Here is a 144,179-nt window from a genome sequence, read left to right as displayed (position 1 = left end):
GTATATAATAGTATGAAAGGGAATCAGTAATCAGAAACAGTTTAGAAATGTCACTATTGGCAATAAAAGCCCAGGGCAATATATGACTCTGACGTTCTTTTCACGGGGTAACGGATAGATGATAACGTTTTGCTCTATGAGGAGAAACTTTAAAACTGTGTGGAACCATGAACAGGAGGCTACCTAAAACAAGAATCTGGACCAGGCTCAGGTCAGTACTTTTGTCTAAAATGAGCCCAGAGTATCCAGTGATTTATGTCTTGGAATGATATTGAACTATTGAGGGAAATAATATTAATGGAAAAAAATAGTTTACGTATGAAGTTTTCACGTTGTTGATTTGATAACAATTTACCTATTTTCTTCATTAATTAGATTTACATCTTAGAAATGTTGCTTTTAGAAAACAAAATTTACAAAAATTTTTAAAAATTAACAAAAATCTCTCTCACATACCATAATTAGCATTTATAAGGAAGTTATGATGAGTTATGTATAGTTGATTTCTGTCAATGGAATAGCACAGGTGGTATTCTCTGCTATTAAGACACTGATAGGGGCGGGCCCCAGAGCAAGGTGGTTAAGTTTGCACACTCTGCTTTAGCGGCCTGGTGTTTGCCAGTTTGGATCCTGGGCGTGGACCTACACACCACTCATCAGGCCATGCTGTGGCAGCATTCCATACAGAAGAACTAGAATGACTTACAAATAGGATATACAACTATGTACTGGGGCTTTGAGGAGGAAAAAAAAAATGGAGGAAGGTTGGCAACAGATGTTAGCTGAGAGCCAATCTTCCTCTCCAAAAAGCAAGAAAACTACAGCTTTGCCATTGCATTTTTGAATATGCAATTCAACAATTACTTTCGAGACTTCCATCTTCTCAACTCCCTTCCTTATTTCTTGACCTACTTGTAACCAGACAAGATGTTCCCATTTCCTTTAGGAATCCTTTCCTAACTCATCTTGTTTGGGTAAGCGCTCCCTCTAATACAGCTTCCACAGCTTTGCCACATGATGCCATATTCGCCTATTTATCCATCTGGCCTCCTTAGTAATCACCGTGCTCCACCTGTCCTCTCTATTAGAGTCACCATTTTGTCTCTGACACGTAGCTCAGGTACCTGGCCTATTGCTGAAATTCAATGATTTGTTGAACAAATGAATGAAGTCCCTAGTTAAAGTAGCAATATCCTATCCCAAAGAGTCTCAAGTGAGTAATAGTTGCTGTTTCCAGATTTACAAAACGGTATAAAGGCTAAATACAAAGAGCAGTGTCTAGCCAGGAAGCAATAGAAGCCTTTGAAATCACCTCATAGAGACACCATGGTCAAACCTGGAGAACTTCCAGCTGCGCCTCACATCAGCCCTGATCTCAGCAGACACTTCACATTAAAACTCTCTAATTTGCACACTTATGCATTAATATCTTGTTTTCAATTTCTGCTTGGTTGTAAAATTATTGATTTTGCTTTGTAACTTCACAAAAAAATTGAGAAAAGATTAAACGCAAATTGCATCTGGTGTAATTGTATTCCAAAGACTGGTACAAAGCAAATTTCAGAGCACTAGCCCAAGATAGCCATCAGACAATAGAATTTGATGGTTATAGTCACTATCAATCAAAAGTAATAAAAGTGATTTCTGACTGAATAGTAAAATTTATGTTTTCATTATCTTTATGGTACACCTAAAATGACCATGAAATAAACTAATTCATTCTACTTTATGGAATAAACTGAATTTATTTCACACACCATCACTAGCAATTCCACTTTAATAGATTTATAAATTGCCAAATAACATTCCTGAAGGTGTATTCAGAATTAAATTTACCACCTAAGGTTTTATTTCTTCCCTTGTCTTGCCATGCCTACTATTGCTTAAATGTTTTATTTGGTCCTTTATTTTGTAAAATTCTTTCATAATATCTTAATTTATATTAATTAGAAATATATTTCCCATTATCATAAATAATTCATTCAAAGGCAAATGATGCTGATATGTTTAATTTTCACTTTGGTTAAATCTGCATTTGATACTTTTATTAAAAGGACCTACATGGTAATTTAAAGTAATCAATCTTTGAACTTGTGATTATCCACCGAAGTTGTTTCAAATATTTTCTATTCAGTGTTAAAACATTGACATTATATTGTTGTCTTGCCAACTTTGATTATATTAATAACTGTTGTGTGTTTTTGTAATTAGTTTTTGGGAATCAAGGTCACTTTCTAGATCTGAGCTATGTAATACAAGAATGGTCACATGTGGCTACTGAGTATAGCTCAAATTGAGATATACTATAAGTGTAAAAAACATACAGAATTTTGAAGATAAGAAAGAAAGAATCATGTGAAATATTCGTTAATAATGGAATGAAAACATCTTTGATATATTGGATTAAATAAAAAATTTACCAGTTAATTTTACATATTTCTTTTTACTTCTCTCAATGTGGCTACTAGAAAGTTTAAAATTACATATATGGCTTGCATTTGTGATTAATGTAAAAGAAATATTATATTTCTATTGGACAATTATGTTCTAGTTTTTGCTTAATGGTGCTTCTGCACATTTTTCTTGATTTCAACTATTTTCTCTTTTTTTCACCTGAAAAAGACTTAAAAAAATGCCATTTTCACTTCATTGGCACCAACTGAATACTTGGACTCTCAGAATCTGCCTTACACTTGCACTGTTTGACACGAGGCTGGGGGTTGCTGATGTGTGTGTGCACGTGCGTGGGCATGTTTGAAGGTTTAACATGTCTCCATCTCCTTCCGCTGCTATTACATGAGATGTCTCATTTTAATTAAACCAGGTCCATTATTGTTCCTATTTTTCAGACAGAGGAAGAAACTTGAGGAAGATTGACAACTTGTTTAAGGTGGCATTTTCTAAGAACAACTGGTTTCTTTTAATTGAGAAAATCTTTGCATTCCAATTTTATAATAAAATAGTTATTTTCTGAAAAAAATTCTTAGTAATATTCGTACCTTGGGAATTATACATTTCAATATTGTGAATATTTTCTTTTAATCTCTCTCTAGTTTTATCAGATATTTCTCATGTTAACATAAATCACTAGAGGCTACTGCTATTTTGATCCTATCCATCCTTATTCTATTTTTATATGGATTCTGTGTAACTTAAGGTGTGTAAATCTTTATTTTAAAATTGTATCTAATATTACATACACTTCCGTAGGAATTAGTAGGATGATTTGGATAATGAAATTAAAAACAAATAGCACATTTTGCTGCTACAAAAATATGTGGTAACAATAAATGCCATACATCTGGCTTCAGTATACCAGGACCCCCTTTGGAATCAGTCCAAAAAGAGTTCAGTCACTAAAAATGTACAGATAGACCAGTTGTCATTATGATAAATGGTGTTCCCAAGTAAGTTATAACAAGAATAAACATAACTTCAGATTTAGCACAAAGAAGAATGGGATGGAAAGACATCCCCTTTCTATTTGACCACCAGATGCAGTGCCTGGTCATTCATCTTAAAAATGCATCAGGCTGGCCTGTGATTGGAGAAGACATCGAAGACAATTCTGGAGAGGTCAGATCTAGGTTAGTCTACCACTGTGTTTTGTGCCACAGCTCTACAAAAGTCACAATTTCACTACATTCTACTTTCCTCATTTATAATAAGAGAGAATTTGATGAAAGACAAGGTTATAAAGGATCTTTTAATTTTAGAAATATCATAGTTCTTCAAAATCTGTTAAGGAACATCAAAAGTGGACATTAACTGAAGTCTAGAGGACATGAAATAGAATAAAGCGAGGATGGAGTAATAAACAAAAACCTAGGCGTGAAAACAGTCTTTCCCTCTGCAGTCACTTCCGATAGGTTTCCCACTGACCCACTGGCTCATTTCATCTACGTGCATGGAAATGATGGCCACATCTTCACTCCGAGACTAGGCTGTAAGGCATTTTGTGCACAGATATAGTTTTACATCTTCACACCTTAATATCTCATCCCCCAAAAGCGGAAGAACTCAATCTCATTTTACTATTGACCAAATTAGAGTGTTTTTAATATGTTCTATACAATCAAATAAAGTATACATTTTGAGCAACTTTCTGATTAATTACTATTTAAACACCACATTTAATTACTTCATGAAATACATGTCTACATACTTTGATAGACAATTAAAATATCTTTATACTTTTTTCCAATAATGGTTTCCAATTTTTGAATTTATGGTACCAGAAATTACTTTACCTTTAATTTTTTGATGCACATTTTAGTTTGCACCTTTTGAGCCACACTGGTTTGGATTATGCAATCCTTTGAATCCTTTAAATTTTAAAAATCCTTTCTAGCTTCACTAAAATATTTCAAACACTTTGATAACATTTTATCAAATGACATCAAAGAATGGATTTCTATTTCAGGTTTTATCAAATTATTTATAATGATGATATCCTACATTATGTCCACAGTTACCAAAAATGTTGACAGATCAACTATAACTTACATTCAGTGTCATTGATTCTAAAACATTATTAATCACTACCATAACAATTTTGATTATGGCACAAAATTCATAATGTGTATACATTGCAGAAACTAAAAAAGATGTTTAACTCTTTTTTGTGTCCGTGGTTTTGTAATTTCCACTTTAGAAGTGTGCATGTGTGTTTAAGCAAAACATTTTACTCATTGTATAGAGGATACTGTTCAACATGCACTGGAAATTATAATTCTTTATCTCTTCCATATTGCTGAGTCTCAAGAATCTGAAAACTTACAACATTAACGACAAAGCATATAAAGTGAACTGATATATATAAACTTGGGTCCCATATCCAGTTCTTTCTGATTTGGGGCATGATTTCTTGTCATTGTAGTTTTCAAAGATTCCAAGTGATTCTAATGTATAGGTGGATCTGAGAAGCACTGGTCTAGCCATACTATTCATGCCTGAAGATTCTTCTTAAAAATTCTATTGGCCTTTATGCTTTTTTTAAATTACTGTTTCTTATTTTGATGGCTGCTACCTTAAATAATTCATAAATATTCTCGGATTAGAAGTATCTTTGCTGTTGGATTCCCTTTGAGTCTCATAGACAATGTTAATCAAAAATGTTTGAGAAAGGCTTACAGAATCGATGTTATTTCCTGCTAATGTCTCTTGTCACCTTTTGCCTCCATCAGCATGGATTTTTCTAGAGGCAAGCTGGGGTCAACAGGCAGCTTAGTTTGCCATCCATAGGCAAAGATCACCTACAACTGTCCTCCAGACATTTTTGAATAAATTGTACTATTAGCATGCACAGTGTATAGTCAAAGTTTGCATAGGAAATCTACTCCCATTCACCAGTAAACTTTGAATGCTCCCAATTAACTGAACAGGTTTTTTGATTCACCATTTCATTCTCTCTCACAGTTCCCTCTATCAGTGTATTCCTAAAGTACCTCTCGTGCTTTCCCCATTTCCTATTTCTCATGTCACTGAGTTTAGGTCCTCCTTGTCTCTTATCTACTTCTTGATCCAGATGTTACTTCCCAGCTGTATCAAGTTCACGCATCCTGTTTTGCTTTTCTAAATGGATGATGGTACGTATTAAATGGTTACATTTTTGATATATTCAAAAAGCCATGTAACAGTTTTAAAGCGTCAATATTTAAAAAATTTTGTACCTTTCAAATATCGAAAGTAATAAGAAACTTTAGATGACATCTTAAAACCACATGGGACTATAAATAGTTTTTCAAAATGCCTTTGGAGGTTAGAAATGAAAAACAGCTAAAGATCTCTACCTTAATTCTATTTTAAATCTACTAAAATACATGTTTTTATAATCTTGAAAGTGCTGAGTCATACTGTAAATGTTCCTCACTTAATTAGCATTAGTAAACAGAATTTTATATATTATGTTTGATATCTTTTTCATCAGCAAGTAATTTCAAAAATGATTTGTTGGGGCTGGCCCCGTGGCCAAGTGGTTGAGTTCCCACGCTCCGCTGCAGGCGGCCCAGTGTTTTGTTGGTTCGAATCCTGGGCGCGGACATGGCACTGCTCATTGGGCCACGCTGAGGCAGCGTCCCACATGCCACAACTAGAAGGACCCACAACGAAGAAGATACAACTATGTACCAGGGGGCTTTGGGGAGAAAAAGGAAAAAATAAAATCTTTAAAAAAAAATGATTTGTTAAAACAACCATGCAAAATGTAATATTTTAATATAAATACTTCACATCATCCTAGTTTTCTCACCTAATTTTCTCATTGTAATTTTTTCTTTCTATAATTGCTCACACACTAAATCCTTTCAGAAAATACACAAAGACTAACTATATATATCTATAGTATGCTTGTTTAGTGGAGACAAAAGAACTATTAGTCCTATATGACCACTGTATTTCCCCTGGAAGAAGCTATGTTTGTTCAAGGGATTATTTCTCTGACATTTTGTCTTTGCAAAAAGTTTTCAAAGAACATCAGAAATGAATAGGAGATGTGAAAGTGAGCTGGCAAGAGAAGAGAAAATGTCAAATCAGAATAAGGCAGCCTGACAATAAATCCTATAGCAGAGTGAAAATGACCTATTGGGGGTCATAGCGAGAGACATTGAAAAGGAAGGGTTAATATGTTTTAATTGTCACCTGTAACTTATTTTAGTATATTCCATACTGCTGTCTAAAATTCTTAGTAAATGTAAAGGAAGAATGGAAAGGATGAAGTAACTGAAAATACCAAAAATTTAATAGACATAGGAATCTTGAACTAAGTATCCTATAGTCCCTCACATTTCCATAGCAAGATGGTCTGGAGATATTTGGTTAGGGCGCATAATTTCTTAATATAAATGGATTGAAGTTTAAGCCTATTTTATTTTAAATTTCAAGGGACAGAGTGCCCTCAGCAGATACCACTTATGGGCAATTCGCCTGACTGAAATGAGATGGAATAAATACTATGTTCATTAAGTTACTCATTTCTATAGTCGGTTGTAAAAGTTTCCTTTGGTAACTGTTAAAATTAAAATGTGTTGTGATTTTAACAGTGCTCTCCATGAAGTACAGTTTCAATACTTAATTTTGTAAAAATGTGATATTAATTGGCTAAGATTGCCATGGCAATTATAATATCTGTGGGTGGTTTGAAGCTGATGCTGATCATTGATGCTTCATCAAGTTTAATAAAATGATACTGCTTTTTTTGCCTGAGTAAGTTCTAAGCAAATGAACCATGTAGTACCACTATTTCAGTAACATGTATGGAATTAATACAATGTTAGTTCTAGAATGACATAAGTACCCTTAAATCTACCTCCTTCATTTTACTGATAAAGAAATTGTGGTCTGGAGAATTTGAATAACTTTTCCAATTTTTTCTATAAGAAGCTCCAGCTGGTGAACAGGACTTGAATTTACATCTCCAGCTTCCTGGTTTCATCCAAACTCCTTCCATTCACCATATACTGCCTAAAATTCAGTACAAAAGATATTAGTAATTTATTACCAATTTTATTATGAGCCACAATTGAATCAGAATAATATTATAGTAGTCTTATTTGGAAGATATTTTATATCTCAGAAACTCAATAGAATATCCAATAAGTACTTATTAGTTCATTCACTAAATACACAGCTAAATTACAGAGCATTTATAGTGTAGGGGAGCAGAATTTGCCACGCCAAAATGTGTCTCTTTGGCTTGAAGATTATTCTGGGCTGATTATGTTTAAGAAACAAAAAAATCAGGAAGAGAGGCAGCCCTGATGGCCTAGTGGTTTACGTTCAGCACACTGTGCTTTGGCAATCTGGGTTCAGTTCCTGGGTGTGGAACCACGCCACTCCTCTGTCAGTAGCCATGCTGTGGCGGGGGCTCACATAGAAGAACCAGAAGAATTTACAACTATACACAACTATGTTCTGGGGCTTTGGGGGGGAAAAGGAAAAAAAAGGAGGAAAATTGGCAACAGACACTAGTTTAGGGTGAATCTCTCCTCCTCAAAATAAATAAAAATAAATTAAATAATTTACAAAAATCAGGAAGAAATTTTGACCTTCCCCCTAACTGTCTAAAAAAACTTAAGATAGAAAGTGTATTCCAAGAAGGAGCTATCACCATAGATAACTATAGTTTAATATGAACTAGTTGGTAGACAGGGTGGAACCTAGCAAGACCAATTTGATCAAAGTCCTCTACATGTCCCATTGTCTCTGCAAGGCATGGCAAACATTTGCTTTTCCATATCCATATGAGTTGCTTTCCTCCCTTCTGAAGTCCCAAACCCCCTCCCTCAACATCCTCCTTTGTCTTTAGCTGAAGATGGTAGTGAAGGGCATGGCTTTGGCCATTTTGGCAAGTTATTCAGTTTTCCTGGGTCTCTCCTATGTATACACGTTATTAAACTATGTTTGATTTTATTTTATTAATCTGTCTCATGTCAATTTAATTCTTAGACCAGCCAGAAGAACTTAGAAGGGTAGGGGGAAATTTCTTCCTCCCCTACAATAGAGAAAAAATTATTTGAAAATTATGAATTATAGTTCAGTTTTTCATTAAATTTAATGACTAAAATATTCATCTAAATGTTCATGTATGACTCAAAGTGTATTTCTTATAGAAAAATCACAATTTCAGCAATACTTCATTAAGTACAGTATATCTTTTGAAATATGTAACAAAATTAAGACTCTTTGAAAAAGTTATGAAGTTATTTCCTCTAAAGAACCTATTTTGAAATTGATGTCCATGATAACAGTGTACATGGGGAATATGGAAGTTTAGTTAAGTGACAGGATGACTGCATTTTTCTTTGACAATGGTAAATTAGTTGACCACAGAAATGTGGATTAAATAATGACTTGCCATACATTTCCTAAAATGGTACCAAATGAAATAAAGTTAATATGGATCTATACAGTAATAAAATAGAAGTATAAATAATTGTAATTCTAAATAGATGTTTCTTAAATATATATAAATGGATTGGCCAACATCTCACGTGGATTCTATACTTAGTATTGAAAAAGATAGGTAATAACTATTAATAAAAATTATTCAGCATTTTAAACAAGGTGAGAGGAGAGCTGCATGTCTTGCAATATCCCACTGAAGCACTGGTTATCAAACCCAAAAGGATCATTTACTTAAATTTTTAGGAGACATATTATTGTTTGATTTTGATATTCTCTATTTATTGAAGCCCCAGGCTCAGTGAAGTTGAATGCTAACTTCTATATTTGGAACCAATAAAAACGAACGCTGTTCAGTAAAAAAGATAATCCCAAGGTGGGTTAAAGGGTCTTCAGGGCTTGAACCAGTTTCTTATCTAACCTAGCCATCTTATTCTAATACTCTTTTTGAATATTATCCACAAATTCATGGTTCCTCAAATGATCTTGGAACTACCTAACTGGTTTCCTCATTAATTAATGAGTTGAATAAACTCTTTGACACATGTTAATGCTTTAAGTTTAAAGTTTTCAAGTTATGTTTTGAAGAAAAAAAATAGAAGACAAAACCACTGAAAGAGTTGAGCATGATCTTTCATTAAGAAAATTAGGCAGGCTAATTTCTATGTGATCTTATCTCTCAAGATGCTTTTGCTTTACAAACGACTTATTTATTTTTGTTTTCTCAGAAGAAGAGGTTAAGGAATAGTGGTGTGCATCTCAGACCATCTTTTGTAACTTGATCATATTTTTTAAGCTTGACAAATGTTACTTGTGACTCATCTCATGAATATTGAATTGAAGAATAAGAGACAAATGTGTGAATGCAAAACACTGGAAATGGGCGTGGGAGGATAAAGGAGTTGGGAGAGGCAAGAAGAGTCAGGAGTGGAAGAAAGATTCAAATATTCTAAGCATCAAATATTCCAACTTCAACCATGGCATGCTTTAGAGTATCAAAAAAAGTTAGTTGTTTTTCTCCAGGGAACAAATAAAAGGGATTCAAGAGGATGAATTCTCTCCTCCAACTCTGCAAATACAGTTGAGATTATCGAACAGCTTCCCTACCAACTAAATGAAGTGTGCAAAGAATGAGCAGACTCTAGACCTTTCTTAACAGTGGCAGTGAGTTGGCATGATACTTTGTAAATGGCCTATGCGGAAAACATGCTAAATTATGCTTAGCAAATAGTTCTTCCGTACTCTCGGTGATTTACTAGGGCCTTTTTTGGTAACTCATCAGCAAGTCATTTTGAAGTTATCATGCTGTGATTAACTGCTGTGCCACTTCTCCCCGCAAAATTCATGAAAAATGCAGACTTACTACCTATTTCACCCATTGTATGAGTTTCACAACTGATTTTCTCATGATCTCTCACGCTGGTTTACAGATTGCTTGAGCTGGTGGTGAGAACTCCTGCTGATACTCTCGCAGAGCAATCTAGTCAGTTTCTTCTAAGCGAATCTGTTAAAACTGTCAACAAGTAATGGCCATTAACTTTGAAGATAAACAGAGATGGACGCTTTCCTTTAATGTCCAGAAATGGAAGCTGAAAAATAAGGTCTCAAGTAAGAGAGGGAAGAGTTCTGTTTGTTTTGTTTCCTCTACTTTCGTGTTTTTGTTCAGATTGCCACTGGAAACTTAAGCCTCGGAAATAAAAAGAAGTGACTACCCTCTAAGATGAATGTTTTTAATAGACTGCTAGAAGATAATTGAAGATTTTTTTTGGATGTACTTTTCACTTATTTTTTTGTTTATATTCTAAAAGAAGTTTACTTTGGAGGCAAGAAATTTTAAATACTCAATTATACAGACACAGTTGATTCTTGCTATTCATAGCAATCATGTTCTATAAAATTACCACAAAGCCTGAACTAGTACACCCGGAACATTGCTTTGGGGGGGATATAGATAAAATTATACATATAAATATAGATTATAAATCCTAAAAGCATCTCATCCTATTCGATTCTAGTATCTTTATTTTACTAAAGAGAAAACGAGTTTCAGCAGTGTTAAATGATCTACTGGAGGCTGTCCCACTAATAGAAGCCAAGGTTGGGACTCAAACCGACACAGCTGGGCCCAGAACCAGAGCTTCTCGTACCACACGGGGCTGCCGCCTGCAGTGCCCCGCCTCCTCCCATCTCTCTGACAGCTGAAACAAGAAGGCAGAGCATCACCTTGTTCAGCTTCATCTGGGAACATGCATGGAGGGAGACTCAAATTTTTCGTTGCTCTGCACGTCTGCAAATGACCATGAAAACCGTGCAAGTATTGATTTTGGGGTTACAAATAAGTTTTAGCAAGTAAGTGAATTTGCAAATAAGGAATCTGCAAATAATGAGAATTGACTATAGTTTGTCTAGATGGTCCCCCCAAAATTGTACACACACACACACACACTTAGAGAGAATAGGAGCAACTCTGAAATGGTATTGTTTTCCTTCCTGGAATATGAATTACCTAAGGTAGGGAAAACGCCATCTAAATCTTTGGACACAGTGCCTATCACCATGATGGCAGATTGTGCGTAATGTGATTTAAAATTCTACAGCATAGCCAACGATGTGTGTGGTGCGCATGTGTGTTTGAGAGAAAGAGACTGTGTGTTTTACTCTCTATCACATGGCAGTGCTGTGATTGAGGATACAAAATCCACAGTTGCTTGGACAGCATTTTAAAAACTCAAATCAAAAGCTCATAATCCAAAGGTGGTTATCACAAGTGCTGTGGCTATATTTAGTTCTGTTAAATAGCAGTTTGCTAACTAGCATGATAAACAGACGAAATAATTTTGCATTTGTGAGACAAGTGGAGTTCAAGCCATGTTAACACTGTAGAGATACTCCATCTGCAAAACTGGCCTTTCATTAACATGTCTTTATATTGGTCCCTAGATTAAGGCTTCTGACTGGGTTTATGAATAGCTGTGAATCAGATCATTTTGTTGCCTGGCTCTGGGTGGAACTTTAGGGAACTCCTGCCTTTAGAATAGTGTTACTAACTCCAGTGTACACTTTAGGCAAATTGATATCAAGATGCATAAAAGGAGAGATAATGGGAAGTTTTTAGCTTCACATTTAGGTCAACTCCAATAATTTCTGCAAATATATTCTCTCAGCCTTTGGCTAGCTTTTAGCAACAGTATCTTTTGAAAAGAAAACATTTTGTTTTTACTTTTTATGGAGTCAGACTTTCTTTAATTTCATAATTTTGGTGTCATTTAAAAAATATTTGTGAAAATTATCAAAATGTAAAAATTATTAACAGGAAAATTGTAACAAGCGAGGTCATAGTGGAGGAAAAGCTGGATGAGGAACTAAAAGCAAACTAAAGATTTTATCACATGCGGGAAGAGGTTCCAGACACTGACTGACTGTGGATGTCATTAGAAGAAAATACAGCACTGAAGACGACTATAGACACGCGGGGGTGTGAGTGTGTGTGTGTCCGACCCCATGTCGAGAGTGTAGCTAACCTCCTCCGTGCTGTGGCTCCCTCGGCACCCATTTGTGTGGCCAAGAGACCTGCAGGGGCCTTGAACCAACACCAGCCCCTCCTGTGAGCATATGTCCTAGAATAACAGCCCACAGAGTCACAGACAAATGTAAGTCTCTGATAAGACCCCCACAAGGTCCCTGGTGACGAGCAATTTCCCCGGCCTCCAGGGACCTTCTTCTTGTACATCCCTTAGATAAGACCCCCTCGAAGCTTATCAGAATCTCACTCTTTTTGGTTTGATTGGACCAATCTGGGCTCAGCCTGGGAACCCCAAAGCACTCCACCCCCAGATCCTAATAAAGGACTGTGCCCCAGATCCTGCACACTCTATCTGCAGCACGCCTTGACCTCCTCTGGACCTGTGAGTAATAAATCTCTCCATTTCAATTCCCTTGTGGTCTTTCGTTGAGCCAAGTCTCACCATCTGATACCCCGGGACGCTACTTAAGAAAGTCACAACACCTCCTTTAACAGTCTTGGCCCCTTTGCCAAAATTGACCATTATAATAATCTTGAAACCAGATAGTATAAGACTTAGCACTTTGCTCTTACTTTTCAAAGTTTTTAGGGTTGTTCCAAGTCTTTTCTTTCTCATATAAATTTAGAATTAGTTTATCAATGTCTAAAAAATCAGCATCTCAGCATTTAGATTGGGATTCCATTGAACCTACAGATCAACGAGGCGAGAATTGACATCTAGAGAAGTGTTCCAATCCATACGCGTGGTATACATCCACATTAGTTTACGTCTTCCCTAATTTTTGTAACTGTGTCATATAGTTTTCAGTGAAGAGGACTTGGCCTTTTCGTTAAGTTTATTCTTACATATTTTATTTCTCAATGCTGATGTAAGTAGATTATTTTTTGTGTGTGCTACTCAAATCTTATTTAACTACATAGATAAAATAAAAACAAATAAAATTTATGGTTTGGATAAGCAAAATCAACGAACCTATCATCAAACACTTTAATGATTCTAAAGTGTCAAATTCACATTTAATGTTACTGTAAATAAATTTTTAAATTTCATTTTCTAACTATTCATTGCTAGTATATAGAAATAATATAGATTTTTGCATATTAGTTTTGTATCCTATGACCTTGTTAGTTTTACTTACTATATCTAAGTTGTTTTCTGGACTCCCCATGAGTTTTTAAGTACACAATCATTTCAGGTTCAAACAAAGGCAATTTTACTTCATTATTTCCCAGTGCTACGCCTTTTATTTGTTTCAATATCTTTTCCTTATTGCACTAGATAGGCCATCTAGTACAATGTTGAATAAAAGTGGTGCAAACTTCCTCTCTTAGGTGTAAAACATCCACTAATTCAGCATTGAATGTAATATTAAAGTTTGGTTAGACTAGACCAACCGCGAATCTAGTCCCACGTAAATAATCTCAAAAGCAATGTCTGGAAAGCTCAAACTATTTCCACTAACTTAATGCGCCTCAGAACAAATCTCAATAATATGTATAGGAATACAAAAATAGCCATTATCCACCAAAGTAAAACTCACATTGCCTGGTATTCTATCAAAAATTGCCAACCATGAAAAGAAACAGCAAAATAAAACTCATAGTAAGGACAAAAATCATCATGAAAACAAGATCGTGTTGAAAACAACCAAGAACAGACACAAATGGTAGAATTAACACTTAAGGACATTAAAAGCATTTATAACTGTGTTCCACACGTTCAAAAGGCTAAAGGACAGACTTAGTCAGAAGATGGCAGTGAGGAAAGTGAAGGGGCTTGGATGGGAAATGTAAGGAGGCCCTTGCTCTCAGGCTCATGCAGGAGCGGGACTGGCACTTCAGTGTGAGTTCCCCTTTCACCTTGGCACCCTCAGGGCCCTGCTCTTTAGGCACTAACTCTGGGGTTCATGGAAGTGCAGTTCCCCATATTCACGTGCTGGAGAGTGATTGCCTCCTCACATGCTGTGCCTTTGTCACTGATTGTGTCACTCACAAGCAAGAACACTGTGTGGTGGGGTTTCAACTTAGGTGGAAATAAGAGTTATGACAGCAGTTGCACAAAGGATGGGGTGAAGCTTCCTGTGGTGATTTTTCGAAAATCAATCGCATACCCAAATTATCTGTCTTCCTACCTGTTTTACTCAAAAGTTTTTGAGTATCTGTAAAGAAGCAAGAGTGACAGAAAATGTTCTGGGTGAACATCTTAGTCACTACGTTTTCTGACTTCCTCTGGTGTTGCCAGGAAGGGCATTGGATAGAGGTAATATGACCAGCAGACAGTACAAAGAGCCTTACTATTGAGTTCTTGATTCTCAAGAGGTGTAGAAGTTAGATCTTGTCTATTTCTCCAGGCCCCCCAGTCGTGGTTGTAGATGCCAGGCAAGAGTAGACTACTTCTGCCTCAGTCACCTAAATAGGTATCTTTAGGACCTTGAATATACCAAAATATAGTTTCAGCTTCACTATTTTATGCAGATCAACTCAAGACATTTATTCAGAATTAATAGCATGGTAATCATAATCAAATGCTATATGTGAATCCTTTGTTATTACTTGTTTCAAGGCAGAAGCAAATATATAGTACATATATGTTTATATATTATATATAATTTATATATGTATATAAAATTTTAACAATTTTTTTCAATTTCATTGGGAAATCACAGTGACAATTATTTCTTCCAAATTAGTTACAACATTTGACACTTGCAACAATTGTTCTGCTTTTGCACTTTTTCTTAAATGAGCCAAATCTCCTCACTATGGAACAATCATTATTTCTAATGTGAAACTTTAATAAAGAACTAATCCAATGATGATAATATTCTTAATCAAAATCTCTAATGGGTCATAAGTATTTTAAATTATTGTATCTTGTCATGAAAAAAGGCTTAAGTTATCAGGGATGGAGCTAATCAGGGAATTGACAGGTAAGATAGCACTTCTCTTAAAATATATTATGAAAACCTATAATGTCTGAGAGCTTTTATATAAAATATCCTTAATTTGAATATAATCTTTAAATACTACTTTATTCAGATAATGATATTTGCATCTTCACTTTGGTCTTTGAATGTAATGTTTTGAATCATACTGTGAATTTTTTAAATATAGAAAGGATAACAGGTGCCTAGATAATGCATATGCTATGAATATCCAATGAGTACACAGTAATATCTTCTCACAAGAAAGTTGGAATCCTCATCCCCAAGAAAATATGTGAATTAGATATATATGACTTTATGGAGAAAATAAGTTTGGAAAACTAAGATTATTTATAACGTTTTTAATTTTAAAATAATCTATACTTACTAAAATAAAAATGTATACTAAGGAAAATATAAATATTTTACAGGTGTTACTTATTCATGATTGGCACTATTTATATTAAATTTTAGATACGGACAATACTTTGCATTTTGATGATCCGTATTCTCTAATACTGGTAGTGATAACAGCTTTAACACCGAAAGAAAGTATTTTCTGCACAAAGAATTGTATGGACCCTCACCTTTAGTAAACTGAGATCTCCACACTCTCAGATTAATCAATATTTGATTCTAGAAATATGGACTTCAGTAGACTAATTTGCTATTGCTTAAAGAGCATGCCAGATGATCCACAGGAAATTGAAAGTTCTTTCTTCGTAATGATTGATCACCTCCTGAAGATGTCATTGCACCCATTTATAGAGTTCTGATAAATCATTCAATTGTTATCTGACAGCATGTTCTTAATGTGTAATTATGGACTAAGTTTAACTACCGTTATCTTGATTGAGTGTTTGTAGAACAATGCAGAATGCTTGGCTTAATTACTACATCCTGAGGATTGACTTTTGTAGAAGAATGTGTTTCCTTGAAAGAAATTGTGAAAAATTTGCACTGCTGATCTTGCCCGTCAGTGAGTTTGCTATATGATGCATCAATTCTCTCTGTGTCTTTTGCTGGCATTTTCCACAGTTTTTATCCTGCAGTAGGATGACATCTTACATTTCCTTTGGCAAGAAAAGGCAATTCTCACTTGGATTTGGAGCTTAAAATTCCAAATATCCAATGCTTGGTGCCATGAATTTCCATTTTGTTCATCTCTTTTACATACTCTTAAAAAATACATTTCTTGGGGCCCGCCCAGTGGCACAGTAGTTAAGTTCACACATTCTGCTTTGGCGGCCCAGGATTCACTGGCCCGGATCCCGGGTGTGGGCCTATGAACAGCTTGTTAAACCATGCTGTTGCAGTCATGCCACACATAAAGTAGAGGAAGCACAGATGGGCACAGATATTAGCTCAGGACCAGTCTTCCTCAGCAAAAAGAGGAGGATTGGCAGCAGATGTTAGCTCAGGGCTAATCTTCCTCAAAGAAAACCCAATATATGTATATATATTTATATTTCTTATTTTCCCCAAATCCCCAGCAGATGGACTCCTGTTCTAGCTCACAGAGAAAATGGCAACCATCAGATGATAATGCTATCAATTTCCTGCCCCCAGAGATCAATATTCACCTGCCACCTCATGCATCTTCATTACAGCTAAAGAAGTAAACTCTGAATCCCAAATTCTCAGTAACTTAATTTTACTCTCCCAATAATTCCCGTAATCTTCCTTTCTCCTCTCACCCTCAACATTTAAACATGCTCATGTCTCTCATATTCTGGCAGATCCTGTCAAGACCTCATATACCACTACAGCTATCTTCTTTACTTCACAGTTAAACATCTTGAAAGAGTTGTCTGATTCACCATCTGCTTCTCTTCACACCACTGCAATCTAGCCTCTTCTCACACCACCAATTTGTCACTTTTCATGCCAATACCATTTTTATCTTTCTGCTCTAAATTCAATGCTTATTTCTCAATCCTTAACTGATCTTTCTGCAACGTTTTCTCTAATGTTCATGCCCTTCTTTGTGAATGCTCTCTTATCTACTAAGACACGTTCTCCTGAATTTCCTCGCACTAATTTCCCTGCTACTTCTCACTCATCGTTTCTGGCTTCACTTTGTCCACCTCTCCTTAAACACTAAGGTTTCCTAGATTTCAGTCCTGGCCCCTTTTCTGTTCTCATTTGAGAATTTACTTTGGGTGATCTTGGTTACTTCCACGGCTTCAATTATTATCCATATACTTTCAAGACTCTCGAATCTAATACTTCGACACAAATCTCCTTTCTAAATTCCCGATCACTATAGCCTATTGCCTCCTGAAAAACTCTACTTGTTTGAATTGCAGGTATTTAAAATTCACTATCTCAAAGTATCACATATATATTAAACATATAAAACAAAATGCAGTCACCCTACAGAAAACTGAAAAACCAAAATGCTAACGGAAAAATTTAAAACAAATATCTAAGTGATTGGTAGATGGAGTAGACAAAAAACATCAGTAAAGCCAAAAATTTTTGACGAGCAAAATTGTCAAAATTCAACTTATAGTCAGATTTAGAATGCCACATACAGTTCTTAGTTCACATACAATCTTTTGAATCACACATGGAACACATATAGAAATTGTCTATGAAGTAAGCCATAATACGTCATTTCAAATAATTGCTATTCATGGATGACTAATTTCTAATCATGAAATAATTCATTTAAAATTTTAAAAATTACGCTTTTGGAAAAAACTTAAAACATTATAAAAACCCATATGCCAAAGTCATTATAATGGAAATTAGAAAATGCGTAGGCATAAATAGGGTGAAAATTATTATGCAGCAAACTTGAGGGTTGCAACTAAAGTGGTACTCAGAAGAAATGCCTGATTTTTGACGTTTATAATAGGAAATAAAAAAGATATGACATTTAGTGAGCAAATATTTGCTCTACAAACTTAGAAAAACCTAAAACAAATCCAAAGCATACACAAGGAAAGATATAAGGATAAGAAAACAAATTACCAAAATGGAACACCAATGATGTTGAAAGTTGGTTCTTTGAAACATAGATAGAATTAAAACCATTTGTCAAGCTTGATTACAAAAACGCATAAAAATGATATTAAAAATTTGAAAGGAACTAATATATTCAGAGAAGATAAAAGAAAATAATCTATCAAATATAAAAGTTTATATTTTATGTAAAAACTACCAAAATTGTTCAATAAGAAATTTTTTTTTAAAAGATTGGCAACTGAGCTAACAACTGTTGCCAATCTTTCAAAATAAAGTGGACCAATAGTTTCATATATTATGTCCCATAAAATAACACATAGTCTTAATTTTCAATTTTACATAAATTTTCCAATCATCAGCAAAGAGGGGACAGGCCCTAACTCATTTTATAAACCTTGTGTAAACTTGATTCTAAAAGCACATAAGGACAGTATAAGAAGAATAACAATGCAATTACTTATAAATACCGACGTAAAATTCTAAACAAAATATAATCAAACAGAATAAAGTAAAATATAGTACTATGAAATAGGTGTATGTCAATAATACCAACTTGGTTTAACACTGGGAAAAAATGTTTTTGTTTTTGCTTTCATAATATCTTTTATTTGCAAACTTCCAAATAATTAAAAGTTCATGTTCCAAAACATCAATCCTATATATCCAACTCCAGGAAGTTGCTCTTACTAATGGGACCTTTGGAGCCAGCCTGTGTTCTCCCGTCACTTTATTTTATTTATTTTTGTGTGTGTGTGGCTTTATTGAGGTATAATTGAAAAAACTTCATTTCAAAGTTTTATTTTGTGACCGATCCAGTTATGAAAAGAATGGGAGAAGAAATTTTTGAGAACTATTGTGAAAGTAAGGAGATAATAGGTTTCTCTATATAAAATATCAAGAAAGCACATATATAGTATTATAATTATGGGAGTTGAGCTAGCATTCTTGGTAACAATTCCATATGCTAAAACCAATTGCTTTTCTAAACATCAAGAATAGCTGAATCGTGGAAATTTTCAAATACTCTTGAGAAGACTGTATAAATACAAATATGTACAAGACTTTTGTAGAAAAACAAAAACAAACTATGGGAAACAGTAAAGATCTAAATCAATGGAAATATGTGTGTACTAACACATGGGAAGACTCAATATATTAAAAATGTCAATTATCCCTAAATTGATATATAGATTATAAGAAATTCCAATGAAATTTTTAAGAAGTATTTTGTAGAATTTGAAACACATGTAACAAAATACATATGGACAAACAAAAGTGCAAGATTAGAAAAATAAATGATTTTTTTAAAGAACATAACTAAGGCGAACAAGGGAAATTTGCCCTAGCAAATATCAAAACATAAAAAAACTGTGGTTGTAAGATACTGTAATATTACTCCAGGGATTTCTTTTAATCTCATGGAACAGAATATAGAAAACTATTATTGAACATATATGGCAGTGTAGAATATTAGGAAAATTATAGTCTATTCAACAAATCATGCTTGAACAACTGTTTATCCACACAGAGATAAAAAAATGATACAGAAGTTTTTCACATTCAAAAATCAATTCCTGGTAAATTAAATATATACATGTCAAATATAACATTAAAAATGTATTAAACTGCTAAAAATTTATTAAAAATATTAAAAATCTTTTAAAGTATAAATATCTTGGTTCTAGACAGAGTAATATTTCTTAAAAAAACAAATAATCAAAAAGAATAAAAACAATGTTGTTAAATTTCAATATATAAATATCATGGCACTAAAAAAAATTAAATGACAAATCTAAAATTGGTAGAAGATATTTTATACTTACATATGACCAATGTGGGAGGGGAGGATAAGTTCTATTTATTTTTATTTATTTAGACAGATGTGTGGGAAATAAAGAAATTAAAAAAATATATTTATTTACTTATTTATCCCGTTACTTTTAAGCTTTATATACAAAACTCTATAGAAAAATTGGCAAAGTACATGAACAGGCATTTTAAAAATGGTATCCATGTATTGTCTGTAAAAATAAAAATTTGGATTATTCTCCAGGGAGCTCATTCCTGCTGTTCTGGTAGATTCTAAAAACGCAATGGACAATTTCCTTCAATGATGAGGAGGGAAGTTTGTGTGAGCCCTCTGATACATGTGCTCCTGGTACATGTATAATTTAGTCCTTATAGTTGATTTAACACAGGCATTGGGCGTCAATAAATTGGACTCAACTCCTAGACATTTAATTTGGTCTTCCTAACAACATAACCTCATTACAAATTTAAGAGCATAAATATTTAATTTTCTATACAATCTTCTTGCATCGTGCCTATGCTTGTCATTAAAGAAGCATAAAGATTGCAGCATACCCTATTTTCCTTTAGCCATACAGCATTTAACTGGCTGATTAAAACCTATTCATTTCTGTGTCTCTTGTTCAAATAATTTTCCAAAGTCGTGTAAGAATAAGTCTGGTACAAAAAACTTATATCTTCAGTTTCCCTTGCTCAAACCAGAAGACATTTTCATCAAAGAGGGCAGTCATCTAGCCAGGACAAAATCAAACTTGACTAATCACAATTCTTTGGCCATTATTCTTCTGATTACTTATATCTTTTCTTGTGGTTCCTTCCTTCATCTACTTAAACATAGGGAGTATTATGTACTAAATGTTTGTATTCCTCCAAAATCCATGTGTTGAATCTCTTTCCCCCAATATGACTGTGTTTGGAGATAGGGCCTGTGAGAAGGTGATAAGGGTGAAATGAGGTCATAAGAGTGAGGAAGATATAAGAGGAAGCAACACCAGAACTCTGTCTCCACCATGTGAGGACACAGAAGGAAGGCAGCCATTTGCGAGCCTGGAGAGGGTCCTCAGTAGGAACGAAATTGGCAGGCACCTTGATTTTGGACTTCCCAGCCTCCAGAACTGTGAAAAGTAACTTTTTATTGTTCAAGATACCCCATCTATGATATTTTGTTATGAGAGCCCAAAAAGACTCATGAAGCAAGTACTTAAAAAAAAGAATAGGTCACTTAGAAGTATCTAGCAAAAGATACAATTTATAATCACCCTAGTAACTTGAAATCAGAATAAGGCAGCTTTATATGTATTGAAATGAAAAGCTTACCAAAGTTCAATTTTAGCAGGAAAAATAGAGAATGAAAAATAATATGTTGATATTCGCACAGAAAACTAATACCTATATTCATAATGTGTCTCTGGAAGAATATGCCAGAAACTGCAATAATTCTTGTCTATAGGAAGACGATCTGCATATTCAGGAGACAAGGAAGGGAGAATTTGTCACTCTCTACTTCTATTTTTTTGTAACTTCTACTTTTTTCCATGTGAATGCAAAATTTACTCAAAAAAGTAAATCTACATAAAGTTGAAGGATTTCTTTTTGTATACACACAACCATGTAAATATTAAGGATAGCCATCATTATGATATTTTACTAAACAATGTGCCAGAATAAAATTAATTCAATAACTTCATTCCACAGACATAAGGCATGACCATCCAACTCTGTTAGGACTGGAGAACTAGTCACACAAGAAAAGTCTGCATCCTAGGAAGGAATAGCCCAGAAGAAGGTTACTCCGAAGTCGACAAGTAAATCTCAATATTAATTCAATGAATGTGGAATTTATGTAGTAAGACTTCAAATATTCTATTTGGGAAAAAGATTTTTATAAAATAAAAATTAACTAGAACCAAAGGAAAACAACTATAAATACTAAGTATATGATTAATATGGCTGTTTAAAATATGGTTGTGGCTGCACTTATTAAAGATTTAGTATCCAAACAAAACTCACTGGGTCTAATAACAACTGTACCAGTCTGACGTCAATGGAATTTACAGAAAAAAAATTATAAAAGTCATTAAGAGACTTATAAGATTTAGGATAATGAATGTAAGAAATTCTTTTTCATTGAAAGCCCACTTCTAAAAAATTTTTAAAAAATGAAACCATATGGTGGTAGAAAAAAAATAAAACAGCATTTCTAAATAATCTTCACATTGTATTCTTTGAGAAAATCATTAACGATCCAATAATATCTTACCCACTTCTCTTGTTTCAATGTTATAGATTTGTATAAAAATAAAGCTAAATGGAACATGGTCCAACTAAAGAAGTATAATGCATAATTGGATGGAAATTTAACCTTGATTCCATTACACTATATAAGGGTACTATTTTAAATTATACAGCTAATGCGAAAACCAGAAATTTATAGTGTTAAATATTTCAACCTAAGGTTTTAACCGTCAAGTCTCTCCCTGATAAAGATATTAGAGACCATTTTTATCCTGAGGTAAGCCTGAACTACAGATAATATATTAATATCCCAATATTTCAACCTGTAAGCATTAAAATGTCATCTAATGAATTTTGTGGTTAAATATAATTTGATATATTTTAATCTATTCAATTTCAATGAGTAATTTTGGCTCTTTGTTTCAAATTTTTAAAAAGTGAATTTTTTATAGATCACTTAAGGAATTATCTATCAACATAATTAGAAATTAATATATGTTATTAATAGCTTGAACAAAAGGATTGTAAATTGATATGGATTTCTTTGCAACTTCACTGTGGGTCTAATCAACAACATTTCATTTACCCACTGCATCGTCTCACCCCATCCCTCATTAAATATAGGGGAAAAAGTAGCCCAGTGGACGAGGACTGGATCAGGAACAGTTTTGTGGCTATGTGATTGATAAAGTGATATAGGCGGAAGGACACAAAAGGAGAACATCTGAGTTATTTTACAGCGATGGTTTTACTACAAGCCACTTGAAACTCACCTATTCAAGAAAAAATCAAGGCCATTTGAGTTTTGTTTCTATACAATCAAAAGGATTATTAAGATTGATCTTTTGGAGCTAGCCTGGTGGTGCAGTGGTTAAGTTTGCGTGCTCTGCTTTGGCGGCCTGGGGTTTGCGGGTTCTGATCCCAGGCATGGAGCTACACACTGCTCATCAAGCTATGTTGTGGCGGTATCCCACATACACAATAGAGGAAGACTGGCACAGATGTTAACTCAGGGACAATCTTCCTGAAGCAAAAAGAGGACGATTGGCCATAGATGTTAGTTCGCGGAAAATCTTCCCCCCCCCCCCCCCCCCCCCCCCCGCCAAAAAAAGGATTGCTCTTTCACCTATATTGGCCAGAATTAGAATTAATAGACATCAGAAATATCAGAGCAAAATTTCTGCCAAGGAACGATAATAATTATCACTTGCAATGCAAGGAGTGCTAGTCAATGAGGAAAACATAGATGTTGTTTCTAAGCAATCTCTTAGAATCTTAATGTTATTGTTAATTACTTTGTGTAAATCCTATGAGCTTGGTTCTTTAGGGATGTTTCTATTAAACAAAATATTTATTATTTATTTATTCAAATAAATAACAATTATATTCACCTTGACTTTATATACACCTTGCTCTTGTTAGTGAAGTAAACATTAAAATCATTTATTAAAAATAGGATAACAATATGTTAAAATAAAACTATATTTTTAGTAGCAAAACAAATCCATCATATCTCTCTTCTTATATATGTCAAGGTCTTGAATGCACTATGCTTCCTGTTGATTTTTTCAAAAGGATTTCAAAATCTAAAAGCTTTCTGAGAATACTTGATCTTCTAATATTTTGATGGAAAAGTTTGCTATGAAGCTATTTTATTTGTAGCAAATATCTTCTGTTATCACAGGGACTTGTGGAATTGCATATTAAGACATCACCATAGTCACTAATCATGCCTACCAGGGAACTTAATAAATAGCAGCTTAGTTTTCAGATTGTCCAATAAATTTATGAATTCCCCTTCGGTTCTGTTTATAGAGGCTTAGGCAGCTTAGCTTTCAGAGAACACTGGCCAAATCTCTTGTGAGCTGTATGCACTCGTTTTTGCATACCAATTTGTGCCACAGAAATGTGTGAAACTCGTCTCCACTTGTAATTGAGAGAGTTAAATGATAGTTTCCTATTAATAATAGGAAACAATAATAAAAATGATCTTTGTCCACTCTCAGCAAAGACAAACACACTCTCCCAGCACCAGCAATACACTACCAAGACTCTGTAGAAAGAAAGAAAGCCTTTTAGGCTGTTCCAGCAGAGTCATTACACATAATTGGAATATCACAGCCAAGTAGTTTCGAAGACTCCTGTGTAAACAAAGGAGATCATCTGGAGTAAATGAAATACAAAGACATCTAAGAAGTGGTCTACTTTTCATTTTATGGACAATGTATTTTGCTTTTTGAAATATGCAATGATATACATATAAATGTTTACTCATTATTTAACTTGGAAATGCCAACTATGATGTAATGATAATAACAGCTAACACAACACTAATAGATTATCTCATTTAAACATAACAGTGGCTAGAGGACTCCATTATTGATGCTGTAATGCTACAGTTTAAAGAATTCAGGAATAATCAGTTTCAAAGCTTTTAGGTGACAAAAAAGAAATCTGAATGGAAGGTCTCTAACTCAAAGGTGATTGTTTTAATTATGATGCTATTCTGCCTTATAATCCTTTCCATTCCCTCTGCCTTCCCTCTCTAGAAGGAAATCTAGGTCAGACTACTCCAGATGTAAAGTGGAGGCTCACATCCATTTATTTTAATGTTGTTTTCTCTTACTTGAACTAATTTGCCATAAGAGCAATTCGAAAAAGGAGTATGAAATACAAAAGTTCAGGGGGTAATTTACCTTCATGATATATTTATGCTCCATTTTCAGTAAGGCAACCACTATGCTTCTCCTTCAATTAGGATTATTTTCTACTAAATGGTCAACGTTTGGCTGTTGTCTCTTAGTAACTTAGCAAACACAAAAAATCAAAAGAAAAAGGCAAGTATGAGCCAGCATTCAGCTATGAAGCCTCTTTAATTCTGTGCGTGTCATTTCACTTGAATAACTTTGGAGTCCCATTTACATTAATCTCTCCACATTTTAAAATGAATAGCTACACAAAAAAGTGGAAAGCTTCAACTGCTAACAAATCAACCACTAATATATTCATTACGTGAACCCAGTGCGATAATGGCCTTAAGTGGTCACTGTGTTCAATAAAGCAATGATGTAATTGGACCTCACCATTCTCCTCCTCAATAATTGAGTTATTTACTTTAAAAAAGATAGATTTCTATTCACAGTCAACCATGTAAGTGGACAATATTATATTTGGCTTTATGTTTTACACTAAAGGGGATTCTGATGGATTGTTAATATTTTATTAGCATATTACTTAGAAGAAAAGTATAATTTCAGACTGCAGAAAGTAAAATTTGAGACAAAAACTTTCTTGATCTTGGACACACACTAAAAGTGAGTAGGAGATGTACTTCAACCAGCTGTGCCAAATAGAGAAAAGGACAGCAGACGAGGATCCCCAGCCATCGCTGCTGACTACTCTGCCTCTAATTAGCCATGTGAATTTGAACAACTCGCGGCCTATCTTTGCCTTACAGTCCTACAGCCTGGAAAACAGGGAGGCTGTTTTAGATTAATGGTTCTTTACAAGGACGATTTTGCCCCCATGGAACATTCGCAAGGTCTGGAGGCAGTTTTGGTTTCCCAGCGGGGCTTGGGGTGGGGGCGGGGTCTGCGATGCTCACGTTTAGTGGGTAGAGGCAGGGATGCTGCTAATGGTCCTGGCCAGCACAGGACAGCCCCACACAGCAGAGAATTATCCCGGCCAAAGGGTCCGCAGTGTTGAGATTGAGACACTCTCGATTAGACGGTATTTATTGTCTCTAGATTTACGATTTTCAGCTGGATTCCTTAGAGTTAATTAGGTAGCATAAGGTACAGCAAAGGCCTGGCATGTCCCCTTACCAATTAGGTTTTCTGCAAACAAAAGTTTGAAGATCAACACTTTTCTGCCAGAATCTGCCTATAAAATAGCTTCAAGTTAATTGTTTCTCTTTGAATGTACTATGTTAAGGCTAATCTTTCACTTTCCAGTTGCGGAGGTTTTTTCCAACGTTTATAGTATTTATCTATCCAGTCTTTCAATAAAAAAATGTATACCATAGAATTTTATTACATATGAATATTATAGATAATATATATTATTATGTATTTTTATAATCTACTTCAAATTATTTCTAAAGCATGAATAATATATACCTTTTACACACATATACATACACACAAATAATACTTACTTGTAAACATATATTAAGAATTCAGCAGTGTAGGAAGATACATGTGTTATGTATATGGAAATATGTTTGTTAAGAATATATAAACCTGGCACTATCCCTCTGTAGGAATAATATATATAACATTTGATTTCACTCTCTTATCTCTCTCTGTTCTCAAAATGTGCAGATTTATAATCTTCAATAAAAGTACAATTTTATTCAAATTATATTTGTATCTCATGCTTTTTCACAGCTCCTACAGAATATTTTACAAGATGGAAATGTGATCTGTTGCTATTTCCTTTATTGAAATACTAAATTTTAAGTAATCTTAAGGCCATCAAGAAAAAAATTGTCTCTAATTTCTTAGCAAATATTTAGAATAAAGCATTACTTTCATATTTCAAGAGTGCCAAAATGTAAGTATATGAAATGGCTCACAGTGGGAAATAAATGTATAAACACTCACATGAACCATTACATTTGATCATTTTCAGCATTTACCAGGGTTATAGCCCTTTTGAGTGATTATTACTAATTTACTTGTCTCTGACAAAGCACAATTATTTATTTAAATTAATGAACACAGGAAATAAACAGACTGGCTCATTTTCACAGGTGACTGACTGAAGGAATGTAGGACTTACTTCAATAATCCTCAATTCATAAACGTATATTGCATAAAAACAAGTTGATAATGTTAAAAATAAGAAAATAATGAACAACGTATATTAAAATATTTACAAAATAAGCAGAATTATTCTTCATGTAAAGAATTTGAAATGATATAAAAATGTTAAATGTAGAAGTACAAAGATACAATGAAATTTAGTATTATTTCAGTGACAGTTTTTAATATACTGTTCAAAGCAGAAATATTACAGAATCCTTTCTCATAATGAGAGAACCATTTTAAACATCTTTTCAGATTATTAAGATCATCTTGCATACAAGACTATATTCACATGACTCTACACTATGTTTCAATGATGAATGAGTGCTACCTAAAAAAAGTACTTTATTAAAGGGAGATTTTAATAAAACTAAACTATATGAGAGCTTTACTGTAATTATTGTTCCAAGAGCTAAATAAAAGCTTATTTTTATTTAGTATTTCACTTATAGGAGGAAAATGCTAAAAGGTTTAATAACTACTCAATATGAATCTTCCTCTTACTCTAATATTCTTCTAGGAGGTAAATCAATATTTAACTAAAAATTCAGCATAATGCTGCCAATCCGTTATTTGGTGATGTTCAATCTTTATTTTGGGGAGATCCAGTGTTCCTTGGTGACTCCTCAGAAATGTCTTCATTAGGAGGGGTGGGAAGACGGGTATTTAGTTGGGTATAAATTCCACATTCTACTTTAATCAAAAGAGCTTATTTTAAAATTGAATACATTCTGAATTTCTGAAGGAGATTTTGACTAAACAAAGAAATTTATAGAACAACAATAACAACAACAACAAAATGTGGAGAATTTAGAATTAATGTAACTGTATGGCCTGCTGTTACACTGATCTCTTGGTAATTTAAAACAAGAATTAAAAATTAAAGTTTGAGTTATTATATTTTATAAATATTATAACCATAAGGGGCAACTTTTGAAATAGGGAAGTAAAGGGTGCTTTATCTTTTTTTTTTTTTCTATGGATGATTCACCTTGAGCTAACATCTGTTGCCCATCTTCCCCTTTTCGCTTGAGGAAGATTTGCCCTGACCTAACATCCATGTCAATCTTCCTCTGTTTTGTACGTGGGTCGCCACCACAGCATGGCCACTGACAAGTGGTATAGGTCCACACCCGAGAACCAAACCCTGGCTGCCAAAGCAGAGTGCACCAAACTTAACCACTCAGCCACAGGGCCAGCCATAAGGGTGCTCTATCTTAAGCAGCACAGCCAAAGTGGAATTAAGAGAGTACTTTTCAGTGTAGAATACAATGCATTTCCTTCACTTTTAAGGACCCCACGAGAGGGAAAACTGATTTAATGGAACTGTGGTACATCTGAAAAGCAATGTACAGTTTATGATGAAAGTTAGGTTCAAACAACAGAAGAAAAATGTGTAGAGAAGTGTGTTTATTCCCTTTGCTAGACAAGAATTGCATTTAAAAAATTAAGGGGATATAATTTGATAGGAACATACTTTTTACTGGGGGAATGTACAATTCTGTCGCAGGCAAACTTAAATCCAGAGGCATTATAATTTATAACATAGGTAGGTTTTTCTTCAATTAAAATATAGTTTTCTTTTCTACTAAAATGCTTTGACAATTTCAACACAATTTTTTTCCTTATATGTTAAACATCTTTTAAAGTTCAAGTTATGTATTACTTAACTGTAAATACATGGTTTCCTTTTATTTTCAAAGCTTACAAGGCAATGATTATTAGAATCTGAGTGTTCAAATACAACACCTTGAAGTTTGTGGATGGAATGTTCCACAGGATAGAATACTACTAAGAGGATGAATCTGGTAAGACATTGCCGCTTGCTCACAGTAAGGGCCATTCATATTGCCAAGAGTCATGCTACTATGATCACCTGGCTTAGAAATAATCCTTGGGTTGAGTTCATTATTTATTGGAAAGTCTCAAAGGGTTCTAAGAACATTTTAATGTGATGGTTTTAAACTGCCAAAATAAAACTCTTTCTATTGGGACAACACAACTAGCTCTCTGGAGCTAAGAATTAAAGGATGACACACGAAGGCCAAGCGAACCTTCACTCAAAGGTAAAACTGAGCAGAATCTTTTCACTTGCACACACAACTATATTTTGTAAAGTGCACTGTAAGTTTGAGTCAGATAAAACCAACCCATTATACTTGAAGCTTTGTACATTAATAGATGTGGATCAAGTTCCAAGGACTTGGACCTACCCAGCTCTGACTATCAAGTTAAGGACAGCAGAGTGATGACTTAATGATTCCAGGCGTGGAGTATAAATCACTCCGGGAGGCTGTCCACCTGGTTGTTTATTTATCTCCCTGAGAAAAGACTGAGAGAATGGTGTTAAAATTTACTTTTGAAAGGACGTTTAGAGGAACAATTTTGCGACAATGATTAAATTCTGAAAAATCTGATCCAGAAGGGAATTAAAGGTATGAAATTAGATAATGAAATTTCCTACCATGTCTTACCTCATTTTCTCTAGACTATATAAATTGTCTTGTCACCTTTTTGTTTCATGTTTGTTTTCTTTTCATCTATGTCATAAAACTCTACCCAATTCATTTAACATCTTCACTTACTTTTCTCTCCCACAAATGCTTATTCTTATTACCTCCAACTTGACTGAGGAGGTGCAGAAGTGCATGGTGGAAGATCAGCATGTGTAAGGAGAAAGGACAGATGCATAGAGGTAAGTGCTAATCAGTGTGCATAGGGACATTGTGATCCCATGGCCAGATAACCTGGAATGCCCTGCTACACACGTAAAATCGAAGAGGCTGACATAAGGGAAGAGACGTCACTTTGTCCTTAGAACTCCAGATTTGGGCCCATTATGCGGCTGAGAGCGTATCTGCTGAGGCTCCCACAGATGTGGAGAAGGTAGACGCGGTATTATGCCTCTAAGGTCCCAGCAAATTGGCATCAATCATGCTTGCTTGTCTGTTTCCTGCACTGATTTCTTTGAAGCTATTTCAAAACCTTCCTCCTGCCCATATTGTGCCTCACCATTCAAAATATATATTACCAGACACTCAAGAATCTACTTAAAAAAAATACCTGCTAACAGGAAAATAATGAGACTCCATTTTTTAAAGAAAGATCATTCCTATATTTCTGGGAAAATGAAGAGCTCTTCCAAGAAGACTTTCTGAAAACTACATTGACACATTTCTATAAAAATACATGAAACAGAATTCATTATAATTATGTGTCACTTGCAAGATTCTATAACCCTTACACCCCACAATCTGCAGATGGCATGCTAATGAATTGAAGACAGATCTTATATAACTTTGATACTGTTGATATATTAATAGAGTATATACATTAGGCTTTCTTTCTAAAATAAACATATGATCTGTGGTAAGTAAAAAATTTCGTAACTTTAAAAATTCCAAAATTAACTTTTTTCAAACGTGTGAGCTCCTTAGATGACAGTTTTCTTTCTGTGAAAGTTCCTAGCTATTGTTGCTTTCCTCCTGATGAGGTTTACTTTCTCCTGTATCACACACTTGAATTTCCAGTAACTTTCTAATTGCCAAATGGAATGGCCTCTTCCGTTCCTCATGCCCTTTGACTTCTCAGCAGGATTTGCACACGCTGACCACCTCTGCATGGAAACTGTTTTCCTCTGATTCCAAGACGGAAGTTAGCGTGGGATCGCAGGCACTTCTCAATTGACTTCCAAGACTTCCAGCCACCCCTTCAGGGCACCAAGCCCTCTCCCATGCTGTGAGCTGACCAGGGCACACTGCTTTGAATTCCTCCCATGGGACTCCTCATTGTCTTTTCTCAGTGGCCTCCCTCAGACTGTTTCCTCATCTGCAACTGTTCCTTCCCTCTTTACCTCCAGGTAGGATCTCACTTCTATTCAAAGATGCACACCTGTACACACACACACACATGCATGCATACTCTACACCTTTGGACAGAAATACTTGATTTTTCTTGAATTCTCCTTGTATTTTCACATAGAAATTCATGCATTTATAAAGTATGTATGTATTTGTGTATTTATGCATGCCATGTGTGCATGTCATGTGCATGCTACATATATGCCACATGTATACAATAACACACATATTACATGCCCTTATAAAAAGTATATATCAACTGCTCAAAATCTGTTTTTTTCAATGATTTCTTACATCAGCCAAAGTGTGTAGCATGTAGAATAGCTTGGTAGAAATAAGCTATTTAAGTTAGTGACATGTAAGGGATGCTACTTACTTACTTTATCAATAAGAATCACTAAATTTTCTGTCTCAATAAGGAATGGCGAGTGAAACCTCTAGCCAGGGATGTCTAACTGGATTTATTTTGTCATTGTATCTGGATGTGTGTGTGTCTGTGTGTCTCTTCCTCTGTATCTGTCTTTCCCTCTCCCTCTTTCTGTCTTTTCCTTCTTAGATTGTTTGAGTTCAGTTCTATTGGTCATTTTCTGATCAATCAGAACACTCCAACCATTTCTATCACGGGATAAATATCTTTCTGAGTCATGAGCCTTATTAATTATAAAGCCGTAAAATTTTCCTGAAATTCCTCAAAGGTCCAATTAAATAGAGAATATTTTGGAATTGTGTTGGTTACGGGGCTTTGTTTCCCTCTAATTTTCCGTGACAATTTCCGCCATCAGGGTTTGCTTATTACTAGGGACTCGTTTTTCTACTTATGCGGACTGTATAGTTCTATCTCTCTGTATTCTCTAGCCAGCTGCCTGAGTGTTTGTCTCAAACACTGATGTGCTTTTTAAAAATGCTATTTGAGCTGTACACATGGGAAAAGAAAGTTCTAGTTCCTGACTGGGGAATGAAAATGCATTCACCCAATAAGCAAAACCATACACCATGACACATTCTGAGTAACATTATGAATTATCCCACGTCTGCAGGCACTGAGGGGTTTTCTCGTGTGATAATTTCCTGCTCTGTCTTGGTTACTCAGGCAGCACTTATGTATCATGTAGAATTTAAACATGAGTTCCAGTCCCATGACTACCTCTTGTTATTGCTGCCTCTGATTTTTTCCTCCGCCCCACCTCTCATCTATTGTTTGAGTTATGGGAGCTAACATACTTTCCTGCGCCTGACTGCAATATGTCAAAGATATGGAAAAACTCTTTAAACTCTGTCAGCAAGCAAATCAATGAAGTCTATGATCTGTGATCTCACTCTAGTGCCATGTGACTATATGTTTAACTATCATTAATGTTTTTTAATCATTTGCAATATTTTAAATGAAGCTTTGTAATACTTATGAGAACATATGCAGTATTATATGCTACCTCAGTGTCCTTCACTATAGTTATAGATGATACGAAAAGTGAAATATTAACCTCAGAAGAGTCATTCTGCCCTTAAAGTTTGCTGTTTTTTTTTCAGTCTAGACATGTGATTATTTTTGTTCTATTGTTCATTATTCTTAATATAGACTTACAAATCAAGAATTTGCTTGGTTTCTGGAAAAAAATTATTCAAGATTTTTTCTAAAGCCCAATATATAAACTACATATGGATTTACCACTGTATCGGAAGCCTACATTGTTATTTTAGGAATTTACTGCTGTTTTAGAATGCCTAGGAAACTAAACTAGGCTGTATACTTTTTACAATTTTTAATTGAAATCTTTAATAGTATATACTATTAATATTTCTAACGTTTCAAAATAAGAAAAACACTTTCTGTTAAAATAGTATTTTACTATTTCTACAACATCTCAATTTTCTAATGTATCAGAAATTTGGCTTGAGATTTATTAATTTATGTCGCTTTTGGAGTCAATTATTTTAAATATATCTTATCAGAAAATTTTAAAAGTATATAGCTGAAAATGAAACATATGACAAAGTGAAATAAAAGCGTGTTGAGAATTTTTAAAGCATAGGACAAAGAAAGGATCATTGCCCGTAGTAGAGACCACGGTGCTTCCTGAAAGACCTCTCTTCTCCATGTTTCCACTGGCTGCTAAGCGGGTTCTTGAAAATGCTTCTGGCCAAAGGGCTATATAGATGAGCAAGATGCATATCAAATCCAGGCAAAAGCAAGGGAAACGCAGCGTGAAACCTTCCCGTTGTCTTTTCTGCTCCCACAGCCACCGAGGAAGGGCTGTGGTGCAGAAGGTAGAGACTCAGCAACCAGCAGCAGAATGTCCGACTGCCCACAACAGACATAAACGTGCCAGCAAAGGATCCTTTGTAGTGTTTTTACCCAGGCAAACAGAATATCTTGATTTACACAATTACAAATCACAGAGCATTCTTTTTTCTCCTCTCAGTCTTGTCAGGTGTACCTTCTAAACCTATCTTGCATCTGTCACCTTCTCTTAATCAACTCTACCCTCTGGGTGCCTGACCCTCTGAGGCCCTAGCTTGCACTGAACCCTTACACAATGCAACAAAGAATGAGCATCCAAGTTTTCTGGAAATGAGAATCCTTATTCATCATCTTTTTTTTCAAGGATCAACACTAGAAACAGCATGGCTTGGCTATTTATTACTTTCGTTGATTTGTACAGCATAAATGTGAGAGCAAGTAACAAGATCACCTTTTTATGCATAAGAGAGAATCCTCCCTTTCTGGTGTCACTCTTTGCCATGGCACAGCCTTTCCATTCATTCCTTCCAGATTTTCCCACAAGGTGGAACAAACTGGATCTAAGTGCTCCTGCTCCTAATTACTATTTACTACACCTGTGTGTGTGTTTTTGTGCACACGCATGCGTGTGTGTGTGTGTGTTTTCCTCATTACAATGCCTTTTCTTAAGGTGGGGGATCATATTGGGAGAGTCCCTAGAATTAGAGTGAGTACAATACAGCTTTGACCAAGGTCATTACCTAGACATCAGATTTATTGTGCCTTCTTGGCTACTCTCACTCTTGTAGCTGAAAGAATGCAAAGCATTCCATTGTTCCAGTTTTCCTCTTCTCTCTTTGTCTCTCCCACTCTTATTTTCCTGCCTCTTTATTTTAAAACTCTAACTTTTCTGAAGAGCCGAATAAAGCAAAAATTTCTCCTGAATTTACTAATTTAACCTCTTTGATTACACACTCCCAAAGATTAGATTCCTTCTCCCTGGGGCCGGCCCCGTGGCCAAGTGGTTAAGTTCACACACTCTGCTTTGGAGGCCCAGTTCGAATCCTGGGCGCAGACAGGGCACCGCTCATCAGGCCATGCTGAGGCGGTGTCCGGCATAGCACAACCAGAGGCACTCACAGCTAGAGTACACAACTGCGTACTGGGTGGCTTTGGGGAGAAAAAGAAGAAAAGAAAAAAAACAAAAAAGAAGATGGGCAACGGTTGTTAGCTCAGATGCCAAGCTTAAAAAAAAAAATTCTTTCTCCCTGAAACAATTTTTCCCCTTATTTTTATGCCACAGATCTCACCTGAAATATCCCTTTATAGCAGAAAAATTCCCTGTATACCGTCTAGGTTAGGTCCGGACTTATATGCTGTCTCATATTTTTCATTCTTAACACTCAACACAATTAAAAATATAATTATTTGTATACTTTTATAAGAAATTACTGTATCCACCATTGTCATAAGTTACATAGAAACAAACACCATGTTTCATGATCACTAACATATCTCCAGTCACTAGCAAGCACAGTGCTATGAAGAGCACACAGTAGGTACATGATAAGTTATTATAGTACTCTAAACTCAAAATCTTGAAATTATATATTCATTATAATAATACCCAGCACACGATGCCAATTTGTATAATCATCCTATTATTAGCTAATTTTGCTCACCATTTTCAAAACACATTTCTAGTCTATAGCTTTCATTTTTTAAGATTAATTGAAAAAGTTTTCTAAAACAAGAATCTTGTCATAACTTAAAAAAGAAAATTATCTCTATCTGCAGATGACATGATCATGATGTAGAAAAACCTAAAGATTCAACAAGAACAAAAACTGTTAGAACTAATAAACGAATTTAGTAAAGTTGCAGGATACAAAAATTAGTGGTGTATCTATACATAAACACTAACTATGCAAAAAGTAAGAAAACAATCCCATATACAATAGAAACAAAAGAATAAACTACCTAGGAATAAGCTTAATCAAAGAGGTGAAAGAATTGTACACTGAAAATTATAAATTTCATACTGATGAAGAAAATATAAAGAAAACACAGATAAATGAAAAGACATCCCATGTTCATGAATAGGAGGAATAAATAACATCAAAATGTCCATACTACCCTAGCAATCTACAGATTCAATGCAATTCCTATTAAAATCCCAATGGTTCTTTACCAAAATGGAAAAAAAAAAATCCTAAAATTCATGTTAACCGAAAAGACCCTGAATAGTCAAAGCAATCTTGACACAAAAGAACAAAGATAGAGGCATCACACTTTCTGATTTCAAACTATATTGCAAAGCTGTAGTAAACAAAACATTATGTTATTGGCATAAAAGCAGACATATAGACAAATGAAACAAAACAGAGAGCCAGAGATAGATCCATGCATCCATAGTCCACTGATCTTTGACAAGGGTGCCAAGAACACACAATGGGAAAAGGATAGGTTCTTCAACAAATGGTGTTGAGAAAATTGGATATCCATGTTCAGAAGACTGAAACCAGACCTTTATCTCATACTTTATCAAAAATCAATTCAAAAGGACTTAAAGACTTAAGATCTAAAACTGTAAAACTACTGGAATAAAAAATAGGAAAAAAATTTCTTGCCATTGGTCTCAAGAATGATTTTTTGGATATGATGCCAAAAGCACAGGCAACAAAAGTGAAAACAGACAAGGGGGACTACATCAAACTGAAAATCTTCGGAACACAGAGAAAACAATCAAGAGAGAAAGGCAACTTATGGAGTGTGAGAAAATATTTGTAAACCATATATCTGATAAGGGGTTAATATCTAAAATATATAAGGATCTCATACATCTAAATAGCACAAAACAAACAACCTGATTGAAAAACGGACAAAGCAGGGCCCGGCCCCACGGTCAAGTGGTTGGGTTCGCACGCTCCACTTCAGGGGCCCAGGGTTTTGCCAGTTCAGATCCTGGGCGAGGACATGGCACCTCTCATCAGGCCATGCTGAGGTGGCATTCCACATAGCAGAATCAGAAGGACCTACAACTAGAATATACAACTACATACTTGGGGGCTTTGGGGAGAAGAAGAAGAAAAAAAATTGGAAACAGTTGTTAACTCAGGTGTCAATCCTTGAAAAAAAATAGACAAAGGAATGAATAGACATTTCTCCAAAGGAAACATACAAATGGCCAACAGGTATAAGAAATGGTGCAAAACATCAGGGAGATTCAAATCAAAACTACAAGGAGATATCACCTCATACCTCTTAGAATGACTATTACCAAAAAGATAACAAGTGTTGGTGAGGATGTGGAAAAAAGGAAAAATGTACACTGTTGGCTGTTTCATACAGCCATTATGGAAAACATTATGGAGGTTCCTCAGAAAATTGAAAACAGCATTACGTTATGATCCAGCAATCCCACTTGTAGATATATATCTAAAGGAAATATAATCAGTATCTCGAAGAGTTGTCTACATGCCCATGTTCATTGCAGCTTTATTTACGATAGCCAAGATGTGAAACAACCCATATGTGCAATGATGAATGAAAGGATAAACAAAATGAGGTGTGTGTGTATATATATATATAATGAGATATTACTCATTATGAGCAGAAATGCTCCCACATGCAACAACCTGGATGAACCTGGAGGACATTATGCTAAGCAAAATAAGCCAGACACAGAAAGACAAACACTTCATGATCTCACTTATACGTGGAATCTAAAATAATCAAACTCATAAAAGCAGAGAAAAGAATGGTGGTTGCCAGGGCCAATTATGCGCGATAAATAAGTTCTGGAGAGCTAATGTGCAGCAATGTGACTATAGTTACAATACTGTATTGTATACTTGAAATTCACTGAGAAATTACATCTTAACTGTTTTCACCACACACACACACAAGAAAGAAAATGGTAACTGATTGCTTGACTGTGACAATTATTTCACAGAGTATACATATATCTCATATCAAAATACAAAGTTGTATACTTTAAATATATACAATATTTGTCAATAATATCCCAATAAAGATGAGGAAAAAAGGCATTATCAACTATTTTAATAGCACTCAAGGGCAATGGAATTTAATTGATTTATATTGGTTTTATTCAAGCTGATGCCCGCCAAATCATAACATAGTAAATAGTTGAATTTTATATATTTCTAGTTCTTTATAAATTATCCATTGAAAGAATATGAGAAGTGCAAAAATTTTCTAAAACTTAAGAGTACAAGTTAATATTTTAGATGGGATAATTTTTAGGAAACTAGACATTTTAGTACCATGTGTTAAATTTTCCTGTTTTAATGCATATTATTTACCTAAAATGCAGGCATCTTCAGGTAAAGATAGCAACAGTAAACAACACAGCTAGCACTTGTCGTTGGCAGGCGTGGGCAGGGCATTCACCTTCATTATCTCTTTAACCCCCACATCTACCCAATTGAGTACATGCTGCTATCCTCTTTTAGACATGAGGAAACCATAGTTGTAATTGGGTATTGAGTACACAATACGAGACCTAACTCAAATGCCCAGAGTCTTCCCATAACATGCCATTACTTTACTGAATTAAACACAACTTGAAATTAAAGGACATGTATCTTTGAAATTTATCCATGGAGGCAAGAGAAATAAAACCAGCATTATTTGACTTTATTAAAACTCCTTTCCTAGTGTTATTGACTACAACATGCTAATAGGTAAAATTAGTGAAAACTCACATTGGCTTTAGCAGCATACTCTACCACATAGCACAACATTACATACAATAGCATGAGAGCTGAGTCTTAATTCTGCCCCAGATTTGCACTACCTCCAGAGATGGGAGTCAGTGTTGGAGATAACAGGTAAATGAATCGCAAACTAATGCAAATTAAATTAATCCCTAAGTGTGCTAGGAAAGAGCATGAGTTATATTAACACACAGTCCAGTAAATCCTTCGTTTCTGTTTTTGATCTCTGATGCACAACCATTAAACTTGCATCTTATTAAGAAGTCCATATGTAAAATTTCTAGAGATGAATGTCATCTACATTTTCACAAACTATTTTAAAAAACGAATTCCTATTAATTATTTTCACATATTTGAGCAATGATACCTATTTGTTAGACACAAATGGGAAGAAAGAGTCATATTCTTCCATTGGTTTGAAACCTCTGGAGTTCCCCAGGTGAAGGCTCCATGAATGGAGGATAAGAAGAGATGGAAGAAACAGGCAGACCACCCCAGAAGGTATAAGCTTTAATTGGATGGGACCAGGGCATTTTTAGTTTGAAAATTTCTCCAGGCACTTCTAATGTGTGTACTTTGATGAAAAGTACTCTGAAGCAGTGAGTAATCACAAACTTCTTGAATTTCCCCCAAATGTACATATTCTAAGTCAGTCATTTAAAATGTTAGCGTACATTAGAATCATCTGGAAGGCTTGTTAAAACATAAATTGCTGGGCCCTACCCTGAGTTCCCTATCAGTAGGTCAGTGGAGGGGCCTGAGAATCTGCATTTCTCTAAATCCCAGGTAATGGTGAAGGTGTTGGCCCCCAGAACACACTTTGAGAACTCCTGTTCTATAAGATGTAATACTCTGTTTGGATAGACTGAATCCAAATCAGGGAGAGATGCATGAATCAATCCCACCTTTTCAATATGGTCTGAAAGTGAACTTTTCCTTAGAAGGAAATATAAGTGTGGTTTTAAAGGAAAGGGGCAATGGCTAGCAGACAAGCCAGACCAATATCCACTAAACTTCAAACTGGCAAATGTGATTCTGTTTCTTCTAATCAAGCACAAGTTCGCAGTGTTATGTTTCAGAGCTTTATGCTTCTGTTATGAGCATGCCAGAGTTTCCTATGTTGAAGATCTTAATTTTTGTGACCCTTTCTGACTAAGATACACTTTCTATTCCTGCATAGTAAAATCCCATTTGTCTACATACTCCACTATAGGAAATTCCATGTGTTTCCCAAGGTATCATTTCTCCATTCATTTTTTTTTCAGAGGAAGATTCACCCTGAGCTAACATCTGTTGCCAATCTTCCTCTGTTTTGTACGTGAGCCACCACCGCAGCATGGTCACTGACAGACAAGTGGTGTAGGTCTGCGCCCAGGAACAGAACCTAATATAGACTTACAAATCAAGAATTTGCTTGGTTTCTGAAAAGAATTATTCAAGATTTTTTCCAAAGCCCAATATATAAACTACATATGGATTTACTGCTGTATTGAAGGCCTACATTGTTATTTTAGGAATTTACTGCTGTTTTAGAATGCCTAGGAAACTAAACTAGGCTGTATACTTTTTACAATTTTTAAATGAAATCTTTAACAGTATATACTATTAATATTTCTAACATTTCAAAATAAGAAAAACACCATGTGATTACTAGTGTGCTAAGAACTTTACATAGCTGTGCGGTTGTATATGATTTACTTCATTTTATCCTCACAACATTATATTTTCACAACAGCCCTGTAAGATGGTGACACATTACCCTAAGCAGCTTGTTCCAGTCACCCAACCAGTAAGCAGATGAGCCAAAGTCAAACCCATATTTAGGATCAAATGCTGTTTCTTACTCATTTTGTATCCTGTGCAGGAATTAATATACTATTTCTCAAACGATGGTCACTTTTTATTGAATTGAATTGAATTCAATTGGTTTAATTGTTTCAGATTTAATTATGTCACTTTACTGAACTTAGATGGACATCCATTTTCCTTTTTTCCCTCTTGAATTTGTTTCTTACTGAACATCTTAACTTGGAGTTCTGGAAAAAAATCTCAGATAGTAATATAACAGTTCATATTTCAGGAAAAACATAAGAGAGAAAACTTGTTCTCTCTTATTTACAATTTAGAATTGGAACTTAACTGTCCTTTCACCAAATGTGGAAAGATTGCATGTGTGTCAGGCAGCTTCTAAGATGGCCTCCCATACTGGTCTCTGCCTCCTGATGTTGAGCAGTTCCCTTTGCTTGAGTCTGGGCTGGATTTAGAGACCTGCTATTAATTAATGGAATATAGCAGATATAATGGGATTTTACTTCTGAGAATAAGTTATCAAAAGACTGTGGCTTCAGTCTTGGCAGCTCAGTCTTGCTAACTCTCTCTGGTACCCCTCTCTCAGCAGAAGAAAATGGCCATGTTGAGATTAGCTCTATGAGGAGGTCCATGTGGGGAGCAAATAAGTCTCGCCAACAGCCAGTGAAGACCTGAGGCCTGCCTACAGCCAAAGAGTGAATTTGGAAGAGGATCTTCTGAGGCTTATTGTCAGTCCCATTGGTGAGCTTGGGAGTGATTTCTCCCAGGTAAGCTGTGAGATGACTGTGGCCAAGAGATTCACTCCAATCTCCCAAGAGACTTTGAGCCAGAGGAACCCAACTGAGCCACAACCACAAACTGGAAGATAATGAAAGTTTTTCTGTTAAGGCACTTAGTTTGGGGGTAGTTTGTTATGCACCAATAGATAACCAGTCACTTATATCTTGTCTACGTAATATATGGAAAATTCATTTTTAGAACCCTAGCATAAACTTGATATAGACAGGGACTTTTACAGCTAGAACCAAAGAATAGCAAAGGACTATTTTACTGAATATTGAGAAAACCTTGATTTTTGTATAAATATTGCAGATAACAAAAAAAAGTGGCGACCAATATGAACCCAAAAATGAAACACAAATGCACAGGTTTTGAAGTGCAATGATGTTTCTCTCACAAATTCTCCAAGGCACATTTCAGGTAGAAGAGTAGGAAGACTATTTTTATAAAGATACTTAACAATCTTTTTGAAAAATGCCAAATATGTTACTTGTTTTCAATAAGGAATATAGAAGAGTACATCATTTTCTTCCTTTTTATTCATAAAACTAGAAATTTTCATTGAAATTATCTCACATTTAAAAACTGATATGGATGAAAGAATATTAAGATCTTATTCTAACTATTTAGTGGAATGATAAGATTTTTGTTTCAGTAGTTCTAATAGGACACAGTCATTAATTAGGGAAATAATAGTCCTTCAAGAACATCATTAGAATGATGAGCTTCTGCTTTCAGCGAAAAGAGAAGTTGGAGAACAGAAGCAATTTAAGTTTGATACAGATTCACAAAGATCCTGAAGTTCAAAATGAAACAACACATATGAACATTATATAAGAGATTGCTGTATTCTAAACTGGTATTAAACCTAAGAAGATATAAGTAGGTATAACATTTTTTTTAAAAATGGTTCGTGCTCAAAAATTCTGGTTAGACAGACTTGTTAATAGTTGGGCTCCCTAGTGCTTTAAATCACTAATACATATCATTAATCTCCAAGAGGGAGCCAAGAAACAGCATTTTTCACCTTCATTCGAGCATTGAGAATTTCTGTGAAGGCTAAACAATTAGCCTTGCTCAGAGTAATGTTCCACAGAATGATAAATTAGGAATGCTCTCATGTATTTTAATTCAAAGAGTTCACAGTAAGTTACAAAAGGGTAGGAATCACCTTTGTCCACTCCCATTGTATCCAAGGACTAAGCATAGTACCTAACAGAGAAAACTTTACTAACAAATTGCTAAGTGAACAGATGGATGGGTAGATACCCCAACAAAATAAATTGGAAAGTATGTTACATGTTTGCATATATTACTTTCAATTATACTCTTGCTTCAAAGAATGACTTGTTGACCAACAGCAATTTTAATTTTGAATATAATTACTTAATAATGAGGAGTGAATTTGTATGAATCTATTAAAGATTACCCATATACATCATAGCTAATTCTGTCATTTCAAAAATTTTCCGTAAGAATAGACTAATAGTTCCAAATGTCAAGAAAATAAGTAAAATATTCGTTGCTCTATGTACATACCAAATACAGGGGCTCTCTGAGACCTAGAGAAAATCTGAGTGACTCTCTTGAAACACCAAAATGCGGTAGCAAATTTTAAGGAGCAAAGTCGTCAAAAATCGTGTATGTTTTATTAATATTTGAATTGTATTAAGTTTGGTCTTCTTTATATATTACATAATTATTTTAATGTCAAAGATCATGTGAAAGGACTTCCAGCTTATGATTAGGATGTAGCAAAATGGAAAGATCAGCACTCCCACTTAAACTATATTAAATAAAAGCTGAATAATCTACAAAATCAAAACTTTAATTGAACATACTGGAGAGCTGAGGTCACAGTTCTTGCAGCATGGCCAAAATCAAATAAAAGGTACCTCGAAAGAGAGATGAGGCACAGGCTCTGATTTCACCTTGTAGGCAGATTCCAAGAAAGAAACAGGGCCAATGTACAAGCTGGCAGGAAGACCCAGCTCAAATTTTTAATGAATTGCTAAAGGCTGAATGTGGGCTAGCAGGAGAGTATAAAACATCTGGGAACCACAGACACAAGGAGGGTCTGCACTCACTTGTAGATTCATTGCCAGGAACCTTCATAGCATGCTCATGGGGCCAGAAGCACATTGTTAATGGATTTGGAGCTTCCTTCCCTAAGCCTCAAAATTCGAGGACTCCTAATGGCCCTGGATCCTGATTTAATCCTAACTCCTAGCCTTATCCTACCACTTCTTTTTTGTATGCCTTATGGTGAGGAAAATGGCCCTGAGCCAACATCTGTTGTCAATCTTCCTCTTTTTTTTCTCCCCAAACCCCAGTGCATAGTTGTATATCCTAGTTGTCAGTCTTTCTAGTTCTTCTGTGTGGGATGCTGCTACAACATGGCTTGATGAGCGGTTTGGATCCGTGCCCAGGATCTGAACCAGCGAACCCAGGCCACCAAAGCAGAGTGTACAAAACTAACCACTTGGCCACAGGCCAGCCCTCTACCACTTCTTGATAAGTTCCATCTTAATGACAACTGGAGTCTTTCTCTATCTGTCTCCCAACATCTAAATATAACATCTTATCTGAAGTGCCCTTATCAAGGTCACTTCAGAAGTCTGGAAGCTTGTGTAATAGCACATGGGATCAAGGGAAGAGTATTTAAGAATGATCTGTCATGACTGCTGCTAATATCAACATCATCTAAGACCTTCTTTAGGTTCCTTGAAAGCTGGTGTCTGTGCAGCTTCCATTCAGGAGCAAAGTACTGAAATCTTTATAAAGACTGGCAAATGCAATCTCTAAGGCCCAGCAGCCAAGTGTGAAACGTTTTTATTACATCTACCAGTTTTGTCATAGGGAGGTGGTCACAGATTTCTAATATTCAGGAGACCACAAAAAAAATGTTCTCTCATGTTGAAGAATTCCTTCTTATTATCACTTCTTCCAGGAAAACTGGTATAATATTTTCAAGGAGTTTAGGATTTTTCAAAAGACAAGGAGTGAAAATAACTTTAAGCTACTTCTAAAGGATATGATTCAATGACTGCAAACCAATCTTTATGCTGTCCAGCATCCCCGGGGTGAGAGCCACTAAGAGGACATGAATCAGGGCGTCACATAATATCTGCATTGATGTGCTGGTAGACTGAGCTACATAACTCAACAAAACATAATGCATAGATGTCTTGTTTACTCCTTTTGCCAGCACACCTTATTCCAGAGAAATTTTAATTATATCTTAGCTATTTCACAGAGCTCCTATGTACAAATTGCATCCTAGTTTCTGCTCAGCACTGTTCAAGTAAACCACAGGCTTCCCAGAGAATTCTCAACTGGACCAAGATCTGGAGCAAGAGAAAGAGGAGGATGGTAATTAGGCCATGGTATCTGTAATGGAACTACTTAGGCTCAAATTTCAGCTCTGCCCCTTACTGATTCTGTGGCCTTGAATGAATTATTTAATCTTTGTAGGTGTTCACTGTCTCCTGAGTAAAAATGTTTAGTCTCTCAGTCTCCCTTCTATTCCTTCTGTTTGTCTCTCTAAGATAGTACCTACCCATGGGGAGAGGGGGAACTTGTCTTATGAGATCTCCCAGTGGTGGAGAAATGAAAAATATGAGGTCTTTGAGTGCTTGCTCTGTCCCTGGCTTCCTATAGTTTCCAAACTGATAACCCAAGACTGTTTACATCTCGCTGACACCTTCCGGCGATGCCTGCTGATTCTGTATTTGGTGCCAATCTCTCAGCTTAGAAAGAGTGTAGAAGTGATCATGGACTCACTTGGCTTCACCTCAGTTTCTGTGATTGCCCCTGTCACTTATGAGGTTGGTCTACGTACTGATTTTCCTCCACCTGGGATGGGTGAGTGGTTATCTCAAAATCTTTTGTGCAAGGAGCCTCTGACCTCCCATAATGCCCCCGTAAGCCTCTCGGTGAATTCTGTGTCCTGTCTAACTCACTCTGGAACCAAGGGTAGTTCAGAAAAACTTTAACTTAAAGCCTTTTCTGCCCAACCCTGTTGCACTGCCAAGTAAACATTGCTGATCCCCCAGTGGTTCAGATAAACCTTCAAGGGGTCCTCATCTCAGACTCCTGGACTCTGGGCAAGAGTTTCCTGCTCAGCACTAGTCTTCAATGTATCTAATAAACCTCATGGATATAAATGGCTCTTATCGTCTTATTTAGTGCTAAATTAAATGTCAACCATTAAGTGCTACCTCCAGCATCGACTCTGTATTCCCTTTGTAACTTTTGGATGCCATGCCTCCAACCCTATTCCCAAACAGATGTGCTACAATAGCCCAGGGCATGTGCTCGGAATTGCAAATGATAAAAGCTCATCACCCCCTCATGTATGTGAAGGGCACGTTCCTGGGAATTCAGGAGGGTCTGGCAGCCCAGACAAATCCCTAGCCAGGAGTGGGGCTGAGCATCTGGACTCCAGCAACTTAAAATGGTGTGTGTTAAATTTGTGCCTCTAACTTCAAAATTAAAGAATAAAATTCATCGGTATTTATATAACTATGTAAGTTGCATTAAGTCTGTTCCTGAAATATGATTTTGACAAAATATATAAAGGAAGCATATTAATCAAAACAACAGTGGGAATTCTATCAGTAGCACTACCTACTCTCATGGGCTCTTCTATGCAATTCCTTTCTCCTTTTTTTAATAAACCATCAGAATTTTGGTTTGCAAAGAAAATGATACAGGGATTTTAATATAACTCATATCACTTAGTTTCCACATCTATCTCTATATATGAATTTGTGATTATCATTTAGATGTAATATTAGAATAAAAATATATCTAAACATAAGTTGTTTATCATGAATAATGAAGTTAAGTAATTCAGAAATTATAAATTCATGCTCTAATCTAAAATAAAATATAGAAGCTTCTATATGGCATTTTTAAAGTTTTATGGAAATAAATATATTATTGCTTACTTTGAAAGCATAGTCTAAATATGTTAAGATTTAATATCTTAAGATCAGTTAGTGATCAGGTTTTTTTTTTAAGATTGGCACCTGGGCTAACATCTGTTGCCAATCTTCTTTTTCGCTTTTTTTTTAATTTCCCTCTAAAGCCCCCCAGTACATAGTTGTATATTCTAGTTGTAGGTCCTTCTGGTTGTGCTGTATGGGACACCACCTCAGCATGGCTTGATGAGTGGTGCCACTTCCGCGACTGGATCGGAACCAGAGAAACCCCAGGCTGCTGAAGCGGAGTGCGTGCACTTAACCACTTGGCCATGGGCTGGCCCCTAGTGATCAATTTTAATTCTACTGTTCCTTCAGATCAATCAGTGATTAGTTTTAATTCCACAGTTGCATACTTAAACAATGCATTTTGGTTTGGCAAAAATTATAACAACAACAATAAAAACCTAATAATCTCTGCATAGAAACTATGAGATCAGCAATATGAAACAATGCAGAAAACTCTGCTATCGATCTCTGTACAGTTGTCTGAATCCCCATGGCTGTAGTCAATTATGCCTCTTTTTTCACAGAGACACCAGTACGCATAAGAGAACAGTTTGTTCTGCCTCTTGCTGTGATTTTTGCTAATATTTCAAAATAATAAGAAATGGGCCCAATCAATGCATTTGGTAGGTGCTAATTCCATCCAAGACTTTATCAACCTTTTTTCACTATAAGCTTATCAAAGTTTTGAGATCTAAGATGGAATAATAGCTTGAAATGAATTTCTCCATGAAATAAAAAATAGAACTTGTTGTTAATCTTTCTTGAAACATATATTTGTAAAACTGTGGCTGGTTTTGAAATGGGAACATGTGGCCAAATATCAAGTGTGAGACTTTTTTCTTTCTTGACCAATTAGGAGTACAAACATGTCAACATTGAGAACAACAGTGTGGGAAACGGTGGCAGTTTTTAAAGCTTCTAACTCAGAAATTTCAAAACATATAATTAATTTTTGAAAATTGGTTAAACACAAATACCTATTTGTCTGTTGTGTTCTGCTTTCACAGTGGGCTGTATAACGTTGCTATGAAGAAAAGAACAATAGCTGTGTTGTTACAGCCTATGTAACAAAACATGACAAAAATATCTAAATGTCAGATTTTTCATTGGTCTGAGTCCTTAGCTGTGTGGGTGCATAATTTAGGGTATCAAATTGAATGTATAGTTTTAAAAGATATAATTACATCTTTCATGGGGAAGTTCAACAATTTTAAAAATTTTTGTCAGTGCTTTATTTTCTAATTCCTCCTAAAACTTAAAATCAAGTAGAGTCACTGATGCAACAAGACTTAGACAAAAGTATTTCCACTAGTATAAAACATAAAAGTACTACGATACTGTGGGAAACTCCCATACTTAACGATTTACCTGCAACTTATTATGTGCTATAATTCGGTTACATGTGTTATTAAGTTATAAAAACTTATGTAATACAGATAAAACATGTATAATGCATGCTAAAATTAAGTTGTAATAGAAACATATGCATTTCGCTCATAAAATTTATTTTAATTCTTTACCAAATTTGATCAGGAAGGCTTTATAAATAAAAAATAATCATTAATTAGTTAAATAATTCATATTTTCTAAGTAGCTACCCTATGCCAGATGCTAGGCAAAAATATTCATTCATTTGTTCAACAAATATCTATTGAGTTTCTATAATGTGCCAGACACTGTTCTAGGAAGCTAGAATACATGAATAAAAAAGAACATTCTGAAGTTTTGGACCCTGTGGTACTTAAGTTCATGGGGTTGAATACAACGGACAAGAAAAGCAAGATCTCTTTTGTTGTAAAATTTAGATCTCTGGGGCAGCAGACAACCAACTAGTCAACACATAGTCAGTGGGGTAAGTGCAGGTTGTGGTCATCCAAATGATCAGTGGGATGTGACACAGAGGAACAGGTGTCAGCCCATTGCAGGGATGAGACAGGAAAGCCTCTTTGAAGTGAACACTCTGAGGTGTGACACACTTTTCAGTTTGCCTAGGAAAGCTGCGTTTTACACTTGCCCTGACATTCTGTCCGAGTAGCCTTTGTCTCACTCAACAAATAATGAGGAGAACTGCTAAGGCAGAGTAGACCACCTGGAAGCATTAAAGGAGGTTAGGCAGGGGATCATTTTCTTTGGGTCTAGGGTGATAGCAGCTGAGGTCAAGGAATGCGGAGAGATGTGATAAAAATACACTGAAGAACTTTCCTTTTTGTCTCTATGTTTAAGCTATCTATCCGTTTAAAAATTAGGAAGTAATATTCAAGATTTAGAAATTCAAACAGCAGAAGGATCCACCACTTCCTGTTTCAGGGTTTACAGCCCATTAGAAAGAGCCAGATGTGTAAATAAACACAAGCATAGAAATTAGGGTAACAGCAATCCCTGTTGAATTGTTGATGGGAAAGTGGACTACAAAGGGAGGCGAGGTCAATTCTAGCTATGGAAGATAACAAAAAAACTCACAGAGCAATTGACCCCGGATCTTGGATTTGGAAGTGTGATGGTCATTTGGCAACAGGAATAATATGTCTGTTGGTTTATGAGTTTTTAATGTTGGTGAACAAAAAATAGAATTTCCCTTCATAAATTACTTGCACTATGTTTTCCTGTGGAAAAATATTTTCATACCACCACCTATTAACATTTCTTTGAACCTCATTTCACCTGAGAATGCAATCTATTTCAAAATGAAGATAATGTGGGCTTTGTGTGTTAACCTGGAAACATTTTAATACATATCACACGGAAGAGTATCTATTACTACATAAATAATGTTCTGTTAATTTTAAGTTAACCCGAGATTTTATTATCTGTTTCTGGTAAACACCATAGCTTTCTTCATGATCATTATTAAAAATCTTCATATACATTTTAGACTGTGGTCATCTTTTCTTCCCAGTGTTTTCAAAGAGGTTGGTGAACACGATCTATTGAATACAATTATGTTAGCAAATTGTGTTTTGGTTTTGCAGTACGTTTTTGTTTTTTCACTTTTTAAAATAAAATTATCTGTGATTTTATTACAAACAGCAGGTAGAAAAGCTGTCAAACACAATGTTACCCATAAACTTTATATTTGTTCAGCTTTTAGATTTGTCCTTGCCAAAAAATGTCACTTAAGACAAGGACAAATCTAAAAGCTAAACTACTATAAAGTTCATGGTAATTATAGTGATTATAAGTTCAGGCAATTATATGTGAATCATAATCATACTGTGCTCTTTAAGACAGGCAGGGAAAAGAATTAGACCACTGAGACACTAGGTTCTCAAAGTCCTCTCTTCTACAAATACCGACAGATTTTCTGTCCTCCCTTTACCCCGGCTGAATGGAATTGGCTCTGCTTTTAGTTAACAGCCGCAAAAAATGTGCTATTTTGGACTCTCATTAGAACATGGGAGGGAGTTAGTTATTGGTGATAATTATTGATTATTTTCCTCAGCTTAGCAACAAAACAGGAAGAATCTCATTCAACATATGATCACACTAGAATTATAGTTACCGGAAAACAGAGAAATAATTTTACAGTCTTGGTGTGCAGACCATTCTACAGTAGCAGACTCAAAAGGCAGGAAACACAAAAAGGGAAATCCACTCATTAATTATGTTTTAAAAATCCATATGGCGACATATTACAAATTTAAAAAGAGAAAAGAGAACGGTAAAGATGTATATGAACTTCAAAGGGTTACAGTCATTACTATCATCTTGCTCTGGCTTTCGTTATAGATTTGTATGTATTTGTCAAAACTCAGAATGTACACTTAGGGCTGTACATTTCCTTGTATGCAAATTTTACATAAAAAATTAATCATCTTGAACGGTAGTTAATGAAGTTAATAATAAGGTGTCTAAGGGAAAGGGTACTTATCTCTGAAATATATTTAAATTGCATCCAAACTAAGAAGGATTAGCATACGGATGGGGTGATGATCATCTGGACTGATTGGTGCCACAGCACGTTTAGAAAAGATTAATGGTAGAATCTCTGTGGAAGGTTAACACTGTTCATTGTAAAAGAACTTTAACTTTGCTACATTTGAAATTTTCATAATAAAATGGAACAATTCTAAATAACGATCTCTAATAAATATTATGATACAATTGATTCCCAACATAAAAATTGGTGAAGGGTACCAGTAAGAAATTTAAAAGAAAAACACAATGGACAATAAATACATTAAAAAATGTGCAACTTCATTATCAATCAGAAAAATACAAATTAAAAACTGTGATATTAATTTTTTCTGTTATCTTGGTATAAATAATTTATAATACACAGTATTTGTGAAGGGGTGGTGGTGAGAATTATATATAATGTTGGTGTACATGTAAATTGATAGAACCTTTTAGAAATGCTCCTTTTTGATGTACGACAAATAAATTTAATGTGATTATCTTTTATTCAGCAATTCACATTTTATAAATACACTTTAATAAAACAATTTAACAGAAAGAAATGTGTCCATACATTTATAATTATCAGATTGAAAATATAAATCTTAAATATTCAGCAAAACTTGGTACATAAATAAAATCAAGGTTTATAATCCTATTAAAAGCATTGATACATATTTATATTCATTTACATGAACATATATTCACACTTATTTATTTATTTTTTTTAGATTGGCACCTGAGCTAACATGTGTTGCCAATCTCCTTTTTCTTCTTCTTCTTCTTTTTCTCCCCAAAGCCCCCCAGTACATAGTTGTACGTTTTAGTTGTAGGTCCTTCTGGTTCGCTATGTGGGACGCCGCCTCGGCATGGCTTGATGAGCGGTGCTACGTCTGCACCCGGGATCTGAACCGGGGAAACCCTGGGCCCCCAAGCAGAGCACGGGAACTTAATCACTCGGCCACGGGGCCAGCCCCCACACTTATTTTTGAGTGAAAGTGCAAGTTAAGAAAAATTATGTTTCATATATATATGTATGTATATATATACATATATATAAACACACACAAAGAATTGATGAAAATTTAGAGTAAAATAAAATTTGCTATCTCTGGAATGCTATAGGGTTGGCAGTGTTTACTCTTTTTACATTTATTTTTATACACTTCAGTACTTTGAAAAATTAAAATTAACATTATAGGTCAAAAACTGAGAAAATGTTTCACATCAAATATAAGTAATATTCTTTATACTGAGTTCTTACAACTCGAGAAGAAAACTGCTAACATCAATTGACTTTGAAAAAAATTAATTAGATGACAAACGGTAAGTTCTAGGAGAAACGCAGAACAAGAAATATGTAGTTCTGGTCCTTCAGGTGTTTAGAACTTCCAGGTGTTAAGTTTGCGCACTCTGCTTCGGTGACCCAGGGTTTGCCGTTTGGGATCCTGGGCCTGGACCTACACACTGCTTACCAAGCCATGCTACGGCGTCCTCCCACACAGAAGAACTAGAAGGACTTACAGCTAGGATACACAACGATGTCCTGGGGCATGGGGAGGAAACAAAAGAGATTGGCAACTGATGTTAGCTTGGGGCCAATCTTCCTTACCAAAAAAATAGTTTTTTAAAAATTTTGAACCACTCTAGAAGATACATTAATTTCTCTTGTCACATGTCTGAGAATGATCATAGTGAAGTAAAGTTACTTATTGATTTATACCTATTTTATTATGTATTCCAATGTGTACTAGAAATACTTAAAACAATTCTAATTGCCTAAAGGAAGTGTACAGATTTATATGAATAGAATACCATTTTTCTGAAGTCAAATTCTGAGATGAATTTGCTGAATATCCTTTTGTAAGATAATAAATAGCATTTAGATGATATCATCATCTATTGGTTTGAAGAAGAAACTAAATCTCCTTTGAATTCAGTGTCATTCTGCAGCAATTAGATCAATTTTGGACAATGGGCAGTAGAATTAATTATACTTAACATTTATGATGGCGCACCACGCAAAATATGAAAAAATGAATTTCTAAGATAAACACGCTCTCTGGGTGTACAGCTCCAGAACAATTTAACACATTTAAAGTTGCTTTAACTGAACAGCATTTCAAGACAAAGTATTGACACAATTTTAATCAGCTGGTGAATACTGTCCTCCTGTATCTAAACATTGTGAGTTAAAGTGATGTTAAAGCTGAAATCTAACTACAGAAATGCACGCATAAAATAGACAAGTTTATCTGCTTATTGTTTGCTAATGTCTGAGTTGAATCATCAGCCTCTACTGTATTTTTAAGCAGTTTTGAATCTATGGATTATTTTAAATGATTGAAGAAATAAGAATGGGATAGAGTGGGAAAGGAGGAAGAACTGGAATTTACAGTAGACTGAGAGTGGGAGTGAAGTATGACAGACTCAGTTATGAGACTGAATAACGCTAAGAAGGAGCTCAACAAACGCACTCATTCTAGATCTTCATTTGTTCAGTATACGATAGTTTAATTCCTTGAGGAACTTGTGAAGTGAATGTTTTGAGGACATTTTGAACTCTTTCTCCACCACTTGCAATTTAATTAATTAGTTCTCAGGCATCAATGTTGTTCAAACTTGCCTCCAGAATCTCATTTATGAGATTTCACCCCATATCAGATTTTTAGTTTCTCAAGAAAATTGACAGTCTTTGCACAAATGTTAAGGCGAAACAGTTGCTTTCCATTCCACTTCTTTTCTATTCATTTTTTTAAAACGCTGTCACAACTGACAGAAACCACAGTAACTTCTTTCTAAACTTTTTCTTTCTCAACTTTTTCCCCTTTGTGCTCCTGATAGTTCCTCCACCAGATTCATTGTAACAGATACGACTACTGAGTTCTGCTGTAATTTTCCTCGCTCCTGTTTATTTTTGTCATTTATTTAAGCATCAATTTCTACAATAATTGAGTCACCCCATGATATTATTGTGTTCCTTTTCAACACCCATTGAAAAATTAAAGAATTTTATTTTTTAAGAGGTCCATTGAATCAAATCTCAGTTTTATTTTGCATACCCTAAAATATGCCTTATTCTCTGTGATAATCTATTTGGAATATGATAGAACAAAATTTATAATTTTAAGGTTTATATTCTCAGGTCAAAGAATAGAGATGAAAATTAACGATATTTAAAAGCACACAAATACATTATGTAGACTTTCTTGGTACTTCATAGACTTTATATGCACAGAAATAGAGGCCTTTTTTACAGTTCCATTGGAAAATGCAGTTGCTGAAAAATTATATTTCACTTTATGGGTCAATGTCTCAAAGGAAAATTACATAGAAAATAAAACTTGTTTTCCCTTAAATGAAAGAAAGCAACAAAAGAAGAACAATTTAAAACTAGACTTTCATATTTATATTGTATATTCTATATTTACCTTCCTAAAGAATAAGAATATAACACGATTCTTAAAAATTCCTGCTTTTGTGGGGGAAATACGTTCTGTAATACTGATGAAGATAGATATATCCAAGTTAACTAAAAAAATCTAATATTAATATTTTAAGAACTGTATAAAATTTAATTTTAAAATATATGAATCCTTTAAATAGAGAATATCCCCTCATTCTTCTTAATGCACTCATAGAGTTTCCTTTTTTCAGGTGAAGAAAATATGATCTCAATTTCATAAGACTCTAAGAGAAGATTCTCATTTAGTATAATTTCATTGCATTTATACTGAATACCACCTTTCATTTCATCTATTCCATTATCTCACACACTTGGAAAGGTTTGAATTGTTACCCAGCAGAGTGTTGTAATATCATATTTTAAGTTCACTCTTTATCAGATATCTAATAGGGCAATTCAAGTTCATATTTCTTTGCAGTCAAAACATTAGCGTCAAAAACTTCTTTAAGAAATCAGTTTCTGAGGGGGTGGGACCAAGATGGCGGATTGAGAGGTCTTCTTTGTCTCTTCCCCCCCCCCCCCCCCGTCGAATCTACAACTAATTGGACATTCACCGATTAACAAAGGATATCCAGATAGCATCTCAAGATGCCTAAAAGTCTCATGCTACTACATATCGGAACGCGGACAGACTTCCTCCCCGGGAGGAGGTGGAAATAGGTGAAAGCTCTCCAACCCCCGACCCCCGACCCCCAGACAGCCTAGTTCCTGCAGGAGGCTCTCTTCCAACGGACTCCACCATAGCATCGCCAGACACCAAGGGCAGGAGTGTGCACTCACCAGCGAAGCGACGGTGAAAACAGGTGACAACACCGCTACCCAAGCCCCCCGCGATCACACCTAGGCCCAGGGGGAAATCCCAGGGCCCCGCACCCACTGGCAGGAAAGGCTTCAGGCAGGGAGGCCCCACCCAGAAGCCAGAACAAAGAGAAGCTCCTGGCTGGCCGGGCACGGCACCATACCGCAAGCCGCCACTGAGCTCATGGTCTCTGGCGCACGGCTTGGTACAGGGGCACCCTGACTTCCCGTAGAAGTGCTTGGGGACATGTTTGGAGCTCCAGCGCCTGGCTCTGTGGCCCAGGGGAAGGCTTCAGGGTCCCGCACCTCCCCAGCAGGGAAAGCCTCTGCTCACCATTAGCAGGGAGGCTCCGCCCAGAAGCCAGAACAAAGAGAAGCTCCTGGCTGGCCCAGCACGGCACCAGACCACAAGCTGCCACTGAGCTCACGGTCACCGGTGCAGGGTTTGGTGCACGGGGTCCCGGACTTCCCGTAGACGTGCTTGGGCACAGGGTTGGAGCTCCAGCGCCTGGCTCTGTGGCATGGGGGAAGGCTCTGGGGTCCTGCATCTCCCTGGCAGGGAAAGCCTCTGCTCGCCATTAACAGGGAGGCCAGGCCCAGAATCCAGGAAAAAAGGAAAGCTCCTGGTGGACGCATCCCCTGGGGCAGCTCCAGACTGCAAGCTGCCACTGGGCTCACGGTCTCTGGCACTTGGCTCGGTGCAAGGGGCACCCAGACTTCCCATAGACGTGCTTGGCGACACGCTTGGAGCTCCAGCACCTGGCTCTGTGGTGCGGGGGAAGGCTCTGGGGTTCCGCACCTCCTCAGCAGGGAAAGCCTCTGCTAGCCATTAGCAGGGAGGCCACGCCCAGAATTCAGGAAAAAGGAAAGCTCCCGGTGGGCGGATCCCCTGGGGCTGCTCCAGGCCGCAAGCTGCTGCTGGGCTCATGGTCTTCTGCGCACGGGTCAGTACAGGGGGTGCCCAGACTTCCCGTGGACTTGCCTGGGGACTGGGTGGAGCCCCAACACCTGGCTCTGCGGCCCGGGGGGTTGCTCCAGGGTCCCACACTGCTCCAACAGGGAGGGCCTCTGCTCGCCATTGGCAGGGAGGACCTGCACAGCATTGGGAACACCAGGGAGCTCCCTAGAGCAGAATTCCCCAGAAGGCAGCAGCTTACAAGCCACTGCCAGGCCTACGGACTCTGGCCATGTCCCAGATGAGGCAAGGGGCTCCCAGAGATCCTGTGAGGGTAAAGTGGGGTAGAGTAGAGCTCCGGTGAAATGACTACATAGCCCACAGGGGAACTCCAGGTTCTTACAGCAGCCTCAGTGAAAGCCTCTGCACAGCACTAGTGGAGAGGTCCTGACTGGCAATCACAAGGCGAGAACGCCCTGGGGCAAAATGAGCACAGCTAAATGAGCTAATGACAGACCACAGAAGATACCCATAGCTCTGCTGGGTCTTATAGTGGACAAGTGTGATCTGGTGGGCTCCATTAGGGACAAATAGGAGATTATAGGTGATCCTGCTCCTGGCTGATGGGAAAGCCCACAACACTCCTGCAGACCACAAGGAGGGAGTGCATCTAGGTGGGCTGCAGCAGTAGGCACCAGCAGCCTGAGGCCCCCTTGCGATAGCCCCCACAACCGACAAGGGACCCCACAGGACCACTGTGACTATGAGGAGGGGTCCAGACCCAGTCAGTAACAGCTGACAGGGTTCCTGGTTCAGGCAGTCTAAACAGCTGCCCCCTCCCACACACCAGTTGCAACAAGTGGAAACAGCGATTAAACTCTATCTCTATGCAGAGGCACAAACCCACACCATCAAGCAGTATGAAAAAATATATTAAATCTCCAGAACAGAAGGAAAATGATAAGCATCCAGAAAACAATCCCAAAGACAATGAAATCTACAACCTAAATGACGATGATTTCAAAACTGCCATTATGAAAACACTCAATGACCTAAAAGAGAATTCAGATAGACAACTCAATGAGTTCAGGAGCTATGTCACAAAAGAGCTTGACACCATAAAGAAGAACCAATTAGAAATACTGGAGATGAAGAACACAATGGAGGAGATTAAGAAAAATCTGGACTCTCTGAACAGTAGGGTTGATAATATGGAGGACAGAATTAGCAATTTGGAGGATAGGAATATAGAAATGCTGCAGGCAGAGGAGGAGAGAGAATTAAGACTAAAAAGAAATGAAGGAACTCTCCGAGAATTATCCAACTCAAACAGGAGATGCAACATAAGGATTATAGGTATACCAGAGGGAGAAGAGAAGGGGAAGGGGGCAGAAGCCCTGTTCAAAGAAATAATAGCTGAGAACTTTCCAAACTTGGGAAGAGAGATGGAACTTCATGTCACAGAAGCCAATAGATCTCCAAGCTTTATTAAAGCAAGAAGACCAACCCCAAGACATATAGTAGTGAAACTAGCAAAAGTCAACGACAAAGAGAAAATACAAAGGGCAGCCAGGCAGAAGAAAATGACTTACAAAGGAAACCCCATAAGGCTATCAGCAGATTTCTCAGGAAAGACCTTACAGGCTAGAAGAGATTGGAATGAAATATTCAAAACTCTGAAGGATAAAAACTTGCAGCTAAGAATACTCTACCCAGCAAAAATATCCTTCAAATACGATGGAGAAATAAAAACTTTCCCAGATAAACAAAAGTTAAGGGAGTTCATCACCACAAAACGTCCTCTTCAAGAATTGCTTGGGAAGAAACTCATTCCTGAAAAATCAAAAAAAGGAAAGGGGTTACAAAATCCAGAACAAAGGAGATAAGCAGAAGGAATAATACAAAGTAACAGCTCTCCATCAGGACAAAATGCAAAAGAACCAGAAAGCAAGTGATAAAATTGCAACAGTAGGCCCCCACCTTTCAATAATCACACTAAACGTGAATGGATTGAACTCTCCAAACAAAAGGCACAGAGTGGCACGATGGATCAAACAACAAGATCCAACAATGTGCTGCCTCCAGGAAACACACCTCAGCCCCAAAGACAAACACAGACTCAGAGTGAAGGGGTGGAAGACAATACTCCAAGCCAATAATGAACAAAAGAAAGCAGGTGTTGCCATACTTATATCAGACAAAGTAGACTTCAAAGCAAAATAGGTAACAAAAGACAAAGAGGGGCAGTATATAATGATAAAGGGACGCTCCACCAAGATGACATAACAGTCACAAATATATACGCACCTAACACAGGAGCACCACAATTCGTGAAGAAACTCTTAACAAAACTAAAAGGAGACATCAACAGTAATACAATAATACTAGGGGACCTCAACACCCCATTAACACCAATGGGCAGATCATGCAGACAGAAAATCAACAAGGAAATTATAGAATTAAATGAAAAATTAGATCAGATGGACCTAATAGATATATATAGGACACTTCATCCAAAAACAGCAGGTTACACATTCTTCTCAAGCACGCATGGAACAGTCTCAAGGATAGACCATATCTTGGGAAACAAAGCAAGCATGAATAAGTTCAAGAGGGTTGAAATAATATCAAGCATCTTTTCTGATCACAATGCTATGAAACTAGAAATCAACTACAAGAATGAAGCTGGGAAAGGGCCAAAAATGTGGAGACTAAACAACATGCTACTGAACAAACAATGGATTATTGAAGAAATTAAAGAAGAAATCAAATATTATCAGGAGACAAATGAAAATGAAAACACACTGTTCCAAATTATTTGGGATGCAGCAAAGGCAGTCCTAAGAGGAAAATTCATTGCAATACAGGCTCAGCTCAATAAGCAAGAAAAATCTTACATAACCTCAAATGACATCTAACGGAGTTAGAAAAAGAAGAACAAACAAAGCCCAAAGTCAGTTGAAGGAGGAAAATAATAAGAATTAGAGCAGAAATAAATGCTATTGAAACAAAAAAGACAGTAGAAAGGGTTAATGAAACAAAGAGTTGGTTCTTCGAAAAAATTAACAAGATCAACAAACCCTTAGCCAGACTCACTAAAAAAAAAAGAGAGAAGTCTCAAATAAATAAAATTAGAAACGAGAGAGGAGAAATCACAACAGATACTGAAGAAATACAAAGGATCATAAGAGAATACTATGAAGAACTATATGCCAACAAATTGAACAACCTAGAAGAAATGGATAAATTCCTAGACTCATACAACCTACGCAAACTGAATCAGGAAGAAATAGAGAATCTGAATAGACCAATCACAAGTAAAGAAATAGAAACAGTAATCAAAAACCTCCCCAAAAATAAGAGTCCAGGACCAGACGGCTTCTCTGGAGAATTCTACCACACATTCAAAGAAGATTTAATACCTATCCTTCTCAAACTGTTCCAGAAAATAGAGGAAGATGGAGCACTCCCTAATACATTCTATGAAGCCAACATCACCCTGATCCCCAAACCTGACAAGGACAACACAAAGAAGGAAAACTACAGGTCAATATCACTGATGAATATAGATGCAAAAATCCTCAACAAAATTTTGGCAAACCAAATACAGCAATATATCAAAAAGATTATACACCATGATCAAGTGGGATTTATACCAGGGACACAGGGATGGTTCAACATCCGCAAGTCAATCAACGTGATTCACTACATTAACAATATGAGAAACAAAAACCACATGATCATCTCAATAGATGCAGAGAAAGCATTCGACAAGATCCAACATCCATTTATGATAAAAACCCTCAATAAAATAGGTATAGAAGGAAAGTACCTCAACATACTAAAGGCCATATATGACAAACCCACAGCCAACATCATACTCAATGGACAAAAACTGAAACCCATCCCTCTCAGAACAGGAGCAAGACAAGGGTGCCCACTTTCACCACTCTTATTCAACATAGTACTGGAGGTGTTGGCCAGAGCTATTCAGCAGGAAAAAGAAATAAAAGGAATCCAAATAGGCAACGAAGAAGTAAAACTCTCGCTGTTTGCAGACGACATGATCTTATGTATAGAAAACCCCAAAGAATCCATACAAAAACTATTAGAAACAATCAACAACTACAGCAAAGTTGCAGGGTATAAAATCAACGTACATAAGTCAGTAGCATTTCTATATGCTAACAATGAACTAACAGAAAAAGATCTCAAGAACTCAATCCCATTCACGATTGCAACAAAAAGAATAAAATACCTTGGGATAAATTTAACCAAAGAAGAGAAAGATCTATACAACGAAAACTACAAGACCTTCTTGAAAGAAATCGATGATGACATAAAGAGATGGAAAGATATTCCATGCACATGGATTGGAAGAATAAACATAGTTAAAATGTCCATACTACCTAAAGCAATATACAGATTCAGCGCTATCCCAATCAGAATTCCAATGTCATTCTTTACAGAAATCGAACAAAGAATCCAAAAATTCATATGGGGCAACAAAAGACCCCGAACTGCTAAAGCAATCCTGAGAAAGAAGAACAAAGCTGGAGGCATCACAATCCCTGACTTCAAAACATACTACAAAGCCACAGTAATCAAAACAGCATGGTACTGGTACAAAAACAGATGCACAGATCAATGGAACAGAATTGAAAGCCCAGAAATAAAACCACACATCTATGGACAGCTAATCTTTGACAAAGGAGCTGAGGGCCTACAATGGAGGAAAGAAACTCTCTTCAACAAATGGTGCTGGGAAAACTGGACAGCCACATGTAAAAGAATGAAAATCAACCATTCTTTTTCACCATTTACTAAAATAAACTCAAAATGGATCAAAGACCTAAAGATTAGGCCTGAAACTAAGTCTGCTAGAAGAGAATATCGGCAGCACACTCTTTGACATCAGCTCCAAAAGAATTTTTTCGGACACCATAACCCCTTACATGAGGGAAACAATAGAAAGGATAAACAAATGGGACTTCATCAGGCTAAAGAGCTTCTTCAAGGCAAGGGAAAACAGGATTCAAACAAAAAACAGCCCACTAAGTGGTAAAAAATATTCACAAGTTATTTATCCGACAAATGGTTAATCTCCATAATATACAAAGAACTCACACAACTCAACAATGAAAAATCAAATAACCCAATTACGAAATGGGCAGGGGACATGAACAGACATTTCTCCAAAGAAGATATACGGATGGCCAATAGACACATGAAAAGGTGCTCATCATCACTAATCATCAGGGAAATGCAAATCAAAACTACACTAAGATACCAACTTACACCTGTTAGAATGGCAAAAATATCCAAAACCAAGAATGACAAATGTTGGAGAGGCTGTGGAGAAAAAGGAACCCTCGTACACTGTTGGTGGGAATGCAAACTGGTGCAGCCGCTATGGAAAACAGTATGGAGATTCCTCAAAAAGTTAAGAATAGAAATACCTTATGACCCAGCCATCCCACTACTGGGTATATATCCTAAGAACCTGAAATCAGCAATTTCAGAAGCTCTATGCATCTCTATCTTCATTGCAGCATTATTCACAATAGCCAAGTCATGGAACCAACCTAAGTGCCCAGCAACTGATGACTGGATAAAGAAGTTGTGGTATATTTATACAATGGAATACTACTCAGCCGTAAAAAAGGACAAAGTTGTCCCATTCACAACAACATGGATAGACCTTGAGAGTATTATGTTGAGTGAAATAAGCCAGACAGAGAAAGACTAACTCGGCATGACTCCACTCATAGGTGGTAGTTAACGTATGGACAAAGAGAACTGATCAGTGGTTGCCAGGGGAAAGGGGGGTGGGGGGAGGGCACTAGGGGTGAAGTGGTGTACCTACAAAATGACTAATAATGATGTACAACTGTAATTTCACAAGGATGTTAACTTTTATAACCTTAATAAAAAAAAAAGAAATCAGTTTCTCTGAGGATATCATAACTACATCTCACTTATCTGAATAGAATGCATAATCTAAATATGTTTAATGTTCATAAATAAGTTATATAAAATTAAATTATTATGCCAGTAAAAATACAAGCCTCATATATGTATTTAAATTTATCTTTTTTAATGCTTTGCATTTCAACTTTTTTCTTTCTTTTTTTTTTTTTTTGTGAGGAAGATTCCCCACAAGCTAGCATCTGTTGCCAATCTGTCTCTTTTTTTGCATGAGGAGGATTAACCCGGAGCTAACATCTGTGCCAATCCTCCGCTGTTTTGTATGTGGGATGCCTCCACAGCATGGCTGACGAGTGGAGTAGGTCTGTATCTGGATCCAAACCAGTGAACCTGGGCCGCTGAAGCCGAGCACAAAGAAGTTTAACCACTTGGGCACAGGGCCGGCCTGCTGTGTTTCGACTTTTGAGATACAAGCTCACACAAAAAAGATGCATCTTTTAAAAAATATAAAACTGTTAACACCTCAACACTTACATGTTTTCTTAAATATATACATTCACCAAAAAATCAGGAATAATGGTAATTTCTAAAGTTATTTGTCTTTTTTGCATTTCAAAATGCTATCACTAACATTAGCTCAGTAAATTCTTAGGACAATTCCCTAATGTAAGTTTTCTTATGATTAAGTTACATTTCTCCCAAAAGTATTAATAAATGTTTGATGGTAGGGATATAGATAGAAATAGTGATTTTAAAATATATTCTTTAGGTTTTAAAAAGAATGGAGTTCAAAGAATGACACTTTTAACTTGAAAATCTGTATACTGGATTCCTAAAGATTGACATTTCACAGAAAATGTTGTCTAGGCTATGGCTAACAGCACAAGCTTGGGGCCAGTGGGTACCTGCTGGTTGGTTTGGTTTGAGGGAAGAGTTGAGATACAACAAAGATTATTTTGCAGCAGAGAAGAGCAAACACATCCAATATGAGAATCCAAAATGCAGCAGTGAGAAACAAAGTAACCAAAGGCATGCAGATAAGTGGTTAGACCTCACTTCCCACCATTCTCCACTCTATGCTCTAGTCACACTAGTCTAGCTTTCCCTCATACACACCAAAAACCTTCTCCTCTGAGGGGCTTTGGCTTTCTTAGAAAACCCCTTAGTTTGGTGTATAACCTGCTCCTTTACTCATAGCCACTACAGCGCCCCACAGTATAGAACACAGTAAGTGCCCACAACCACCTGCTGAATGAACAAACGACTCTTCTCAAAATCACATCTAGAATGGAATCAGGGCCCCAGACCAGGTCTGCCTGTCCGAGGAGCCATTTGTTTTGAGTGGGAAGATTGCCAAGGTTGCCTGTTGGCTTGAATTCTTTCCCTGCTCACTCCGCAAAGCAGAAGCTGCGATAAGACTAGCTTGCAGCTAGTTTTCTGAGAGTAACCATAGAAAGCAGAGTGAGTGAGATAGGGAAGGAAGAAATGCCAAAGTAAGACTAACCTCACACAAATGCGTCCACCAGCGCTGTGACATACCCATCACGGCCCAGGGAATGTGGTGTGTGTACCAAAGGTGTCTGGTACATCTTCTTCGTTATCTAGATATATTTTACGTCTTACAGTTGCCTCACAGGAATCCATAGAGAACTCAATCTTTTATAGATTAAAACACTCCACAGCCATAAATTTAAGCTTTCAAATTTTTTAAACTCTGTTTTATATAGCTATCACAAGCTGGTTTTCTCCCCTTATTCATCTTTATGAATGAAATTATTCTTATGGTTTGAATTCAGTAAATTTTATCTGAGCCATGAATAAGTGGATAAACAATCTTGTACAAAATTGACACTTATTTGTCATTTCTAACTAAAATCAAATTCAGTTCTTAATATTTGGCTTTTTGAATTAATTTCACATTTATTTACTGAGTGTCTACTCTGTGCCAGAGACTGTGCTAAACCCTAAGGTTCAGCCTGGGTTAAACGGGCACCGTTCCTATTTCCAAGAAACTCAGAGCCTACTAAACTATTCCGCATACATCAGAATCTGTCTGCTCAGGTTTGCAGGAATGACCTCACATTTCCAAACCCATGGATGCACAGGGATTATTCACTTTCATGAGTACTGATCCCCAACAATGTAGTCTAAAGTAGTGAGGGTACAGAGAAGGATACAGATAGAAACTTTGTTCAATCAGTTAGATACATTTCATGTCTATATTTGCCTACTATGATAATTTTAAAAGTTTCTAGAGGTGTAAATCCTAACCCTTCTACTTTTTTCTATCAAGAGGTCTATTTTCCAATGTAGGTTTCCTAACTTATGTGCTGTTAATTATAGGATAGCCCTGTACATCTAAAGGAAATCCACCATTCTCATTTTCCCTATCTTTTCTGCTACTGACGTTATCTTAACATCTTCCTAGCTGTATTTTATTTAAAACTTCTGTAACTTTTTGTTTTATTATGGGATTAATTTTCACAAAATTATTATGATGGTTACAATATTCAGCTGCCTTATGATCAAAGTCAATTCCAATCCTGCTATTTACTCACAAGCATACTAATTACTTTAAAATACCGTGCTTATAATAATCAAAATATCGCTCTGTGTAATTTATTCTTTTTCCTGGCAAAAAGCTCATTAGCAGTCATAGGACTCAATAATGTTAATATTCCCAAGATGAATGATACAAAAGATTCATTATCTTTAAGCCACACTGGAATCATTGGACTGAATTATTTTATATCATTACAATTATCTTTCAAGCAACGTACTCACATAAATTTAACTAAATGCTTAAGTGCTCTATCGACCGAAAGGGCACTGGTAGGCTCCTGCTTGATAATTTAATATATTACCACCCAGGAAACAATGCACACAATTTTATTGCAAAGTTTTCCCTGCTCTCTTTTGAATCAAAGAGTTGTGTAGATATAATTAGAATTGTGAAAAAAAAAAAAAGAAAATGTCCTTTCTTCTTGGCAATTCTTTCTTTATATATACATGTCTACACTTACTATGATCAAGAATTGAAAGGATTCAACCTATATAAGTTCATTTCCTGTATAATTGCAATTTAATACTATAATCAGCATACTTCCAACCAGTTTTGGTGAAACTCTTTCTACTATAAAATATTAAATGGATTCTTTGAGAAGTCATGTCAATTTAAGGTATACTTACAGATGTTGAATATAACATGTGTGTACATTAGGAAGACTATTTACTCATTTTCTCATGAAATATTTTCTTGTTTTTATATTCAGTTTTCTTCATATCAGGAGATTCCTTAAAGTCTTAAGTCAAGGGAAGCAGGGAAATACTGGTTAAAAAGATTCTGAATTAGAACTCTTTTATTGTAAAAATCACATTGATTGATCACATTGATAGAGTTAAATGTTGTAGTCTCGAAATTCAATCTGTTTAATTCCCTATTACTACATAAGAGCAAGAAAGCATAGAATTTGCAGTTTATCACAAGATCCCTGTCACTCCAGAGCAGTGTTTCCCCACATTGGCTGCACACAGAAGTTACCCATAGAGCTTTATAAAATACTGATGAGTGGACCTCACACCCAATAATTATGATTTGCTTAGGGTGCTGCCTGCTCATCAGGATTATTAAAAAATCCCCAAGTGGTTCTAATGTGCCACGAAGAACTACAAGTGGGAAACACTGCTCAGGGCATCCATGCAGAGAAGACGACAGTCTCAACACATGCAAACATGACATTCTCTTTGAACTTGTCATACTTATCATAATTCATTCTAGCAATGTAGAAAACCTTGCAATCATACAGGAAACACTTGATAAAGGCCCTGACAAAGTTAACTATCTTAATAATTTCACTAATAAACTCAAAAAGGAACACTCATTATAGTATAAAATATATTGAATTATTTAGATGCATCTTTCCAGTGTCATAAACAGTTTAAAGGTGGTAAAATAATTGAATATAACTAAGCCTGGGTTGACACACTTCCTTGAATGTTGCTTAAACTATGTGAATAAGTATCTGAATATATTCCATGTGTATATGTATATATATTTCATATCCATATGAAATATAGCTATATATAGTTATATATTACATATATGATATATATACATAATAGATCACTACTATTTCAGTCAAAAGATAGTCTAGAGCTCATGAAATCTGATGACTCGAACTTTCTTGATACTCATTCAAATTGTTATATGGTCTATCTAGCTGATTCCTGCTCAAAGGAAAAACGGAGAGAAATACTGAATTTACTATGCACTGACTGAACTGATCCCTTCAAGTTATAATCTAAATTTTATTCAATAACTGTGTAGTGGAATAAAAATATTTCACGCCAACAAATCTATGACCCCCTGAAAAAACAACACTGTAATTTAAATGATTAAATTGATGAGTTAACTAAGGAAGAACTATACACTCCACAAAATGAAATGCTACTATCATTTAATTAAAATGTATTGTGGATGATGGTATTACACAATCAATCATCTTTATAGTATTAATCATAGATGTTTTCTGTTCATGTATGTTAAAGACAGTAATTAATCTTTATCCTTGTGTGTTATTTATTGAAATTTAAGATCTGTAACTGATCTCAATAGGTTAAAATTGTTTATGTTATTTTCTTAGAATAAAAACATTCATTTTATTTTCTCTCCTTTTAAATTCTTTTCTTCACTCACTTAACATTTACTTGTTAGAAGAAAAGTTCACCAATTTTTACTAAAAACATCAGAGATGTTGAGATGAGAATTCTTCTTGAGTTCCATGGCACGAATAAGATCAATATGTAAAGAAGATAACAGTCTAAAAACTTGAAGTTATTTTTATTTTTATTTTTGAGGAAGACTGGTCCTGAGCTAACATCCACGCCCATCTTCCTCTATTTTATATGTGGGACACCTACCACAGCATGGCTTTTGCCATGTCCGCACCCGGGATCTGAACCAGGGAATCCCGGGCCGCCACAGTCCCCTTAAATGAAATACATACAGAGGGAGTTCAGTGTACGAACAGATTTGGCTCTGAGTACATTAAGCTCTCAGTCACTTGCTTCTTTCTCATCACTTTCATTTTCTTACGTTTACTAAGATTATAATAGTACACATGAAATATTACTTAAGGGTTTATGAGCAATATATGTATTTGCAGTGCCTGGCATACAATAGAGGTTCAAATTAGTATATTTATTGAATGAGTTAATTTCATTATTTAATATGGTGGTGACTTCTCAATGGATGAGGTGGGGGGACCAAGTTGAATCCTTTTCATGAATGTTTTCAAGTAATCTGGTAATTGTTCACTATAGTGATTATAAATATTAAAAGAGGAGAAAATATCCTGGTATTGGAAATTTGCATTTGAAGTATCATTTAAATCTGGTGAGCTTGGATGAGATCGTTTTTAAGTGAGAAAGTGAGAAAGAACTAAGAAGATCCTGTACGTGAACATTAGCATGAATTCAAACGAATGATCTGATTGCCAGTCAAACAGAATTTATTTCAATCTGTTCAAGGTAAGTAGGTTCACAAGATTCAGGGTAGTATTTTATAGGCTCTCAAAAATATTGGATGAACTTTCTTAGACTGTAAGCCATATGTACATCGGAACGTGAGGATCCTGGCAAATCTGTTTCTTAATTGAGACCTAAAGTTTTTTCTCCAGATGATGATAAAGTGAATGAGAAAATCACTACCTGTGATTCCACCTAAGATATAATGTATTTTCACTTGTAATTTGATTTCCTACTTTTATCCCTTCAAATCTAATTTTTTGACATTTTTTGTTCAGATGGATTATGATTATTAAGCAAAAATATTTCCTTAGACCATGAAATTAAAGATACGAAATTAGTGAAGTCAGTAACTTTTGCAAACCTAAAAAAAGCAATTTAGTCATTAAAGATAATGATGACCATGATCAGTGCAAATCCAGTTGTTAGCAAAGTGCCAGTGCCATAAGATATATATTGAGACATAGTTTCAAATTTTGCTTTTTTCAATTTCCACTGTCTTTAGGTTTATCTCATAGAGATTACCTACACTTTTCACCAGTATCTGAAATCCTACCTAAATGTACTTTGTGAATTATTTTTGGAAATACGGACCAAAAAAACAGATGGGGAGATGTTCAAAAATTAGACTATAATATAAAAACTGTTCTAGCTATACCTTACTTCACTAAAATATACAGACCTATCTAAAAATTCCAGTCTAATGAATGAATCTTGCTGTCTGGAGTCAAAGCCTCCAGTCTTAATTGCTATATATTTGGTGAAATGACAAAGTCTAAAATTATTTCTAAGAAAAGATTGCCGCCTGGCAACATCCATACCTGTGAAATCTCCCAGAATAACTTGTACTAGCGTCATAGGAGTTAGTGGAAGTCCAATGACTGTCACGAGTCACAAGGAGCTATAGTAAACCATGTTCCCCATAGAGGATCATCAACTATTTTAGTACAAATGTACATTTGTGACGAAATACATACAAATGAGCTGAGTGTACTTAAAATTGATCCAAATGAGCTTTACTCTACTTGGCAAGAAAAACATTTATACAAGTAGACAGAGTGATTACATCAATTGTAGCAAATACGACAGTTTTTGTTTTTAATGTCATTAACTCTTAAATCCTCTAGTGGCCAAATGGTTAATGAAATAATTAGCACACACTTATATGCCAGCCTTTTAAATACAATCTATAAATATTCAAGTATTTGGTAGTAATCTTTAAAGATTATCCAGAAAGATTTTATACAAATATGCACGCGCACGCACATACACGTCCTTGAAAGAGACGAGAGAGTTAGGCACATTATTTCTCATGGTTCATTATTTATTCAAGGTCACCAGATCGCACAGATTCTGTGCAGGATCATAAACAAAACTCTCCAGAATATACCAAAAGTGAAATTCAATCATCTTACTGTTTTTTTCAAAAATCTGGTGTTGCTTAGTAACTAGATGTTTTTTGAATTCAACTAATTATTTTTAAATAAGTGTTAGAAAATACTGTCTCTCCATTTTAATTTTATCTCTACAATATTGATCAATATCTTGCTTGAGACAAACTCTAGGTTATTTTCCAATTTTCCTCTCTTGAACAGGACCAGCAAGGAGTAGGTGTGAAATGAATACTGACCAATTTAAGTGAATACTTTCTGAGGAAAATAATTTATTTAAGTTTTAATATTCAAAACTAAGTTTCTGATATTCTCAATATATACATTCTGCATGTAAACACAAAGTTAAACAGTATTTTCTCTGCCATGTTATTTACCGTCTTTTGGATAATAATTTTTAATTTTTTAAAAATTATGTTTCTTGTACATCAGATGTATTCATTTAACTTTTTAAATCTAATTTTCCCTGAAGGCATCCTACAAATACTTGTCAGGTAGGGTTACTTCGAGAAAAATGTCCCAAAATGGTATGAACAGAAATTAATTTCATGTAAATTCCTTGACATAAAATTGCTTTGAGTTAAAAAATAAAACGTTAATACAGTAGCATTAAGTATTAAAGATTACTTTTATAGTCTTTTCATTTTTAAATAGCCCGTTTTACGAAATTGTATCATAGTGTAATGGAAGGTTAATGTCTAATTTAAAAAGTCAGTTTTCACTCTGCATGTTTTCCCCATTTTTCTAATGTAACCACATTTTTCTAGTGGTTAGGGTCGTATAAAATGTTTGTACTCTCTGAGTTTATTCACTAATTCATTCCTATGCTTTGATTTTGTTTTACTCCACTCGCAGTTATTTATTCACTCTCTTGAAATTCACTGCTCTTGCAAATAAGTGGACAAGTATTTAAGGCAATTGTGTGTTAATCAACCTCATTTGCTTGAAATAATGAAGACTAATTTTACCAAGAGTCAGAGTCTTACTGCGACATTGTGCGCCTCTGCGGTTCAACAGGTGGACCTTCGTTTTTAAGTAAAACTAAGGAAAAAAGAACCATATTCATCTTTGCTCAGATTTTACATTCAAATGGTGTCTGACCAATATGACTCAGTAATCCACATAGGCTTCTAAAAATGTTATTATTTCATTATCTATTTGAAATAATTCAATATTGAACATGTACATAAACATTGAAACAAACAAAAAACTAATCATATACAGTTACAAGAAATGACTTATACTATTAGGATATGGGATTTTAATCTCATGAAAAGAAAGATTTTTCCGTATGCTTTGACCTTTGGTTTAGGTGATTTTGAGCAACTTTAATGAGCTTGGTTCCGCAGATATTCATTGAACATGAAGAGGATTAGAAACTAATGTGTGACTCAGAAATGTTGACTTAGAGGGAAGGACACTGTTCTACTTCTGATCTACATGTGATATTAACTGAGCAGGTTGATAATATAATTTAAGGACTTATGAACGAATCCATTAATTTCTTTATAAGGGGCTTAAAAAATTAGTTTTTTGTGGCATTCAGAACACAGAATTAAACAAAACAAAATGAAATTATTTGTTATTACTTTAAGAAACATCCCTAGCACATATATATTGGAAAAATGTTTAATGATAGCTGAATTAAAATTATGTAAAATTAGCAATGCACATTCTATATAGGATCATGGACTATATTTAGGTTTTTCATTTTTAAATCTTTCCTCATTGTGTCTCCTTTACTGAGTTCAAATATTATGAATCACTAAAATATAGATAATTACAGCTTCCATGGGGAGAAGCTCACTGAGTTAGTCACCAGATATATATAAAGCTGTGGTATTAACGCTGTCACTTATTTCCCTTGCGCCAAATATTGTTGCAAGTTATAGAAGGAATATAAAAAAGGAAGCAGTTCCCAAGCCTCCAGGCACAAGAAAGAAACAGGCCTATAAATTCAACTGAACAACTTTTCAGGTTTATCTCAGCAGTAAAGGGACGTCTAAATGGAGACAAGAAGGAGGCAGAACCGTTTGTCCTTCTCAGTTGACTCTCTCTGGGCCTCCCGTCCTTTCCCTAGTCAGTCCATTGTTTTCTTCGTACAGGTTAGAAACAGAAGGAGAACCCTTGGAGATGAGAAATTCGGAGTTTATTTTGACATTTTTCTTCTCCATTCCTACAAGCCAGACTGGATACAGTTGCTCCGCATTAAATTACTTGTAAGTTAAGGTATCAACTTAAAATATCTCGAAATACATTAGCTTTTTATTACTTTCCTGATTTAGAGATTCCAAAATTAGTTTTGCTATCATATTCGATTATCCTTAGGAATATCTTCTATTATTATTGTTATATTATTAAAATAGTAGTAATAGCTGCATTCCTTTCAAATTCACTTAAATATCTTATGTGCATTATTTCATTGTGGTAAATATTTTTTCTCATTTTGGTTCTATACAATAGTTTTATGAGAAGATGATGTTAGATTCCTCTTTCCTTGGAATAATAAGAATAAATAATTAGGATGCTCGGTTTGAACTACTGTACTGGAGAAAAATGCACTTCTCAGTTCATTGTAACACTGTTTCAGATTTATTGATATCTTGAGTTAATCGAGAATGCAACTACATTTTTACTGAGTTCCTCTTACTAGTTAGGAATAATGCTTCTGTTCTAATATCTAACATGGTGGCCTGGCAAGCAGTGGGCCTCACTTCCGACTACAGAACTGGGAGGAAGGAAAGAGCCTGGGCTCTAGGCACACGAGCTGGTGCAGCAGATCTTCCACAATCCTCTCCTTGGATAACATCCTACAACTTGGCTGTATTTTTCTTGGTCTCCTCTTTTCACAGGAACATAGTAGAAAAAGAGGACAGCTGAGTCATTGTCCAGGAGCAACCAATATGAAAGATACTTTGTAGTCTTATTATTTAAAAATCTATCACCTTAATATTTAAGTCTCTGATATGTAAATTAATGTTTATTCTTGCAAGTGTCACCTCAAAATTTAATGCAGATATTTCAGACGCCTCCCTGGCTCAAAATAATGTTGGTGATTTCTCAACAGTGAATGTTAGTGAATCCTTCTGTCTTTGCAGCACAATTCCTAGGCATAACTTTTATGGATTCACACTGACAGATTCTTAACACACTACTGCTGTGCCCAGAAGAGAGTCTGGCGCAGAATAGATATTCAGTCAATACCTTTTGCAAGAATATTCGAGGGAGACCAGATTTCCTGCCCAATAGATATCTAATTTAATCTTGGCTTTGCCACTTAATCAATTTAGGATCTTGAGTCTACACATTCAATTCATTCTGCAGCAAATGTGTAATTATTTTGTGAATTAAAAGTAAAGTATATAAATCTCTTTGAATATGTCTAGCATAGAGTAGACATTCAAAGAACAACAAACAGTGTGTTATGTCTACTTTTGGAGTAGACTGAGACAGAGGAGGGTTGATATCTTTGTCCATTTCTGATATAAATTAACGTGTTTCACCTTTCTTAAACACAGGCTCATGATGACAGGGAAGCGAGGGAGTAATAACTTGAAAGAATATTCTGCGTTCAAGAATTAATGTTCACTACTTTTAGGATATTAACCACAGATAAATGAGTGATATTATAGATAGATTGAGAGACAGATAGGTATTCTAATAGAGATAACAGCTGAATTAAAAAATTAATATTGAGGCCAGCCTGATGGTGTAGTGGTTAAGTTCACGTGCTCCACTTCGGAGGCCTGGGATTCACAGGTTTGGATCCTAGGTGAGTATCTAGCATCGCTCGTCAAGCCATGCTGTGTCAGCATTCCACAAAAAATAGAGGAAGATTGGCACAGTTGTTAGCTTGGCAACAATCTTCCTCAAGCAAAAAGAGGAAGATTGGCAACAGATGTTAGCTCAGGGCCAATCTTCCTCACAAAAAAAGGGGGAAAGAAAATTAATATCTAATTCAACACCTCAATAATATAGTTTAAGAATTTGAAAAAATCTTCTCTTGTAAAATCATATTAGGCATAGAAGAGAGGCAGGTGGCTATGTAGACATCTCAAACTCATAGAGAAACAGTGAAAGTTCCTCTGAGAACTGTTAGCATTGTAATATAACATTGAAGTTAAACCCAAACTCTGTATTGTAGGGCGACCAGTGTCATGTTAGTCAGGAGTTGGTCTCCTTGATCTTCACCCTGCCTGACATTGCACCTATGAATATGTTACCTTACATGGCAAAAGGAAGTTTGCAGATGTGATTAAGGATGTGGACCTTGAGACGGGGAGTTCATCCTGGATTATCTGCATGATTGCAATCTAATCACATAAGCTCTTAAAAGAGGAAAACCTTTCCCAGTTAAAGTCAGAAAGATGTCATGGAAAAAGGAGGAAGAGGAGACAGACAAAGCCTGAGAAGCCATCAACCTCTTGTTGCTGGTTTTGAAGATGGAGGAAATGGGCCATGAGACAAGGAGTGTTGGCAGCGTCCAGAGGCTGAGAATGACCCCAAGCCTACAGGCAGCAGGAAAAGAGACAGCTTCAGAAGGCAATGGCTTGAAGTCAGCCAACAATCTGAATGAGCAAAGGCACAGACTCAGATTCCTCAAAAGGAGTGCAGCCCTCCACACGCCTGGGCTTCTACCTGGACAGACTGAGCAGAGAAACGAGCTGAATCCGCCAAACTTCTGACCCACGGAAACGATGAGATCATCAATCTGTGTTGCTTAATGCCAGTCAATCTGTGGTGATTTGTTGTGGCAGCAACAGAAAACTAATACAGGCATAATGGAGATTTCAGACAATAACATACTTCTACACCTTTCGTTTGCTTTCTTTCAGATCCTTCTAATATACACAACAGAAACGTTAATAATTTTGTGACTTTTCTCAGTTTACCAAAGGAAAACTCTGGTGTGAATATGTTAATATAATACCACACATTTTAAGCAAAAATAAGCTGTAAAATATTCTCATGCATACATATTTCACAATTTGATGTTTACTGCATAAATCAAATTTAAAGAGTTTGAAGTAAGTTTTTGAAAATTAAACACAGTTGCTTCTATGCAAATTAAGAATTTGCATCATTAGTTGAATCTATTTTCTTTTGCTTTAAATTTGAAATTATGCTGACAATGATTTCCATTTAACTCTAAAGCCATTAAACCAGATGACTTTCTCCAAAAAACAGTTTTAATGTAGTCCCTGAATTTAAATGTGACAATTGTCAATTTAAAATTGTGGTTATAATTCTATATTGTAATCATTTGCAAATGTAATAATATTTGTCAGTTACCAAAACTATTTTACATTTATTGAACTTTCTTGAGGATGTCCTAGAATTATTACTTCAGTGCCCTCTCTTGCAGATTTCTCAAATGCAGCTTCCCCATAGCAGCTGGGTGTCCCTGTAGAAATCGGAGCATAATCCCTAAGGCCATGCAGTGTCTGGCAGTCCCAAGGGGAGTTCACATGTATCATTTCATGGACACTTTTGTGCCTCCTAAAGCCAGGATGCAAAGCTCTCATAGTCACGGTGTTTAATTCTGGGAGACTTTTAAGGTCTGAGGCTTCACAGTGATGCTCTGGTCTTACTATTTGCTGTGCAGTAGGTCACATAATTAATCAAATCCTTTTGGAACATCTATTTCTGGCTCAGCCCTTGTCAGTCTTTAGGAATTCAAATGAGTTGCTGCCTAGAGTTTGACTGAATTCTAAAGCCAGGGTCATACTCTGCTTTCTGTCGTCCCATGTATGCGTTTAGTAATCTCATATCACTTGAAGGTCTACAATGCGCCAAAGCCCAGACGATGTGCTGTGAGACTCACCCAGATCCTCTCCAGAGCAAGATTCTATGTGGGAAGAGCTAGGATGAATAAACAGAACCTTAATCCACTACCTGTCGACTTGAGTCAGTCTTAAAAAGAACCCCTGTTCTTCCAGCCCCTCTGACCATGGAAATCAAGTATTTGTGTAAAGCAAACATAGGCCAGGGGGATGCACGGACCTGACTAAGGAGAAATTAAAGCCACAGAACAGAGAGGAAGGATGAGGACACGAGGCTAGTAAAAGTGAGACATAACTAATTTAGAAAACAGCAAATACAAAAAGACAATAATAAACATCCCAGCCCAGAGATAAGGTTAACAATATTGGTAATAAAATAATAATAATAATAATAGATCAATAGATAGATATTGACTATGTATGTGCTCAGTACTGTTCTATGTGCTTTATCAATTCATGCAAGCAGAGCTCCTACCTGACCGACAATAGACATATGATGTAAAAGAAAAGAGAAATTTTATTAAAAACCACCATGATTCCCAGAGTTTTCTTCTTTTTCTTTCTTTCTTCTTTGTTAACCTCAGTTTATCCTGATGCAAATATTATTATTAGAAATTGGTGCTGCTCTAACAACAGTGGAATGACTGTAAAATATACTAGGAAAGTGTGCGAGGAACTGCGAGGAGAGGTTTGCACAGTCTGTCATGATGGATGTTGGAGTTACCAGGCATAAAATAGAATAGTGGATGAAAAGGCAAGTTATGATTAAGAAAGTGCCTAAAATCAATGATTGATAACAAGGTGGCAGACACTGGTTAATTCTCTCAACTTAGCACCTTATCTCTACTTTATGTATGAAGAAATTTAATCACGAGAAGATTGTGGTAAGCAATGTGTCCTGGGTCATGCAACCATTATGCGGCAGAGCTAGGACTCAAACTTGTTGCAGAGTCTTAACACTTCTACTCTATTAAAAAACAAAAAGCCCTGAAATTTCCATGGGCAGCAACAATAAAAAGGGGCACAGTGAGCTGTAAGTCAGCAATCAGGAGGCTATGAAAGTGCCAGCCACAATGCTGAATGCAAAACCACGTGCACTTTGCGCTTACGTACTTATCTAGATGTTTTTAGAGACCATTTCTTCTCTGCTCATACCCCAACAGGTGGATGGACATTCTTGATTTCCGCTTGGCAAATTAATGCATTCTGGAAGTGTAAATAGAATAAAATTAAAAATCGTTGTCTATTAAATTTGTTCAGTTGTATGAAGGGCTTCCTCGGTACAGATCAGCATATTATTGTTTATACTCTAACATATTCCAAATTTTATTTACGCTGCAAGTTGGCATATCAAATGCCACAGTTTCCATTGAAAAGTCAATGTTATTGTTTGTGTAATTTTTCCAGAGGAAAGGATATGCATTCTGAGAAAAGTGTTAGGCGTGTGTTAAGTTATTCATTAATTACTTGTTATGTTGTTCAATGACTATAAGAAGACGATATTTGCCACCTGGTAAATTATATTTTTTTCTGAAGTAGGAACACAGAAGTTTTTAGAGCATACTAAGAAATAGGGATAAGTTTAGGACGATAACTGAGGGTCCCTAAGTCCATGTTCCATATGGCTGTATAATTAATAAAATGAAAACATCAATGTTACACAAAAAAATATGTCTACATAGACATTATTAAGTGCATTTTTAATAGTAAATCAGAGATCAAAAGGATCTGCTATCTTAAAGATACCATATAATGTATTTTTATCCCAAATTATAAAATAACCATTACGTTATTGTTAGAGTTACGTTTCTCTGAGCTATTCATGCTAAGCTTTGTTATTCTGAGTTTTATACCTCTATTCCTTTCTCACTTAGTTCTTCAGATAATTCACATCTGAGCCCACTCTCCTCTCCTCACTTGTCTCAGCAGGGTAGGATACAAAGGTAACATTTTATCTTCCTGCAGTGTGTCATATTTCAATTTGTAATTGTATGAAAAGGATACTTTTGGAAAGAGCTCAACATACTTGACAGAATGAATTTTCTGCCCAGCCTGTAAGTACCACTCTTGTGAATACCAGACAGCTTTCAAAAGCATTTTCATTCCATTTCACATTATTTCATTTAATTTTCCTACCAATCTGTAGAGGTAGGCAAGGCAGGTGTTATCATCTGTGTTTCATTGATGAGGAAACTTGACAATGGAAGGTTAAGTGACTTGCCCAAGGTCACAGTGGTATTTAGTGGCGGGCTGAATGTAAACCAAATTTTTCTGTCTATTATCTAGTACTCTTCCCACTACAGCTGCTAGATCATCAACCTTACTTTGTAGTAGCTACCTGGAATATATAATGTCAAATAGCTACTCTTCCTCAAAAAAAAAAAAAAAAAAAAAAAAAAGCCATGGACAAGCCCCTTTCCCATTCCTTAAACTCCTGTAGGCATGGATCAGCAAACTGCAACTCATAGGCCAAATTTGGAGTGCAGCCTATTTTTGTAAATAAATTTTATTAAGACAGAGCCAAACCCATTACTTTAGATATTTTCTATGGCTGTTTTTCTGCCCAGCTGCAGAGTTGAGTGGCTGGGGCAGACACCATTTGGCCTATAAATCCTGCCATTTTTACTCTCTGGCCCTTTGCATTAAACGTTTGCTGACCCTTGCTGCAGGGCACAGCAAGCTAAAATACATTTCCAGATTCTCTTGCAGTTAATTCTTAAAGAAGCTGTAGAAATCTCTGGATGGTGCTTCGAGGAAATGATTTTAAAAGAGAGAGACTTGACTGGCACGACTCCTGTTTCCTTTCTTTTCCTGTACTTTCTTCTCCCTATGTGTACCGTACCTGGAGTTGCAGTAGCTACCTCACATCCATGAAGTGACAAGCAGAAGAACAAATGATGGATGGGTAGAAGGGAGAAAGCTTGGGTGACTAGTCACATTATGCAGCAACCTCATCAGTAGCTCTGGCCTACCTGGATCGATAAAGAATTCCCCATGCCTTTAAGACATTGTTAGTAGAGTTGTTTGTTTCCACCAAGGAAGATATTTCTAATGGATGCATTACCATTACTGGAACCACAAGAATGGGTTAGCTGCTACAGTAAGACCACATTAACACGGAAACACTCTAGGGTTTAGCATCTTTATCTCTCCATCTACCCCCATTCCATTGGCGATCTCATCTAGTCTCCTGATAAGAGATCCTATTTATATGATGATTAATCTCAAATCTATCATAAGCCCAGTCAAAAATCCAACTTGCTACTCAGCCACTGTATGTGGATGTTCAACAGTATTTCAAACTTGACAGGTCCAAAACCTGGTCGTCTTGAGGATTTCCCCATTCCAGATCACAGTAATTTTATATTGCCAGTTACACAGCAAACAATTTTGGATTCATGTCTTTTTTAATCCTACTCTCAACATTTTAGGAAATTTAGTTGACATCCAACCAAAATGTATCCAGAATTTCAGCTCTCCTCAACCTCTCCTCCACTAAGCACCCTTGTCCAAGCCACCACCGTCTCTTGCCTGGATGATCATAAAAGCCTAACTCTTCTCTTTGCTTCCATACTTGTCTCAGCTGGAATGATCCAGTGAAAATGAAAAGAAGATGATGTCACTTCTCTGCTCAAAACATTCCAGTGATTTGCTATCCTTCTTAAGTAACAAAGTGTTAACAATGACCTACAAACACTTTACAATCAGCCCCGTCTCCTCTTCCAACCCCATGCTGTTATCTCTCTGACCTCATCTCCTACTCTCCTCCACTCGCTGAACTCTGGACACACTGGCTTGCTTGCTGCTCTTCCAGAATATGCCATTCATTCTCCTATTCAGAGTCTTGGCTCTGGCTCTTCTCTTTGTTCACATTGCTCTTCACTCAAATAGTCACATGGATATCCCCCTTGCGTCTTTGAATTTCTGCTCAAATGTAATCTTCCCAGTGAGATCTTCCTTAATTATTCTGTAGAAAATTGCGAACTATTAACTACCCCATCCACCATCAGAACTGCCTACATTCTCTACTCCCCTCCCATGCTTTCATTTCTTCTATCACATATTTTTATTTAAATTATGTGCAATTCATATACTGTAAAATAGACTACTTTTAAGTATTTGCTTTATTTGTCTTAATACTTATTTCTTCTATTATAATACATAATTCATTATTATTATTGACATTGTTACTATCACTATTATTATTTATATATCTCCCTGACTTGGATTTAAGCTCCATGAAGGCAGAGATTTTTACTTATTTTATTCATAGAGAATTCCCTGGTCTTTGAACAACTTCTTGGGAAATAATTTAATTTTCTCACTTAATCCCCAGATGTTAGTGAGTTAAATAGTTATTATTCCCATTGATAAAAGAATAAACTGAAGCTTGCTATATTTAAATTATCTGCCATTTGTCACAGAGCTAGTCAGTAGTTTTGCCAGGATTTTAATTTAGGAATTGTGAATTAACAGAAGACCCTCTTAATTATGATGCTCTACTGTGCTCTTAGCCGTGAATATAATTCAGGCAAGAATATATTTCAGGCAACAGACATGGTAACAAAATTGAAATGAGCATTGGTAGGATACTGGACTAGGTAGATATCAAATGATTTTAGAGCAGTATCCTCTTAGATGTCAAATCCAAGAGGAAAATAAATAATCTAATAATAGAATATAGAGAGAAGAAAAAGCTGAAAACTTATAGTTAATATAATAAGGTGATATGAGAAAATGCTGAATTTAAAATTATTGGTTAGTAGAACGAGGTGCAGAAAAAGGAGGAAAAGAATAACTATGTCAAGGGAAGTTGCAGGTAGAATTTCCTAGTTTGGAAACCCAAGGGAAGTTATTCAGGCAAGTATGAAGGGCCATTTCTAGAGGAGAGAACAACCTGTGCATGTTTAATTATTCACTCAAAAAACATTCATTCAAGTTTCCCATATAGAGAGGACGGATTAACTGAATGTATCTATCTCTTTTCCCAAGGCCCCAATAAAATTCAGGCAAGGTAATACCAATAATGTGAAAACTCATAGAATTGTGAAAGCAGCAATTGAGACATTTCAGCAGATTTTTAGAAGATCTAAAGTGAATTTGGGAAGTGGTAACCATTTAGCAGAGCAAAGATGATGAAATCTAGGATTCTTTGAAGGCTAGTACTAATGGACCGTGGAAGGCTCTGAAGCAGGAAGCAGAAGTTCCCATGGAGAGCGGGGACAATGCAGGCTTCTGACAACACAGTTGTTGAGTTTGTCAGGACCCTTATGCTCACCTCAAGTGTACAGATTCACTCGCTTTTTGAGATCAGTGTTTTATTTGCTAAACAGATATGAATCAGCAGTTTCAGACTTGAGTACCCAAGTATTGCTGAGAATGAGACAAAAGGCTAAAAATCAAGGAGATTTAATGAAAATTGTCTTAGCTTTTTCAGTTTCTTTTCATCACTCATCATCTCTTCATGTTAACACATTCTGTGGAAGAATCTGATGTCCTCCTTGCAAAGTATCAAGCCTCCTGCCATTGGCTGGATTCTATATTTTCAGTCTGTGTAATAAATGACATAACAAATGGAGTGCCAATGAACCTTCAAAATGGCAGCATCACTTTAAGCAGCGCTTGGAAAGCCTTCCATAGAAAATTTAAAAAACAAAAATTTCTAATTTGATATACAAACCTTCCACAAATAAAAATGTGTAAGATCAAATAATAAAATAGTGCATTGCTATTTATAGAATAACCTTTTCCATTCCATTATATTTTAAACATATGAACCCAAATATCATTCCATTGAATGAAATATCAATGAAGTCTCAGCGGTAATACGAGTCCATGAAAGGGCTTCAACATGGCAGGAATCACCTAGAATTACATGCCAAGTTGTATTTCTATTTTCATAATGATAGTTTTCATGAGACTATCCTTAAATGAATTTCAGAGGAATTCTTTCTTAAGAATCAGTATTTTTTTCTTTGGGAAACTTTTAATAACAGAGAGTATTTATGAACTATGATTATGTCTCTAATTGCAGTTGAAAGTAGGATCAACTACTCTTCTGTTTGTCTGAAAAGTATTTTACTTCATTGCTGTCCTCAAGGGATATTTTCAAGGCATATAGATTTCAAGACTGAAAGCTTTGTCATTATTGTTATTTTTCTACTGTTCTTGTTTCCTTTCAGCATTTTGAGAATATCACTTCACAATTTTCTGGCTTTTATTGATGCCATTGATAAGTCACTTTTCAATTTAATACTTTCCCTTGTGGTATTTAAAACATTTTCAAGGTTTTTCACTATTTGATGAGCTGAAGTTTCATTATGATGTTCCTAGTTGTGGATTGATTTTAACTTCTTTTTCTTGAAATTACTTAAAACTTTTGACAATGTGAATTTTTGTCATTGAAAATTTCTATAAATTATCAGTCATAATCTTTTCAAATATTATTACTGCTGCATTCTTTCTCTTCTCTCTTTCTGAGCCTTCAATTTAAACCATGTTACATTTTCTCACTCTATCCTCTGTATTTTTTATCCTTTTTCTGTATTTCCCATGTCTTTCCCTGCCATGCTTATTGTGGTGTTTCACTCTGTAAACTTGGTTTAGCTAAAGCTACGTCTCCCATGAATGCTTCCCTGTGTGCTTCCAGGTCATTGCTGACCAAAAGGGAAATTGGTATAGACATGGAAGGCAGAAAGGAAGCAAGAGTCATCTTCTCTGTTGGCTGTTATGGCTATAAGCTATGAGAAGCAGAAGCAGCAACTCAGAGAAGCAGATGCAACATTGACCACACTTTCCCCCACTCTATATTCAAAGTTGTCTTCCGTTGACTTGCTGGCCCTGTTGACCAAGAGTGAACTCAGGCCCACGCCCGAAGCAGAAACAGCACTGGCACAGATTCTCCCTGGAGCTCCTCCACTGACCCATTCTGGCAGTTAGCCATAGCTGGTTTCCAAGATTCTCTGGTAAGTTCCCATGTGTCCACCCATGCCAGTGCTCAGCGGGGAGGTTAGTTTTCTCCAATCCTCAACCTCACCTGTTCCAGCCCTATCTTCTACAGCTGTGTGAAATTTTACCCTTACAACAAATGTCCTATTCTGTATCACTCACAATGGTTCTGTTCCCTAACTGAACCCTAATTACACTGGGTACTATTTTTCTGCACTCTCTCTAAGTTCATTAACTCTTCCTTCTGCAGTTTGTAACTTGCTATGAGGTCCAGTCATGATTTTTTTCATTTTATTTATTAAATTTTTGAGTTCTGTATATTCTTTACATCCTTTTTTCACATCAGCCCTATTTTTTATATTTTCCTGTTCTTGTAGATATACTCAACTTGTGTCTTTGCTTTCTCTAACTTAAGATGCTTAATTGTTTCTGCCCCGACCTCTTTGGTTCTAATGGCCATTCTGGCCTGGGATTGGTCCTGTATAAGCTTCTAGACACAGAGAAACATCATGAAAAGAGCACAGATTTCAGAGTCAGTCACAAGTGGGCTGAAATCCTGGCTCTGCCCAGTTCTGTCCACCTGAGACCTTGGGACATTTCCTGAACAACAAGTAAGTTCTCCTTGCCTTTCTGATCCAACTAGAATGTAAACTCCTTAAGGAAAATAGGGCTGTTTATTTTATCTATCACTGAATTTACATGGCTGAGAAGAGCTCTGAGAAGCTAGTAGGTAGTCAATAAATACCTGTTGAATAAATAAACAACCCAGGAAGGATAAAGCTGTTTTCTCCTCTGCATGTGTTCATTCCACTAGGAAGTGTCTCTGGGTCTGTTTCTTTTGATGCTTGTATTTCCGTGGGTTCATGCTCTTGGTGTGCTTACTTTGTGAACCTGGCTATCTTTGACTTGCTAAGCATCGCGCTTTGGAAATTATTTGTAGGAATAATTTGAGGACTGGGATGAAAGAGGACCCTCCTCCAAAGAGGACTTGTGTTTGCCACAATCCATCACTAGTGGCATTGCCTGTCCTCAGCCACACTAAACACTGTCGAGGGCTTAGGTTACCTGAAGGATCCAGGCTTTAAAACTGGACCATAATTCTACCAGAAGGCTAGTCCCCGTCTTGTCCAACTTTGCCCCACTGTGTGAACTTTAGTTCAGTGTATTGTGGGGCCGTCTCCTGGGAGAGCCCTCCTTTTGTTAGAGTCTGGGCTTTGTTCTATATTTCTTATCCCACAGATCTGTCAGAACAAATGTTCACATTTTCTGCAATCCACAAGTACCTCCCTTGGTTCTAGTTTTTCCTTCAGTTTTAGCCTAGTAATTGCTTCTTTCCTCATAAGATCTTCAGTGCTTTTAAGAAGATTTTTTCGATATATACTTTGTCCATTATTTTAGAAATTTTTAGTAGAAGGGTTGGTCCAAATAACCTGACCTGCCGTTATGGGAAACACTGAATCTACAGAAAATATCTTCAAGAAAAATTTATATTATAAAAATTGACATGTCTTGAAAGATAATATTTTCTACAATTTCCTGTTATTCTAGGTAGTTTTTTTTTGAGATTATAGCATAAGTTCTTTCCTGAAAATGTGTCCAATCTTAAAACATACACACATACATGTATATACACACACGTACACACACACAAACCCATTTACAAGAACTAAAGCTATGAGATGGCCCAGTGGCACAGCAGTTAAGTCTGCGTTCTGTTTTAGCAGCCTGGGGTTTTCGTGTTCAGACCCTGGGCGTGGACCTACACACTGCTTGTCAAGCCATGCTGTAACAGCGTCCCACATACAAAATGGAGGAAGACTGGCACAGATGACAGCTCAGGGCCAATCTTCCTCACCAAAAAGAAAAAAGAACTAAAGCTAAAAGAAGCTGATTTCTAGGAATATGATGAACCTTCTTGTTTACTCATCACCAAACATCATAATTATCATAATTATATGATGATAATTATCATCAAATATCCATTTAAATAATAAATAAAAAAGAAATGATTTCATGAGATAAAACTGATGCCAGGAGATACAAAGATTGTTTTCTAGCATTTGACGAGTACTAGTTTGATCTGTGAGATATTGATTCCTGCAAATTGAACTCTGTTTGTGAGTTCCTTAAAGCAACACCCCATTCTTTTGGGTTAGGCTACTGATGAGTTTTGTCCTTTTTCCTAATAAGAACTATTTAGTTTCTCCCTGTGAGGTTTCAAGAAATCAGGATGAAGGAATTGTTGCTCTTACTTTCTAGTTTTTAATAGCTTTGATGTAATATTGCATTTGAGCCCCACAGCATTTCTATCACTAGAGTGATAATAAAAGCAGAGAGAATAAATCAAAAGTCACCTGTAGATGACAATTGGTAGAAGATATATATTAATTTAGATATAAATAGGGAGAAAGTAAAAAATGTCAAAAATATGAACAAAATGTCTATTATTTATTTATTTATTTGGTGAGGAAGAGTGGCCCTGAGATAACATCCTTTGTCGATCTTCCTCTATTTCATGTGTGGGATGCTGCCACAGCATGGCTTCATGAGCACTGTATAGATCTGTGCCAGGGATCCGAACCCACGAAGCCTGGGCTGCCAAAACAGAGTGTGTGAAGTCAACCAGAGCACCACTGGGCTGGCCCTCATTTTTTTTTTTTTTTCGTGAGGAAGATTTGCCCTGATCCAACATCTATCGCCAATCTTCCTCTTTTTGATTGAGGAAGAGTGGCCCTGAACTAACATCTTTGCCAATCTTCCTCTGTTTTGTATATGGGTTGACATCACAACATGGCTTGATAAGTGATGTAGTTTGGCACCCGGGATCCGAACCCACAAACCTGGGCCACCAAAGCAGAGTGCACTAAACTAAACCACTACACTACCTGACCAGCTCCCCAAATTTCATTAAGAACTAATTCTAAAATGAAGCGCAATGCATAAAATGTTAGCTAGACAATACTAAAGAACTATTTACAACTAGCATTAAATACATATAAATGCATCCACAGGAATAACATGCTTCTGTTTTCAGTGTTTTATCTGAATATTTTTATGACCCATATAACTTTCTCTCAATGAAGGAAGACAAAACGCAGAGGAAAGACTCACTGAGCGTATAGATAGATGGATAGATAGATAACAGAAAACACAGCCCTTTGTTACACATCTGTGAGCTGAATAAGGGCTCAGGCACAGCTTGCCCCACTCAGCACACACACGCTGTCCCTGATGCTCGAGGGATGTAAAGGCCACGCTCATAACAGAGGCTCAGCCTCACAGCTAAACCAAAATCTAGGCTGAAAGAGATCAGCATGTTTAGCATGTCAGGTTAGTTGATAGCAGACTGAGCACATATTTATTTTATTTCACTTTGATGCTAGACCTGAAATGCACTGCCAGATCCTAAGCAAGTGGAAATATCACAGGGATTATTTCAGTACCTTGTGCAGCTTTACTGTCATGTGAAAGGGAAGCAGGATCCTCCAGCTGACCAATGACACAGATACGTAAATACGAATGAAAAATCCTTCCTTTGTTCTTGCATTTTGGGACGATTTTTGCTGAAGTCTAGTTTATAGGAGTTTGGGGAGAATGTTTTCTCATGGGGAAAAACACTTCAAAACAGTCCTGGTGGAGACCACACAGAGAGCAAGACAGCTCCACATACACGCATGTCCACTCACATCCACCTGCCCATTGTTCTTAGTTAGTGTTGTATTTAGTTTTTTTAAGATCTCATGTCCCTAAAATGGTCCTTTTAAAAGGCAAATATGAAATGGGGGTTCACTAACTTCATTATTATTCATTAGCATTTTAGCAAGGATCATATTATCATGTTAGTTTGCTTCAGAGTTGAGACTCAAGAAAATGGGTCTCCGTTAGATGTGTTCTGAAAATGAGAATGCTGGACAGCACTACAACTGTTCCCAACAAATTTAAATATGAACACTACTTTTTATGTAATAAAATACGTCTGTATGACTATTAAAATATATAATGGACAAAATCTATTGAGAATTCAGTAATATTTTAAAACTAGCAATTACCAATTGTATTGGAAAGAGCCACTCCTGACAGGATGGAAGTTGGAGAAGCTGATCATTTTCCAGGGGAAGGCCTTGCATGCTTTTACACAAAGGAAATGTTTAAATTATTGCATCAGGAAAAAAAGCAGACTGGACTAAAATATGTTTTCTTTTTTAAGTCTACTGCCAGAAAATGCAGGCTCGTAAGAAGATTGGATTATTTGTATAGAATAAAGACAGTTAATTTTCTTTGGAGATAGTGTTTATAAAATAGCACTTCTGTACACGTGTATATGATGCTAACTTCCATTATCTCCCCATATCACATTCCCTGAGCCCTAGATCTTTATTTAATCTTATTCTATCTCCATTTGTAGACCCAATAGATACTGCAAATTTAAACTTTCAAACACCTACTTCAACATTACCCTTCTCCAGTCCCAAGCCACTTCTTCTTTGTTTCTGATAGAAATGAATGAACCGTCACTAGAGGACACAAGCCAGAAAGCTGGAAGTCTGACTTTATTTCTTTCGTTATCTCATCAAGTCTTTGCTTTCTAATTTGCTCTTGAATCTATGCACCTTTCTCCTTTCCTGTAAAAATTACCAAAGTTCAGGCACTATTAATAACCAGGCATAAATTCAGCTGCAGCCATGTAACCCATCTCCCTAACCACATTCTTCCTTCTCCGAGGTCTGTCATCCACGTTACATGTAGAATGGCTTTGAGAAAATAAAATATCATTTTTATTTTATTAAGAGATATATAAGAACAAAGCAAAAAAAGTAGTTCATTATATCATCATCTAGACATTTCCTGTTCCCATAAAATATTAACTTAAAAAATTTGTTGACATGTGAGGTAATGTGAACTACAAACATGTATCAGATACGATGTGAAAGGCTCCGTTGAGCCACGTCTCTCGCAGTTTTTCCCCATAAAGGGGTAGGCACCCTGCCCTGTGATACCTTGGCTCCCTGTATTCTGACATGGTGTTACCATATTATTTTATACTTCCCTGTTCATTTCTGAATGCCCTGTGGTAGGCAGCTTCTAAAATGGCTCCAGATGATCCCAGCTTCCTAGCTTTCACTCCTCATTCTCCCCTTGACTGTGGGCTGGACCTAGTGACCTGCTGCTAATGCACAGAGTACAGTGAAAACGATGGCATGCCACTTTGGGGATTAAGATATAAAGGACCATGACTTCTGTCTTGCTGGTACCATCTCTGGCTCTTTCACTTGCTCACTCTAAAAAAGCTAGCTGCCACGTTGTGCACTGCCCTCTGTAGAAACCTACATGCGAAGTAACTGAACAAGGGCAGCCTCTGGTCAACAATCCCTGAGAAGCTGAGGGCTCAGTTCAGAAGCCGATGAGGAACTAGATCCTGCCAACCACAGTTTGAATGGATTTGCTGAAGATCCTTGTCTAACTGAGTGTTGAGATGACTGCAGTCTTGGAGAAGAGCCTGAGACAGGAGATCCAGCTAAGCCTGACCTGGTTTCCTGCCCTACAGAAGCTGTAAAATAATAAATCTTGTTGTTTAAGCCACTGTGGTTTGGGATAATTTGCTATGCAGCAATAAATAACTAACACATTAGATTGAAAACTCCGGGAGAGAAAAAAGATATCTTGTTTTACACTAAATCCCTAGCACCCATCTCACTGGGATGGAATTAGGCAAAATAGAAAACTAGTGCTCCTGATGTACCTCAAATTCAAAGAAGCAAAAGCAAAACGTATAAATAATTAAAACAACCCTTAAAAACGTGTAGCTTGAACGGGAGAGAAACTGGAATCGTTTGAGGAAAGAGAATGAGAAATGACTGTAAAAATTGGATTCATGTGAAATGGAAAGAAAAATGCTTCTTGCAAACCAAACTGCTTACTAAAATGTGCAGATCCTATGAAATCAACTATTTTTTTACTCACTGAACACCAAGATTGAGCTGTGGATGTAAAAGAAGTTTTGTAGCTGACTTTGGAAGTTGCATTGCTTGGGAAAATAGAAGGAAAAGAATTAGACAGTTACTGAGGCAACTGGGAGGAAAAATGTGCTGAAGCTAGAGGGAATAAGGAGTGGGAGATAGAAGGAAAAAGAGAAAGAGAATTTCCGGGAGAAGCATAATGGGTGTGGGGTTGGATGGTGTGTACATTTCATTTTTTGAGTATTTTGAAGGTGTTTTTTTTAATGTGTGTGCAATTTACAGAAAGAGCTGATTCTACTTCTGAGTAGATAGTACAAATACAGAGCAGCTGTTCAATGGAGAAAAAATTAATAAGCTTAAATAATTCAGCAGGAGATGAAGTTCTGAGCTAGAGGTCACTGCACAAAGAGAACTTCAGAAATTTGAAGACATCCTAGGGAGCATATTGGACTGTCCCTTGACACTGCAGTAAAACTTTGAGCCAATGTCATCTGGATCCTTAGAGCAGGAAGAACTCAGATGAAATATCAGTTACATATATTAACATGAGCCTAGTTGAGTGAATCGTGAGACTGTACTTATGATAAATCACTCCATTTTGAATCATTCATGACTACCAGGAAAGTAGAAACCACTTAGGTATTTTCAACAAGAGGACTTTTTATTTGGTTAACAATGATGATAGAGAAGATAAAAATCAAACCACAGGAAGCCACTACCAATCCCGATTAAGAGGGATAAAATGAAAGAGGGGGCTCAAGGCAAGACAGTGGCCAGTGTCGACAGACAGAAATCTACACTTGTGTGAACACGTCCTGAAAGAGTAGGAGCCACAGAAGATACACAGATGCTGGACACTGCTCAATGCAAAGAGGAAAGTAAGGGAGGGAAAGCCTATGTTCTCTGTATCTTTCATCCTTTCCTATCCGTGCCTGCCATTGTCCAAAACCACCCAGAAGCAGGTGATAGGGTTGCCTGGGAGATACAGGGTTAGCACTTTCTGTTACACAGAGCACAGTAGGGGACGAGAAAAGAATAGATCAAACACAGCCAGGTTGGGCACAACTTATATGTAAGGAGGGCAGTGTCACTAAATAACTTCATAAAAAGAGTGAATCCAGAAGTACGGATGAACAATGAAGACAAAATCGCCACCAAACAGTTTTTCCCAGCACTAGCTTCGATACACACTCCAATTTTAGAGCTCCCTTACAATGCCAGTGCTGTTGAGGAACTTAAATTGGGGGACCCATTTAATTCTATGTAAGTGCCCACTTCAGCTCAGATCTCATAGCATTGCTACTTCCCTAATCATTAAACAGATTCTGGGGCAGTCCAGCTTTTAAATCTGACTTAATTGTGTGAGTCTCCTAGATGGAAAACAAGCCCGTGTTGAACTGTATTGGTGAACAGGTCCTTCCCCTTCTAGGACCTGTCTATGCTGAGCACTGTATATGAGAGACAGACAAAGAGAGTCTGATCTTTGAGGCAGCTGAATAATGGTGAATTTACACCCCGCCCTCCCCTTCCTTAATCTAAACAGCTTTCTAGGATATAACCAATTACTAGTATCTTTAATGCTTTGGTAAACTCAAAGAACCCCTGCCTGCACCTCTTTCATGTCTGCTTTAAGGACAAGGAAGATAACTTCCATCAGCAAAGGCAAGTCCATATCTTCCTCCCTCGCCTTGGAGGTCAATATAATCACTACAATCCAAGAGTTCTCGTGTTCATCTGCTGCCGTGGACATCTGACAGTCCCTCATACTCAAAAAACCCTAAGCTTCACTGGCAGTAAAAGTCACAGGATGATTAGTAATATTTTTATTTATTTTTGCTTTACCATTCCACTAAAATACTTATAAGTTAGTCATAAATTGTCAGGACAGCCATTTGACTTTATCTTCTTCCTACTCATTAGTCCTCAAAATAATTTTCTTAAAATGTGAAACTTTGTGTAAAAAAGGGCAGCATTAAAACTCAGCTAGAAATAGCCTGTGAATCAATGGTGTCTGTGTGAGTGTCTTTTGTTTTCCTTTGCCTTCTGTAACAGTAAAACACAGACCTGAACTTCAATGGTCGGCTTATTTTAAGAGAATGAATAAGATTTTACTCGTGACATCTGTTATGAGAGGAAATATAGCTCTTGAGCTTGGATATTATTCTTTGAAAACCCAAAGTTTTTCCTAATGATTAATAAATAGACTATTATCTTATTTACACTCTCGGAAAACTTCCTTTCCAGCTTTTGAGGTAATGACTTCCTAGTTTTTGACCTGCCCCTGTAGCTTTGAATTCCGTTTTCCTCACTACTGATAGATAGCAGAAATTCTATCAAAAGTGTTAAAGACTCTGAGCTACACAGTATTGGGTGTCGAAAGGTTACAGCGACATCTCTGCACCAGGGGAGATCCCATTAGAAGGGCCACCCAGCTCTGTTTTCACAACTATTGTTCACTGAATTGAGTCAAGAAATGCTCAATAAAAGGGAAAGAAAAGAAATTAAAGCTGTTCCTGATCAAAGTAGATCACCAAAAGGAATGATTTAGGACCGCATCACTGAGAGACAGAGTAGTGCCAGGGACCAACTCGCTAAGGATACGGTGTAGCCCTATGGTTATTTGTTTTTTAAAAAAAATTGTGAGAAGAGAAAGTCAAGGAAACTTGCACACATACAAACATGTCCAAATTGAATATGGTTGTCTGAGATTGTCAGATCAGGGACAAAACACTCCCACGCCTTAGGATGTTTCCTCTTTTCTTTTCCAGCCCATCTGCCTGCAGCTTCCTTTCTCTCTTAGTCTTTGTAGCTAATTTAAATCTGTCCTGTCTTCTCTAATTTATAGCTGCACAGTCATCAGCCTGCTGAACAACCTGAAAATACTCCTTTAGATTTGTCTTTTATAGAAGGAAGAAAGTCTTGTAGATAACTTATCTCTTTTCTCTGTCATGTGACACATATATTCAGTGAATTTTCTCTTATATGTTTTTTTAGGATTGAAAAATAAAGCATACTTTGTTGTCAACAGTCAGCTTTTATTGTGCAGAAGTGCTATTTGGTATATATAAGTTTTCTGAAAGCAAACTACATAACATTCAGATATTCAGCACTCTATGAGGAAGAATATAAAACAGCAGAAAGTGAAATGTTGAAATTTAAGACCACGTGCCCCACTTTAAGTCTCTGCCTGGGGTGATCTCAATGATGAGGTTGTGAACTTCGATTTGCATTAAAATTCAAAAAACTTACCATCAGGCTGTTCAAGAATTTACTAGTGGTGTGTGTATACCATCCCTGGGAACTTTTAGAAACATCTGAGCTGCTAGAGATAAAAAGATCATGATGAGAACGAGCGACGCTCACTTCCTTGAACTCACATATGATGGAAAATATTTTACTGTCTTCTCAGCTATTAGGCTTCCTATTTCTAACGAAATGTTCACAAGGATTTTTCTTACAAACATTTTTTTTTTACTCATATGTTATTCCATCTAATGAAAAGCGTATTTCCTCTTTTTTTTTTTAAGATGTTTATTTAATTAAATAACGCATGCAAGGGTTATGATTAATCAAATTATTGTAGCCAAAAAGTTTGTTACATAGTACTTAAGGGCTTTGTAAGTCCTCCTGAGTATAGAGGACGTTCCTGAATTTTGGTGAATTGGCCAGCCACACAAACAGGTGTCTCCTATAAGTGAAGACAGGACTGGCCACATAATTTGCAAGGCCTGGACAAAATGAAAATGGCGGACCACTTGTTCAAAAACTTTTCAGAATTTTAAGATGTTGCCAGCAAATCATGGAACCAAGAGTGGGGCCTTTCCAAGCACAAGGCCTTGTGTGGCAGCACAGGTCATGAACCAGGAAGCTGGCCCTGCATGGGGATGGTGATAATTGGGAAATAACACTCCTGTTCTTCTGGTAAATTTCTGATCAATGTTAAATCTTCAACCATAATCTGAAACTATCTTCCCTTCTTTGGCTTACCACCTCATTTATTAGCCTTTCTTTTAAACTTTTCTGCTTTTCTCCCCTATTTTTTTCCAAAGCCTAAAATGAATGAAACATGAAGGGAGGTAGCTTAGAGTGACAGCACACAGTCACAGTTTGGGAGAGGAAAGGCCCTCCATGGCTCTTTCTCCATTTACTTTTTAATTTACTCAACTGTCTCTACCTCTATGAAATCTCTCTACAGAGAGATTTCAAACAAACAGTTGAATCCTAAGGACAAAAGATATATATCTTAATGTCTTGAATTCCAAATTTGGGAAAATAAAAGGTGTTGTTTTTAATATTGAGGAGTGTGTATACACACACACACACACACACACACATTATATATGATTATATATTTTCAGTATCTTACATGGTTAAATATAATATGAAATAGAAATAAACAATGTTTATGGAAAATCAACATAGTGATTTTCTGATATTGCAGCTACTTTGGTTTCTTGATACCTAATTCCATTTGCATGTGAAGCTTTGTAAACCTTTACTGTGTTTCAGAACTCAAAGAGCCAACTAGGAAGGACGTCAGGATGCACAGTGTCCCTCCCACTGCTCCGGTCTAATTGCTCTAATACTCTACTATCAAGCACTAGAGTGATGATGATTATGATGATAATGACGAGGGTGGGAGAGAGATTTCATAACATGAATTGCACCTTGAAACAAGCTGACAGAAAGTACAGTCTGCAGAGCCTAAATGCTAAATATGCAAAATGATTCACATACTGTAAGTGAGTAGTCTTTTATTTAATGTTCGCTGAAGCTCCTAAATACCTTCTAACATGTATTCAGAAAGTGTTTATAATGGAAAGATAGTCTGCCTTACCAAAGAAATGATTAGATCCTGTTCCAGACCGAGGGACTGTATCTCAGCTCCCGACAGCTCATGTATTTAGGTACATCTAACCCCCGTATACAATATTAAAATAGTAAAATATTAAACAATACACCAGTGAGCAGCTTCCGAGAAATTTTCTCCAGGCTCTATCAAAAGCACTTTAAAAGTTTGGTTTGCTTAGTGTTTGTTTTTGTTTTGTTTTTTATTGCACCCTTTGGAGATAAAGGCCACTATTATATCACAATGGGGAAACTGAGGCTTAAAGAGATTATGTAAACTTCAACAAAGAAAGCTCACACAAGGCTGTGCTGCAATGGAAAGATTTTTGTAGCAGTTTATAATTTACAATGCCTTTTCCTATTTAGCTCCTATAATGAACGTGAATTGGCAGGCACTCTTAAGCTCTAATAATTGCACGATTTTGAGTAAGGTATTTTCTTTGCTGTCATGAAGCTTACACTTCAGTGGAAGAGAAAGGAAATGCAGTATGTACTATTTCTATAATGGAAGTACAAATAAATTGCTATGGGAGAACACAGGAGGGTAAGGCAAATTCTATTTGGAAACTGAGATGGTTTCATAAGAGAAATGCCATTTGTACCACTTCTTCCAGGCAGTATCAGTATTATATAAGCAAAGGTAGGAAGATGATCAAGTTTGTGCATGCACAAGAAATAGTACCTAGTCTAGTTTGGTTAAAGAATACAACACAAAGCAAGTAAAAGTGGAGCTAAACCTGGAAAATGTGTATTAGGCTAATTTATAAAGACCTTTAGTTCCTAGTTATGTATTCAGGATCTCTCTGTAGTAGTGGTGAATGAGGCACAATGAAAGTTGGGATAGGTAAGAAGGAGATGACTTAAGAGGCTACAGCAAAGGCAGAGTTAGTAAGCACCAGAAATAAGGCAGTAGCGCAGAGGCTGGGCTACCATTTACCAAACCCATTTCACTGTTCTCACGATCACAGAGTTGGACCATATTTATGAAACTCCCTTACAATTAAGGTTTGGAAAAAGAAAGAGAAAAGGAAATTGCTAGGACACATACTTATGTTTAATTTACTATGCAGATATACCAACAGGAAAAGAAAAGATATAAAACACAAATTCTGAACATTCCACCAAATTCACCAGTGAATTTCTGGAGAAGGTTGACCTTCCACTCAGATTTGGTGAACAGAGAAGCCCATTGTGGCTTAATGAAATGGCTCATCTCCAAGGCAATGTTCGATCTTGCATCAGCCCAAGCATGGCCCCCAGGTTACATTAGGATGATTTTGATACTTTTTCTCACTCAAAAACACAGCAGACTTGCAAAGCAATATTTTCTCCCAAAGACAAAGGGAGCATAAATGTTGAATAAAAGAAAAAGAATTCAGGAAATTTATTTATTTTTATTTATTTTTTGCCGAGGAAGAATTGCCCTGAGCTATCATCTGTGCCAACATTCACCTATTTTTTAGTATGTGGGCCAACAGCATAGCATGGCCACTATTAGCGCAGTGCAGGTCTGTACCTAGTAATCGAACCTGGGCCGCCAAAGAAGAGTTTGCCAAACTTAACCACTAGGCCACTGGGGCTGGCCCAGGAAATTTATTTTTCCTTATTAGATATTTATGAAGTTGGAATTAAATGTTTATTTTATTTTAATCTTCTGTAGAATGGTTTGCAAATAAAATTTATTTTTAAAAAATGGATCCTATATCTCTCTCTTGCCCCATCTTTCAGCTCTCTATCCATATCCAGGGTGATTTTAGACGCCTTGCATCAAGTCAAAGAGGGTGGCACAGATGAGAATCTAAGTGCCTTAATGACTATACATACTGCTTCCTGTCACCAATTAGCAGAGCCCCCATTTTGGAATTTCAGTTAGTGAATAATACCCTTTTTTTTTTTTTTAGTGTGGAAGATTGTCCCTGAGCTAACATCTGTTGTCCATCTTCCTCTTTTCTGCTTGAGAAAGATTATCCTTGGGCTAACATCTGTGCTGGTCTTCCTCTATTTTGTATGTGGGACGCCACCACAGCGTGGCTTGATGAATGGTGTGTAGGTCCACTCCCAGGATCTGATTCCACGAACCCCGGAGCACCGAAGCAGAACGCACGAACTTAACTGCTAAGCCACCAGGCCGGCCTCTATATTTTTATTATTTTAAAAGCAGTAAGCACTAAGATTTTGGGGGTTATCTTCAATATCTACTAGCATTATCTTGAATATTCAACAGTATTACAGAAAGGAAATAAAAGGGAAGATACAAGAACTACAGGAAGTTGGTCAAGGTGGTTTTCATAAAATGTGAGAAGATGAAGGTAAACATAATCAAGATTTTGCTCCTAGATAACTAGGATCATGGCAATCTGAGACCAAAGATAGGGTGCATGAGGCACAAAATTAATTTACTTTAGAATGTAATGGTAGGAAGTCTAAGTGTATGATTAGGGTTGAGTGAGAGAGGGCCACCAAAATAAAAAATATTGTAAAATAATATTTTGGAAGTATTTTGATAATTCATTGAAGCAGCAAATTAGTCTGTGTATGGGGATAATCACGATTTCTCTTATTCCTTCATATGTACTGCACAGTTTAGCATCATTTATAAATTACTGTTGGGAAGGCATATTATTTCCAGTGCTGAGAGCCTCTAAAAGCTTCACGCTGGTCTTTTTAAGAATAGGTCTCTGTTCAGGTGTCTGGAGAACAGCTGGAAATTTGGATATGGTCCTCAGGAGAGAAATCAATTTTAAAAATAAAAGACACAGGAGGCATCCTCTTAGAAGTGATTGCTAAAGCCACCAATTTGCATAGTCTCTCAGGAGACAGCAGATAAAAATAAGAGTAGAATATCATCAAGTTTTATCTCTATTTAGTAAACAGGAGGAGTAATTGGCAAAACTAAGAGTAGTCCACAGGTAGGAGTGGAAGATGGAAAAGAAAGGAGCAGTCAGTAGCAAGTTTCACTGCGAATATCCCACGTCAGACTCATACTGGATGGACCCATCAGGGAAATCATTCTGGTTGTTTGGTCAAAGTGGACAAAAAGATCATTCTTAAATATTTCTGCCACAATCTGGATCCTGGTCCAAAAGCAACTGAACCCATATGGATACACGATGTGTAGATAAAGTCATAAGTGTTTACATATTTCAGTTAAAGAGCATATAAAAAACAGACCAATAATAATAGAAGAACCAGAGAATGACCACCTTCACCAAAGGTTCAGTCCCAAATGTTACGGCTGAAAGCATACCTTAGACACAAGAAGAAAGGGCAGGCTGAGATGTACCTGGGTTATAAGTCTTCAAGGCATGCCATGGAAATGAAGGCAGGAGAAGGAAAGAAGAAATCAATCCCAGGCCCACCAGCCAAGGACAATTTAAGACGGCGCATTTTTCAGGCTGCAAATGTTTTTGTATGCTTGTTGAGTGAAACAAACATATTATGGAAAGTGTAGAGAAGAGTTTGTGAAGAACTAAGGTCTGAGAAGGGTTTGGAAGGAAAAAATTACTTTGCTAGAAAAAAGAAGACAATGACATTAATAAACACCTATTATGTACCACAAACTTGCTAGAGAGGATGATGGGCAGAGACCGATTCTTTTGGTTCAATATGAAGCTTCTCCCCTTACAAGTATTGGAGGTTAGGCAGATTATTTACCCTTCATTCACTCAGGAGTAAACCAGTAGGAGAATAACTTATTCAAATAACACGTTTCAGAGAGATTAAACAGGGACTCTATTAACAATTGTGATGTGACAACAGGTGCACAAGTTAGACAAACTAGGATATCTGATAACCCTATTTAGTAGGCAAAATATTGAGGTTAAAAATATTTGTGTTTGCTCTTTTCGTCCACCGTTTTCCGTGTTCTTTATACCCTAGGGTAAGATGCATCATGGCTGTCCGCTCTCTGCAGTCTGCCCAATAGGAAACGCGCTCCTCATACTCTGGGCTAAGCTTTCTTACAGTCAAACCTGCTTCACTTCCCCCTTCAGGTTTGTGATCTCAGATATCAGTATTTTTGAAATCTCATGGAGGGGTTAATAATATAAGATAACTTAATCTAATGGCTCTCCAGCTATATTTCAGTTATAACTAGGGATGCACACGTCATAATATCTTAAACCCAAATTTGTAAAATCTATAGGAAGAAGTTAAGGTATGAGAACTAGAGGATGAGGAAGAAACCTTGTTTGTGCTGGAGGATGTCCTCAAACCCCTCGGGTAACAGCACAGAGAAGGTGCACGTCCCTTCTTCATTACCTCGTAAACCTGCTCTGAAGACCATGGGGATAATAGCCTGAGTTTCAATTCAGGATTTGTTTCGTAATAGCTGTGACTCCTCAGGGAATGGCCAGTAATCCATGGTAAACTACACTTTCCTCAACAATAAAGTGAGGTTATTTCCTTAAAATGGCACAATGTTTTTATGAAGATTAAAGGGAACAGAAATGTTGAGTGCTTACTAAATATTCAGTATGTGATACTCAGCTACCATGGATGTTGTTGTATCATGGAATTGTTGATATCTATGTTATCTCCTCATAAATACCTTAAAAAATGTGCAATGCCCTCTCATGAGCAACTGCTAGATATTTTTTCCTGTGTTCCATTCTTACCTCCATCACTTGTATACAAGATTCAGAGAATGAAACAAAACTCTAGGGTCTCTACTCTTTAAATTGATCACTTTAATCCCAGTTTGAAAATTATATAACCATGGTAAACAAATCTCTGAATGAAGTAAGCACGGATAAACTCTAAAGACTTTCCATTCTCAAACACAAACAACAGTCATCATACAATGTGGGCCATTTCCTCACGAAGCACATCCACCCCAAGTTGTGAGTGTTGATATTCTCTCATGCACTTGATGTTTCCAAATTTAAAACATGCTAATATTTTTCCAGTTTCTAAAGGGAATTCTAATTTGTGAGTCTGTAGAATTTCACTTCTCTGGGCACACTTCTTGATGTATTTTAACTTAACAATCCAAACCCCTTTTTTACACAAGCAAGTGGTATAGATTCATGTTTCTATAAAACTAAGTCTTTTATGTCATTTACATATAACTAATATTCTATTATACCAAAGCAAAAAAGGAAATATAAATTACGTGTGTGTATTCAGAAAAAGTAAGAAATAACCATTGGAAGCAATATAATGTGCTGTCAAAGATTCTTATAACATCTGTAAACACATTAGCCAATGTGTCATCTTACGTTTAGTGTTTAAGAGCACGGGCTTTGGAGTCAGATGACCTGCGCTGGTTCCCATCTCCCACTCTTATTTGCTGTGTAACCATCAAGGCTAAGAATTTCTTTCAGTCTTGGTTTTCTCAATTTTAAAATGGTGTTGATTATATATACTTTACACAGTTATATATACTTTACATAGTTACTGTAATACTTAAATGAGTTGGTGTAATTAAATTTTTTAGCAAAATTCCTCTATAAATTGTGGTTGTTAATACATAGGAATATTTTTAATATGGTCTTCATTGCTTTCTTTGGATGTTGATTAAATAGAACACTTTGAATACTTAAAATTTGGCTTCTCTCTGATGTATTCTAAAAGACACAGTTGGGTTAGTACCAATGTAGAAACCACACATGAAAATACAGCAATCCCAGAATTCCATAGCCATTTTCTTCTGCAATCCTAAAATAAAGGAGGTTCTTAGTGTATTGTTTTTTATTTCATTTCATTAAGCTAAGAAAGATTTAGGAGAAATACTCTTAAAAATAAGTCTATTTAATAAAAAAGTTTAAGATTGCTAGTAAGGTAAAATTATTATAAAAAGGCTAACACACAAATTTAATCTCTTGCCTGAGCTACTGCCATATGTCCTAATTCAATGTCCTACCTCTGTTCTTGCCTTTCTTCATTCCACTCTCCCCACAGCAGCCAGAGTGTAAAACGTGAAACAGAGTATGTGCCTGTCCTGTTAAAAATCCTCAAGAGCTTCCATTACACTTAAAATCTAACTTCATCCTAGTTTACAAAACCTATATGATCTATTTCTTGCCTAACCCTCTCACTTAAGCACATACCACTCACTTTCTTCCTAGTCTATTAGGCTTCACCCATCACTGTCTTTCTATTCTTGGAACACATTTATCTTCACTGCTAGAACAGAAACTTTGTACTTGCCATTTCCTCTGCCTGGAAAGCTCTGGACCTGGATTTTAGCACAGTTCAGATATTCTTACAAGTCAGATCTTAATTCAATGACCTCTCCTTTCAGAGGCCTCCCACCACTGTGAAATTGAACGTAGTGGAAAGCCCTTCCCTACCACCACTCCATCAATCACGTCACTCTTGTATTGTCTTGACACTTATTCCTAAAATTCTGAAATTCTTATTCATTCACTTTTCTGCCTGTTCATTGCAAGCTCCTTCAGACCAAGGATTTTGTTTACCATTTCCACCACTGCATTTCTAGCACCCAGAACATTATTTCCTAAATGATAGTAACACAATAAATATTAGTTTAATGACCAATTGAAAATATACAAATTAAAAGAGAAGCTTCTTTACAGCATCTCATTAATAAATCTGAAAAAAAATGTTGGGAGAAAATATTCAATGGGAAGGGGGGAGGGTATCTCATTCTTCCCAAGCTGAAATGTATTGTGCAACAAGAGCAATTTAAAAACAGTAAGTGTAGGGGCTGGCCCTGTGGCTGAGTGGTTAAGTTCGTGCGCTCCGCTGCAGGCAGCCCAGTGTTTTGTTGGTTCGAGTCCTGGGCGCGGACATGGCACCGCTCATCGGACCACGCTGGGGCGGCGTCCCACATGCCACAACTAGAAGGACCCACAATGAAGAATATACAACTATGTACGGGGGGCTTTGGGGAGAGAAAGGAAAAAGTAAAATCTTTAAAAAAAAACAGTAAGTGTAGACAGAAGTATCAACAAATACACCATTGAAGTGGCATAAAGAGTACACACAACCCATTCATCACTAATTGTGTTCAGTCTAACTCTTCCATAGGCTTCGCATCTGGCCCTTTTCCTGGACCCATTTGACATGCTTTATTTTAGGCTCTCAACTTCCCTCCTCGTCTTCTAACTAGCTAATGTCTTTAAAATATGAATTTTATTCTTGCTTGAATCAAGGATCAGTGGAAATCACCTCTTGTAATCAACATGCTTATTCATATATGTATATTAAATAGTGCCCTAAAATAAATGTCTTTAAAGTGAAAACCACGCTTTTCTTTTAAAAATGTCTTTCATAAGTACTGCATTTTCACATTAAATAGGCAATAACTTAAAATATTTTATTATTTTATACCAGGGCTTGGCAAACTATGGCTCATGGGTGGAATCCAGCTGGCCATCTGTTTGTGTAAATAAAATGTTACTAAATCATAGCCACATCCATTTGTTTATGTATCACCTATGGCTGCTGCAATGCTGCAATGACAGAATAGTTGCCATAGACTGTAGGGCCTACAGAGCCAAAAATATGCATTATATGCCCCTTTTCAGAAAAAGTTTCATTGTTCCTGTTTAATACCATTGTTTAGCAGAGATTAGCAACTGTGTACATTTCAAATCAGTTTCTTGCAGCAGCTCTATAAAGGCATACCTGTCTCTTTCTTTTCCTATGCAATATAAAGATTACCTCTCAAGATCTCTTATTAGCCTTTAAACATTGATGACATTGGAAAACACACATTACTTCATTTTGACTAGCTTCTTAATGAAACTATTTATTGACAAGTTACCTTATTTAGCAGGAAGCCAATAAACCACCGTATAGGTCAGTGGATTATGCTATTTTAGGCTTTCAAAGAAATGATTAGTTTCTCTAAATGCATGGGCGATCACTGCCATTGCTAAATATCTTCGTACCTAGAAATAAAGATCTTCAGTTTGTTGCACAGAGCTGCAGTACACAGCCTGTTGACTTGATATATACACAGCTCAAAATTGTGGATTATAAGAAAGTTTTAGTTTATGATGTTTATATAAAAACGTAAGATTTTGATGCTTATCTAAAATACTTTCGTTATTAATTTCTTGGCATATCATCACTCATGGTGATAGGAAGACCTCTCATTTAGCAAGGAAAGTTTTAATTTTTGACAAGCCATACCAAGTAAAGAGATGGTCTTGAAGTCCCTGTTTCCAAACTGTATCTGCGGACAGTGAAAGTGTGGGCTCATCAGTGAATCTCCATATACCAAAAAAGCATCTGCTATAGTCATGCCAAAATGAATCCGATTTGGAACTAAGGCCCTTTTCCAGAAGCACAGAACTTATCCCTACAAAAACAATTTTTGTTTTTGATTTAAAGGCTTCAAGCTCTCTTTACAGTAGGGATTATAAAAGACGGAAATTTTCCCTTCTGTAATAGGGTTTCTAGCCTCTTTGGCCCTTTAAAAATATTAGCTATGGCTTAAGATCAGAGAAAAATAATACCAATTGCCAGAGATTGCTTTGTCCTTCATGATGTCAATAGTCATCCCTCACTGGTCACCCTGATCTCTTCTTGAAACTTCCTGGCAGCTTTTCTTTACCTACACACAGGCAGCTATGATTTGTAGGACACACATTTCAGAGCTGGGCACATCAGCACCAGATTAAATTCGTGGTCATCACCCTCAAATGAGTCCTATTAATATGGCAAGACAACCTTGCTTCATTTTCTAGTCACATTATTCTTTCCCTCAGTGCTGTAGTTATATGAAAACTATGCAGCAAAATAGACTTGCGGACAACCCACCCTGCTGGGCACATGTGAATTGACTATGGCTTTGCCACTCAGGTGAGCTGGGGAAAAAGGGTTAAAATCTCCACTTCTCGGTTTTCTCTTTTGTGAAATGATGATAATAATTAAAATTATAACATACATTTATGGTGGCATTAATGGCACCTCACATATAGTTAGCCCTGATAAAAAATGTTTTACTGTCACTATGATGCTCCTCGCCCTCCTCCTCGTATCACATCCCTCCTCCTACGTCATTTTCAAACATATAACCATTTGCTAGTCTTTCCCCTGAGAAAGTAGAACCAACTCAGCAAGATTAACCCTGTATCCTCTGTCTCTCCTTTTGCCATGTTTCAATAGAGGAACTGGCTTCTTCCTATATAAGGCCCATCTCTCTCTATCCTCCAGTCTCTATGCCTTCCTATGGGATGCCATTCATTGTTCAACCACTCGCTCTTTTCTAAATCTTTCCTGGAAGATGTAACCATTCTCTTATTAAAAGATAAATTATGGAACTACAAAACTCCTGTTATATGGCTCCTTTTGCAAGGATCCATATTTTGGGTCCCTTGCCACTTTGGGGTGGTCAGGGCTTCTCATTGTTGCTTCACCATCCTGTACAGATTTCCCTACCCTGTTCATACTTCTGTAAATAGTACCTCCTTGAAATGTCATATTTGAACCCTTTTGCATGTGCTTCTGTTTTGTTTTTGTTCATGGTTCTGGCACAGGTGCCTGTGAGCTTCATGGAGTCAGTGGGACCGCTGGGCTAACAGTTTCAAGATGTTTCAGTCATTCACACTCTGTTGATGGCTTAGTACATGCAGGGCACTGAGAAAGCTGAACAATCAACAAGGCATGATGACTGAAGACTAAGAGGAAGCAGATTACCTGACCTGTATTTCACGAAAAGAAGCTCGCTACTTCTCTCAGGAGTTAATTTCTCTTCTTTTCGAAAATAAACACCATTTCTAATCCTCATTTTACCCTCAATAGTAGAATAGTTACTCTTCATCATTACATACTTAGAAACAATATTCATTTAACATAAAACAAAGGAGAAAGTGAATTACTATCCTTGCTTCCTTGGCTGCAGGTACAGCTGTCCACAGAAGAGTAAGCACAATATATGTGAGAGACACCTATATTTCTTCTCACTAAGACACATTTAACAACTCACATGTAACTTTGAAGTACAAAGAAAGCATAAAACCCTAGAAAACATATCTTTTCAAATGTTGTTAAAATCAATTTGTCTGATAATTACATCATGGGATATTCCTTATTGTAGTAATTACATATTTAAGATTCTATGCTGCCACATTATATTTTAATTCTGTCTCTCTACTTTCTGTTTTTCCTGTTCCTGCCTCCCACATCCTATGGCATCTGTGGAGATTACAGAATTGCAAATGCCAGATGGCAGTATGATCATTAAATTCAAACCAATTTCATTTCTGTTTCAATCATGAAACAGAATGATCAAATTTGTAAATGTTTCTGCTCTGGTTATTATATTTTTCTACCTGAGGACAAAGAGTTGGACTTTTAAAAGAGATTATACCTGTAAATTATAGTATTTTTTCTCTACTGAACTCACCTTTTAAGGTTCTAAAGTTTGATTGGCTAAAACACTTCTATAGATTAATGGGCCCAAAAAGAGGCATAAATAATAAACTACACTTTGAACAGAAAAGTAGTACAAAGTATTATAATCTACAAAAGTTACTGAAAAAATAATTTTGATAGCATTTCTTCATGCAAAAATAAGGATAAAAAATCCCGCAAAACATCGTTCCTCATTGGGAGGTGACATCAGCAAGATGGTAGAATTGGAAGCCCCATAACCTTCTCCACCACTGAGACACCAATTCAATAATACGTAAACCACTTTCCATTGTAAGAAATGCAGAAACCAGTTAAGAGGCTCCTGCACCTCAAGTGAGCATGAAACCAGCCTCATCAAAGCTCCTAGGAAAATTTGTGATGCTCACTTGCCATAGCCCCTACACCAGCTCAGCAAGGTGCAATCAGAAGGAAACTCCCAAATCCCAAATTCTCCCTGGGGAGGAAAACAGAAGACTGGAACATACCTTGAACATTTTGATTTTTGATGGGCTATCTGAAGCACTGGTTTCTGTCTTGTCTAAATGTAAATGCTACAGGAAAAGACATAAAGTCAGGGGGTATTGAGAACAAAGGCAATGGTTTGAGCTATCATGACACACACTAGCCACTGTCCCTCCCCCTAGCTCAGCTCAGAGTCTTGCCCAACTTCAAGCAATGATAGGATCCAGCATGTTCTAGATGTTTAGAGAGCTGCTGAGCACAACAAGAGCTCCAAAGGACTCAGTACAGCAGACAGAGGTCAATACAGCTTCTCTCTGATGGGGGAGTGGGGATGTAAGAAGAAAAGTGGAACATACATCCAATATTCCAGCTTTTCAGCATACTTCCTGAGGGTTGGTTTCTGTCTTGTCTATCTTGGAGTTCTGATGGAAACCAGAATACTCTGAATGCCTAGGGGCCAATGCGAACAAAAATGAATTAGGCTACTTAGGGCAGCTCAAGAGAATCTACAGTACTGCAGACTGATACCATAAGGAGTAATACATTATAAGCTTCTGAAAAGTAAACTGGGAAATCTCTCTAATTGGGAATTTACACACAAAAGTCCAGAGAAGACTCACCCACAGAAAAGGTTGACAAGTTCCCAAAATATCTAGCTGTTCTGATTGGTGAAGATTTCTCTCTCTATGAAGCCAGTCCATAAAGACTAGAAGAGAGGGCTGTTTTTTATCAGATGTAAAGATCCTAACATAAATTAACAATACATGCACACACAAACCAGAGAAATATGGCCCAACAAAAAGAAACAATATAAATCTCCAGAAAATGACCCTAAGAAATGGAGGTATATGAATTACCTGCCAAATAGTCCAAAATAACCATAAGAAAGAGGCCCAATGACTCCAAGAAAATGATCAATAAACAAAATGAGCATACCAACAAAGTTATAGAAAATATTAAAAAGAACAAACAGAATTTTGAAGTTGAAGAACACCATAACTGAATTGAAAAATTCCCTCCAGGGATTTAACAGCAGAATTGATCAAGGATAGGAGAGAATCCATGAGCTCAAAGACATGTCATTTTAAATTATCCAGTCATAAGGGCAAAAAGAAAAAAGAATGAAGAAAAGTTAAGAAAGCCTAAGGGACTTAAGGAACACGATAAAGAAGATTCAAATATGCATTACAGGGGCCAGCCTGGTGGGGCAGCAGTTAAGATTGCACATTCCGCTTTGGTGGCCCGGGGTTCACCCGTTTGGACCCTGGGTGTGGACCTAGGCACTGTTTGTCAAGCCATGCTGTGGCAGACGTCCCACAAATAAAACAGAGGAAGATGGGCACAGATATGAGCTCAGGGCCAGTCTTCCTCAGCAAAAAAAAGGAGGATTGGTGGCAGATGTTAGCTCAGGACTAATCTTCTTCTTCTTCAAAAAAAGATGAATTACAGAAGTCTCAGAAGGAGAAGTGAGAGAAAAGGAGGCAAAAACCATATTTGAAGAAATAAGGGCTGAAATTTTCCCAAACTGGGGAAGGAAATAGACATCCAAATTTCAGAAGCCCTAGAGACTCAATTAGGATAAAGGAGAGAAAACCACAAAAAATAAAACCTTATGAGACACATTATAATCAAATTGTCAAAAGTCAAAGACAAAGAGATAATTTTGAAAGCAGCAAGAGAAAAGACACTCATCACATAAGGGAAGCCCCATAAGTATATTAACCAAATCCTCAGCAGAAACCTCGCAGGCCAGAAGGGAGTGGGATGATATATTCAAAGTGCTGAAAGGGGAAAAAAAAAACCCTGCCAAGGATGAATACCATACCCAGAGAAACTGTCATTCAAAAATGAAGGAGAAATAAAGACTTCCATATAAACAAAAGCTGAGGGACTTCATCATCACTAGACCTACCTTACAAGAAATGCTAAAGAGAGAACTTCAAATTGAACTGAAAGTTTGCTAGATAGCAACATGAAAACATATGAAAGTATAAAGTTTACTGGTAAAGGTAAATAGATAGACAAAGACAAAATACTGTAATGATGGTACATAAGACATTTTTAACTCTGGTATAGAATTTAAAAGTCGACAGTATAAAGAAAACCCTGTAACTGAAAAACGATATAAAAACATGTAATCTTTTTTTTTGGTGAGGAAGAATCACCCTGAGCTAACATCTGTGCCAATCTTCCTCTATTTTGTATGTGGGACACTGTCTCAGCATGGCTTGATGAGTGCTGTGCAGGTTTGTGCCCAGGATCCAAACCTGCAAACCCTGGGCCACTGAAGCAGAGCAGGCAAACTTAACCACTATGCCATTGGGCCAGCCCCTAAAAACACGTAATCTTTGACATCAATAACAAGTTGTATGTGAAGAAAAGAAACAAAAGTGTAGAGTTTTTTAAATGTGATTGAAGTAATCAGCTTAAAATAGATTGTTATAACTATAAGGTGTTTAATGCAAGCCCCATGTTAACTACAAAGAAAGTATCTATAGAAGAATACACAAAGGAAAATTAAAAAGGAATCAAAGTATGTCACTATGAAAAAAAATCAATGAAACACAAAAGAAGACAGTGAGAAAGGAAAAGTGGAACAAAAAAGGTACAAGACAGATATAAGCAATGAACAAGACAGCAATAGTAAATTCTTCTCTACCAGTAGTTACTTTAAATATAAATGCATTAAACTCCTCAATTAAAAGACACAAAGAGTGGCTGGAATAGATGAAAAAACAAAATCAAACTATATATTTTCTATAACAGACTCACTTTAGATTTAAAGACACACAAAGACTGAAAGAGAAAAGATGGAAAAAGATACTTCATTCAAATGGTAACCAAAAAAGAACAGGATTCACCATACTTATATCAGACAAAAGAGTCTTTAAGTCAAAAAACAGTCACAAGACACAAAGAAGGACATTACATAATGATAGAAGGGTCAACTCACCAGAAAAATAAAACAATTATAAATTTATATGCACCCAACAAAAGAGTACCCAAATATATGAGTAAACATTGACAGAACCAAATGGAGAAATATCAACACAATAAAAGTAGATTTCAGTACACTTCTTTCAATTATAGATAGAACAACCAGACAGAAGACCAATAAGAAAACAGAGAACTTGAGCAATACCATAAACCAAGTGGACCTAATAGAATATTTCCAACCAACAGCAACAGAATACACATTCTTCTCCAGCACACACGAAACATTTTTCATGATAAATCACATATTTAGTCACAAAACAAGTCTTAATAAATTATAAAGGTTGGAATCGTGTTAAATATTTTTTCTGACCACACGAATGAAAGTAGAAGTCAATATCGGAAGGAAGACTGGAAAATTCACTAATAGGAAATTAACACACTTCTGAACAAGCAATGGGTCAAAGAAATCAAAACAGAAAAGGTTTTTTTCTAATTTCTTGAGAAAATACCTTAAGAATGAAAATAAAAACACAACATACCAAAACTCATGAGATGCTGCAAAAGCAGTAGTAAATGGGAAGTTTATAGTGGTAAATGCCACAAATGAAAAAGAAGCGAGATCTCACATAAACAACCTAACTTTATACCTCAAGGAACTAGAAAAAGAAGAACTAAGCCCAAAGTTAGCAGAAGAAAGGAAACAATAAAAATTAGATCAGAAATAAACAAATAGAAAATAGAAGAACAAGAGAAAAAGTTTAAAAAATAAGAGTTGGCTATTTGAAAAGATAAATAAAGTAGACAAACCCTTAGTTAAAGTAACTAGGGAAAAAAAAGATGGAAGACTCAAAATCAGAAATGAAAGAGGAGACATTACAACTGATGCCATAGAAATGAAAAAATATGAGACTACTATGAAAAATTATACACCACAAATTTGATAACCTAGAAAAACTAAATTCTTAGAAATATACATCCTACCAAGACTGAATCATGAATAAATAGGAAACCTGAACAGACCAATAACTAGTGATTAAAAATTAAACTATTAATTATTACATTAAAAATATATACTATGACCAAATGGGATTTATCCATGAGATGCAATAACCATTCAACCTATAAAAAAAATCAATGTGATACACCACATTAATGGAACAAAGGATAAAAATCACATGATTATCTCAATAGGTGTAGAAAAAGCATTTGACAAAGTTCAACACACTTTTATATTAAAAACTTTCAACTAACTAATAATAATAGAAGGAAATTACCTCAATACAAGGTAAAGGCCATGTATGAAAAGCCCAAAACTGACATTATATCAATGGAAAAAACCCAAAAGCTTTTCTGCGAAGATCAGGAACAAGACAAGGCTACCACTCTCGCCAATTGTATTCTAAATAACAGTGGATGTCTCAGAGCAATCAGACAAGAAAAAGAAATAAAAGACATCCACATTGGAAAGAAGGAGGTAAAATTATCTCTTTTCACATATGACACAATCTTATACATAGAAAATGCTAAAGATTTCACACAAAAGTAAGAATAAAGAAATTCAGCTAAGTTGCAGAATACAAAATCAACATACAAAAATTAGTTGCATTTCTATACACTAACAAGAACAATCTGAAAAGGAAATTAAGCAAACAGTCCCAAATCCCACAGAACTGTAAAAAACAAAGCAGCAGTACCCACCAGTCTCATAGCATTCTCCACAGCCATCCCCCAGGGCTCAGCACAGATGGGGCAGGTAGAAAGCGCCCACCTTCCAGTCTTTTTCTGAAACTGGTTTATCTGAATACTTTAAAAGCTGCTGCCTGAGTGCCAGGTTTCTAATTTAGCAGACATCTAGTCGCTGGCTGCCATCCTCACCAGTGACCAGGGAAGCTGGTGGATACCTCTCCCCTCTGCCCTCTCCCTCCCGGCCTGCTCTAATAATAAAACCAAGTCACCATTACCTCCCTGGAAGGAGCTGGTACACACATCTGGCATCCCAGCTTTTGTGGCTGCTGACTGAGGGATGGGCCCCCAGATCGCCTGCCCACCCCCCATACACCTGGGCCCAGCATAGAGGAAACAGGCAAAACTCCCAACCCAAGGGCTCTCCCTGAAAGGGACCTGACTACACACTTTCCCAGCTCCCGCCTGAGGGCTTAGCTGCTAATCAGCCTGCAATCAATAGACAACAATCAGCTGTGTTTCTATACACTGACAAGTAACTGTCAGAGAAGTTAAGAAAACAATCCCATTTACAAAAGCATCAAAACGATAAAATACTCAGGAATAAATGTAAGCAAGGAAGTGAAAGACTTATACATCGAGAACTAGAAAACATTGCTGAAACCAGTTTAAAAAGACACAAATAAATGGAAAGATAGCCCATGGTCATGGACAGTCAGAATTAATATTGTTAAAATGTGCTTTCCATTCAAGGTGATGTACAGTTTCAATGCAATCTCTATCAAAATTCCAATGGCATTTTTTTTGCATAAATAGGAAAAACAATCCTTAAATTCATATGGAACCACAAAGGGTTCTGAATGGCCAAAAAACCTGAGGAAGAGAAACGAAGCTGGAGGCCTCACACCTCCCACTTCAAAACATATTACAAAGCATATAGTAAGCAAAACAGTATGGTACTGGCGTAAAGGCAGACAATAGACCAATGAAACACAATAGAAAGCCCACAGATAAACCCATAAATATGTGGTCAGATGCTCTTTGACAAGGGTGGGAAGACTATACAATGTTGAAAGGATATTATTGAACTGAAAACAGGATCTCAAAGAGATATCTACGCTCCCATATTCATTGCAGCATTACTCACAATAGCCAGGAGGTGGAAAGAACCTAAAGGCCCATCGATGGATGAAAGGACAAGGAAAGTGTATATGCATACAATGGAATGTTACTCAGCCTTAAAAAGAAGGAAATCCTGTCATATGATACAACATGGATGAATCTTGAGGACTTCATGCTAAGTGAAATAAGCCAATCACAAAAGTACACATGCTGCATGACTTCATTTATACGTCATATCCAAAGCAGTCCAATGCATAGAAGCAGAAATGAGAAGGTGATTGCCAGGGTTTGGGGAGGGGGAAATGGGAACTGCTATGCAATAGGTTTGGAGTTTCAAACATGAAGATGAAAAAGTTCTAGAGATCTGCTCTACAACAATGCAAACACAGTTAACAATACTGTATTGTACACTTAAAAATTTGTTAACAGGGGGCTGGCTCCATGTCATAGTGGTTAAGTTTTCATGCTCTGCTTCGGTAGCCCAGGGTTCAGATCACAGGTGCCATGCTGTGGCAGTGTCCCACATACAAAATAGAGGAAGATTGGCACAGATGTTAGCTCAGGGACAATCTTCCTCACAAAAAGAAAAAAAACAATTTGTTAATAAGGTAGTTTCATGTTATGTGTTTTTTACCACAATAAAAAAATATCATTGTTTGTGACAAAATTAGAAGTGAGGAAAGCACCAATCAGTGCTTATTATAATTTTAAGAACACTGTGTGAACTGTTTAATACAAGTTTTATGTTAAGCAACCAGTCAGTATTAACTTGAAATATCTCATTATGCACATATTTGAGTTAGAATAAGGTCTAATATAAATCAAAAACCAAACTAAAATAAAAATATAAGGCTGAGCATGAGGAGACCTAAATTCTAATTACAATCTCAACAACCTGGGAGTCAATGTTTCAATGCTTTGATCTATCAGATGGGGATAAATTGTCCTATTTCATAGTACTCTTCTAATACCGAAATATTATAAAATACAGTATGTTAAAATAAGGGAGAATTAGACAAATGCAAATAGTACTCTTTGAGCAATGGTTTTCAAGTTAACAGTATAATTTAAAGAATAGAGAATATGAGAGTATTCTTTTCTTATCTATGCCACTGGCTACTTGAGCAAATCATTTACTTCCTTGTTTTGTACCAGGAGATCCACAGAGGGCCAGCTCTCACCTTGTACTTCCAACTGAAACCCTCCACTGCCTAATGACTTAGTATCAGCCACAACCACATTCGAAATTCCACTATTGGTAAGAGATAGGTAGACAGTAATGCAAAATTAACGTCATCTAACTATTTGGAGTTAGCTGATACAGGAAAAGACAACACAAAAAGCATTTCAAACAGCAATTTTGTGCTCACTCTAAATTACTTTTTCATTATATTACAATTATTTTGAAGACATATAACAAAAAATTTTCTAAAACTGGCATAGTGGCCGTACCAAGTTTATGTGGTAGAGGGTAAAGTTCTGAGGTCACTATGAACATCCCATGGGTAGTTCTTCAAAATATACCTGATTTTCCTTGTCCAAACCCACTTTCACTTTGTAAGACAATCTGCAGACTAATCTGGAGGGAAGAAGGGTAGGGACGAAAGGAAAAGCATTCCTCGTTTGAAAAATCTCTTTAGTAGATTCTGACACATGCCCCCTTACAATTCGAAAAGAACTAGAGTGTAGTGGAGGAAGCTGGATCCTGAAATATATACGAATTACTTGTGAACATGTTGAAATCTGGTATTTAATTCTAAGTCTTACAGTACTGGTTTGCTGCTTCTACCAATTTCTCTCAAAGTGTGCTCTGTTCTACCTCTCCATCAGAATAAAAACTCTGACATCTGAGAACATCTCCAGACATACTGAACCAGAGTCGTGGTGGATGGTTCCTAGGAATCTATACTTTATTCTCCCCAGGTGAAATTTATGCACACAAAAACCTTAATGTCATTCCTTTATATGAAATGCTTCTATTTATACAAATAAATTTCATACAATTTTCATACAAATAAAGCAAATATTATTAATCAAAATTACATGCATTGAAGTGAAAGCCATATTTTAGACCTGGATTTTGATTCGAAAAGGGGAGCCACATATCTTCCCTGACCTCTTTTAATCTTGCTGACCATACTTGATCATCAACACCACATTCAGCTCTGGACAGTCAAGTACAGCTACTTACACGTGAGTCACATTAGGAAGTAGATTGGAAAGTTCCCATTCCAACAGTAAATGAGATCCTGATGATTATACTCTGGTTTTTTCAATCTCAGGAAAAAACATCAATTTAGAAGCAAAAACTGTTGGTTTTGACCTTTATTAAAAGCATCATCATCATTTTATTCATATATATAGTATAGAAAAGAATCTAAAAGCTTAAAGGTCTACTAACAGCAGTATAATAAACTTGTTCATTTTACTTTCTAAGATTCAAGAAAAATGGGTTGTTTCTATGGCTAAACTAATAGTTTGAGGTCCCTTTATTATAGACTTAGAAGGAGCAAATATGGTTTAAGCCATATCTTAAAAACAGTGTGGAATGTTTTCAAGCCAGTTCTATGATAGGCTCAAATCCGTATGTTGAGCTCAATTTCAGTCTTCTCTTACATGAATTAATAACAGATACTTGTCAAATTATAAATGCAGATGCATATTGCATTCTTGACAACATAGATTTTTGTTGCACAGAATTAATTTTACTGACAATTAAGATAATTTCATTACTATCTTAATCTAACAATATGTTATTTTGATGCCAAAGACCTTAATTTATCTTCTCCATATAAAAAAGAATAGTCTTGGAGGAAAAATTTACTCAAATTAAATCAACATTAAGATTTCCAGGTAAAGCATGCATAAGGAAGGGAATTTAATACAGAAACCATCTTTCTGCTTCATGTTATGGTCTTGTATAGCTGACTTTCAATGGCAGGCCTCAAACCTTTATGGAAATTAATTCCTTAGACATACACAACGTGTTTCATGCTAGCAGAAGACATGAGGCTCCTGGGTCAGAGACAAAAATTTTATTATTCACAGCATAACAGGCAATATGAACATCAATTTTCTTCTCCTCTGATCAACATGGCCTTAACATTCCCCTCATCTTGACTAAACCTTAGACAGATTACTTCTTGACTACAGACCCCTGACTTCCCTTTTCTTAGAGCATTTGCTTTAGAAAACTTGCAATTGTAAATTCTTTCTCTGGCCCCTTTCAGATGTAAATCTTCTCCCAGTCTCTTGCCAGTTTTACAACCCAGGAATGTCTTTCTCAAGGACCTGGGAGCCATTCCTTTGAAAGGTAATCATTAAGAAAGATGGAGTTCCTATATCCCAATCTCTGTGAGAGAGTAGAAACCTGACTTTGACAAGCATCAGTGAGGAAACACGGACGGCCTAATCCCATCGACCCAGCTGGCCCACTAGCGTCCTTCAGTACTCTTCCACTCACTCACACCAGCACTTAAAAACTCTCCTGCCTTTTGTTTCAATGAAGTTGAATTCAACCTTTCCCTTTGATTGGAATAGTCTTGCCCCATCACAGTAGTCTTGAATAAAGTGTTCTTTGCCTGTTGAACTCTATCCAGTGCACCCTTTCTTTGACACCCCCAGTCCCTTGGCAGCAATGAGGAAAAGCCCAGGCAGACGCTCCACTAATCGCGAGTTTATATCACTGCTGAGGAAACACAGGCTGAGGAACCTCAATCCCATAAGAAGATTGCCAGTAAATCTGCCTAACCTTGGCCCAAGGTGAGTGAAATGAAGGGAACAAAATTTGCCACCCCAAAATGTGTCTCTTTAACATGAGGATTATTTTAGGATGACTATTTTTAAGGAAAAAAAGACTCAGAAAGTTTTCTGGTTACTTCTCCCTTAACTGCCTGAAAGAATTTAGAAAAATAGCCTGTAATAGGAACAGAGCTATTACCAGAGATATCTACGAAGAATATGGGCTAAGTGTGGTGGGGCAAGGCCTAGAGATCAGAGTCCTCTCCATGTCCCAGTGTCTCTGCACCGATTGGCAAACATTTGTTTACCAAATACTTGCTTTTCCATCTCCATGTGAATTGCTTTCCACCCTTGGAAAGTCCCAAACCAGCAGCCCCAACATCCTCTTTTGCCTTTAGTTGAAGATGGATTTAAGGTGAGGGCTTTGGCCATTTTGGTGAGTTACTCAGTTTTCCTGGGTCTCTCTCATGCATACAACAAGAGATTTTCACATTTTGAGGTATATAGGGTTACTATTCGGGGTCAAAATTGATTTGGCTTGGGGCCGGCCCGGTGGCATAGCAGTTAACTTCACACATTTCACTTCAGTGGCCCGGGGTTCGCCAGTTCGGATCCCGGGTGCAGAGATGGCACTGCTTGGCAAGCCATGCTGTGGTAGGCGTCCCACATATAAAGTCGAGGAAGATGGGCACAGATGTTAGCTCAGGGCCAGTCTTCCTCAGCGAAAAAAGGAGGATTGGCAGCAGATGTTAGCTCAGGGCTAATCTTCCTCAAAAAAATTTAAAAATTTAAAAAAAAACTGATTTGGCTTGAACTAAAAAGCCTGATTTATGGCCTATCAAATATACATTGTACGTCTGCTTTATCCATTAAAGTAAAGACTGCACTCTCTTAAGACAAGCATGCAGACTTCCCCTCCTACACCCTATTAGTAAAGCCTTATTGGTAACACCTCATTGGTAACGCTCAGATTAGTCCCTCTCCCGACATCAGGATCATGTTGACCTGCTGATTGGTAATTGAACGCCTCCTTGAAACTTTGATGGAAACGTGTCCTTTGTGTGTATAATGAATGTTCTTTTTTCTAAAAAGATATAAGACTGTACTGAAACCCATGCTTCTCTGGAATGTTTTCTAAGGCTTTCTTGAGTTATAATCCTCACTGAGGCTCAAGTGAAACTCACCTTATTTCTCTTATCTATAGAATGGTTATTGGTTATTATGCATTGACACATGTTATCAAGCTTTATTTGATTTTCTCCTGTTCATTTATCTCCTATCAATTTAATTCTTAGACCAGGCAGAACATAAAAGAGTAGGAAAAAATTTCCTTCTCCCCTATAGAAACGCTATCTTTATTATCCTGGTCAAGGGACAAATTTGCTCTCTGACCCAGAGGGAGATCCCATCTCTATTTTCCAAGGCTCTTTGCTATCCCAACACATATCTGATAGACAATTTTATATCGAAGAGATAATACTCACAATGCACATAATTAGTGGTTAATTCATTTGGTGTCTAATCATTTGAAAATATTAAAATATACTTATGTTTTTGAAATGAAAAATCAAGTTTTTAAATTTATTCTTCAATCACTTATTAATTTGTTTATTTTATTGTTTATTCTGTCATGTATTCAACAAACATTCTTTTGATTGCCTACTTTCCATCAAATGCTCTGAATAAGAGTTACAAGATTAAAGTACAGTAAGTTCATGTTCTCCAGGAGCTCCACTACAGTAGCTAAATAATTAACTTGCTAATTATGTACCACATTCAAAGAAGTCACAGAGATAGAGTGACCAAGACAGGCCTAGAATTTCAAAGAATGAGGTTAAGTTTGTCAGACAAAGAACAGGGAAGGCATATCTATCAGGACGAATAAAAGCAAAAGGCTAACATGGTTTTAGTATGGAGAATTGGAAGAACAGCAAGTACTGTGGGGGAGTGGCTGGAGTTACCTGGAAAAGTAAATGAAGTCACATTGGGAATGAAAATGTAGGCCACCATGAGGAATTTGGGCTTTATTTGTGGATGATGGGGTACTATGTAAGCATTTTAAGCAGGGAAGTACCACAATCAGATTTGGATTTCAGGAAGGTTGCTTTACCATGGAATTAATTGAATTCTAAAGAGGAAATATTCTAAATAGAGATTGTAAATGAAAACCATTGTAGTCTTGAAACAACTCCAGGGGATATAAATTCCCAAGACCTCTTTTCCCATAGGACATTGATCCTGAAAATATATGTGGTATATTTTTTATGACTCCTGATACATATTGCCAAATTATTTCCCCAAAAGGTGGTACAGCAGCATTATATGTTAATCAGAGTTTAGCTTTCAAGTTAACACATCTACTGAAACATAACGTAAGATCAAAATCACCTTTGTCAATTTCTGAAAAAGGCACCATTTTGAAGACATATCTTCTGTCTTCCAAAATATACACTACTTTTTATGAATGTTGAAAGAGATTATTATTTCTTCCATAAAACATCAGATGAAGTAGTGGCTTGTGTTAGGGTCCATATTTTATTAAAATAAATACCATGTTTTCAAAAACTAGCAGCACATTCAGTGCTGAGCAAAGCTTAAAATATGAGGAACATGAGCAGAAACCGACAAGGATTGAATGATCATCAGATTCATATTTTCTTCCAAGACCCACTGGGTCTGGGACACATTTTCAGTAGAATAGCAAGCAATGTTCCCATCACCATTTGAGTTTATCCACTCTCTCTCTCAACCATGCATATGTGAAACCAGGGAAGTTAAATGCAAGTAGTAAAAATCAACTGTACAAAGTTTTCAATTCCTTTTCTTTGCAATAATGCTAATTTCAGTCCATATTTTTTCACAAAGCTTATTATTACCATCATTAAAAGGGGGAGAAAGGTTATTTGGCTTTTGAGTTGAATTTATGCACTAGTGAGTTATCTATTAATATCCATTGCCTTTGAATTTATTAAAGTCATGATATTTGCACATCAAATTTTGCACAAGCAATTTGTTTGGTGGAGATATAACAGGATATTGAAGGAAACAAGCATCCTTCTATTCTAAAAAATGATACATGACACACTCATGCAGGATTCACTAAAAAATAGCAAATCCTCTCCAATGACTCTTATCTTTCCAAACTATACAACAGAATACTGGAATTTTGGATAGATTATTTGAAGAGAATTTACAGACTTAAAGAAAGCTGTGGCATTTCCTCTGCGAGATGGGAGGGGCCTTCTCCTCAACTCAAGTGTGGGAAAATGTTCAACCAAGAAATACTTATAGAGGCTGAAGTTGCCTGGGGTAAGCAAGGCACCTTCTTTCTCATCCAAATGCTTGCTGAACTGCATAAATTATAAGCTCTCTACTTCACAGAGCTTATATGATGTGAAAGTTCCTGAGAGCACTTGATGCGTGTTCTAGAGAATCTGGGAACATATGTGGACCTAGAGACTGTTCTCTGCTGGAGAATTCTGAAGGCAGGAGTCTGTTCAGAGAAGCTTTCCATAGTAAAGTGAGCAGCGAGGGGTCAGCAGTTAAACAAGTGTCTCTACATCATTTGGCAGGATAAGTATGTATAGGATTTCCAAGGACCATGGAGACAGTGCGGATGATAGCTTGGCTAGTGTTCTTTTATGGAGTTTCACTCATGAAAGGGCCAGAGTGGGAATAAGACGACATGGAGGTAGGGCTTTTGCACAGGTCACTGGATGAGGGCATAGCCTGTATCAGGCAACTCTCTAGAGTCAAAGTCCCTCTAGCACTTCCAAAGAACAGCAAGCATCACAGAGGCAAGTCTCCATTTGCTAGTGGCCACACGGAGGTATCAGTGGCCATATTTCAACAGCATCCATTGCATAACTCTCAAGTGTCCTTCTAATCACTCTTCTCCTCTCCTGGTCCCTAAGCCCAGAATCAACAGTCAAGCTTGAGCTGGCAGAGAGAGAAGCTATAAATAGTATGTCAGATTGCAGTTTTATTTAGATGAACTAGACATTTTAATAACTAAATGTGTCAGTTAACTTAATAAGATTTTTCTTACAATTGAAATTGATTGGAATGCCAATGGATACACTTAGAGTTGAGCAAAGGGAATTTAATAAAGTATGATTGAAGGCAGAGTCTAGAGAAAAGTAAAGGTAGTTTCCTATTTACACTTCGTGAGTTCAACCTTCCTCACCACTTCAATAATCCAGTTGCAAGAGTATTAATCATTTTACATATTTGTTTTAATATGTTCTTCTTGCTGTTTTTAACCTCTTTATTTTGATTATATCACAAGAATATGTGTGTCCACATGTATGTGAGAGGAGGCAATTAATATGTTCAAATATTTATATTTTCGTTTGTAATCTCCTCTATGTCTTTTATATATGGAGTGAGTCATTCACATTCTAGATGGTACGACAATGTAGCACATTTTCTTTAATATTTTAATGTTGAATTCCCATCGAATATGTTCGATCACCGTTCTGAGGTAAGTATAGTGGATCCTGTGATGTGCTTCCGGATCCCCCTTCGGGATTAAAGAACTCATTCCTGCAGCTGCTGGTATCGCTTCAACAGACAGTCCTCACCTGTTATTCAACTTCAGCTGGAGAGAGTTGCATTGACAAAGAGGGTAGCCCTTCCTGTCCACAGGGTGCTCGTAAAGGTAGGTGGATGCAGTTGTAGGGCAAGAGACCTGATCCCCTCTATTCTACTGCAAACAATGTGAAGAGACATCTGTAGAGGCCGCTATTTACACTATATCAGAGCCCATCTTCTCCCTCCACCCAATTCTGCTTCTTTCCCTGACTTCCACAGGCACTGATCCCAAGAGTCCTTAATTGATGCTAGTATCCACCTCTGCCTCCTGAATGCCAACTGTGACAGCAAAGATTTCTCCTCCAAGATAAGTAAACATTTATTACAACACCAGTTATTGAATAAATTTTTATCTTCTCTGTGGCTTTCTAATGGCTCCTTGATCATGCAGTAAGGAAATCTATGAGTAGAGTCAGTGTGATTATGTGACGTATAGGTGTGTCTGTATAGTGTGCTTGTGTTTGTACATACACACACAAATGGAGAGAGTAGCAGAATTCTTGTGTTTGTTAGAGAAACTGGAAAATAAAGGATGAATCCATATTATAAATGCTTTAAATGTCATTCTAAGGAATTATGACTTATCCCTTAGGTAATGCAGTGTTTTTAAAGTAGGAAAGTATAACATCCCAAGTGTCGTTTAATAGAAAATAGTAGCAGTGTGATGTATATGTCAACAGGGCAGTTTAGAGGTGATTATAACAGATGAGGTAAAACATGATGACTATGTGAAGAAGGATGGTGACACTGGCAAACGTGATGAGGGACTCACTTGAAACAATTTTGATGGGACTTGGTGACAACATTGAAAAATTGAAAGAGAGTTTTATTAATGTTTTATTAGTGTTATAATGTTAGATATATTTTATTAATGTCTATAAAATGTTATTAATGTTATAAAGCTTTATAAATGTTTATAAATGCATAATGCTTAAATACATTTTAATAGAATCCAAGGATACATTATTTTTAATTTAAAATATGAGAAGTATACTTATTCTGTAACAATAAAAAGGATAATTTATTCTTCAGCCACACATTTGTACCTAAGCTAGTGCCACAGATGAATGACAGATGATGCACTAAGTATATTATTGTTGTTCTTGTCCTTTCGAAACCAAGGAATATTCAAATTTAAATTTACACATCTTTAAAGAATAAAAATTGCAACTGAATAATTTATGAGCAGTAGCATTGAGACTACTTAGACAGAATATAGCGCAATTTGAAAAAGCAACTTACTGAAAAAATTGCAAGGTTATGTATGCAAAGTAAAAGTAAACTCAAGGTGATATTTCAGGGTCTATAGACACAAGAGTCCCACTCTCAGGATGACGTAGGCTGGAGTGAATCACAGTGAAAAACATGAATAATTGAGGTAAATATCAAGGTCAAAGACCTCACAACTTTTCAACTCTTTGTCATAAATCACAGACTTATTTTGCCAGAACTAAACTAACCTGTTTCTAGGAAAAATCTAAATTTATAAATATAATGATTATTCAAGAAAATTAAGTTGAATTTAAAAGTAGGAAGGCTTACCCTATTTTACTTTGGTTTGCTATGATATATATGTATATATATGTAAATCTTTAGTAATAACATCTGCATTTTGTTATTTCATCCTGTTTCCAACTTAATATGAGCTATTAGTGATCTTATTTTAGAAAATCAATCTCTAAAAAACTGAATATGCAAAAATTGAAAAAATCATAGGAAATACTCAATACGAATTAGAGGTACTTTGTTAAAAGAAGATCCTACTGAACCTGCGTCCTAGTGTCAAGTGAGAGTGGATATATTTCTTTTGTCATATTATTGTTGTGAGATGTCAATGTAATGATAAATATGCAAATAAAAGTATGAATTTCCAATGAATTATGCATAAGAATTTTTTTCCATAAAACTCTACAAAGGAACTGAAAAAGATATGATTATTCAGTGCATGCCAAACTTATAACATTTATAATCATGTAGAAGTTTCCAGTTCTAGCGATGCATAAAGCTGTGCTTTAAAATGTGTTTGCAGACTGCTACAAACTTTTAAAAAATAAGCTGAAGAACTATTTTCAAAGCTTTGCATGATAAGTGTTTACAAGAAATATAATCCAGGCTAATTTTCAGCCCTAGTGAAATTTTATGTTCTACTTTTCAGAATTTTACATATAATAATCACACTGTTACAATGCACGTTTTTATTCCCTCCTTTCATATGAGTCTTGGCTTCTAAAATATTTAGATTCTTAGACATCTATTAAATAAATGCAATAGACACCAAGGAAGATGACAAATATTGGCAGAACACATAGCACGTCAAATGATCCCCTATAAGCAGCACCATGGGAGAGACGGATATAAGTGTTTGACCTCATTTTGCAGTAATGACAAGAAGTCAATTACAGTATATTTCCTCCCTCCCCGCTTCCCTCCCTCCCTGTTTATCTTTCTCCTTCCTTCTCTCCTTCCTTCCCTTCATTCTCCCTCTCTCCTTCAATTCTTCTTTCCTTTTTCCCTTATCTGTTCTGCAATGGATATACATTGTTTGCATACTTTTGAGTTTTGGGTAACCCTGTAACTGTATGAAAATAAGCAAAATATGCTGGAACTGAAAGGTCTAGTTGGGGCACAGCACTCAAAAGTAAGCTCCCTTCTTTTTTCTTTCTTTTTCCTCTTTCTTTTTCTTTTCTCTTAAGTCTTGAGCCATAGTTTAAACAGAATTGTAGCAGCAGTGGTTGAGAGGATGCTAGAGAAAGGAGGATGTGGGGCGTTTGAGGGACATTTTTTTTTCTAGTACCATTCTGATTTTAAAAATAAAGTTCTATTAAAAGAAAAATTCTTTTAAAGTAAAACCTGCAGAAGTCACAGTGGGATGATTACTATTAGAGAAGTATTAGGATTTGGAAAACTGTGGAATTTTAAGTACAAAGATGAGAGATAAAATTAGGAAAGAATAATAAGGGTCATAAGGACTTGCTTTTATGCATCTGAGTTCAGAAAACTAAATTGTACTTTAAAAAAGCTAAAGTACACTAAGTAAATGCAAGGAGATCAAGGAGGCTCTTTGCTCCCCGTGTAATGATGGCTCATAAGACATGAGGAAATAGTCAAGACATAAGGTAACCACTGGTCCCAGGTCCCAGCTTGCCCGCTGTAATCCTCGTTTACACTGGTTGTCCTACAGATTTGTCTTTGTTTTAATTGCTTTAGTGTTCACTACTTTAAGAACGTCCTGATTTGGATGCTATGGTCACCTGATGAACATGAAACCCCACCAAAGGATGAAGAAGGAAGACAATCTCTAAGATCAATAGGACTGAAGATTTTGTTCTATAGCTAAAAATGATTGTTTAAAAAGCATGTACATAAAATCTATGCACTTTATGGAGTTTAGCTACATTGCTATTTGATTCTGTACAATTTATTTTGTCTTTTGAAGTTGTGATATAAATTTAATCTCTTTGATTACTGTTAAAACAGACCTCTTCAGGTATTTTTTAAAAAGAGAAATATTTTCACAGCAGCAGGGGCTAGAATGGCGGTTGCCAGGGGCTGGGGAGAGGGGAACACACGGAGGCATTGCTCACAGGGCACAACGTTTCAGTCTCGCAAGAGGAAGAAGTCTTAGAGATCTACTGTGCACCGTAGTGCCCACAGTTAACGATCCTGTATTATATACTAAAAAATTTGCTGAGAAGGTAGATTTTATGTTAAATGTTCTGATCACAGAAAAATAATTTAAATAAAGAGGGCAGAAGGAAACTTTTGGAGGTGATTGACATGTTGATGACATTAACTGTAATAATAGTTTCACCTCTGTACTGTAGACATCTCCATATGCATAGGTGCATCAGGCAGTATACGTTAGATCTGCACAGCTTTCAGTGTGTTAATCATACCTCAATAAAGTGTCTTTAAAAAAAGAGAGAAATATTGGTACTTTGACAAACTAAAGCATCCCTTCCTGGCCTCAGTCCCTAGGCAGAGATTGCCCTTGGGTGAATAGCAGTACAGACAGCATAGCTCAGGCAACCATCACCCTAAATAGCACCAAGAGTTCACACTCTGAGGTCTGCCTGTCTGACTTGGAATCCCAGTTCCAATACTCACTGGTTGTTGGACCTTCTGCAAATTGGTAAACTTGTACAGAAAGATGTTAACTACCAACTAAGTAAATCATTGGGTTCTTGTGAAATATTTGAGAATGCACTTTGTAAAGCCTTTAGACATTCATTATTTATCAATATTTTGTCGTCCTATATCAGATTGGAAATACAAAGGAGAAAATGTGCATTCTCTACTCCCAAAGAGTTTATAATCTCAGGGAGAGACAGAGTTGCATAAGAAAAATTATAAAAACATATCAAATTTGTTATAATGACTAAAAGTTTGCTATAATGACAGGGAATCTCCCTGGTAAAGTCTGAGAATATTTCAGAATGGGGGAGAATTAGCAGTGAGATCTGAAGGCTTAGAAGGAATTGAGAGAGAGCAGACAATAACTTGTACAAATCTAGGTTTTACAAGGAAGCTACATATTCAGTAATACTGAAATACAATCTGCAAGGGTGAACAGGTTGGCCAGGTTCTTCCAAATAAGTGCACGTTCTGTTCCTTAGATGATTGAGCACCACTGAGGAATTCTCAATAAGGAAGTTATATGTGTGTTTTTTAAAATATCACCCCCATGGCAACATTAAGTATAGATTGCAGAATTAGAAGAAAAGAGACAACTCATGATATTTACCATTTTTGGGGGGAGATTATGACAAATAATCTTAAAGTAATATTAATTGTATTTCCTGAAAATCTCAGAAGGCATGTAGCTAGCAAGAAATAGAGTTAGAACATAATTCTGTACTTTTAAACTGCAGACCTCATGTCCTTTTTTTATCATTGCATATAGTCAGCCTCAGTTCAGGGATTCTAAGAAATTCTACTTTGTTGGATTCTGACTTGACATATACCTCAGATCCAGTGTAATCATTTAATCTTTCTCCATGCGACATCATGTGATAAGAGACTTCAGTAGGAAAATAAGAAGGCAACAGAAGTCAGTGAGGGAGAAAGGAAAGGAAATTGGGTGACGGCCACATTCAATTTGTACCTGCTGAAAAATAAAGCAGTCATGAATTGTTATTCTTCATGTTTAGCCTTTCTACCTTAACGATGTTGTGTTTAAATGTGACTGTTTATTTCTACAATGTCCATTTTATAAGGACAGATCTGCACAGGTGATAAGGCTGTCTCAGGAAACTGATTTTCTATTGATTTTTATGGAAAACTGTCTTTTCTCGGTGGTCAACTATGGAGCTATATAAACATAATTATATGATTAAAACGTAGCACTTTGGCTAGTCTATGTTCTGTGAATATTCAAACACAGAAACACACACGTCTCTGTATTTATACAAAATGTTGAGTACTGGCAAATTAACTACAATTTTGGCATGTTTTCTTAAATTTGGTCTAAAATATTTATTCAAAACATGCATAAAATTTTAGAGTTCCATTGGGATTAAATTCATCAGGGGTCTGTTTTACAATGTATGACGATTATACTGGAAGGAAAGGATATATCCTATTTTTACTGGAAAATGGGGGTCGACTCAGTGGCACAGGGGTTAAGTTCACATGTTCTGCTTCGGCAGCCTGGGGTTTGCCGGTTCGGATCCCGGGTGTGGACATGGCACCGCTTGGCAAGCCATGCTGTGGTAGGTGTCCCACATATAAAGTAGAGGAAGATGGGCACGAATGTTAGCTCAGGGCTAATCTTCCTCAAAAAAAAAAAAGAAAAAGAAAATTTAAAAAGATGACATAATAGGTCTCTTTCCAACTCAGTGATCCTATAAGACAGAGGTTCCTTCTGTCTGCACTAGCGAATATTGAGATGAAAGTTAAAGATTCTGTTGTATTATTCTGACCTTGGCTCCCTGGCCAACATGCCTGATCTCATTAAACACTTTTCAGCAAATGCTCAGATATGGATTCCGATACACCATGCTACTGGTAAAAGGGTAAAAAACACTTTTATTATTTACTGTTATTTTACCCTCATTACTTTATTATTTATTATATGACTTTTATTATTTACTTTTAGTGTTTAACTATTATTTACCTGAATATCTTTATTTATTATTACTATATTTGGCTCAGAATGCAAACTGATAATAAATACAATTCATTGCCTTCTAAATATTACATACATGCTATATGACTATTAGAAAGATCTCAGTTAAAGTTGGCAATTTTTATTTGACTGGTATAATTTAGTTTGAAAGTAATCTAGTTGCAATTTATGCATTTTGTGTATTTTAACAGTAGTCAATTTTCTTAGCTGTTGCCATTGTTACAAATCACTTCCTCTGTTTTTGATACATTGAGTAATTAAATGAATAAAAATTAATGGAAAGCATGTGAAGAAATAAGAACACAGAAGTTATCCTAAATTTCCAATTATTCAGAAAATATATGAAAGTAGAGTGTAAACTATCTTACCGATAAATGTAAAGTGGTACATGAATCTTGCACATCCTCAAAATGGAAGAGTAATTTTCAGATTAAGAAATAATTTAAATGTCATTTTCAAGTCTTTGTAAATAAAATTTGCAATTTGTTTTAATATGTATTGCTTACAATAAAAAATGATTTGAGAATTTAAAATGCCTCCCAAAATAAAGAAAAAAGAAAATGAAGAACCTCAGAACACTTAGAATATAGAATTCTTATTTCTTCTATTTTCTTTCCCCTTATAAAATTAAGATCTAATGAATAGTGTCTGTCTTTGCTTTTAAAATGGACAAACTGAACTTGGTAAGCCAGGCACGGCTTATATCAGGATCACAAAGGCAGGAAAAAAATTAGACAGCTAAAAAGTTCAAACAGCAGCCAGAATACACATACATCAATATCAGTGAATTCAGTTTGGATAAAAATGTATCTTTAACCTCTTAGTTTTAAAATTATTATGATTAACAATTGCTAATAATTAAAACGATACGTGAAAAAAATTGATGTTCCAGGTATATCTGTCATTATGAATAGCTACCTCATCATGTACTTCAGACATTTTTAAACAATCTTTCACAAGCTAATGTGAAATTCATGTTAAGTATAGTTTCACACCAAGGTGACTTTTACAGTAAGTTTTTCCTGCAGGCATGCTTTACAATGCGCCGGTGATAGTCAGGGCTGGAGTGACCAAAGGGGTCTCATCTTGCATTCTGTTTGCACAAGCAATTTCTCAATAGATCTGACATTGATCATCTTTCAATCTGATTTGCTAATCTTATGAGACTCATTGTAAACAAAGTAAGTAAATGTTTGCAAGCCCACAGAGAAAACACTACAGCTATGCATTTTATTTCTGTTTTACATAAGCATTCTTTTCCCTTGAGTTTAAAAACAGAAGTAAAGAACAAAAATATGTGTTTCTCCTTTGGAGTTCTTACCAGATGATTAGGTCTTAGGCATTTAGAATTTAAAAACAACTAATCTAAATGGTGGTAGAGACTGGCTTGTGAAGTAATCAACTTACTCAGTGGAACCAATAACAAGCACATATCAATGAAGACATGAAGTCCTCATGTCATGTCATCCATCTTAGTCACGACCTGTCAGAAAGCCCAATGCCTAATAAATCACATCCCTAGCCACAGTTTATAAGGCAAAAGAACACATTTTCAGAATCTACAAATCAAGGCAATATATGACATTTCAAAGATACTCCACTACCACAATTAATGCACAAGCTAATAAATAATACACGACTTACATTTTACAAAGAGCCGCTTAAAGACTTGTCCATCTCATGAGCTTCTTAGACCAATACAGTAATGCAATATTTGTGTGCGTCAGAGGGGGAAGACTGTGTAAGTCACTATCTGGGGGAAGGACTCTAGCATTTCAAATAGTATATCTAGATAATACCCATTTGTATGACAAAGGCACAAGTTCATCTTTATTTATACATAAAAAATGGTTGCCTTTCTAAGTACTCAGGCAAAGAAGAAAGATCTACCTTTTGTATGTAGATAAGTGATTTGCATTCAAATTTCTAAGCTCTTTTATTGTTTAAATGAGAAGATATCACCTCTGATTATAAAAAGAGAATACATAGATTTAAGGAAGTATTGTCACAATGCAGTAAATAGCTCCAACATCTTCTAAAGGAAAGGATTTGTAGCTAACTGAAAATACTTGTGGCTCTTATGCAATTAATACTCACTTTAGAAAAGAATAAAATCAAATATAAATTAAAATCCTGTTTTATCAGTAATATATGACTTTTTCTCCAATTATAAGCTGACAGGAGATAAAAATCAATGAAAACTATCCACAATTATTTTTAATATTCCAAAAAAGAATTAAGAAAGCACCTATTATTTGTAGTCCATCTAACCCAGATTAAGTCACACGATGCTTGTCCCACATGCCGCTGAGTGTGTTCCCACAGCTGTGGTGGGCACCCCACTTTGTGAATTTCACTGCACCTATTGGTTCCTATCACCTGGAGCGCTAAGGCATTTGCCAAGCCCAGGCATCTATGGATGTTATCCTCTGACTCCCGCCTTCACATTTCCTTAGTGAAATTCGATGACCTTTGCACCAGCACAGTTTTTGCAGGTGGATTCCAGAATTTGTTTTTTTCTAAAATACCCAGCCAAAAGCGTTAAACATGGATTGTTTCATCATAAGGAGCACTAAGGAATAAGTCTTCTTGATGGTGTTCAAGCCAGATTACTTCTTATAAGTAATTTCCTAAACGGAGACATCAACTTGATACGTAGTTCTTCTGTAGATAAAATAAAACCATTCGCAGCTCTCACCTTTGGTCAATCATGGGTCTTATATGCTATTCATAGATTAAATTTACTCCCTATAAACGTTTCTTCTAATTGTTCTCTACATTTTAGTTAATATTAACAATGGCACTTGATTTATGCCAGGTAAAAATAATATGAATTTATTATATTCTACTTGCATACTTATTCACTTGACATCATTTGACGTATTTTTGATGTTACTTTTATCATTTTGAATGTGGATTGGTACAGTTTTCTTGATGCTTATTCGTACTTATTATGAAGTTGAACCTTCACAGTTTTATTCTACTCTAGTAATTTACGCATTTTCAAAATTTTCCAGAGTTGTATATTGGTATTTTAAAAGTCATTTTCTTTTTTATTAATAATTTTTTTTTTAAGATTGGCACCAGAGCTAACAACTGTTGCCAATCTTCTTTTTTTTTCTCCTGCTTTTTTCTCCCCAAATCCCCCTAGTACACAGTTGTATATTTTGGTTGTCGGTCCTTCTAGCTGTGGCATGTGGGACGCCACCTCAACGTGGCCTAAGGAGCGGTGCCATGTCCGAACCCAGGCCGTCAAAGCGGAGTGCGTGAACTTATCCACTTGGCCACGGGGCCGGCCCCCCAAAATATTTTATTTTTAACTGAAAATAATTCTGAATTTACTTTACTGAATAAGTATTTCTTGATTCTACTTTACATTATGCATCATGCTAGGCACTGGCGATAGCAAGAAAAAATTAGATGTAGACCCTACTTTGGAGGAATTCTCAGTGAGGTGGGGAAACAAATGAGCAAACAGATATGAGCAGCAGGGAGACACCCAATTTCACAGCCAATGAGCATCTGACACGAGTGTGCAGAGTAGCTGCTAAACAGCCTGGTCTGGGCTGTCCATTCACCCCAAGGCACTGAGATTTTTTAATTGATTAAGTTATAGTCAATGAAGGCTCAGAAAGGCAAACATTGGCATCCTTCAGTAAAATGACAAAAACCGTAAGAAAAGCTGGAATGGCTGGAGAAGTGAGGGCCGGGGCAAATAAACAGTGAGTGATGGCAAAGGGACAGTAATCAAAGACCCGAGAATGAACTTCATGTACTAATCAAGCTGAGTGTGGATTTTACTTTTGAGGCAACGTATAAACACCAAGAGAATTTAAGAAAGGGAGTTATAATCACATTTGCATTCTTGGAAAGATCATACAGCATTATGGCTGCCAACAAGACCAGACCCTCTGAGACCAATTAGCAAAACACTAGCAATCACTGCAATGAGAGACAATAAGGACTTGGACTAAGGCTGTGCCAGTGATATGGATAAAGGAGGGAAGACAGTTTTGTGACAGATATTAGGAAACAGAATCTGCAAAAGCTTATGACAACTGGAAAACAACAAGGTCCAGGTTAAAACAGAAATATCCTAAAGTTGAATGAGGAGACCGTGGCTATATATATGCTAAGTATTTCATGTCACATTTTAATTACTTTAACTTTTAAAACATCCGTTTAATTTTTTATGGTAGTATTGATTGAAATGTTCTTTCTTATCCTACTTCTTTCACATTTTTAATTAAACCTCCGGTACATAATGTTGAGCTGTAATATTTACCATATTTCATCAAATCTAGGGCACACTCTTTCACTTTTGTCATGCTGACATTGGAATGCATCTTACTGTTGACACATCACCATCATTGCTCAGCACAAGGCCATGTCATGTTTTATCTTGTCCCTTCTTTCCTGATCCGCCCTCATTGCTTTCTTCTCATAAGAAACTTTTTGTAATGTGTTTGATACATGTTCTTAAGCATAGATGTATCCTTGTAAAATATGGTGTCATTTTTCTGTGTTTCAATTCCATTAAGGGTTTTCTAAGTCCCACTTCTGTCCTAGTTTTCTCATCTAACCTTGTTTAGGGACCAATCCATATCACATATCTGGTTTCTTGCTTCTTATTGCTGTACAGCATTTCACAGTGTGATTTACTGTGTTTTATTTACCCATTATTCTAGAGATGGGTACACAGGTTGCTTCCAATTCCCTGTTGCTGTATACACCATTGTTGCATGGATCTTTGCAAGAATTACCCTATGGTATGTATCCAGGAGAGGAAATCCCTGCCTATACTTTTTAATTAATTTTTTCCCCAAATAGTACTGAATAATTTTTTTGATTATGGATTTACAAATATTTTAAATCATCCTTCTATTGTTCAACAAATGGCACTGTGGCCAACAGGCTATGTGCAAAAAAATAAGATAGAGCTATTTTACTCCTTATACCAAAATAAATTACACATGGATAAAAATTCAAACAGCAAAAAGAAATGAAGTCATATTACTACTGGGAGAAAACACAGGAGAAGCCGAAGAAGATCTGTCTACTTTCCTAGCTTCATTCTTTCCTCCCTCATTCTCGCCCATCTCTCTACAATTCATTCCCCTCACAACTGCAGGAATGATTATTTTTAAAAGACGGACCAATAATACACCTCCTCTGCAAAAAAAAAAAAAAAAATCTCCAAAGTTTTCCTTTGTTAATCTGATCCAATGCACATGTCCTGCCACGGTTAGAACAAGCTCTGACTCCTGCCTTCCCTTCAAAGGCGTCCGGTACTGCTTTCTCTTCTGCAGGCTGGGCTGCAGCTACCAGATGGCCTTCCTCTCTGATTATGACAAGCTCTCTCCTGCTTCAGGGTATTTGATTGCTTGAGCCATTTGCCTCGGGTGCTCTGCTTGGCTATGCCGTTGACAGAGATGCCTCACTGCTATTAAGATCTCAGTTTAAATGTCAGCTTCCATGGAGGCCCTTCCTGACTATCCAATCTAAAGTTCCCACCAAGTCCCTCCCTGGATTTGAATTCTCTGCATAGGGTTTATTTTTAATTATTTTCTTTCTTATTTGTATATTGATTTTTTTCTGCTCCTCTTCAGAAATAAAATTTTAACAAGATCAAGAACCTTCCTTGTCACATGTATTGCTGTTTTCTCAGAACCTAGAACAGTGCAAGAGACATAGATGCTCACAATTATTTGTTGAACAGGTAAATAAGTGACTCAAGGGACACATACATTGCTGGAGAAATGTTTTTAACAGAAAGCTCTGTAATTTCATCACAATTTAGGAATATTTTATAATGCATTTACTTTCATTCCTATAATACTTAAATATATTTCTCTGGCTCCATGTAAATCCACAAAGGCAATATTGAACAACTAAGCATCAAGCTAAGGCCAAATTCAGATTTAACAAGTTAATCTCGACATGTCGCGGCCTATAGGCTAATGGCTGACATGTGTTTGAGAAATTATCATCTCCACAGGTTAGCAGATGAGAAGGGGCCGTTTTCTCCCCCACTGCATCCTCACTGGCTCTCTGTTGGTTTCTTTGTGTTCTAGAGGGAGTATTTCTCTATCTTGTCTCTTTTACTTTTTCTCCAAAAGTAAAAGGATCGTTTTTCCTCATTATATTTTATTTATATTTACTGGAGCTATTTAATTTCACATTAAATTTCAACCAGTTTCAAAATAAGGTGTGATTTTAAAAATTTCATTAAATTGAGCTTATTGTCATTGTATTTATGCTGATTTGACATGATTGGCTTTATTATTTTCTGTAATAATCAAGGAAACAGATTAGCTTATCAAATATATAAGGCAATCTCTATATACATACATATGCATGTGTTTGTGTGTATGTATGTTAATTTTATGTATTAACTGGCTAGAACATGGTACCCAGTTTTGGGGCAAACAGAGTCTCAATGTTGCAGCAAAAATATTTTTTAGATGTGGTTACATTCAAACCAGTAGATGTTGAGTAAAGCAGTTTACCCTCCATCATGCGAGTGGGCTTCATCTAATCAATTGAAAACCTGAAGAGAAAAGACTGAGATGCCCCAAGGAAGAAGGAATCCTGCCTCCACAGTGCCTACGACTCAGACATAAATTCCTTTATGCATCTCCAGCCTGCCAGACTGCCTTAGAGATTTAAATATATTTATATCAATATATATACATATATAGATATGTACATATGTATATATATAGATACATATAAAATACATTATTTAGCTTATTGGAGGAAATTATTTTACAAATTTATCTATGTTAGTTGATGACCTCCAAATTTATATGCTAAAATCTAATGAAATATTTAGTAAGCCATTTTGATAATTGTATATGAAAATTTAAACACATTAGATTAATATTAAATTTTTATTAAGAATATATTCCATTCAAGAATTTCAATAAACAAAATGCATCGGTTCCATGTGTATTTATTTTCTCCAAATAAAAATAGATTCTCTATTCATATTTTAAAATATAAAGATGATCCATTTATTATGTATATTTATACTTAATTTACGATGCTACAGATGCCAAATTATTACTTTAAAAGTAGTAGAAGAAAGCTCTCTGAGTTCCGATAAAAGGGTTGATCTAAAACTGTGAGAAGCTGATATTATCATGAGTAAATGATGTTATTGATATTTGGGAAGTCTAATCAGGTTACCCCAAGGTTTGAGGGGAGCGAAATGAATAGCCTTGCGAGTATTAAGTATAAATTTATCATGTAATACATTGGCATGGAGCTACGAAGTCCCTTTAAAGATGTCTTCCAAGGCTGTCAGATCTGGCTGTAATCTCATAAGGGCAATATTAGCATGTCTGGAGAATGACTGAGTGAATGGGAAGTGGGGGTCCTTGAAAAGGAAGCTGAAAAGAAGCCAGGGTTGCAATCAGATTCTAAGGAGGAATAACTCTGACATAAAAACTCCACTGGTACAATCCCGGTGTTAAATATACCGCGATTGTGCACGTGGAAGCGTTGGGCATTCTTTGTGTAATAAAGCATGCAAATCACATAATAACTCGTAATCCCTCACATGTGTTGAGTTCTTAATTCCCAGATACTGTGCTAAGCATATTACATACAATATTTTATTTAATCCTCGTCTCAGCCAGATGAAATACGCACTTTTATCTCAAATTCATGAATGAGCAAAATTAATTTGCTCAAGATTGCAAAGCTAATGAATGACAAAGTAAGAGTTTTCATCCAGTCGTGTCTGACTTCAGAGCCCGTACTCAACTACCATGCTATTTCCCTTATTCAGACTCTAAATGCAACAAGCACAGTTATGTTTCAGGTTTACGTTTTCTTTTTCAAAGGAAGAACATGTACTTGATGTAGAATGTCTCTCTCCAGATTCTGATGCCGTTCTAGTTCTTGTCGTAAAATAAGAAATTGGCATAGATTTATAATTTAACTTTCAATTATATTTGATTTCTGAGTAGCTTTCCGAAACACATAGTAAAACAAAAAGATACACACTTTCTATTTCTTTAGGAATGTTAACACCATAAATTTAGTAACTACTGTTTTGATCACCTACACTAGAAAATACACAATGACCTGGGACATAGGATGCATCATAGTATGCTCTCAAGTTAGTTTCCTGAGGACATCAGGAGGCTGTGAAACCGTCCAAGATAATGACACACTCTACTCTTTAAGCAAAAAATGTGTAGCCTGAGGCGTAATTTAATAATTTGTGTTTCTTCCAGTTTATTCAAAGATGAAGATCATTTCTTCAGTATTTTCAAGAAAGACTCATGAATGTTACCTTTATTATCATTTAAAATAGAATTTCCCCTGGGAACACACAGTTTTTGGGAAGTGTATACTTTAATATTTTTCACTTTTTGGATTTCATTATACAGAAATAGAAGTGAAATACAGCATTTACTTGTACCATTTGGAATAGAAATTGGCAAAAAGATGTAAATTTGACTAGACTGTCTCTTCCAAGGATGTGTAGACACTGCTGAAGTTTCTGTAAGCCTCAACAAGCATACATGATTTTTATTAAGGTTATTAAGTGACTAGCCTCCTGAAAACCTGAGGCATGCCCAGGGAGCAATGAACACATTGGGGGCTGCCTTTCAGGGCAAGCACTTGGCAGAAGTCAAAGAACCTGGGTCGTCATATAAGATGGACATCTATGCCTGGAATTGCAAAGGGTAGCTTAAAGTGCTCAAGGCTTGTTAGCGACGCTCCGCCGGAAATGTTGTACTACCTTTGTGCGTTTCTTTCTTCTTTTTCTTTTTTCCCTAAGTAACTTACTATTGTTTTTAGGTACCTATAGAGGCAGAGAGTGGATCCACTTACTCAATGCAGTTTTTTTTTTTTTTAACATACTAACTCAACTAACAATATTTGTTGAGTGTCTCCGAATGACAGGCGTGGTGTTAAGTTTTGAGGATTCAGTAGCAGAGAGGGGAGCTGTGGTTCTTCCCTGTCCGCACAAGACTTATTCTCTAGTTAGCCATAATGCAGAAAATCTTAAAAATTTGCTCTTTCATTGTTTTTGTTTGTTTGTTTTTTTGGCTGCTGCAACCTCAAAGTTTTTTCACATTTAAATGTTTGAGTTCTTGAACAATGAGCAAAATTTATTATTAATAGTTATAACATTATTTTAGTCAAGATTAAATCAAAATCATGCCTTTCATTTCTAAATAAAGTGGTGTAAACATCTTTTTAGTTTAAAAGAGCCATTTTTAAGCCAATTAAAATTGTAATTGTAACTTAACATCCCAGAAAGGTAAAGACTAAAATAATTTCTTAAAAATATGAAATATTAATAATTGCAATTTTTGTTGAGAATATAAACCCACTTTATCTACACATAATATTGTTTCCTGAATCCTGTTAATGATATAAGCTGATGTCACTATTACTTGAATATTAAGTTTTAGTAAAAACATCCAGTAGAGATGGTAATAGCAATAAAGCATAGCAATGCATTACAAAATTTATATGCACATATCAATACTAATTATCATATGTATTTTATGAGATTCTGTATTTAGCAAAAAGCAGAATGATAGAAAGACATATACTCATACTAGTCCCCATGCCAATATTTCATAACACTAACTAATTTTTAAAATAGTTAACTTTTAGTTTAAGAACTAATCTTCATTTTAATATGATCTACTAAGTAATTACAAGTGGTTCAAAACACGATTTCTGAAATATTTCAAAAATAATTCACCAAAGATTTTTAAGTTAATGAAAATTGTAAGAGGTACCACTGATGAATCCTATCTAGCCATAAATTACCTTAATAATAAAATAAGATTGGTAGGGTGTTAATAAAGTAAAGGTGTTTGACATTTGAAACAGCTTTACATTTTCTTTTAAAATAAATCATTATATCTGATAAGTTATAGAAAAAATTAAATTAACAACAACATCAAAAGAAAATGCCCTTAGGGTGTCACTGAGGAGGAAAAAACTAGTGAGCATTAAGATTAGACTAAAAGGCGCTTCCAAAAAATGGGTTCAAGTATTTCCAGACTAATGGTTAACATCTTTTGTAAACAAAGTGTGACAATTATACAGTTTCTTTCACAATTGACATTTCACTGCACTATGTATGCTGGTGGACAATGGGGGAAAACTTTAAAAATCTTAAGCAATCATAGGTACTTCATAATTAAATACTGGGCCTCTGGTGAGTCTGCAGATCCTGTTCCTCAAAGGAGATGAAAATTACATTCTTTGTTTGCAGATCCAAAGCATACAGAGCAATTATTTTTTCTTGATACAAACAGAATAAATATCCTTAAGCACATGAAAAGAAGATTTTGCAAGGTTTTGCAGAGAACAGGTAAAAATACTTGGTTAAAGAAATACTTTTGATGACTAAGACAGATCTGGGTCCTTTTATTCAGCGAGGCAGTTTTGTTATCTCCTAACGGAAAAGTAATTCTGAGGTGGAATCAAGTACAACTTACCCTTGATTTTCAACCAGTAGCCAAGGAAGCTCGCAGCACTGGGAGGCTCCTGAGTACTGTTAACGTCTGCACAGGCCTAGCGTGCATTGCTTTGCTTCTCAGAACCCTAATCAAATAAGGCTTCTTTGATTTGTGGCTTCTGAACCTAAGCACTGAAAGCCCTAACCTGTTGCTGTACGAAGGTGAACTCATCAAAGCCGTGTGCAGGCTGACGTAAGGCTCGGCCTTTATTTAGCTAATCTGGAGACGAAGACAGCCGGCCGCCAGCTGGAGCTTTGTATAAATCCATGAGCAAAATACTTCTCTCTAATCTAGTTGTTTCCAATTTCATTTGTAACTCGCCATTTTCATTGCTAACTTCATATGCCTCAGACCGAATGTTTTCTTGTGTTTTCAGAGATTATTACAAATTGAATTTTTTTTTTTAATTCAGATAAAGACAGTGGGAGAAAGAAAAAGGCCTTGCGTTGCCAGGGAAACCCGACGCTGAAGGTTTAGTGACAGCCTCAGATGTGTACAGCAGAGGCTGTCAGGATAAGAGAACAGATAGAGAGCCTGCTGATGCAGAGAATGAATTCAGAATGGAACTTATTGATTTCTGCGATGATCTTTATAAAAGAAGTAATGCAGACTCTGCCTTTTCTAAAGAAGAATTACGGAACTATAATAAAGAAGGCCTCAAGGATTTTATACCACTGAAAGGCAGAACGAATGAAATCTCACCTCATCTGTGAGTTGATAGAGAGAACAGGAATTACTGCACACTTCAGGGTTTTGTCAAATTAAGGTTCTATTAGTATATCCTGAACCTGCAATTCTGGTTGAATACTTGTCTTACTTTTATCTTTATATTTTAAAATTACTGAATTAAGCATAAATCATTTGTATTACACTTGTTCCTGCAGTAAGTATGTGAAAAACATGTTTCATTAATCTTCTAATGAAAGAGAGTAATATTATCTTAAAATAGTAAGACTACATGATAGACAAAAATTCATTTCTATTTGGAGCAATAGATGAAATTATAGATATATGTGTATGTATGTTTTTATATAATTTGTACTCATTGTTATATATAGTTTGTATATTTTTATACTTTTAGTGAATTAAGATGCTATTAAAATTTTGTCATCCAAAGAGAGGAAATGCTGGATGTTGACTCAAGGAAAATTAATTACTCATGAGTACATGGAGGCCTCCCTGGACACTGAGCCGTTACAAATACAACAAATATTATGATGCATATATCCATTAATACTAGGAAGAATTTCACCTATTGTATCTTGCTTTTCATAAGAGTAGTAGAAAATTAGTTCAAATTTCTTTGATAAAGACGTTTGCCTTTAACTCTTCTATTTTCATTCTCCCCTTTCCTCCTCCCTCCCTCCCTCTCTCGCTTCCTTCCTTCCTTGCCTCCTTCCTTCCTTCCTTTCTTTCTTTTAAAGGATTGCGAAAGTTTTCTTTAATAAGGTGACATTTGATCAAAAATAAAAGAAAATATGGGAGGAATTCAGCTACGAAGACATCTGTGGAAGAGATGCCTAGGTAGGAGAACAGCAAGTACAAATAGCCTAGAGTAGGCCGGAGAAGAACGGATAGAAACAAGAGTCAGGTGAGGGGCAGGAGGAGAGGCTAACGAGGTACGTGATGAGTTAGACCACACGTACCTCTATTGGTCATTTTGTGGATGTTAGTTTTACTCCAAATATCATGGAAAGCTCCTGGAAATTTTAAAGAAATGATGTGATTTGACTTATGTGTTAAGAAATCACTCTAACTGTTATATGGTGACTGGTGGTAGGGTAGGGTTGGAAGTGGGAAGAAGAGAAGCCAGACCGGAGGCTCTTGTGTGAGTTTAGGCACAGGCTAAAAGTGGCTTGGATCAAGAGGGTAGAAGAGAAGGAGATAAAAAAAATCTCAGACCCTGAATATAGCTTTAACTAGAATTGACAGATGAGTTTATGGTTTTGTTGTGGGGCATGAGAGAAAAACGTGTCCCAACTCATATCACTTCTCTGCTGTCACCCTGTTTAGAAGCACCACCATTGATGATGAGGGTTAATGCATAGCCCTCCAGGAGACCTCCTGGTTTCTCCTCTTGCCCACCACTCCTATCCCATGTTTATTCTTAGCAGAGCAGCCAGAGTGATCTTTCTAAAACTTAAAGCATATAATGTCAAACATTTAATCAAACCGCACATTGCTTCCCATTTCACTCTGAGTAAAAGGCTGTGGCTGTTACAACGGCCCTAAAAAGCCTTTCAGAAGCTGTCTTCCAGTTGCTTCTTCAGTTTTCTTTTCTTGATAACTCTATTTCAGACACATTGATTTCCTTGCTATTTCTCAAAGATGCCAAGCATATCTTCCCCTTAGATCCCTTCTCTCTTTGTCCCTTTTCTTAGAACACTCTTCTCCCAGCTATCTTAGTGGCCTCAGGTGACCTGTTCCTCCGCCAACTGTTTGAGTAACTCTCCTACTCAGTGAGGCCTGTCTTAACTTTCCCACTTAATTTTCCAACTCACTTTCCCCAGATACTCCATGTAAGACAGATTAGGAGTAGGGAAAGTCACAGTATTAAATTTTGTTAATATAAATCTGGGAAAATTAGACAATCCTACCACTGTCATGACATTTGAAAGGCAGACCCAAAACCTAATTCTTCACCCCAATATTATCCTCTTTCCAGATCATTCAGAATAGCCACTCACATCTGGAAAATCTCTCACTCATAGAAAACTTTCTTATCCCAAGCCTGCCCCAGGAAAATCATCATCAGACCACGACTTCTCTTGCTGGCATTTGTGTTTTAGGGAGGAAACACAGAAGGTAGTGAAGAACCTGGGCTCCGGAGTCAGGCCTGGTTCTTCTACTTACCAGCTTTGTGACCTTAGACAAATTACAGATTTTCACTTCCATAAAACTGATATAGTAATATCTAGATTTGAGGTCTGTCAAGAGGATTAAATGACTTAATATATGCGACATACACAGACACAAGCAAAGAAAAGAAAGGCAGTCAGCACAAGCATTAATATACACTAACTGGGATTGTTCAGAATTCACATGTAGGACTTGCACCAAACCAAGTCAGATGCTTTTATGGTTCCTTGGTAGAGTGAAATAGAGATATGTCTCTCTGTTTTTTTCTCTTTTTATCTACTCTTTGCTCCTGTATTTCTGCAGTTATTTCCTCAACAGAGGCAAAGACATGGGCCTGGACACACACACACACACACACACACACATACACTTACAATACAAACAATTACCCAACAGACACACAGGGAAAACTCAGGAATATGACTCCACCCACAAAAAAATCAGCCTTTTACAACATAAAGGATCCACTTCTTTCTTAGTTGTCTCAAACTTCACCATTCTAGGATGGAACTGTTGCCTAAGCATTCAAGCAGTTTTCTCCAAAATAAAGGATACCTTTGGTCTCAGAAAAGAATTTAAGTTCTCAAAAGAAATAAAAATAAATATAATGAACATTGTTAAGAACAAAAATTATAGACTTCCCTCTCATTCAAAGCAGTCAAAGCATTTAAATATATATAGTTCAGTTCTCAACTAGAGAAAAGCACTGCAGAAAGTTATCATGTTTGATTGCTCTTGAGCTTTCTTCTCTGCAACTTCCTACTAGCGATTTTAATACCTTCTGTCCCTGGAGGTCCCCCTTTGACATTGTTAATCCCTTGAGTTTGTTATCTTTGTCTCCTCTTTCTTAGAACTTGAAAGACTAGTGACCCATTTTCTCACTATCTGCTCACTTTTAATCTCTTTCAATCCTCCTTCTGTTTCCACAACCCTCCTGAAATAGCTTTCTTGATGATGACCAGTAACCTCCTTTTGACTACTTCAAAAGGCCTCATAATTCTCTCTCCCTTTAACATCTAGGATTAAATTTCACTTCCACATTTTACTAGTTGTATGACTTTGGTCAATCCATTAAAATTTTGTGAATCTCACATTTTACTTCTCAGATGTGTTGTAAAGAGAAAATTCTATAACATATGTGAAAACGCCCAGTACAATAAAACACCAATAAATATGATTTTCCTTTCTGAACTTTCCCATCCTGCCCTCCTTTCTCTTACTTAAATCTTTTGAGTCTGGCCCCTTCCTTGAGACCCTCTGTTCCCTTGGCTTCTATGACACTTCCTACTCCCTTGTCCTTTCTGTGATCCACCCCTGTTCTCCTGACTCTAAACTGAAGTGGATTCATATTTAATGGCACTGGGTGACTTAGCCCTCAGTTCTTCCCAGTCTCTCTCCCACTGACCTATTAAATGCTAATGAAAATCTTGGCTTGTAATTTCAAATTCTACATGGCTCAAATGAACTTCTTAATCCTTGTTAAAAAATCAATTCTTCATTTTGTTATTTCCACACAAGCCTTCATCAAATCTGTTTCAGCCCCTTTCTTGACATGATTCCAGGCATAACCATGACCGATAGGTCATTATTTGATCAATGAGAAATATTGCAGAGTTTTTTTGAACTGATTATTTTTCCAGTACCTTAATATCAAGTCAATTTCACATTAAAAGAATAGCTCTGATCAGGTCACTTCTCACTTCAAAAACTTCCATTGGCTTGTGCAGCCTACTACTAGTTGTGACATTACTTAATCACCTGCTTAATACCTTTTGTTCTATTAAACAATGTATAGGTGCTACCATATTTACAGATCAAGAGAACCTAATGAAGTGGATATTTTCCCCCCATTCTCAAATGAATGTCAGGAAGATTAAGCACACCATGTAAGATCACAAGACTTTTGATTCATTCTCCAGAACTGCAGACTTCAAAATCTGTGCTCTTCCTAGCCTTCTATATATCACTTCCAAGACAAGATAGGAATCCACTTCCAGAGTCCACAGAGCGGAGCTACCCTGTCAGCTGACCTTGAGTCTTGTTTCAGTTTTATTGTCCACTTGTCGTCAAATACTATAATACTCTTGCGTTAAATTGACCTATATATATTACATTCTTGGAAAGGAAAATCTTATAGGGACATAAAACAGGGCGGTTGATTAGAAATGGGCACAGGAAAACTCTGTAGTCTTGAAAAGCTCAATATCTAGATCATAGTGGTGGTTATGTGACTTTATGGATTTGTCAAAACTTATATAAGAGTATAAAAAAACAGGATGAATTTTATTGTATGTAAATTATACCTTAATAAATTTTAAATTTTTTTTAAAAAACTGCCTAAAACACCATTTTATAAGTCAGGGGTTCTCCAGAGAAACAGAACCAATAAGATGTGGATATATATATATGATTTATGATAGGAAATTGGTTCATTGGATTATGGAAGCTGACTATTTCCAAGATCTGCAGGATGAGTTGGCAAGCTGGAAACCAGGAAAGGTGAGGACATACTTGCATTGCCTGTTGAAAGGCCTGAGAATCGGGTGAGCTAACCTTAGTTCCAGTCTGAAGACTGGCAGAGCGAGACCCAAGAAGAGTCAATGTTTCAGTTTGAGTCTAAAGGCAGGAAAAAGCTGACATCCCCAGTTCAAAGGCTGTCAGGCAGAGGAATTCTCTCTTACTCAGGAGAGGGTCAGCTTTTTTGTTTATTTGGGTCATCAACTGATTGGATCAGTCCTAGCCACTTAAGGAAGGCAGTCTGCTTTGCTCAGTCTACCAATTTAAACGTCAATCTCATCCCCAAACACCACAATAATGTTTGACTAAGTATCTGGACACTCTGTGGCCCAATCCACTTGACACATAAAATTAACCATCCCAACCATTCACATTCATAGCCCTTAATGTTAAACATCCTCACCCTTAATCTTTGTGCCCCTGCATCTGTCAGATTTGGCTCCTTATCATACTCCTGTTAACTGCACTTGTTTCAGGCCACCTGCTGCTTCTATTTCTCCCAAAGTTGCCCTGCTCATTGTTTCCACTGTCTCATTCATAATTTCCCATTGCTTGGAAAGCCACCTGCCTTTTTACTGAATCAAATCCTACATTTTCAAGATCCAGTTTCAGAATTACTGACTTCAACATGTGAAAATAAATAAATTACTTAACTGTATATTAATAATCATGACATTTAGGAGAAAAATTTCAATAAAAATCGTGTGATTATTTGAACCATTCTCATTATTATCAGAAAGAATTTGAGAACTTTATGTATTTTAAAATTTAAAAAAATCAAATTATCAGGAGAAAGAGAGAGAAGGACAAATAAAATGAATGATTTTAATACATGTTTTTTTGTCATGCTTGATGTTAGCATTTTTCACAGAAGATACCACTTTGTCCTCACAACAACAATCTGACAAAGTAAATATTAGTAATAAGATTACAAACAAATAATCAGGCATATAAACTTTAAATAATTTTCCATCATTCGAAATATAAGTACTGCCTGGGTCATCATAACCCAGCTTTCTAATGGGGGTTAAGTCTTAAATTCTCCTGGTGGCCGTAGCAGGGTTACTTAGGAAAGGTTTAAAGTTACATCTAAGACTCATTTAGATACTGTTTCCCAAATTGTAACATATATTTACTAATAATTACTGGCTATTATGACCTGTATTTATCAGATTCATTTATGCACTATTCAAATTGTTTTTAGGGGTTACTAGTAACACCAATAACACACACGCTTGAGTCTTGTGGCTTAGAGGTAAGTATAATTCTGCTAGAGATTAACTATCCATGAAACAAGGGTAATCTTTTGAGAACACAGTTTTTAAAAACTACTTTTATATGGGAAATTGGGGGCTGTAACAGTAATTATGTATTTTTTGCATTTTCAGTAGAAACATTATGAAACCTTGATAACCTGAGTGTCCCTCCATGGAAAGTGAATTCCAGGGCAATATACAGGAGAAACTTGTCACTAGAACTTCCGTGTGGCCAAGTAAAGCACCAGTTCCATTTTCTGAGTGAGAGCTAGAGAATACTAATAAGAAAATACCATTCATGTTTTAAGGCAGACTTTGGGGATCAGTTCATTGGAAAGAAATTGTAAAATAATATGTATAAACAAAAATATGTTTATATGTATAAATAAGAATAGAGCAATTATTTAAATTGAAATTGAGCCAGAGTTGAAGAATAAGCAAATGCATTCTAAAAAGAACTAGTTGATCAAGATGTAGTAATTACAAATTGCTGCCCTAGTTTATGTTACTGTTGTATTCCATTGCAGAGTTCCACACCCAAATCCCAACATAATTTTTATAAAGAGGATGATAGTTGATTGTATTCATGCTCTATGAAATATTAGGAATATGCTTTTATTATGTTTGGGCAAAATATATAGTGGGATCTACATTTTTGAAACCAGATGTTCTATGCTTAAGGTGACTCTGACATTGAAATGAGTATTATTCATTTAAATATTGTTGCATTAATTTATTCCTTTGTGCATAACAAACAACAAGTATTATGCACTTGGAATACCAAGAACTTATTTTTAACAATCTCTGTATCATTTTTAATAATCTCTATTATTTTAACAATCTCTATACGAATGAATAATAAAAATCATAAATAAATATTTTTGCAGATTTACAATTCATCTGTTCTTATGATATGCAAATTTGGGCTAAGCTTTTGAAGTACTTTTTATTTCAAAATCAAATGCCAAAATCAAGGTTATTTGCATTTTTTTATTTAAAGCGTGAATCAATTGCTTACTTATGGGAATAGTAGAAAAAGTTTTGGAAAATTTCCTCACAGCATGTAGTACAGATATTGACAAAAGAGTGAGTATTAAGCAGGCAAATGAATGAACATTTCAACTGAAATCATTTGATAAAGTTTCTTTTTTTAAAAAAAATAAACAATGGATATTTGAGAGGTCCCTGTGAAATTTCATCAGAATAAATATACGAAATGAGTTCCAAATTTAATTCTTTTGATACTTTTTAATTAAGATAACTTTAGAAAATATTTGTTTTTCTTTTAGAAAATTGTTTCTCACTGTAAAGATATTTGTTTTTCTATAGCTTTCTACCTGTGCATAGGAGGAGCTATAACTAGTCAACATAAATAATGATTAAACTTCAGTAAACATAAAATTCTATTATTCTTGGAACTAGATATTGAGCAGTCACTCCTAGTCCTTGTCCTGGTGTAATTGATTATATATATAGCTGGAATTAAGATGTGAGCTGCCTTTGGGTACAAAATCTCTTCAACTTATTGTTTTAACCATCTTCTTTAATAGCCTGTTACAACTGCTTGAGCCTTCATGTACTGGAAAAATGAGCATATTCCATAATTTTTCTGAGATTGTTGGGAGTGGGGGTGGCTGTGGTTCCTTATGATTTTTCCTTGTGACTTTCATCTCCAGTTTTTTATCTCCACTAAATTCTCCATCTCTGTTCTTGATTCCTGTTGGTTAGGTTTTCAGACAACATTGATCACCAGTGGACGTTACTCTAATTCCTAACTTTTCCAATTACCATCAAAACAAAGTTGTGAACCAACACTTACTGAAGATTTGAGGAAAATGATGAAAACTAGTAGTACTGTACTGTATAAGCAGCAACTAAAAGCTGAATATTAGCCATTATTCAACTACATTTTGTTGACTATTTGTCACCTTAGAATATTTCCTATGGACTCCTTCCTCTATGGACCAGATTTAATGTAACTGTTTATGTTGCCTGCTCTGCCCTTCCACTTCCTTTTTCCAGTTGCCCAGAGATGTCAAATTTTTCTTGTATAACTATGGAAAATGGCTATCTTATTTTGTTTTACTTACTCTCATCTAGCTTAAGCCCTTTAGTATCTTCTAAATTCACTGACAAACAGACCTTGTCTTATTAATTAAAAAAATCACTTACTCCATAGCCTAATTATGCAACTTTCCTAGATAATATAAGCGAGTCATATTTTTCCTAAAAGTATATTTCCCCATATATTTATATGATGAAATCTTTATGAGCTTTATGAAATGAACATTACTATGCATGAAGAATCCTTTCTAGACACACATTTTGAAGAGTTAGCATTCAAGGCAATGATATTAAACATTTGACCTTAATTAACATAGATTCTCTAAAGCTCACAGAATTACTTGACTGAATAGATCACATATTTCCTCATTCAGGTAACAGAGAAGAAGAGAAAAGTAAAGCTAATAAAGTGAGCTTTATTGATATAATAATTTAAAGTATACTATATGACGCTCTCTAGAGTACACTAGGATAACATATACAAAATAAATTGAATGCTTTGTAATCAAATATGAAACAGTGAGTTTCTACAAAAAAAATTTTAAAAAAGTAACTTGAACATTGTATTCTTCATAAAAGACCAAAAATATCTTATGTTTTTAAAATAATTGAATAGCATTAAGGTTTACTGGGTTGCATATACTGTACAGTAAAGAATTGAGTCACAGACATCATGATATTCACAAGAATCATCAATAATTAAGGGTTCATAGATGGCTCCACAGATGAACTCTACCAAACACTTAAAGAAAAATTAATGCCAACATTTCTCAAACTCTTCCAAAAATTTAAAGAGGAGAGGATACTTCCAAACTTGTTTTATGAGGCCAGCATTACCCTAATACCAAAGCAAGACAAAGACACTATAAGAAAACTCCAGGCTAATATCCCTGATTAACATAGATCAAATGTTCTCAACAAATATTAGCAAACTGAATTCAAGAGCACAATAAAAGGATTATACACCATGATCAAGTGGGATTTTTCCCTGTGATGCAAAGATGGTTCAACATATGCAATTAAATAAAATGATAGACTACATTAACAAAATGAAGGATAAAAACCATATGATCATCTCAATAAATAGAGAAATAACATTTGACGAAATTCAACATTTTATGATAAAAACTCTCAGTAAATTAGGTATAGGAGGAATGTACTTCAATATAATAAAGGTTATATACGACAAGCCCACAGCTAACATTGTACTCAACAGTGAAAAGCTGAAATCTTCCCCCCTAAGATCAGGGGAAGACAAGGATGCCCATTCTCATCGCTTCTATTCAACATGATACTGGAAGTCCTAGCAAGAGGAATTAGTCAAGAAAAGTAAATGAAAGGAATCCAAACCAGAAAGGAAGAAGTTAAATTGTCTCTGTTTGAGGATGATACGATCTCATATATAGAAAATCCTAAAGACTACACCAAAAATCTCTTAGAACTAATAAAAAAAGCTCAGTAAAAGTTACAGAATATAAAATCAATATGTAAAAGTCAGTTGTGTTTCTATATACTAAAAGTGCAAAAAAAATTAAGAAAACAATCTCATTTACAACAGCATCAAGAGTAAAATGCTTAGGAATAATCTAACCAAAGACATGAAAGATCTGTACACTATTAACTATAAGACATGGATGAAAGAAATTGAAAAAGATGCCAAAAAATGGAAAAATATCCTGTGTTCATGGATTTGAAGAATTAATATTGTTAAAATATCCATAGTACCCAAAGTGAGGTACAGATTCAATGCAATCCTTATCAAAATTCCAATGGCATTTTTCACAGAAATAGAAAAAACAAATCCCCAAATTTGTATGGATCCACAAAAGACCTCAAATAGCCCTAAGCCGTCTTGGAAAGGAAGATCAAAGCCAGAGGCATCACATTTCCTGGTTCAAACTATATTACCAAGCAATAGTAATCAAAACAGTATGGTACTTGCAGAAAAAGAGATACATAGGTCAATGGGACAGAAAAGAGAACCCAGAAATAAACCCACACGTGCACAGTCAACTAATCTTTGACAAAGGTGCTAAGATTGCAGAATAGGAAAAAGATAGTCTCTTCAATAAATGGTGCTGGGGGAAACCTAATATTCAGGTGCAAAATAGTAAAGTTGAACCATTATCTTACAGCATACACAAAAATAAACTCAAAATTGATTAAATGTAAAACTGAAACCATAAAACTCCTGGAAAAAAAATATAGGGAAAAAACCCCTTGTCATTGGTCTTGGCAATAATTTTTCAGATATGACACGGAAAGCACACGTAACAAAAACAAAAACGGGGGACTACATCAACCTAAAAGTTCTGCACAGCAAAGGAACTAACTAACAAAATAGAAAGACAACCTATGGCATTGGAGAAAATATTTGCAAACCATATATCTAATAAGGGATTAATATCCAAAATGGAAAAGAATTCATGTAACTACATAGCAAAAGAACCCAAATAACCCAATTTAAAAATGGGCAAGGGACCATCTTTTCCACATTGTATATTCTTTCCTCCTTTGTCATGGATTAATTGACCATATAAGCATGGGTTTATACCTGGGCTCTCTATTCTGTTCCATTGGTCTATGTGTCTGTTTTCATGCCAGTACCATTTTGTTTTGATTACTATGGCTTTGTGGTATAGTTTGAAGTCAAGGAACATGATACCTCCAGCTTTGTTCCACATAAGGATTATTTGTTCTAGATCTATGAAAAATGCCATTGGTATGTTGATAGGAAATTCATTGAATCTTTGGATTACTTTGGGTAGTACAGACATTTTAACAACATTAATTCTTCCAAACCATGAGCATGGTATATCTTTCCATTTATTTGTGCCAACTTCAATTTCTTTCATCTATGTCTTATCATTTTCAGAGCACAGATCTTTTACCTCCTAGGTGAAATTTATTACTAGTTATTTTATCCTCTTCAATAAATGGTTCTGGGAAAACTAGACAGCTACACACAAAAGAATGA

The sequence above is a fragment of the Equus quagga genome, chromosome 15 (assembly GCF_021613505.1).
Source record: "Equus quagga isolate Etosha38 chromosome 15, UCLA_HA_Equagga_1.0, whole genome shotgun sequence".
NCBI classification, from domain to species: Eukaryota; Metazoa; Chordata; class Mammalia; order Perissodactyla; family Equidae; genus Equus; species Equus quagga.
The sequence above is the reverse complement of the archived record's forward strand: the minus strand, read 5'-3'. Positions refer to the sequence as shown.